This window comes from Anser cygnoides, chromosome 6, assembly GCF_040182565.1.
Source record: "Anser cygnoides isolate HZ-2024a breed goose chromosome 6, Taihu_goose_T2T_genome, whole genome shotgun sequence".
NCBI classification, from domain to species: Eukaryota; Metazoa; Chordata; class Aves; order Anseriformes; family Anatidae; genus Anser; species Anser cygnoides.
The window spans coordinates 88491-229208 of NC_089878.1; the positions used below are offsets into that span (position 1 = coordinate 88491).

The following is a 140718-nucleotide window of genomic DNA, read 5'->3' on the forward strand; positions in this document are numbered from 1 at the left end:
CTCTTCAGAAGTGCAACTGAGTGGTGAACTGGCAGCTACGTAGGGAACTAGTTGTACCAAAGGGTTTGTGTTGAAGGCACAGAAAAATATGCAGGTCCCAACAGTAAAGGATTGTCTGTAGGCATCACACTGAGTACAGATGTTGTCCGCGAGTTCGTGCCCAGTGCACCGCGCCAATAAGCACCCAGAGTCGGAATGCACACCAAGGTCTTTTAATTACATAATTAATTACAGAACTCTGCAGAGTCAGGTACTTGGCTATCTTTCGCAAAGCAAGCACACCTCTGACTCGAATCACCGTCATTCATACACAGGAAACTTGTGAAAACTCTCTCTTTGGCTCCTTTTGATTGGTTATTACAGCTCACCTAACTTTTCTCTACTGAGCTTGCGCATTACAGAGGAACACCGGGGGGGGGGGGGGGGGGGGGGGGGGGTGGTACAGGAGGAGGGGGACACACACCGAATCCCACATTAGCAAGGATTATCATTTTGACAGGTGTGATTTCTAATGTGTTAATGACCCTTAATGAGCAAAAGGTTACTACAGGCCAGTCTGGAGCTGGTTTTCTCCTTCTTGTTTTTTCCCTTTTATCCCTTCTCTTCCTTGCTTCTGCTAGCTCAAGGCTACCTGTCTCTCTCCTTCCTTATTTTCTCAGCTAAAAGACTACACAAGCTACAGGCCTCCCTATTTTCTTCAAGGTTTCCTTGCTTTTCTCCCAGCTTTGGGACTACACAGGTGTGCTTTGATATTTGCCAGTATAGCTAAAACTCATGCCAGTCTGCTCACGCACAATAAGCAGTAAGAGTTAAGGACTGGTTTCATCTGCTTTTTACATAGTAACATCCTCCTTATGTTTTAGATATGCTGTAGTTAAAGCTTAAAGTAGTTCAAGTAGTTAAGTTAAAGGAGTAAAGTTACTCCTTGTGGAGTAATTGCCTTAAGTGACTAGGCATTATAAGCACCCCTCCATCCCAAAAGCTACCTGCCTCCAAGGGGCAACCACCCCTCACTGAGCACATCCTCTGAATTTCTCGGAGCCTGTACCTTTAAACGCAAGCGAGGTAATTTCTACCAATCACAACCAAGATACGCATGACTGGAGTCACTCAAGCTCCACCTAAAAGATAGAAAATAATATAAATTGGCTTAAGAGAAAGGGAATGCTGGGGAAGATACTGTCACGAAGAATACCTTCTGACATCAGTCGACAGGCTGAGCCTCTCACCCCTCCCCCCCCCGCCCACTGGGATGCTGCGAGGTAAGATCTGAACGCTTGGTTATACCAGGCGTCTCCACGGAAACTTAGAAATCTCTAGCGTCTTTATGCTTTTTAACATCTTAATACCTAGGCCGTGTACCTGTGCATTTCATGCATGCTAGCTTGCTTTTGCAGACAGTGAATTTATCACTGGCAATCCAAAGGACCTGTGTATCTGTTGCCGTAATAAACTGCACTTAATTGCATTGTTCCTGGCCGTGACAGTTCTCCTTGAACGCGACTAGAGCGAGGGCGTGCTGCGTTGTTGGTGGATCCGTGGCCGTGATAGTTCAGTACCCTGAAGCCGACCGCACCCGTAACGGTCAATCGGCTACACCCCTTAATGCGACACTACTAAAGGAAGAAGATGACAGGGCTTGCATTAGGCACGAGTTGCATTAGGCTTTGCATGTGAAAACATCCCCAAATAATTTCACATGGATTTAACGTTTTTAAAGGGAAAAAAACAGGAAGGTGTAGTCTTTCTGTAAGCTACAGCCCTAGATAGTTAAGGCATCAGCATTCATTCCTTTGCTTGACAACAAACTATGAACATACAGAAGAGTTAAATATTTTCATTGCATTCTTAAAGGCGATTTTTCAGACTTGTGCTTCAGTTGTTGGAGTTGAAGAAATCGGTAGACGCCCTTACTTTTACGTTAAGACCAAAATCTTTATCTAAGATTGTGTTATCTAACACAACTAAACTCCCACCCCCACATGTCTTTTTGGAACTTCTGAAAGATCTTTCTGCAGTCCCACTCTGATGGTCTTTCAGTTGTTGAACCTGAGCTGTGCCTACCGCACCAACGAATGCTTTCATGACACAGTATTTTGTCAAAGCAGTTTTGCTTCTTGGAGCTACAGAAGCAGCTCTGGCTACATGATAGGGAACTGTGCTGCACTGGCAAAAACAGACTTACTTACAGACTTAACACCACTTGCTAACTTGATCTATTTCAAATCTCATTTTAACTTTAAAGAGCAATCAGTTTTGCGGTTCCTGTCTTACTAAGTTGCCTTGTTTTGCATGGAAGGTCAGCCTGTGAATGTTTTGCTTTATTGCATGCTTCAAAAAAAGGCTGAGAGGAAGAGACTGGAGGAACCTTTTCTATTCTATAGACTTTCCCCCACGAATGTGGAATTGCAGGCTACTTGGATGAATGTTCGAATGTAAGGGAGCAAGCCTCAGCCAAAGGAGGTAGAATCCTTGCTTAAGAGGAAGTAGCAGTGTGGGGACATCTTTGCTTAATGGGAGCCGTTTAAACTCTTCATAGAAACTCAATAAGCTCTACATCTTATGTTTGGAAAGCAGTATGGTTACGCAGCTGCTAACCTAATGACTTGAGTCTTCTGCTCTGCAACCACGTTTTGTTTTCAAGCAGTGCATACATCAGTTTAGGCTTTGGACAAGGAGATTTGTAATGCAAATAGTGATAAACCAGAATCAGTGCTACTGACGAGTGTAATGGTGAAATGCAGCAAATCAAGTGTTCCTGGAGAACTGTGAGATTACAAAACCAATAAGCCATGAAGCACTTTTTTTTTTTTTTTTTTAATCAATTCTTATATGCTGAAATAACACCTTCAAGAAAATCTGTTTATCCAGCCAGGCGACGGTGTCTACCTGTAAGCACAAAGGAAACGCCTTGAGAGTTCGTTTGCTGTATTTGAAGTTCTTATACCCTGCAGAAATAATTATTTAGAGTAACATGTAACTGAGGAGATCGTAGCAGGAAGTATATTATTTCTAGCATTAAATTGCTGCCCCGTTGCCAGTGCAATCTAGGGAGAGAACTGTATATAATAGTTAAACTCCCCTGGACTGACTTAAATTTTAAAATATTCTGACAAAGTAAGCTCTAAATCACTTGACATTTTGAACAGTTTTAAACGGGTACAAAACCGAAGCTTTATAAACCAAGCAGCATTTATAATGCTTCATATATAAAAACAATGCCTACTTTTAAGATTTGTTACATATCTATGTAGATACGCTTGCTGGAAAAGCCAGGTCTGTTGTAGACCAAATGCTGCAGATTAAGACTTGTGGCTTACCAGTTTCATTTCTGTATTTTCTTGGAAAATGTTTCGAGTTAGAGTTTAAATATAAAATGTAAATACTGTACAGATATATATTGAAATAAGTATTCCTTGGTGTACACAGGTGATTTGCATGACAAATACTCTGTATCGATCATTGTTAAAAACGTAATGTTCTGTGTAAATCCACTGCGTATTAATCTTTTCATTTATCATCAAGAGCTGTTACTTAAGCCTGGACATTCTCAAAAACAAAGTGTGAAACTATATACCATTGTGTAGCTCCTCCTTTATCAAGAGTACATGCAAGATAATTGCTCCTTTTTTTTTCTTTCTAGAGGATGATCATAGAATCATAGAATCATAGAATATCCTGAGTTGGAAGGGACCCTTAAGGATCATCAAGTCCAACTCTTGATACCGCACAGGTCTACCCAAAAGTTCAGACCATGTGACTAAGTGCACAGTCCAATCTCTTCTTAAATTCAGACAGGCTCGGTGCAGTGACCACTTCCCTGGGGAGCCTGTTCCAGTGTGCAACCACCCTCTCTGTGAAGAACCCCCTCCTGATGTCGAGCCTAAATTTCCCCTGCCTCAGCTTAACCCCGTTCCCGCGGGTCCTGTCACTGGTGTTAATGGAGAAAAGGTCTCCTGCCTCTCGACACCCCCTTACGAGGAAGTTGTAGACTGTGATGAGGTCTCCCCTCAGCCTCCTCTTCTCCAGGCTGAACAGGCCCAGTGACCTCAGCCGTTCCTCGTACGTCTTCCCCTCCAGGCCTTTCACCATCTTCGTAGCCCTCCTCTGTACACTCTCCAACAAGTTTCATGTCCTTTTTATACTGTGGTGCCCAGAACTGCACACAGTACTCGAGGTGAGGCCGCACCAGCGCAGAGTAGAGCGGGACAATCACCTCCCTTGACCTACTAGCGATGCCGTGCCTGATGCACCCCAGGACACGGTTGGCCCTCCTGGCCGCCAGGGCACACTGCTGGCTCATATTCAACTTGCTGTCTACCACGACCCCCAGATCCCTCTCTTCTAGGCTGCTCCCCAGCGTCTCATCGCCCAGTCTGTACGTGCAGCCAGGATTTCCCCGTCCCAGGTGCAGGACCCGGCACCTGCTCTTATTGAACTTCATGCGGTTGGTGATCGCCCAGCTTCGATTTTATTTTGATTCGATTTTATTATTATTATATTTATTATTTTATTATTATTATTATTATTATTATTATTATTATTATTATTATTATTATTATTATTATTATTATTTTATTATATTTTTGATTGATTTTATTATGATTCGATTTTATAGCATGGATTATAACCGCTCTTGCAAGTGACCTTCTTTTAAGCACAACAGTTTAAATGATCAGGTTACAGAGAAAACCCTTTCACTGCAAAATAGATTCAATAAAGACTTGTGGCTTACCAGTTTCATTTCAAAACCCAAGGTGTTGGGTTTGATGGAAAAATGGTTGGTTTGGATGGTAAAAAGGTCGTCTGTTTTGATGGTAGGTTTAGTCTGAGTATTGAAGGCTTCCATCAGTAAGCTCTGCATCTGAAAGACAAAGGGAAGAAATGTCATTCCCTGTTGTGATACTCAACATGGAACTGTCTGGCTCAGTGGTTTTCTTTCTAAAGAGAGAAGTCACAACCCTGCACACGGCTTGATCTGCTCTCTAACTACAGGGCTGAACGGACTGTTGAAGGCAGCTTCCAAAGCCCTCCCATTAAACTGACTGCATTTCAGTTCCGTGCTAAAATTGGTCAACTGTACAGAATATTAGGACAAAGCTACCTGCTTTGATAGCAAACGGTAGATCTTAGGTAAGTTACATTCATTTGAAGGTTTGACTGGACGGCATCCTTGTTTTACTAGTGATCTTGTGGTCAAGCTGACCAAATCCTAGCCACAGAACAGAAGCGTTCAGAAACTGGCTAGAGAGAGCACTTATTAGAGAGAGCAGGAATTTAACTGCTTTAACGCTGCTCTTTCTCTCACGTATCTGGAATTTCCTTAAATCACAAATTATCACTAGCTATCCTTGTTAATTTATTCAAAGTAACATGAGTCCAGGTGAAAAGGCACACTCTAACAAGTCCTCAGTTGTTCCTAGTCTGCTCCTAGCTTACTTGAGAGGTTCAATACAGTAAGAAATAAATAAATAAATAAATAACCTGCTGAAGTGGCCTTTTTTCAGATTAGATTCCACCATTCAGAAAATCCTGCTTAAGAGATGTTTTTTCTTTTCTTTGAAAGACTGACCTTCCCCCACATGAAACTAATTAGTATCTTTAGGCTTGATGAAATACATGAATTCCTCAATTTACCAAAATTGCTTTGCACAGCCCTCCCATCCTGCTTATGTTGCAAGCAGCGTATCTAAGTGGGGTACTGTTGGGGTACATCTCTTTCACTCATGTAGCCCAGTGATCCCAATGCCCTGGACTTGTGTAATGTGTGCAAGACATTTACTTTCTCCCTATACTTTTGACTGGTTTAGAATAAGCGAGTTCGCCATCTGCTGGCCAGAGAATTCACCGAAGCCCAAAGAGCATTAGAGCAGACGCATTTTCTTCTGTGCTATTCCTGATTTATCAGCTAGAAGAGACACAGTTTAGTACAATCAGGATTCTTTTGACATTAGTAGCATAAAAAGTCTATTTTTGCAACACTGGTATTTGAAAGACCTCCGTTCAGTCCCTAATTTTGTTCTTGATAATGGGACAGATTGTATTAATGTTTGCAAGAATGTGTGAACAACCAGCCTCCCCTCCATGTCGTATTTTAAGATTAAAACTTGTGGTCGTCCCTGTCTCAAAACACAGTCATGCTTTGCAACAATCGCACTCCCTCTTTAGCTTGAAGGAACTTGTCAGTGCCAGAATCTACTGACTATGGCAATTTACTTCATCATCCAAACCGGGGCAGAATTTTTGAAAACCTCTAGCAAGATTTCACTTCTCCAAACATTATGTAGAAGACATTCAGCTGTAAAGCAAGAAGATGAAGTCCTTTGTTTCCTATGCCAGAATGACATTTTCAACACTGAACAGGATTGTCACCGACCGTTAACTGGTTGTTAAGTTGTGGCTAGGTATAAAATGTAGAAAATGTTTAAAAATAAAACTTGCCTTTGGATAGTGAACTGTCTTCTTCGGGGATTACTTCAGTTACCTGTAAGAGGAAAACAGATGATTTGGGGGGGTTGTTTGTTTTTAAGAACGGGTGCAGTCTTGCCAGTAATTTAGCTGGTATTTTTCAAAGTGACCTCTTAGAAACTTTACAGCACTGTTGAATCAACATGTCTCTAACCCTACAATTAAATAATGCTAAAAGATGCAGCAATTTATCTTCCTGCAAGTGCTTATTAAGATATCTGAGTAACTGCGACCGTGGCTTCATCACAGATATATATATATATATATTTAATACTACACACTTCTGCTCAGAAAGAAAATCACGGAAAATGTAAAATTTCATTTGAGATGCTGAATTTGTTGCAGTGTGAGATCTTCTTCATCACATGATTCTATTCGTAATTAAACCATATTATCTACTGAGAGACCAAGATTACGACAAGAACAGCACAGAGTTCAGCATGAAGCCGATCAGGAGCTCAAGTTTGTACTTATTTTTTTGTAAGGAGATGTACCAAGCTGGCTTTTTTATTGTTTCATCAGCACATTTCTAAGCCTATACGAGCAGGGGAAAAAAAAAAAAAAACAAAAAAAACCCAAGTAGAACAATTGCAGGGCTCCTCAGTTTACAGCATGAGGTCGCTTTTTCCAGGTGAAAAGCGGAGCCATAAGTGGCAGTACACTAAAGCCCTGGCACGTGGAGATCCGAGAGGAGAGCTGTTTGGCCCTCCTTTTCACTCCTGGGAACCACATACCTCAAAACCCACAGACTATGGGATATATCTCAGAGAAATCTTGGGAAAGGAGAGCATGAAGAGCATGTTTGTAAATTTATTTCTCCCTGGGCTTCTTCTGCTTCTCCAAGAAATACTTGTTTGAATATAACTTTGGCAGCAGTACTTATGCTGTTTTGCACCTACCACATTTAAAACTCCTACAAAAAACTGAAAAGTTAGACTGAAAAGCATCTCTTTCCGTTCTACTTTGTAAAGCTGCATGTTTTCCTCATGCAAAACAACAGGGGAATGGAAGCTAGAAAAGGAAATGCTGAATGTAAAACAAAACAAAACAAACCTCAGCCCTCCAGGACAAAAGCCGATAACTAAGTGCTTTCTAACATGCTGATTAGGTTTCAAGAGGATACCGCTTTAAATAAGTGTAATTGTCTGTCCATAGGCAGAAGCTGAATAATGGCAGGATGAATATCTATACTTAATTTTTTGTTACTGTCTTCCTGTAGCACACAGGGACTTGTTACGTTTAGGGAAAATGCTAACCTAATGGAGGGTTTAAACCATAAGCTAGTTTGTTATACCAAAATGACTGAGAGAACAAAGCATAAAGTGTTTTCAGATTTCTAGTACACCTTGATTGCTATCCATTAAACTTAAGACAGGTTAAACAAAGCACAGGAAATAAGAGAACTCCTAGTCCCACAACTGGCAAATTGTGCGCACACTTTCCATTCCTGAGAAAATAATACACAAACCTGAAAAATGCATTTAACTGAGAAACGAAGACATCCTTGTCCTATTGGAAGACTAAGGTGACAGCTCTTGGGCTCAGTGATTTTCAGATAAGCTCCAGTCTTCAACTTGCAGACACCAGTGACAGCTCCTTTTTTTGCATTGAAAGGGAAAATGTTTCAACAATACATTGAAAACATACTTAAGGGACAAGAAACAAAATCAAGACTGCAGTGAGAAGGAAAACAGAAAAACAATACTGGGGAAAAAAAAAAAAAGAGAAAAGAGAAAAGACCTTGGTCTTTGTATCGACCAACGAGATAAGCCTTACACATTTTTAAGTTTATTTTTGACGATTGATTGATGCGTTACCAGATATTAAGTACTAATCAAGAGCAAATATTAACACTAGTAAGAATAAATCCGATCCACCAGCCCTTATTCAAAATACATCAATTTCTAATTTGGAGACAACGTCTCTCTGACAAGGAAGTAGAAAAGCTGTAAATACCGATATAGTTTCCTCTCCCGATGTTCCATATACATACCGACGCTGTTCCTACACCTACACTCTGAGCATAAATTTATGTTGACATGAGTATCGGGTGTTATTTCTCTCTCTGTTTGCCTTGAGAGACTCTCTTCCTGTCCACTGAAAAGTAAACTCAAGATTCCAGATCAGTTAAGACAGTTGCTAGCCCCCCATTCAGAGTTCTGCAGCAGCACTGTTCAGATTTTTCAGCAGTCTCTTTACAAAATGACCACTTATAAGTGTACAAAAACACTTATCACCTAGCTTCTCAGTAGGTACACGTTTGGCCTCTCTTAAGCAGAGAGTCAATCACAGCTTAAGATTTTATACAAGATCCCATTTTCAAGTTTGGGGTTATTTCAGAAAATCTTTTTGCCTAGAAACAGTACTACTAGTAACACTTGAACTGGTTTGCCAGCACAACCTTTTACCCTGTTAGAAATGATGTTGACTTCTACCTTCATGTAGCATACATAGTGTCCTGTGCGACAGCTGATTCCATGATGCACCAGCACCGCATATAAGGCGTAGAGGAGTGGTTCTCCACTTGACTGAGACATGTAGGCTCGGAGGTCCAAATACTCAGGATATTTTACCTCCTAAAGAGAGACCAAGAAGATAGAAAAATTATATCAGAGTACTTCGCGGACTAGCCAGAGAAAAACACTTCCAAAAAACAGAGACTGGAATTATATGAATATATTTCTTGATTCACTAAAAATAAGTCTTCCCATAAGCAATGTTTAATACTAGAAGTTGCAGACAACTGTTTCCTGATGAATTAGCCTTCTCAGAGGAAAGTATATGCTTCTTGTCAAGCAGGAACTTTACTGATATTAAGAGAAAAATGAAAAAAAGAGAAAATGAAAATAAAAGCAGACCATTTCTCTATATTCTTAAGGTATATTCTTAATATACCTTGTTGATCTTTCCACCTGTGAAATCTGCAAATCTTTTCAGTGATATTGTGAGAACGTTGGAAGAACGGTGTATGGTAAATCTCTTGGATGCAGGAACCATCTTTTTACACCTTAAAAACAAGCAGAGACAAGTGTTTGAAAGCATCTTCTTTTTCGCCCCCAAAACAAACTCCTTTTAATGTCTCACGCATGCTTATGCTATTTGAATGATATTTACTTGCATCATGTGTTTGGTTTTTTCTTTTCATAAACCCATGCACTGCATGTCACGTTTGTTAATACAGAGAAGAAGGTAAGTTTTACCAACAACTCAGAGCACAGCGGGAACAGGAATCTCTCACGAAAGCATATTACCAGGGAGTTATAAAATATAAACAAAAAATAGTAAAAATGAGTTATATATAAGACTAATAACAGTTATCAGCAATGGAAAAAGTACCGTACATGTGCAAGGCCTTTCCTTTTAAGCTCACAAAAAGACAGAAAATTCTGGCTTTAAGTGTGACTGAACCGATCACACCTCAAAGAGCACGTTAAGGAAGGACCATGCAATTCAGATGTGAGGTGCTATTACAGTTCTTTCTCTTCCTCAGACATCACTTATGAGAATCCTGAATACGCTGCATGTTGCTTTCTAGGATCCGCAGGCCAAGACGAACCTGGGATTAAATTGCTTTAATAACCTATTGGACGCTCTTGATTCGACACCCTAATTTCCTTAGTATCCAACAACAAGAAGTGGATACTGCATTTTTCATTTAGAGGGGTCAGGCATGAATCCTACAGAACTGAGCCGGGCACTCTGTGCTTTTCTGAGGGGATGTTTGACTAACAACTTGTTTTGCCAAACCATCTTATGCAAATGTTCAATTGTTTCTCACATACGTAGAAACATCTTACATATTGATCAGCACAGAGAGCGCCTGAACTCAACAGGCTTTCCCTGTGCACGGGTTAGGCTTAAGGGAGCTCATTTCGGACATTAGTCCACATCGACAGGTTTCACAGTTCAAGAGCTGTGCAAGACGCTGTTTAGTGAGCCAGCACAGGCTGCTAACATTCATTACCACAGAGCCAGCTCACATTCCCTGACACTCAATCTAACTTTGTTTCACAGTGAACGCTAGGACCTGCAGCAACCTGCTGCTGCCTTCCACTCCAAATCATTCTCCACAGCTCCTTGCTTCAGCTCACCACTACTTACTGGGCATGTCTTTTCACTTCTGCCAATATGAATATTTCAGCATGCAGCTACACGCCTAGGAAGCTTGACAAGCCATGGTGCAGACAATGCTACGAGAAAAGTCCAATATCAGCTAATAGCCACTCTTCTTAGATTTCCAAAACAGATGTAACGTTTTCAAGTTTGGGATTATTTCCGTGCACCAGTTGTTTAAACAAAATGAAGCAACAACAACAACAACGAAGCTGCGTCTCCTTATTTCTAAATGAAGTTAAAAGATAACTTATGCTCTAAGTCATGCAATACATAAAACTAATATCTAGCATTAAGGCATAATTAGTTAATAATCTCACTCGCTACATTTGTAGCAATTCTCTCCATCCAGCTCTTCAGGTTTCACAAATAGTTCTAGAGCTCTGGTAACAGATGAAACCGCCTAGAGGAGCGAGAGAGAAGAGCGTAAAGTCACTGTAAATTCAAAATTCCAGAGACGCACTAGGAGTTTATAAGAGAACCTGACTAATACATACTTAAGCGATCTACTATGAGCACTGTCAAGAAGGAGGCAGAAAGAGCATGCTCAGCGTTTACCTCACCTGGAAGTCATTTTACTTTGAAACAAATCATTTTCCAGTAACGCAGACAGCATCTATAGTGTGCTTTGTCATCAATACTGGCAACAAATCCAGCAGTCTAACAATTAGATGTATATTGAGGTAGAACAACAAAGAAGTTTTGACAGTATCATAATTTGTGCAGACATAAAATTCTTTCCGCTTAAACCCAATGCAAATTTGGAGACTCTTTACATGGCTTCCATCAGCGCATTCCTCTATATTCTTAAACCTATAATAGCAGGGAAAAAAAGAAAAAGACAAAAAAAAAAACAAAAAGGAGAAAAAAAGCAGGATTTTTACATAGTACATATTTTTACATATTACATAGTTTACATATCCCTCCACATGCTGTTCTGAATAATAGCCAAAATATTCATAGCCACTGTATTTGTTCTCCCCACACAGCTGAAAAAACAACATTTGAAACATATTTTTCAAAACATATTTTAATATCCAGCAGACTGTTCAGTCATCAAGCATTTAAAGACTGTTTTAGATAATCTCTAGATTAATCTAAAAGGAATCCCATAAACATGCTGCAGCCGCTTACCTTTAATATACTCGCTGGATGCGATGTTTCTTCCTTTCACCTGCACTGGAAGGCTTCCCTTCCTTGTGAGGTTGTTTACTGCCCTCACTTCTGCATTGCTCTCATAAAGAGCCATCTGGAGGATGGGATTCTTCCTTCTTCTCCCGGGTTTTCTTCTGGAAACGAGGATCTAAGTGTTCCAAGAAGCCTTTCACTTTCCTGATGTTTCTCCTTTTTCTTCTTTTTGTTACGCTTGCGATTGGCATTGTCAAAGTGGAGCGCAGAGAAATACAAATCATAAAGTCTGAAAGAAACATGCAAGTTAAAAAGAGAAAAAAAGATGTGGCACTTGTTGCATACAGGAAACTTTATTTATTTTACCACAGGCGATGATTTGCCGCATGTCAGCTATTTTGTGGTACTTTGTGCACATGTAACTTCCTTTAGATGCAGCAAACTTAAGCCCTCAGATTGAAGGACCATAGGTCCTGGTTGGTACACAGATCATTAACAATGGTTAGCTCTGGAATATGTGCAAGTAAAAAAAAAAAAAAATTTTAACCTAATCCAGAATGGTGTGCAGATGTGATTCGAACTACGTGGTCCAAAGCTAGTGCTCTGACACAATTCAGCAATACCTTTCCTGTCTTCACTGATCAACCTAATGATCCCCAGTCATGATCCCCAGCCAGATTATGCTATCTAAATAACTCAGAAACTATGAAAAAAAAAACAAAACATGAGAAGCACCCAGAAAAGAATTAGGAAAAAAAATGCTGATTAGGCTGGAATCCCTGCTTACTTGGAATCCTTCTCTCCCTGTTTATCTTCAGACTTCTTTTTCTTCTAGAACTTCTTATATTTTTTCATGTTTTCACCACCTAAAACCTCCTTTTCTACCTTTCTGCGTTGCCTTTCTATTTCACTTTCACTACCTTCTGCACGAGTATATTGTCTTTTTCTGTTTCCTTCTTTTGCCTTTTTCTGGCGACAGTTCTCCAAATGAGCTGACACAGGTGGAAGTGCATGTCTCTCACGCGAATGTTTTCCAGAATGTTGCTGAGCTACTGAGCAACGATGTGAGTCTGCTCTGGGTGTGCTAAAGTGATGTACATCTTCCTCTCTCAAGAGGGAACCGTGAGGCCATCTGCTTTTGTAATGATAACGCTTATGTGACCTGCTGGAGTAAGTCTGAGTCAATTTGTCAAAGTCTTTATCACCGTGAGAGAACTTTCTCTCTCTACTGTCTCCTGCTGCATGAGGTGAATAGTAATCCTTGTAATAGCTACATTTTTCCCATTTCCGTGGTTCATCTTGATAGTATCTTTCTCTGCTCCAACTTCTTTCCCCTTTGGAATGGTAATATCTAGCGCTATCTTGTTCTGATCTTCCTCTGCTTCGAGATCTGTACTTTGAATATTTTACTGGTCTTCTGCCATTATCAGGGCTGTTCCTTTCACTATGGGAAGATCTGTACCTGCTTCCCTCCCAATACTCCTGCTTGTGACGCTTTTGCTTAACAACTTCCACACTCCGAGAGCACCTTCTCTTGATGGAATGACCATCTTTTTGACTCTCCTTCTCTTCAGTAGGAGAATGTTCCCTCTTTCTCTGGTAACGCTCTTTGTCAGATTTTTTAGTCTCGTCCTTTGTATCTTGGCATCTATCTGTAACAGCTAAGGAGGAAAGGTTTTTAGAACTACATTCACTGTCAGACTTTAGAGGGGAAGTTTGCCGCAATTTCTCACCAGTCTCAGAAGACTCTTTGATGTAGAAAACATTTTCTTCTGAAATCAGTTCATGTTCTTTTGATCTTCTTGGTTTCTCCTTGTCTCCACGGTCATCACATTGGTACTGTTCAAGGTATTCATCATTCTCAGTAGATTTCGGAGGTCCCGGGACACTGCACAAAATAAAAACACGTTTCCGTCTCCCTCCACCTGCTGCTCTGAGAAAAAAGGGGTGGGGGCGACGGGGGAACAGCCAATGTTTCTCCAGATAATGGAGAAAAACGGAAAAACATTCTATGAAGAAACACAAGTTCTCCGCGAGGCACCAGCCTGCATCAGAGTGCTATGCACAGTGTCGATCATTAGTTCTGTTCGCAACACTGGCCATACAGTACGGAATTCTACTGATTTAAATCCTTCCATTAAATAGTATTAGTAGACAGATAAAACCGCAATGAACTTCCATAAAATCTTGTCTTAATCAGACTGTGCTCATTTTACCTTATTTCCTCTGACAAGCTGTTCAGCTGGCTGGCCGTGAGGGATTCCATGATGACTTCTCGAGGGACTGGAGGCATAGCTCCAGGCATCTGCAACTAAAACGCACAAGTCAGCAGACAGAAAAAATACCATTTGTGCTGAGGACTAGTCTTCTCAGAATTTCTACATTAAATGCTAAGCAAGATCGCTTTGTGTTGTATGCATTATCTACACTTCAAAGATAACGCCAACTCACCTCCCAAAATCTACTTTATGAAACTTAAGAATTTTTATCTCAGCTCAGCTTAAGCTGACAAGTTCTAATGTCAGCTCAGCTCTGCAAATTCTAATGGCATAGTATCACAAAGGGTTACGATCAAATTTGTGCTGTGTTTTCTCAGCATTTCGCCTGAATTAGGAACATGATAAACACTCCCGAATACATCGTGGGTGAGAAATTCTCGATGGAGCAAACTACTATGTTTCAAGCAATCCGTTTGTTTTAGAAAAGAACATCTCACAAGGTTTAACAGGTTCAACTTGGCAAGTGGAATCATCAAGTTTCAGTCCGTTTTCTTTAGATTCATGAACTAAACTAATAGCACCATTCAGTGAATCAGTGTTTGGCAGCTCATGCTGGGATCTTCCTTCATCAGCATTCTGACAGGAAGAATGGGAATTCTGCAATGTACGGACTACCTTTCCAACCAAAATTCCACATTGCATTGCAATTCCTTTTAAATAAGCCCTTTGACTCCTCCTCAGATTTTCCTGAAGATTCTGCACCGTAAGGGACTGTGTTATCAGAGCTGAGTTTAGGATTTCCATTCACCTTTGGCTCCACAAAAATTTCAGCAGAAACTTTTTTTTTTTTTTTTGTATTTGTATTTGCTTCATTTGCTTTACCGAATTTGTGATTGTGGATGAAGGAACAGCCTTGTAGAGATCTTCATCCTCCACAGCACTGCTAAGACAGTCAGGCTGTGACACAGTCTGACGAGCAGGCAATTTATTGTGAATACTGATGGTGATCTTCTGGTTTTTTGACGTATCAGTAATTGAAGGCCTGGTAATCGCCTGTTCTTGAACACAGGCCATTGGTGGTGCTGAAGATGGCCTTTTTAGGGTGACACCAGTGGTATTTGCATCCTCTTTTATGGATCCATTTCCATTTAAACGACTTGAATTCTGTATTTAAAAAGAAGAAATTGCAAGACGGGTTAATGGAAACACTCCATTTAACATTTTTAAACATGTCATTCTCCTACTAAGTATTTCTACAAATGGTCTTAACACCTAAAAAGCAAAAAACACTGCCCTTAAAAGATAAATGCAAGTCCCATAAGTGTATTTAATTCCTGCTTTTGGTTTACTGCATATTGATATCAAATTAACATCATTTTTGAAAACCATCCAAACAACTTAACATTGCCTAAAGCTATTCCCAAATATATTTAGTTTCCCCTTTAAACATACCCCAAAAAGCCTGGAATAATTGTTCTGGTGCTCAGGAATAAGACAATTTGGTTTCCCTGTCTTAGCTAAAGTGACGTCGATAGGAAAAACAAGTCCTCTTTTAAATGATTCGAGGATTAGTACACTCTACTTAAATTGTCAAAGAGCGTAGCTCTCTGTGCTTTACAAAGCTGTCTAGGAGGTATAAACAATGGAGTCGCATGGCTGCGCAATTCAGCAGTAACCACTGTTTGAATGACTCTGGCTGTAGCATGAGGGCTGTGAAGACAGCTGCAGCGTGGGAAGGAAAACAAAACAAAGATGCCAAAAACCAAACAAAAAACCCCACACCAAACCCCAAACCCACTGTCCGTTTGGTGCCATTATCTGCCCTCCCGCTTCCCTAAATTACCTTAATCATATGAGGAGGAAGTCGTGGTCCCAGAAATCCAGCCTGCTTACTGTTAGCCCCCCGCTGACCAGGGGGGAATGAACAGGGATAAGACGGTGCTGCTAAGTAAAAAGCACGTTCTCCGAGCGTCAAATCATAGCGCCTTCAGAAAAGAGCAGTGATCTCAGTTTAGTTTTTCTTTCGGCCTACTCTTGGATTAAATCCCATCCTATAATTTTATAGGAACAGTTCATACGATATGGAAGCCTTCTCTACAGAAGACTTAGCCAAGACTACAAACTGAAAAGTAGGTAACAGTCTTCCTACTATGACTATCACTTTCAGAGCAATAATTCATTCTTACACCACAGATGGCCTTCATTTCTCTCCTTCTCTAAATTAGCCAGCTACAGATAACACATATACAGCAATTTACACAAGTGCTGCAGTTTAAGGCCAAGCAACAAAAGATAATAAATGACAGAGAATTTCAGGTTAGACAGAACTGAATTAGAGAAATAATCATCTTTTCCTGGGAGAGAAAGAAAAACACTTGCAAAAAGAAAAGTATCAATAACAGGAGAGTAAATCTCTTCTGAACACATTTGAATACTTGTTATTACCTGATATAAAAAAGTAAGTAAGCTTGCTGACCAAGAACTCTTTTAATGTCAGTACGGACTACTTTTGCATCATTCATCTGATACCAAAGTCCATTACCAGCCTGCAAATAAAGACAACGATATCTTTAGATGAATTGCATGTTTTCCAAATGAAATCACAGATAGCAATAAAATACACACGTGTCAAATAAACATATAATGAAATCTTTTTCCCTAGAAACAGTACTACTAGTAACACTTGAACTGGTTTGCCAGCACAACCTTTACCCTGTTAGAAATGATGTTGACTTCTACCTTTATGTAGCATACATAGTGTCCTGAGCGACAGTTGATACCATGATGCACCAGCACCGCATATAAGGCATAGAGGAGTGGTTCTCCACTTGATTGAGACATGTAGGCTCGGAGGTCCAAATACTCAGGATATTTTACTTCCTAAAGAGAGACCAAGAAGATAGAAAAATTATATCAGAGTACTTCGCGGACTAGCCAGAGAAAAACACTTCCAAAAAACAGAGACTGGAATTATATGAATATATCTCTTGATTCACTAAAAATAAGTCTTCCCATAAGCAACGTTTAATACTAGAAGTTGCAGACAACTGTTTTCTGATGAATTAGCCTTCTCAGAGGAAAGTATATGCTTCTTGTCAAGCAGGAACTTTACTGATATTAAGAGAAAGAATAAGCCATAGTCGTTAGTCTACAATTATTGTCTGAAAATATTAACAACTTTCAGCTTTGGGGGATGTCCCATTACATGATGACAAAGTTGCATTACAGCGGGAAATATACCTTGTTGATCTTTCCACCTGTGAAATCTGCAAATCTTTTCAGTGATATTGTGAGAACGTTGGAAGAACGGTGTATGGTAAATCTCTTGGATGCAGGAACCATCTTTTTACACCTTAAAAACAAGCAGAGACAAGTGTTTGAAAGCATCATCTTTTTTGCCCCCAAAACAAACTCGTTTTAATGTCTCATGCATGCTTATGCTATTTGAATGATATTTACTTGCATCATATGTTTGGTTTTTTCTTTTCATAAACCCATGCACTGCATGTCACGTTTGTTAATACAGAGAAGAAGGTAAGTTTTACCAACAACTCAGAGCATAGCGGGAACAGGAATCTCTCACGAAAGCGTATTACCAGGGAGTTATAAAATATAAACAAAAAATAGTAAAAATGAGTTATATGTAAGACTAATAACAGTTATCAGCAATGGAAAAAGTACTGTACATGTGCAAGGCCTTTCCTTTTAAACTCACAAAAAGACGGAAAATTCTGGCTTTAAGTGTGACTGAACCGATCACACCTCAAAGAGCACATTAAGGAAGGACCATGCAATTCAGATGTGAGGTGCTATTACAGTTCTTTCTCTTCCTCAGACATCACTTATGAGAATCCTGAATACGCTGCATGTTGCTTTCTAGGATCCGCAGGCCAAGACGAACCTGGGATTAAATTGCTTTAATAACCTATTGGACGCTCTTGATTCGACACCCTAATTTCCTTAGTATCCAACAACAAGAAGTGGATACTGCATTTTTCATTTAGAGGGGTCAGGCATGAATTCTACAGAACTGAGCCGGGCACTCTGTGCTTTTCTGAGGGGATGTTTGACTAACAGCTTGTTTTGCCAAACCATCTTATGCAAATGTTCAATTGTTTCTCACATACGTAGAAACATCTTACATATTGATCAGCACAGAGAGCGCCTGAACTCAACAGGCTTTCCCTGTGCACGGGTTAGGCTTAAGGGAGCTCATTTCGGACATTAGTCCACATCGACAGGTTTCACAGTTCAAGAGCTGTGCAAGACGCTGTTTAGTGAGCCAGCACAGGCTGCTAACATTCATTACCACAGAGCCAGCTCACATTCCCTGACACTCAATCTAACTTTGTTTCACAGTGAACGCTAGGACCTGTAGGAACCTGCTGCTGCCTTCCACTCCAAATCATTCTCCATAGCTCCTTGCTTCAGCTCACCACTACTAGAAAATGAAGCAACAACAACAACAACAATGCTGCGTCTCCTTATTTCTAAATGAAGTTAAAGGATAACTTACGCTCTAAGTCATGTAATATATAAAACTAATATCTAGTATTAAGACATAATTAGTAATAATCTTACTCGCTACATTTATAGCAATTCTCTCCATCCAGCTCTTCAGGTTTCACAAATAGTTCTAGAGCTCTGGTAACAGATGAAACCGCCTAGAGGAGCGAGAGAGAAGAGCGTAAAGTCACTGTAAATTCAAAATTCCAGAGACGCACTAGGAGTTTATAAGAGAACCTGACTAACACATACTTAAGCGATCTACTATGAGCACTGTCAAGAAGGAGGCAGAAAGAGCATGCTCAGCGTTTACCTCACCTGGAAGTCATTCTACTTTGAAACAAATCATTTTCCAGTAACGCAGACAGCATCTATAGTGTGCTTTGTCATCAATACTGGCAACAAATCCAACAGTCTAACAATTAGACGTATATTGAGGTAGAACAACAAAGAAGTGTGACAGTATTATACTTTGCGCAGCAATAAAATTCTTTCCCCTTAAACCCAATGCAGACGTGGAGACTATTTACAGGGGTTCCACAGAAGGACAAAGTCCAATCCACTTTCTAACCACCACCAAGCTCTTATATTTTAACATTGTACGTGGTTTGGTTTTTTAAGTTAAACAAGTTTAATTTAGAAAGTTATACATGTACTTAAACATCATGAATTATATTTACAAAACCTCCTACCTTTACATCCAAAGTGATATCAAGAAATGCCTCATACGTATCCGAAACTGCTTTGCAATTCAAGCACTTCACTGGAAGCAAAATATAAATGCTTAACAACACGTGAAGGAGACTAACTGTCCACATTCAAGTTGTCGATAGATACTACTTCAGACAAACTACAGACTGCTTTACTACCGACAAAAGACACAGATCAGTTCTAAGGACAGGAATATTTTTAAAAGTACCTCTTGATCTTAGAAATCCTCCAAATATTTGATGAATGATGGTGGTAGCTTGAGAAGATCTGTCCAATCTGGAAATAAATTATAATCAGACCTCAGAAGATTTAAGGCACACAGTTAACTCTTCAAAGAGTTTTATGAAAACCAAGGATGACCTAGACTTTCAGTTTTGATAGTAAATAAAGGCCTAAAAGGTGCTAGAGAATGTATAAAAGTGAATTTGTTTATGCTTACTTGGTGCTTCCATTCAAGCACGCTTCCTGCATAGCATCAACAGTATAGCGCAAGAACTCGTGTGCGTCTTCTTGACTGCCAAAACGGAAATGTTGTCCTATTCCTAAATAAGAAGATGATAGTATTCACCTCATTTAAAAATGAAGTAATTCTCCTGTTTCTAAAATCTCTCTTCTTTACAGTGTTAAAACCATTTATACACATCAAATAATTATTTGAAGATTACAAGATGCTGAAAAAGAAACACATCTGAAGCCACTTACGACTGAGATTATTGATAACACGCGTAGGCTCGATGGCATCAACAGTGCAACGCAGGGCCTGGTTAATGTGAGTCTCCATCGTGCACATCATGCAAAAATCTTGTTCACGACCTGAAGAGTGAAAGAAGAAAGCATCCCAGTCTAGCGAAACAGACATAACTACAAACAAACATATAAGTAACATTTAAACTATAGATACAATATCCACTCTCCTTGTCCCAACAGTCTCCTAACATTTCATTTCACACAACTTTATAGAATAAAAATATCCATTAAGCCTGTATTCAAGTGCATTTTGTGATGAGAAATCTAAAAGACTACTGCAAAGTCACGTTTGTAAAGGCTGACAGGAATGTGAACTCCACAGGTTGCAAAATGTATGAGGAAAGAATATTTGACCTTGATGATACAGCATTAAGAGAACGTGGGTTATTTTCAGCACAGTGCTGTCAGGTGAGCTTCATGATACAGAGCTACGAGTCCTTTGGGAGAAAGGAAAAATTACAGTAATGTATGTAATAGTACTTCTGCCCTCCTTTTTTCAACAGGATTCTTAACTGAAACGATTTCTATATACAGGAAGAAAACAGTTAAATTTCTAGGTATCGATACAAAGATACCAGCCTAAAAAGCATACAGGTTTAGTACAACATTTACTTTATAGTACAACATTTTATTTAGGACAAAATCAGTCTAGATTTTAATACAGTCCCACAAAAAAATCTAGTCGTGTTCATAACAGCTCATATTGCTTTCTAGGTTTTTTTTGGTTTTTTTTTTTTTTAATTGGTTCAACAACGAACAGACCATTTATTGTAGTGCATTATGGAACCTCGGCTGTGCAGACTAAAGACCTATGATGCCAACATCCTAAATTTTATTGCCTTTCTAGCAGCAGGAAGCCCAAATAGCCCAAATGCCAAATGTTCATTAAATGCATTACTGTCCAATGCACTTCATTATTCCCATGAAGCAAGAAAAGATCCTTTTAAAAAAACAAACAAACAAACAAACAAAAAAAACACATGGTGCATTAAACGCACTCCATATGCTATTCCGAGCCCACTGCTAATACAATGCTCAAAGCCAGCGTCTACAGGTAAAATCAGACAAGTAAGTTTGTCTCACAGAATCACTGCTGTTCTTTCACCTTCACAGCTATCCAACAGATTTAAAATACTGTTAGAAAGTACTCACATGACTGGCTGTGCTCAAGAGAAAGCATGTAATTGGCAAGTGGGGGGGTGTAGGTCAAACACTGTAGAGTAGCATTAAGAAAACACGTGTTGCCAAGATTGTACAGGCCAACTCCAACACTTTGTGTTTCTTGCCAATCCATACGTATCTTCTCAGGTGGAAAAAGAATCCTTTGTGGCGGAGCAATTCCATCATTAACAACTGCAAGAAAGTTATATTTAAAAAGAAATTTTGTTTGTTTGTTTCTAAGAAAGGTATTAAGTATATATAGGTATAGTGAATATATAAAGTATATATAGGCATAGTAAAAATACTATTCTGCGGGAGCACCTAGAGGAACTAGCTACAATCCAAAACAGAAAAACTTATTGCAGACACCTTTAATACCGCCATCTTCAAATTGGCTGGTCAACACAATGTTTTGGGAAAAAAAAGTTTAGTCAACCATTTTAATTTCTTCCTTATTATATGCTTTTTTCCTTATTATAACTTCAACCACAAACTTAGACTTGAAATTATATGGTAATAAATGCAAGGACAATGTAAAAACAAATAACTAGGAATGACGGTACCCCTACAAATATCAGATCTTTTCCTGAGCAATCTTAACATTCAAAAACCTGTGAATAATGGAACCTGTGAATAGCAACAATCAAACACTTTTCTTTGCAAAACAGAAAAGATATGGATGAATCAGTGCATTACAAAATGCTCCCCACATTTCTCTGTCGACTGTAAATATATCAAAATTAATTTCTGTAACGTCAGTCACTTCAGTTGCCTTAGGAGAATCGCTTTGGAAGTCTTTATTCACAGTAGTCCCGTTCTCTATCAGTGCAACAAGCAAGAACTACCACTTTCTACTTTTGTTTTGAAGAAAACGGAGGCAGGATAAAGCGCACACTTACTTAGATCTCTTTGGGCAAAAGGCTTAGATTTTTCAGAGGATCTACAATAAATAGCACCTCCACATCCTTGGGCCACAGAAACTTGGCTTGAATCTTCTGCAGGTGGTATCCGGCCCCAGTTTGCGGTGCGTGACATCAGTTTTTTAGTACTCGGTTTCTTGGATTTGCCAGACCGCCTTGAAGATGGCTTTTTAGACTTTGAAGATTTGGGCTTGTTAACTATGGTCATTGTTCTCATCTGCGACAGAGACAAATGTTCTGGCTGACGTAAGAATACCAAGAAGCATTCCAAGAAGAAAAGAGTAGTAGAAGTCCTGTCACTTAATCTCAAAGAAACGGCCTTGAAGAACTAACTTGCTGGTATGAATGATTTAAAAGGAATCCCCAAACTAAACACACAAAGGAAAAATTTCCATCAAAACTCTATCAGTATTACTTTTAGCTTCTGCAGAACTAGTGGCTGATGCCATTTCTTTCACTTTCGTAGGATTTTAATCCATTACAACTCTGGAGTCTTTTTAATATAAAAATGCAAATGACATTCTCTGAGGGGAATCAGTTATTTATTGCATTTTTGGAGCTTTGCAATTATCTATTAATTATTACCTATTATCTAATAGATAATGGTTGCGATTTATATATAATTGTTGCTCACGCTAGTAATGGAGCACTATTACTTTACTGCCTGCGCTTTTCTGCTTCGTGTGCACAAAGGTACCTGCATTTCGCTGCTACTTTACTTCTGTCTTTCCAGGGCTCACCCTCTACCTCACTGTCTACTGCACCAGTCATGATGGCTTGGTTGTGATTCTATAATGAGCCTAGCTTTTGAATACACTTTTTCTGGGCGTCACTTTGTGATAGCAAGTTAATTTGTGAGGGCTTATCACCTATGACCTGCTTCTCAGTAGGTACACGTTTGGCCTCTGTTAAGCAGAGAGTCAATCACAGCTTAAGATTTTGTCCAAGATGCCATTCACGAAACTGAGTTTAACCTTGACAGAACTGAGTTTAACCTTTAAACCTGAAGCTCCGTTAAAGAATAAAGCAGCACCCAAGCCAGGAAATAGAAGTTAATCGTCACTTTACCCTGAAACGCACGTAAAGCCGGTGAGCTATTCTGTGCTGGCAGGATTGCTGCCGGGATGGCCGACGAGGCGGCGGGCACAGGGGGCCACAGGACCTGCTCCCCGGGGCCACAGGTCCTGTCACAGGGGGCTGCCGGGGGTCTCCAGGCGCCGGGAACAGCGGCAACAGCGGGGACAGAGGGGACAGCAGCGACAGCAGCCGCCACCTCAGCCGAGGCCGTCTCCACAACTGCCACAACGGCCTCGGAACGCCGCCCAACTCGGAGCTCCAGCGTGACGCCTTTTCAACCTGGCCGCGGTGCTCACGGCTAAAAGCAGAGCGTTTCCTCCGGCGTGTCTTTACTGTCGGTGCCGGACCGGCCCTCACCCCGAGCTCTCCCTGCCGGGAGGGCTTTGCGGTTGGGGTTTCCCTCCCGCCGCCGCCGCGGGCAGGCCCCGCGCGCAAGCTGTCCGCGCTGGGGAGCGGCATGTCGCCCGCGGCGAGAGCCCGAGGGCGCGACACGAAAAAGCCCCGACACGAAAAAGCCCCGACGTGCGGGCGAGGCGGCGGGGAGACGGCTCTGAGGGAGCGGCCGCTTCGCCCCGCCGTCCTCCTCCCCTCCCGGGCCGCCCCGCCGAGCCCCGTGCGCCTCAGGTGCTGCCCTGAGAGGGCGCTCGGGCACTGGGACAGCTGCCCAGGGCAGTGGTCGTGGCACCGAGCCTGACGGGGGTCCAGAAGTGTTTGAACAATGCTCTCAGACATAGGCTCTGCTTTTGGGGTGGTCCTGTGTGGAGCCAGGAGTTGGACTCGCTCATTATTGTGAGCCCTTTCCACCTTGGGATGTTCTCTGATTCTAGGTCAGCAATCCATTATCTGATGAGAGGTGTGGAGTCATTCGAAGGGAAGAGAGACCAAAACACTTCTGGTTTCCAGAAGCGGGTATTTGGTAACCAAACCGATGATTCCTTTTCTTCTAGAGCGAGTAGCAGCAGGGATCCGCTTTACAATATGCTGGCAACAAGGAAACGAAGAATTGCAAACAAGACGTAGGACTTGAGCAGCAGCTTGTATACATGCATCAGCTTATAAATGAGCACACAGCTGAGCGATAATGCAAAAATTGGACAAACTAAGAGAAGACGTTAACTGTAAATTTTATAGGTATACACTTTACTATGACGTAAGAACTGGGCAAGACCTTTCAGGGAAAAGAGCTGTTGGCATGTAATTTGAAGTAAGCTTCAAATCCCAGAGGATGATTTTGTTGGAACTTTATTCAGCTGAAAACGTGGAAGCCTTGTTTCTGCTTGTGTTAGTTACAGCTCCAGTTTACTTTGGTTGGGAGGGAAGGCATTCCAGGCTAATGTGCTGTACCTGTTCCTTCAGCTCGTTGTCCATAAACGGAGGAGCAAATGAAATTCTTTGAATCTCCATTAAATGCAGCACTACAAAGCGGAGTAGAGGGCGATTTGGCACTTAATTTTTCTGTAAGCAGAAAACCCAACAGAATCTCCACAACAGTTTTCAAATCTTGTCCTGCAGTAAATGACCAGCTGAGTGAAGCTTGCATTTAGAGTATGTGCTCCTACGTTAGAGGGAAATAGCTTTTCCTCTTCAGAAGTGCAACAGAGTGGTGAACTGGCAGCTACGTAGGGAACTAGTTGTACCAAAGGGTTTGTGTTGAAGGCACAGAAAAATATGCAGGTCCCAACAGTAAAGGATTGTCTGTAGGCATCACACTGAGTACAGATGTTGTCCGCGAGTTCGTGCCCAGTGCACCGCGCCAATAAGCACCCAGAGTCGGAATGCACACCAAGGTCTTTTAATTACATAATTAATTACAGAACTCTGCAGAGTCAGGTACTTGGCTATCTTTCGCAAAGCAAGCACACCTCTGACTCGAATCACCGTCATTCATACACAGGAAACTTGTGAAAACTCTCTCTTTGGCTCCTTTTGATTGGTTATTACAGCTCACCTAACTTTTCTCTACTGAGCTTGCGCATTACAGAGGAACACCGGGGGGGGGGGGGGGGGGGGGGGGGGGGGGTACAGGAGGAGGGGGACACACACCGAATCCCACATTAGCAAGGATTATCATTTTGACAGGTGTGATTTCTAATGTGTTAATGACCCTTAATGAGCAAAAGGTTACTACAGGCCAGTCTGGAGCTGGTTTTCTCCTTCTTGTTTTTTCCCTTTTATCCCTTCTCTTCCTTGCTTCTGCTAGCTCAAGGCTACCTGTCTCTCTCCTTCCTTATTTTCTCAGCTAAAAGACTACACAAGCTACAGGCCTCCCTATTTTCTTCAAGGTTTCCTTGCTTTTCTCCCAGCTTTGGGACTACACAGGTGTGCTTTGATATTTGCCAGTATAGCTAAAACTCATGCCAGTCTGCTCACGCACAATAAGCAGTAAGAGTTAAGGACTGGTTTCATCTGCTTTTTACATAGTAACATCCTCCTTATGTTTTAGATATGCTGTAGTTAAAGCTTAAAGTAGTTCAAGTAGTTAAGTTAAAGGAGTAAAGTTACTCCTTGTGGAGTAATTGCCTTAAGTGACTAGGCATTATAAGCACCCCTCCATCCCAAAAGCTACCCGCCTCCAAGGGGCAACCACCCCTCACTGAGCACATCCTCTGAATTTCTCGGAGCCTGTACCTTTAAACGCAAGCGAGGTAATTTCTACCAATCACAACCAAGATACGCATGACTGGAGTCACTCAAGCTCCACCTAAAAGATAGAAAATAATATAAATTGGCTTAAGAGAAAGGGAATGTTGGGGAAGATACTGTCACGAAGGATACCTTCTGACATCAGTCGACAGGCTGAGCCTCTCACCCCTCCCCCCCCCCGCCCACTGGGATGCTGCGAGGTAAGATCTGAACGCTTGGTTATACCAGGCGTCTCCACGGAAACTTAGAAATCTCTAGCGTCTTTATGCTTTTTAACATCTTAATACCTAGGCCGTGTACCTGTGCATTTCATGCATGCTAGCTTGCTTTTGCAGACAGTGAATTTATCACTGGCAATCCAAAGGACCTGTGTATCTGTTGCCGTAATAAACTGCACTTAATTGCATTGTTCCTGGCCGTGACAGTTCTCCTTGAACGCGACTAGAGCGAGGGCGTGCTGCGTTGGTGGTGGATCCGTGGCCGTGATAGTTCAGTACCCTGAAGCCGACCGCACCCGTAACGGTCAATCGGCTACACCCCTTAATGCGACACTACTAAAGGAAGAAGATGACAGGGCTTGCATTAGGCACGAGTTGCATTAGGCTTTGCATGTGAAAACATCCCCAAATAATTTCACATGGATTTAACGTTTTTAAAGGGAAAAAAACAGGAAGGTGTAGTCTTTCTGTAAGCTACAGCCCTAGATAGTTAAGGCATCAGCATTCATTCCTTTGCTTGACAACAAACTATGAACATACAGAAGAGTTAAATATTTTCATTGCATTCTTAAAGGCGATTTTTCAGACTTGTGCTTCAGTTGTTGGAGTTGAAGAAATCGGTAGACGCCCTTACTTTTACGTTAAGACCAAAATCTTTATCTAAGATTGTGTTATCTAACACAACTAAACTCCCACCCCCACATGTCTTTTTGGAACTTCTGAAAGATCTTTCTGCAGTCCCACTCTGATGGTCTTTCAGTTGTTGAACCTGAGCTGTGCCTACCGCACCAACGAATGCTTTCATGACACAGTATTTTGTCAAAGCAGTTTTGCTTCTTGGAGCTACAGAAGCAGCTCTGGCTACATGATAGGGAACTGTGCTGCACTGGCAAAAACAGACTTACTTACAGACTTAACACCACTTGCTAACTTGATCTATTTCAAATCTCATTTTAACTTTAAAGAGCAATCAGTTTTGCGGTTCCTGTCTTACTAAGTTGCCTTGTTTTGCATGGAAGGTCAGCCTGTGAATGTTTTGCTTTATTGCATGCTTCAAAAAAAGGCTGAGAGGAAGAGACTGGAGGAACCTTTTCTATTCTATAGACTTTCCCCCACGAATGTGGAATTGCAGGCTACTTGGATGAATGTTCGAATGTAAGGGAGCAAGCCTCAGCCAAAGGAGGTAGAATCCTTGCTTAAGAGGAAGTAGCAGTGTGGGGACATCTTTGCTTAATGGGAGCCGTTTAAACTCTTCATAGAAACTCAATAAGCTCTACATCTTATGTTTGGAAAGCAGTATGGTTACGCAGCTGCTAACCTAATGACTTGAGTCTTCTGCTCTGCAACCACGTTTTGTTTTCAAGCAGTGCATACATCAGTTTAGGCTTTGGACAAGGAGATTTGTAATGCAAATAGTGATAAACCAGAATCAGTGCTACTGACGAGTGTAATGGTGAAATGCAGCAAATCAAGTGTTCCTGGAGAACTGTGAGATTACAAAACCAATAAGCCATGAAGCACTTTTTTTTTTTTTTTTTTTAATCAATTCTTATATGCTGAAATAACACCTTCAAGAAAATCTGTTTATCCAGCCAGGCGACGGTGTCTACCTGTAAGCACAAAGGAAACGCCTTGAGAGTTCGTTTGCTGTATTTGAAGTTCTTATACCCTGCAGAAATAATTATTTAGAGTAACATGTAACTGAGGAGATCGTAGCAGGAAGTATATTATTTCTAGCATTAAATTGCTGCCCCGTTGCCAGTGCAATCTAGGGAGAGAACTGTATATAATAGTTAAACTCCCCTGGACTGACTTAAATTTTAAAATATTCTGACAAAGTAAGCTCTAAATCACTTGACATTTTGAACAGTTTTAAACGGGTACAAAACCGAAGCTTTATAAACCAAGCAGCATTTATAATGCTTCATATATAAAAACAATGCCTATTTTTAAGATTTGTTACATATCTATGTAGATACGCTTGCTGGAAAAGCCAGGTCTGTTGTAGACCAAATGCTGCAGATTAAGACTTGTGGCTTACCAGTTCCATTTCTGTATTTTCTTGGAAAATGTTTCGAGTTAGAGTTTAAATATAAAATGTAAATACTGTACAGATATATATTGAAATAAGTATTTCTTGGTGTACACAGGTGATTTGCATGACAAATACTCTGTATCGATCATTGTTAAAAACGCAATGTTCTGTGTAAATCCACTGCGTATTAATCTTTTCATTTATCATCAAGAGCTGTTACTTAAGCCTGGACATTCTCAAAAATAAAGTGTGAAACTATATACCATTGTGTAGCTCCTCCTTTATCAAGAGTACATGCAAGATAATTGCTCCTTTTTTTTTTCTTTCTAGAGGATGATTCAATTTTATAGCATGGATTATAACCGCTCTTGCAAGTGACCTTCTTTTAAGCACAACAGTTTAAATGATCAGGTTACAGAGAAAACCCTTTCACTGCAAAATAGATTCAATAAAGACTTGTGGCTTACCAGTTTCATTTCAAAACCCAAGGTGTTGGGTTTGATGGAAAAATGGTTGGTTTGGATGGTAAAAAGGTCGTCCGTTTTGATGGTAGGTTTAGTCTGAGTATTGAAGGCTTCCATCAGTAAGCTCTGCATCTGAAAGACAAAGGGAAGAAATGTCATTCCCTGTTGTGATACTCAACATGGAACTGTCTGGCTCAGTGGTTTTCTTTCTAAAGAGAGAAGTCACAAGCCTGCACACAGCTTGATCTGCTCTCTGACTACAGGGCTGAACTGACTGGAGAAGGCAGCTTCCAAAGCCCTCCCATTAAACTGACTGCATTTCAGTTCCATGCTAAAATTGGTCAACTGTACAGAATATTAGGACAAAGCTACCTGTTTTGATAGCAAACGGTAGACCTTAGGTAAGTTGCATTCATTTGAAGGTTTGACTGGACGGCATCCTTGTTTTACTAGTGATCTTGTGGTCAAGCTGACCAAATCCTAGCCACAGAACAGAAGCGTTCAGAAACTGGCTAGAGAGAGCACTTATTAGAGAGAGCAGGAATTTAACTGCTTTAACGCTGCTCTTTCTCTCACGTATCTGGAATTTCCTTAAATCACAAATTATCACTAGCTATCCTTGTTAATTTATTCAAAGTAACATGAGTCCAGGTGAAAAGGCACACTCTAACAAGTCCTCAGTTGTTCCTAGTCTGCTCCTAGCTTACTTGAGAGGTTCAATACAGTAAGAAATAAATAAATAAATAAATAACCTGCTGAAGTGGCCTTTTTTCAGATTAGATTCCACCATTCAGAAAATCCTGCTTAAGAGATGTTTTTTCTTTTCTTTGAAAGACTGACCTTCCCCCACATGAAACTAATTAGTATCTTTAGGCTTGATGAAATACATGAATTCCTCAATTTACCAAAATTGCTTTGCACAGCCCTCCCATCCTGCTTATGTTGCAAGCAGCGTATCTAAGTGGGGTACTGTTGGGGTACATCTCTTTCACTCATATGTAGCCCAGTGATCCCAATGCCCTGGACTTGTGTAATGTGTGCAAGACATTTACTTTCTCCCTATACTTTTGACTGGTTTAGAATAAGCGAGTTCGCCATCTGCTGGCCAGAGAATTCACCGAAGCCCAAAGAGCATTAGAGCAGACGCATTTTCTTCTGTGCTATTCCTGATTTATCAGCTAGAAGAGACACAGTTTAGTACAATCAGGATTCTTTTGACATTAGTAGCATAAAAAGTCTATTTTTGCAACACTGGTATTTGAAAGACCTCCGTTCAGTCCCTAATTTTGTTCTTGATAATGGGACAGATTGTATTAATGTTTGCAAGAATGTGTGAACAACCAGCCTCCCCTCCATGTCGTATTTTAAGATTAAAACTTGTGGTCGTCCCTGTCTCAAAACACAGTCATGCTTTGCAACAATCGCACTCCCTCTTTAGCTTGAAGGAACTTGTCAGTGCCAGAATCTACTGACTATGGCAATTTACTTCATCATCCAAACCGGGGCAGAATTTTTGAAAACCTCTTGCAAGATTTCACTTCTCCAAACATTATGTAGAAGACATTCAGCTGTAAAGCAAGAAGATGAAGTCCTTTGTTTCCTATGCCAGAATGACATTTTCAACACTGAACAGGATTGTCACCGACCGTTAACTGGTTGTTAAGTTGTGGCTAGGTATAAAATGTAGAAAATGTTTAAAAATAAAACTTGCCTTTGGATAGTGAACTGTCTTCTTCGGGGATTACTTCAGTTACCTGTAAGAGGAAAACAGATGATTTGGGGGGGTTGTTTGTTTTTAAGAACGGGTGCAGTCTTGCCAGTAATTTAGCTGGTATTTTTCAAAGTGACCTCTTAGAAACTTTACAGCACTGTTGAATCAACATGTCTCTAACCCTACAATTAAATAATGCTAAAAGATGCAGCAATTTATCTTCCTGCAAGTGCTTATTAAGATATCTGAGTAACTGCGACCGTGGCTTCATCACAGATATATATATATATATATATTTAATACTACACACTTCTGCTCAGAAAGAAAATCACGGAAAATGTAAAATTTCATTTGAGATGCTGAATTTGTTGCAGTGTGAGATCTTCTTCATCACATGATTCTATTCGTAATTAAACCATATTATCTACTGAGAGACCAAGATTACGACAAGAACAGCACAGAGTTCAGCATGAAGCCGATCAGGAGCTCAAGTTTGTACTTATTTTTTTGTAAGGAGATGTACCAAGCTGGCTTTTTTATTGTTTCATCAGCACATTTCTAAGCCTATACGAGCAGGGGGAAAAAAAAAAAAAACAAAAAAAACCCAAGTAGAACAATTGCAGGGCTCCTCAGTTTACAGCATGAGGTCGCTTTTTCCAGGTGAAAAGCGGAGCCATAAGTGGCAGTACACTAAAGCCCTGGCACGTGGAGATCCGAGAGGAGAGCTGTTTGGCCCTCCTTTTCACTCCTGGGAACCACATACCTCAAAACCCACAGACTATGGGATATATCTCAGAGAAATCTTGGGAAAGGAGAGCATGAAGAGCATGTTTGTAAATTTATTTCTCCCTGGGCTTCTTCTGCTTCTCCAAGAAATACTTGTTTGAATATAACTTTGGCAGCAGTACTTATGCTGTTTTGCACCTACCACATTTAAAACTCCTACAAAAAACTGAAAAGTTAGACTGAAAAGCATCTCTTTCCGTTCTACTTTGTAAAGCTGCATGTTTTCCTCATGCAAAACAACAGGGGAATGGAAGCTAGAAAAGGAAATGCTGAATGTAAAACAAAACAAAACAAACCTCAGCCCTCCAGGACAAAAGCCGATAACTAAGTGCTTTCTAACATGCTGATTAGGTTTCAAGAGGATACCGCTTTAAATAAGTGTAATTGTCTGTCCATAGGCAGAAGCTGAATAATGGCAGGATGAATATCTATACTTAATTTTTTGTTACTGTCTTCCTGTAGCACACAGGGACTTGTTACGTTTAGGGAAAATGCTAACCTAATGGAGGGTTTAAACCATAAGCTAGTTTGTTATACCAAAATGACTGAGAGAACAAAGCATAAAGTGTTTTCAGATTTCTAGTACACCTTGATTGCTATCCATTAAACTTAAGACAGGTTAAACAAAGCACAGGAAATAAGAGAACTCCTAGTCCCACAACTGGCAAATTGTGCGCACACTTTCCATTCCTGAGAAAATAATACACAAACCTGAAAAATGCATTTAACTGAGAAAACGAAGACATCCTTGTCCTATTGGAAGACTAAGGTGACAGCTCTTGGGCTCAGTGATTTTCAGATAAGCTCCAGTCTTCAACTTGCAGACACCAGTGACAGCTCCTTTTTTTGCATTGAAAGGGAAAATGTTTCAACAACACATTGAAAACATACTTAAGGGACAAGAAACAAAATCAAGACTGCAGTGAGAAGGAAAACAGAAAAACAATACTGGGAAAAAAAAAAAAAGAGAAAAGAGAAAAGACCTTGGTCTTTGTATCGACCAACGAGATAAGCCTTACACATTTTTAAGTTTATTTTTGACGATTGATTGATGCGTTACCAGATATTAAGTACTAATCAAGAGCAAATATTAACACTAGTAAGAATAAATCCGATCCACCAGCCCTTATTCAAAATACATCAATTTCTAATTTGGAGACAACGTCTCTCTGACAAGGAAGTAGAAAAGCTGTAAATACCGATATAGTTTCCTCTCCCGATGTTCCATATACATACCGACGCTGTTCCTACACCTACACTCTGAGCATAAATTTATGTTGACATGAGTATCGGGTGTTATTTCTCTCTCTGTTTGCCTTGAGAGACTCTCCTCCTGTCCACTGAAAAGTAAACTCAAGATTCCAGATCAGTTAAGACAGTTGCTAGCCCCCCATTCAGAGTTCTGCAGCAGCACTGTTCAGATTTTTCAGCAGTCTCTTTACAAAATGACCACTTATAAGTGTACAAAAACACTTATCACCTAGCTTCTCAGTAGGTACACGTTTGGCCTCTCTTAAGCAGAGAGTCAATCACAGCTTAAGATTTTATACAAGATCCCATTTTCAAGTTTGGGGTTATTTCAGAAAATCTTTTTGCCTAGAAACAGTACTACTAGTAACACTTGAACTGGTTTGCCAGCACAACCTTTTACCCTGTTAGAAATGATGTTGACTTCTACCTTCATGTAGCATACATAGTGTCCTGTGCGACAGTTGATTCCATGATGCACCAGCACCGCATATAAGGCGTAGAGGAGTGGTTCTCCACTTGACTGAGACATGTAGGCTCAGAGGTCCAAATACTCAGGATATTTTACCTCCTAAAGAGAGACCAAGAAGATAGAAAAATTATATCAGAGTACTTCGCGGACTAGCCAGAGAAAAACACTTCCAAAAAACAGAGACTGGAATTATATGAATATATTTCTTGATTCACTAAAAATAAGTCTTCCCATAAGCAATGTTTAATACTAGAAGTTGCAGACAACTGTTTCCTGATGAATTAGCCTTCTCAGAGGAAAGTATATGCTTCTTGTCAAGCAGGAACTTTACTGATATTAAGAGAAAAATGAAAAAAAGAGAAAATGAAAATAAAAGCAGACCATTTCTCTATATTCTTAAGGTATATTCTTAATATACCTTGTTGATCTTTCCACCTGTGAAATCTGCAAATCTTTTCAGTGATATTGTGAGAACGTTGGAAGAACGGTGTATGGTAAATCTCTTGGATGCAGGAACCATCTTTTTACACCTTAAAAACAAGCAGAGACAAGTGTTTGAAAGCATCTTCTTTTTCGCCCCCAAAACAAACTCCTTTTAATGTCTCACGCATGCTTATGCTATTTGAATGATATTTACTTGCATCATGTGTTTGGTTTTTTCTTTCCATAAACCCATGCACTGCATGTCACGTTTGTTAATACAGAGAAGAAGGTAAGTTTTACCAACAACTCAGAGCACAGCGGGAACAGGAATCTCTCACGAAAGCATATTACCAGGGAGTTATAAAATATAAACAAAAAATAGTAAAAATGAGTTATATATAAGACTAATAACAGTTATCAGCAATGGAAAAAGTACCGTACATGTGCAAGGCCTTTCCTTTTAAGCTCACAAAAAGACAGAAAATTCTGGCTTTAAGTGTGACTGAACCGATCACACCTCAAAGAGCACGTTAAGGAAGGACCATGCAATTCAGATGTGAGGTGCTATTACAGTTCTTTCTCTTCCTCAGACATCACTTATGAGAATCCTGAATACGCTGCATGTTGCTTTCTAGGATCCGCAGGCTAAGACGAACCTGGGATTAAATTGCTTTAATAACCTATTGGACGCTCTTGATTCGACACCTTAATTTCCTTAGTATCCAACAACAAGAAGTGGATACTGCATTTTTCATTTAGAGGGGTCAGGCATGAATCCTACAGAACTGAGCCGGGCACTCTGTGCTTTTCTGAGGGGATGTTTGACTAACAGCTTGTTTTGCCAAACCATCTTATGCAAATGTTCAATTGTTTCTCACATACGTAGAAACATCTTACATATTGATCAGCACAGAGAGCGCCTGAACTCAACAGGCTTTCCCTGTGCACGGGTTAGGCTTAAGGGAGCTCATTTCGGACATTAGTCCACATCGACAGGTTTCACAGTTCAAGAGCTGTGCAAGACGCTGTTTAGTGAGCCAGCACAGGCTGCTAACATTCATTACCACAGAGCCAGCTCACATTCCCTGACACTCAATCTAACTTTGTTTCACAGTGAACGCTAGGACCTGCAGCAACCTGCTGCTGCCTTCCACTCCAAATCATTCTCCACAGCTCCTTGCTTCAGCTCACCTCTACTTACTGGGCATGTCTTTTCACTTCTGCCAATATGAATATTTCAGCATGCAGCTACACGCCTAGGAAGCTTGACAAGCCATGGTGCAGACAATGCTACGAGAAAAGTCCAATATCAGCTAATAGCCACTCTTCTTAGATTTCCAAAACAGATGTAACGTTTTCAAGTTTGGGATTATTTCCGTGCACCAGTTGTTTAAACAAAATGAAGCAACAACAACAACAACGAAGCTGCGTCTCCTTATTTCTAAATGAAGTTAAAAGATAACTTATGCTCTAAGTCATGCAATACATAAAACTAATATCTAGCATTAAGACATAATTAGTTAATAATCTCACTCGCTACATTTGTAGCAATTCTCTCCATCCAGCTCTTCAGGTTTCACAAATAGTTCTAGAGCTCTGGTAACAGATGAAACCGCCTAGAGGAGCGAGAGAGAAGAGCGTAAAGTCACTGTAAATTCAAAATTCCAGAGACGCACTAGGAGTTTATAAGAGAACCTGACTAATACATACTTAAGCGATCTACTATGAGCACTGTCAAGAAGGAGGCAGAAAGAGCATGCTCAGCGTTTACCTCACCTGGAAGTCATTTTACTTTGAAACAAATCATTTTCCAGTAACGCAGACAGCATCTATAGTGTGCTTTGTCATCAATACTGGCAACAAATCCAGCAGTCTAACAATTAGATGTATATTGAGGTAGAACAACAAAGAAGTTTTGACAGTATCATAATTTGTGCAGACATAAAATTCTTTCCGCTTAAACCCAATGCAAATTTGGAGACTCTTTACATGGCTTCCATCAGCGCATTCCTCTATATTCTTAAACCTATAATAGCAGGGAAAAAAAGAAAAAGACAAAAAAAAAAACAAAAAGGAGAAAAAAAGCAGGATTTTTACATAGTACATATTTTTACATATTACATAGTTTACATATCCCTCCACATGCTGTTCTGAATAATAGCCAAAATATTCATAGCCACTGTATTTGTTCTCCCCACACAGCTGAAAAAACAACATTTGAAACATATTTTTCAAAACATATTTTAATATCCAGCAGACTGTTCAGTCATCAAGCATTTAAAGACTGTTTTAGATAATCTCTAGATTAATCTAAAAGGAATCCCATAAACATGCTGCAGCCGCTTACCTTTAATATACTCGCTGGATGCGATGTTTCTTCCTTTCACCTGCACTGGAAGGCTTCCCTTCCTTGTGAGGTTGTTTACTGCCCTCACTTCTGCATTGCTCTCATAAAGAGCCATCTGGAGGATGGGATTCTTCCTTCTTCTCCCGGGTTTTCTTCTGGAAACGAGGATCTAAGTGTTCCAAGAAGCCTTTCACTTTCCTGATGTTTCTCCTTTTTCTTCTTTTTGTTACGCTTGCGATTGGCATTGTCAAAGTGGAGCGCAGAGAAATACAAATCATAAAGTCTGAAAGAAACATGCAAGTTAAAAAGAGAAAAAAAGATGTGGCACTTGTTGCATACAGGAAACTTTATTTATTTTACCACAGGCGATGATTTGCCGCATGTCAGCTATTTTGTGGTACTTTGTGCACATGTAACTTCCTTTAGATGCAGCAAACTTAAGCCCTCAGATTGAAGGACCATAGGTCCTGGTTGGTACACAGATCATTAACAATGGTTAGCTCTGGAATATGTGCAAGTAAAAAAAAAAAAATATTTTAACCTAATCCAGAATGGTGTGCAGATGTGATTCGAACTACGTGGTCCAAAGCTAGTGCTCTGACACAATTCAGCAATACCTTTCCTGTCTTCACTGATCAACCTAATGATCCCCAGTCATGATCCCCAGCCAGATTATGCTATCTAAATAACTCAGAAACTATGAAAAAAAAAACAAAACATGAGAAGCACCCAGAAAAGAATTAGGAAAAAAAATGCTGATTAGGCTGGAATCCCTGCTTACTTGGAATCCTTCTCTCCCTGTTTATCTTCAGACTTCTTTTTCTTCTAGAACTTCTTATATTTTTTCATGTTTTCACCACCTAAAAGCTCCTTTTCTACCTTTCTGCGTTGCCTTTCTATTTCACTTTCACTACCTTCTGCACGAGTATATTGTCTTTTTCTGTTTCCTTCTTTTGCCTTTTTCTGGCGACAGTTCTCCAAATGAGCTGACACAGGTGGAAGTGCATGTCTCTCACGCGAATGTTTTCCAGAATGTTGCTGAGCTACTGAGCAACGATGTGAGTCTGCTCTGGGTGTGCTAAAGTGATGTACATCTTCCTCTCTCAAGAGGGAACCGTGAGGCCATCTGCTTTTGTAATGATAACGCTTATGTGACCTGCTGGAGTAAGTCTGAGTCAATTTGTCAAAGTCTTTATCACCGTGAGAGAACTTTCTCTCTCTACTGTCTCCTGCTGCATGAGGTGAATAGTAATCCTTGTAATAGCTACATTTTTCCCATTTCCGTGGTTCATCTTGATAGTATCTTTCTCTGCTCCAACTTCTTTCCCCTTTGGAATGGTAATATCTAGCGCTATCTTGTTCTGATCTTCCTCTGCTTCGAGATCTGTACTTTGAATATTTTACTGGTCTTCTGCCATTATCAGGGCTGTTCCTTTCACTATGGGAAGATCTGTACCTGCTTCCCTCCCAATACTCCTGCTTGTGACACTTTTGCTTAACAACTTCCACACTCCGAGAGCACCTTCTCTTGATGGAATGACCATCTTTTTGACTCTCCTTCTCTTCAGTAGGAGAATGTTCCCTCTTTCTCTGGTAACGCTCTTTGTCAGATTTTTTAGTCTCGTCCTTTGTATCTTGGCATCTATCTGTAACAGCTAAGGAGGAAAGGTTTTTAGAACTACATTCACTGTCAGACTTTAGAGGGGAAGTTTGCCGCAATTTCTCACCAGTCTCAGAAGACTCTTTGATGTAGAAAACATTTTCTTCTGAAATCAGTTCATGTTCTTTTGATCTTCTTGGTTTCTCCTTGTCTCCACGGTCATCACATTGGTACTGTTCAAGGTATTCATCATTCTCAGTAGATTTCGGAGGTCCCGGGACACTGCACAAAATAAAAACACGTTTCCGTCTCCCTCCACCTGCTGCTCTGAGAAAAAAGGGGTGGGGGCGACGGGGGAACAGCCAATGTTTCTCCAGATAATGGAGAAAAACGGAAAAACATTCTATGAAGAAACACAAGTTCTCCGCGAGGCACCAGCCTGCATCAGAGTGCTATGCACAGTGTCGATCATTAGTTCTGTTCGCAACACTGGCCATACAGTACGGAATTCTACTGATTTAAATCCTTCCATTAAATAGTATTAGTAGACAGATAAAACCGCAATGAACTTCCATAAAATCTTGTCTTAATCAGACTGTGCTCATTTTACCTTATTTCCTCTGACAAGCTGTTCAGCTGGCTGGCCGTGAGGGATTCCATGATGACTTCTCGAGGGACTGGAGGCATAGCTCCAGGCATCTGCAACTAAAACGCACAAGTCAGCAGACAGAAAAAATACCATTTGTGCTGAGGACTAGTCTTCTCAGAATTTCTACATTAAATGCTAAGCAAGATCGCTTTGTGTTGTATGCATTATCTACACTTCAAAGATAACGCCAACTCACCTCCCAAAATCTACTTTATGAAACTTAAGAATTTTTATCTCAGCTCAGCTTAAGCTGACAAGTTCTAATGTCAGCTCAGCTCTGCAAATTCTAATGGCATAGTATCACAAAGGGTTACGATCAAATTTGTGCTGTGTTTTCTCAGCATTTCGCCTGAATTAGGAACATGATAAACACTCCCGAATACATCGTGGGTGAGAAATTCTCGATGGAGCAAACTACTATGTTTCAAGCAATCCGTTTGTTTTAGAAAAGAACATCTCACAAGGTTTAACAGGTTCAACTTGGCAAGTGGAATCATCAAGTTTCAGTCCGTTTTCTTTAGATTCATGAACTAAACTAATAGCACCATTCAGTGAATCAGTGTTTGGCAGCTCATGCTGGGATCTTCCTTCATCAGCATTCTGACAGGAAGAATGGGAATTCTGCAATGTACGGACTACCTTTCCAACCAAAATTCCACATTGCATTGCAATTCCTTTTAAATAAGCCCTTTGACTCCTCCTCAGATTTTCCTGAAGATTCTGCACCGTAAGGGACTGTGTTATCAGAGCTGAGTTTAGGATTTCCATTCACCTTTGGCTCCACAAAAATTTCAGCAGAAACTCTTTTTTTTTTTTTTTTTGTATTTGTATTTGCTTCATTTGCTTTACCGAATTTGTGATTGTGGATGAAGGAACAGCCTTGTAGAGATCTTCATCCTCCACAGCACTGCTAAGACAGTCAGGCTGTGACACAGTCTGACGAGCAGGCAATTTATTGTGAATACTGATGGTGATCTTCTGGTTTTTTGACGTATCAGTAATTGAAGGCCTGGTAATCGGCTGTTCTTGAACACAGGCCATTGGTGGTGCTGAAGATGGCCTTTTTAGGGTGACACCAGTGGTATTTGCATCCTCTTTTATGGATCCATTTCCATTTAAACGACTTGAATTCTGTATTTAAAAAGAAGAAATTGCAAGACGGGTTAATGGAAACACTCCATTTAACATTTTTAAACATGTCATTCTCCTACTAAGTATTTCTACAAATGGTCTTAACACCTAAAAAGCAAAAAACACTGCCCTTAAAAGATAAATGCAAGTCCCATAAGTGTATTTAATTCCTGCTTTTGGTTTACTGCATATTGATATCAAATTAACATCATTTTTGAAAACCATCCAAACAACTTAACATTGCCTAAAGCTATTCCCAAATATATTTAGTTTCCCCTTTAAACATACCCCAAAAAGCCTGGAATAATTGTTCTGGTGCTCAGGAATAAGACAATTTGGTTTCCCTGTCTTAGCTAAAGTGACGTCGATAGGAAAAACAAGTCCTCTTTTAAATGATTCGAGGATTAGTACACTCTACTTAAATTGTCAAAGAGCGTAGCTCTCTGTGCTTTACAAAGCTGTCTAGGAGGTATAAACAATGGAGTCGCATGGCTGCGCAATTCAGCAGTAACCACTGTTTGAATGACTCTGGCTGTAGCATGAGGGCTGTGAAGACAGCTGCAGCGTGGGAAGGAAAACAAAACAAAGATGCCAAAAACCAAACAAAAAACCCCACACCAAACCCCAAACCCACTGTCCGTTTGGTGCCATTATCTGCCCTCCCGCTTCCCTAAATTACCTTAATCATATGAGGAGGAAGTCGTGGTCCCAGAAATCCAGCCTGCTTACTGTTAGCCCCCCGCTGACCAGGGGGGAATGAACAGGGATAAGACGGTGCTGCTAAGTAAAAAGCACGTTCTCCGAGCGTCAAATCATAGCGCCTTCAGAAAAGAGCAGTGATCTCAGTTTAGTTTTTCTTTCGGCCTACTCTTGGATTAAATCCCATCCTATAATTTTATAGGAACAGTTCATATGATATGGAAGCCTTCTCTACAGAAGACTTAGCCAAGACTACAAACTGAAAAGTAGGTAACAGTCTTCCTACTATGACTATCACTTTCAGAGCAATAATTCATTCTTACACCACAGATGGCCTTCATTTCTCTCCTTCTCTAAATTAGCCAGCTACAGATAACACATATACAGCAATTTACACAAGTGCTGCAGTTTAAGGCCAAGCAACAAAAGATAATAAATGACAGAGAATTTCAGGTTAGACAGAACTGAATTAGAGAAATAATCATCTTTTCCTGGGAGAGAAAGAAAAACACTTGCAAAAAGAAAAGTATCAATAACAGGAGAGTAAATCTCTTCTGAACACATTTGAATACTTGTTATTACCTGATATAAAAAAGTAAGTAAGCTTGCTGACCAAGAACTCTTTTAATGTCAGTACGGACTACTTTTGCATCATTCATCTGATACCAAAGTCCATTACCAGCCTGCAAATAAAGACAACGATATCTTCAGATGAATTGCATGTTTTCCAAATGAAATCACAGATAGCAATAAAATACACACGTGTCAAATAAACATATAATGAAATCTTTTTCCCTAGAAACAGTACTACTAGTAACACTTGAACTGGTTTGCCAGCACAACCTTTACCCTGTTAGAAATGATGTTGACTTCTACCTTTATGTAGCATACATAGTGTCCTGAGCGACAGTTGATACCATGATGCACCAGCACCGCATATAAGGCATAGATGAGTGGTTCTCCACTTGATTGAGACATGTAGGCTCGGAGGTCCAAATACTCAGGATATTTTACTTCCTAAAGAGAGACCAAGAAGATAGAAAAATTATATCAGAGTACTTCGCGGACTAGCCAGAGAAAAACACTTCCAAAAAACAGAGACTGGAATTATATGAATATATCTCTTGATTCACTAAAAATAAGTCTTCCCATAAGCAACGTTTAATACTAGAAGTTGCAGACAACTGTTTTCTGATGAATTAGCCTTCTCAGAGGAAAGTATATGCTTCTTGTCAAGCAGGAACTTTACTGATATTAAGAGAAAGAATAAGCCGTAGTCGTTAGTCTACAATTATTGTCTGAAAATATTAACAACTTTCAGCTTTGGGGGATGTCCCATTACATGATGACAAAGTTGCATTACAGCGGGAAATATACCTTGTTGATCTTTCCACCTGTGAAATCTGCAAATCTTTTCAGTGATATTGTGAGAACGTTGGAAGAACGGTGTATGGTAAATCTCTTGGATGCAGGAACCATCTTTTTACACCTTAAAAACAAGCAGAGACAAGTGTTTGAAAGCATCTTCTTTTTCGCCCCCAAAACAAACTCCTTTTAATGTCTCACGCATGCTTATGCTATTTGAATGATATTTACTTGCATCATGTGTTTGGTTTTTTCTTTTCATAAACCCATGCACTGCATGTCACGTTTGTTAATACAGAGAAGAAGGTAAGTTTTACCAACAACTCAGAGCATAGCGGGAACAGGAATCTCTCACGAAAGCGTATTACCAGGGAGTTATAAAATATAAACAAAAAATAGTAAAAATGAGTTATATATAAGACTAATAACAGTTATCAGCAATGGAAAAAGTACTGTACATGTGCAAGGCCTTTCCTTTTAAGCTCACAAAAAGACGGAAAATTCTGGCTTTAAGTGTGACTGAACCGATCACACCTCAAAGAGCACATTAAGGAAGGACCATGCAATTCAGATGTGAGGTGCTATTACAGTTCTTTCTCTTCCTCAGACATCACTTATGAGAATCCTGAATACGCTGCATGTTGCTTTCTAGGATCCGCAGGCCAAGACGAACCTGGGATTAAATTGCTTTAATAACCTATTGGACGCTCTTGATTCGACACCCTAATTTCCTTAGTATCCAACAACAAGAAGTGGATACTGCATTTTTCATTTAGAGGGGTCAGGCATGAATTCTACAGAACTGAGCCGGGCACTCTGTGCTTTTCTGAGGGGATGTTTGACTAACAACTTGTTTTGCCAAACCATCTTATGCAAATGTTCAATTGTTTCTCACATACGTAGAAACATCTTACATATTGATCAGCACAGAGAGCGCCTGAACTCAACAGGCTTTCCCTGTGCACGGGTTAGGCTTAAGGGAGCTCATTTCGGACATTAGTCCACATCGACAGGTTTCACAGTTCAAGAGCTGTGCAAGACGCTGTTTAGTGAGCCAGCACAGGCTGCTAACATTCATTACCACAGAGCCAGCTCACATTCCCTGACACTCAATCTAACTTTGTTTCACAGTGAACGCTAGGACCTGTAGGAACCTGCTGCTGCCTTCCACTCCAAATCATTCTCCATAGCTCCTTGCTTCAGCTCACCACTACTAGAAAATGAAGCAACAACAACAACAACAATGCTGCGTCTCCTTATTTCTAAATGAAGTTAAAGGATAACTTACGCTCTAAGTCATGTAATATATAAAACTAATATCTAGTATTAAGACATAATTAGTAATAATCTTACTCGCTACATTTATAGCAATTCTCTCCATCCAGCTCTTCAGGTTTCACAAATAGTTCTAGAGCTCTGGTAACAGATGAAACCGCCTAGAGGAGCGAGAGAGAAGAGCGTAAAGTCACTGTAAATTCAAAATTCCAGAGACGCACTAGGAGTTTATAAGAGAACCTGACTAACACATACTTAAGCGATCTACTATGAGCACTGTCAAGAAGGAGGCAGAAAGAGCATGCTCAGCGTTTACCTCACCTGGAAGTCATTCTACTTTGAAACAAATCATTTTCCAGTAACGCAGACAGCATCTATAGTGTGCTTTGTCATCAATACTGGCAACAAATCCAACAGTCTAACAATTAGACGTATATTGAGGTAGAACAACAAAGAAGTGTGACAGTATTATACTTTGCGCAGCAATAAAATTCTTTCCCCTTAAACCCAATGCAGACGTGGAGACTATTTACAGGGGTTCCACAGAAGGACAAAGTCCAATCCACTTTCTAACCACCACCAAGCTCTTATATTTTAACATTGTACGTGGTTTGGTTTTTTAAGTTAAACAAGTTTAATTTAGAAAGTTATACATGTACTTAAACATCATGAATTATATTTACAAAACCTCCTACCTTTACATCCAAAGTGATATCAAGAAATGCCTCATACGTATCCGAAACTGCTTTGCAATTCAAGCACTTCACTGGAAGCAAAATATAAATGCTTAACAACACGTGAAGGAGACTAACTGTCCACATTCAAGTTGTCGATAGATACTACTTCAGACAAACTACAGACTGCTTTACTACCGACAAAAGACACAGATCAGTTCTAAGGACAGGAATATTTTTAAAAGTACCTCTTGATCTTAGAAATCCTCCAAATATTTGATGAATGATGGTGGTAGCTTGAGAAGATCTGTCCAATCTGGAAATAAATTATAATCAGACCTCAGAAGATTTAAGGCACACAGTTAACTCTTCAAAGAGTTTTATGAAAACCAAGGATGACCTAGACTTTCAGTTTTGATAGTAAATAAAGGCCTAAAAGGTGCTAGAGAACGTATAAAAGTGAATTTGTTTATGCTTACTTGGTGCTTCCATTCAAGCACGCTTCCTGCATAGCATCAACAGTATAGCGCAAGAACTCGTGTGCGTCTTCTTGACTGCCAAAACGGAAATGTTGTCCTATTCCTAAATAAGAAGATGATAGTATTCACCTCATTTAAAAATGAAGTAATTCTCCTGTTTCTAAAATCTCTCTTCTTTACAGTGTTAAAACCATTTATACACATCAAATAATTATTTGAAGATTACAAGATGCTGAAAAAGAAACACATCTGAAGCCACTTACGACTGAGATTATTGATAACACGCGTAGGCTCGATGGCATCAACAGTGCAAAGCAGGGCCTGGTTAATGTGAGTCTCCATCGTGCACATCATGCAAAAATCTTGTTCACGACCTGAAGAGTGAAAGAAGAAAGCATCCCAGTCTAGCGAAACAGACATAACTACAAACAAACATATAAGTAACATTTAAACTATAGATACAATATCCACTCTCCTTGTCCCAACAGTCTCCTAACATTTCATTTCACACAACTTTATAGAATAAAAATATCCATTAAGCCTGTATTCAAGTGCATTTTGTGATGAGAAATCTAAAAGACTACTGCAAAGTCACGTTTGTAAAGGCTGACAGGAATGTGAACTCCACAGGTTGCAAAATGTATGAGGAAAGAATATTTGACCTTGATGATACAGCATTAAGAGAACGTGGGTTATTTTCAGCACAGTGCTGTCAGGTGAGCTTCATGATACAGAGCTACGAGTCCTTTGGGAAAAAGGAAAAATTACAGTAATGTATGTAATAGTACTTCTGCCCTCCTTTTTTCAACAGGATTCTTAACTGAAACGATTTCTATATACAGGAAGAAAACAGTTAAATTTCTAGGTATCGATACAAAGATACCAGCCTAAAAAGCATACAGGTTTAGTACAACATTTACTTTATAGTACAACATTTTATTTAGGACAAAATCAGTCTAGATTTTAATACAGTCCCACAAAAAAATCTAGTCGTGTTCATAACAGCTCATATTGCTTTCTAGGTTTTTTTGTTTTTTTTTTTTTTTAATTGGTTCAACAACGAACAGACCATTTATTGTAGTGCATTATGGAACCTCGGCTGTGCAGACTAAAGACCTATGATGCCAACATCCTAAATTTTATTGCCTTTCTAGCAGCAGGAAGCCCAAATAGCCCAAATGCCAAATGTTCATTAAATGCATTACTGTCCAATGCACTTCATTATTCCCATGAAGCAAGAAAAGATCCTTTTAAAAAAACAAACAAACAAACAAACAAAAAAAACACATGGTGCATTAAACGCACTCCATATGCTATTCCGAGCCCACTGCTAATACAATGCTCAAAGCCAGCGTCTACAGGTAAAATCAGGCAAGTAAGTTTGTCTCACAGAATCACTGCTGTTCTTTCACCTTCACAGCTATCCAACAGATTTAAAATACTGTTAGAAAGTACTCACATGACTGGCTGTGCTCAAGAGAAAGCATGTAATTGGCAAGTGGGGGGGTGTAGGTCAAACACTGTAGAGTAGCATTAAGAAAACACGTGTTGCCAAGATTGTACAGGCCAACTCCAACACTTTGTGTTTCTTGCCAATCCATACGTATCTTCTCAGGTGGAAAAAGAATCCTTTGTGGCGGAGCAATTCCATCATTAACAACTGCAAGAAAGTTATATTTAAAAAGAGATTTTGTTTGTTTGTTTCTAAGAAAGGTATTAAGTATATATAGGTATAGTGAATATATAAAGTATATATAGGCATAGTAAAAATACTATTCTGCGGGAGCACCTAGAGGAACTAGCTACAATCCAAAACAGAAAAACTTATTGCAGACACCTTTAATACCGCCATCTTCAAATTGGCTGGTCAACACAATGTTTTGGGAAAAAAAAGTTTAGTCAACCATTTTAATTTCTTCCTTATTATATGCTTTTTTCCTTATTATAACTTCAACCACAAACTTAGACTTGAAATTATATGGTAATAAATGCAAGGACAATGTAAAAACAAATAACTAGGAATGACGGTACCCCTACAAATATCAGATCTTTTCCTGAGCAATCTTAACATTCAAAAACCTGTGAATAATGGAACCTGTGAATAGCAACAATCAAACACTTTTCTTTGCAAAACAGAAAAGATATGGATGAATCAGTGCATTACAAAATGCTCCCCACATTTCTCTGTCGACTGTAAATATATCAAAATTAATTTCTGTAACGTCAGTCACTTCAGTTGCCTTAGGAGAATCGCTTTGGAAGTCTTTATTCACAGTAGTCCTGTTCTCTATCAGTGCAACAAGCAAGAACTACCACTTTCTACTTTTGTTTTGAAGAAAACGGAGGCAGGATAAAGCGCACACTTACTTAGATCTCTTTGGGCAAAAGGCTTAGATTTTTCAGAGGATCTACAATAAATAGCACCTCCACATCCTTGGGCCACAGAGACTTGGCTTGAATCTTCTGCAGGTGGTATCCGGCCCCAGTTTGCGGTGCGTGACATCAGTTTTTTAGTACTCGGTTTCTTGGATTTGCCAGACCGCCTTGAAGATGGCTTTTTAGACTTTGAAGATTTGGGCTTGTTAACTATGGTCATTGTTCTCATCTGCGACAGAGACAAATGTTCTGGCTGACGTAAGAATACCAAGAAGCATTCCAAGAAGAAAAGAGTAGTAGAAGTCCTGTCACTTAATCTCAAAGAAACGGCCTTGAAGAACTAACTTGCTGGTATGAATGATTTAAAAGGAATCCCCAAACTAAACACACAAAGGAAAAATTTCCATCAAAACTCTATCAGTATTACTTTTAGCTTCTGCAGAACTAGTGGCTGATGCCATTTCTTTCACTTTCGTAGGATTTTAATCCATTACAACTCTGGAGTCTTTTTAATATAAAAATGCAAATGACATTCTCTGAGGGGAATCAGTTATTTATTGCATTTTTGGAGCTTTGCAATTATCTATTAATTATTACCTATTATCTAATAGATAATGGTTGCGATTTATATATAATTGTTGCTCACGCTAGTAATGGAGCACTATTACTTTACTGCCTGCGCTTTTCTGCTTCGTGTGCACAAAGGTACCTGCATTTCGCTGCTACTTTACTTCTGTCTTTCCAGGGCTCACCCCCTACCTCACTGTCTACTGCACCAGTCATGATGGCTTGGTTGTGATTCTATAATGAGCCTAGCTTTTGAATACACTTTTTCTGGGCGTCACTTTGTGATAGCAAGTTAATTTGTGAGGGCTTATCACCTATGACCTGCTTCTCAGTAGGTACACGTTTGGCCTCTGTTAAGCAGAGAGTCAATCACAGCTTAAGATTTTGTCCAAGATGCCATTCACGAAACTGAGTTTAACCTTGACAGAACTGAGTTTAACCTTTAAACCTGAAGCTCCGTTAAAGAATAAAGCAGCACCCAAGCCAGGAAATAGAAGTTAATCGTCACTTTACCCTGAAACGCACGTAAAGCCGGTGAGCTATTCTGTGCTGGCAGGATTGCTGCCGGGATGGCCGACGAGGCGGCGGGCACAGGGGGCCACAGGACCTGCTCCCCGGGGCCACAGGTCCTGTCACAGGGGGCTGCCGGGGGTCTCCAGGCGCCGGGAACAGCGGCAACAGCGGGGACAGAGGGGACAGCAGCGACAGCAGCCGCCACCTCAGCCGAGGCCGTCTCCACAACTGCCACAACGGCCTCGGAACGCCGCCCAACTCGGAGCTCCAGCGTGACGCCTTTTCAACCTGGCCGCGGTGCTCACGGCTAAAAGCAGAGCGTTTCCTCCGGCGTGTCTTTACTGTCGGTGCCGGACCGGCCCGCACCCCGAGCTCTCCCTGCCGGGACGGCTTTGCGGTTGGGGTTTCCCTCCCGCCGCCGCCGCGGGCAGGCCCCGCGCGCAAGCTGTCCGCGCTGGGGAGCGGCATGTCGCCCGCGGCGAGAGCCCGAGGGCGCGACACGAAAAAGCCCCGACACGAAAAAGCCCCGACGTGCGGGCGAGGCGGCGGGGAGACGGCTCTGAGGGAGCGGCCGCTTCGCCCCGCCGTCCTCCTCCCCTCCCGGGCCGCCCCGCCGAGCCCCGTGCGCCTCAGGTGCTGCCCTGAGAGGGCGCTCGGGCACTGGGACAGCTGCCCAGGGCAGTGGTCGTGGCACCGAGCCTGACGGGGGTCCAGAAGTGTTTGAACAATGCTCTCAGACATAGGCTCTGCTTTTGGGGTGGTCCTGTGTGGAGCCAGGAGTTGGACTCGCTCATTATTGTGAGCCCTTTCCACCTTGGGATGTTCTCTGATTCTAGGTCAGCAATCCATTATCTGATGAGAGGTGTGGAGTCATTCGAAGGGAAGAGAGACCAAAACACTTCTGGTTTCCAGAAGCGGGTATTTGGTAACCAAACCGATGATTCCTTTTCTTCTAGAGCGAGTAGCAGCAGGGATCCGCTTTACAATATGCTGGCAACAAGGAAACGAAGAATTGCAAACAAGACGTAGGACTTGAGCAGCAGCTTGTATACATGCATCAGCTTATAAATGAGCACACAGCTGAGCGATAATGCAAAAATTGGACAAACTAAGAGAAGACGTTAACTGTAAATTTTATAGGTATACACTTTACTATGACGTAAGAACTGGGCAAGACCTTTCAGGGAAAAGAGCTGTTGGCATGTAATTTGAAGTAAGCTTCAAATCCCAGAGGATGATTTTGTTGGAACTTTATTCAGCTGAAAACGTGGAAGCCTTGTTTCTGCTTGTGTTAGTTACAGCTCCAGTTTACTTTGGTTGGGAGGGAAGGCATTCCAGGCTAATGTGCTGTACCTGTTCCTTCAGCTCGTTGTCCATAAACGGAGGAGCAAATGAAATTCTTTGAATCTCCATTAAATGCAGCACTACAAAGCGGAGTAGAGGGCGATTTGGCACTTAATTTTTCTGTAAGCAGAAAACCCAACAGAATCTCCACAACAGTTTTCAAATCTTGTCCTGCAGTAAATGACCAGCTGAGTGAAGCTTGCATTTAGAGTATGTGCTCCTACGTTAGAGGGAAATAGCTTTTCCTCTTCAGAAGTGCAACTGAGTGGTGAACTGGCAGCTACGTAGGGAACTAGTTGTACCAAAGGGTTTGTGTTGAAGGCACAGAAAAATATGCAGGTCCCAACAGTAAAGGATTGTCTGTAGGCATCACACTGAGTACAGATGTTGTCCGCGAGTTCGTGCCCAGTGCACCGCGCCAATAAGCACCCAGAGTCGGAATGCACACCAAGGTCTTTTAATTACATAATTAATTACAGAACTCTGCAGAGTCAGGTACTTGGCTATCTTTCGCAAAGCAAGCACACCTCTGACTCGAATCACCGTCATTCATACACAGGAAACTTGTGAAAACTCTCTCTTTGGCTCCTTTTGATTGGTTATTACAGCTCACCTAACTTTTCTCTACTGAGCTTGCGCATTACAGAGGAACACCGGGGGGGGGGGGGGGGGGGGGGGGGGGGTGGTACAGGAGGAGGGGGACACACACCGAATCCCACATTAGCAAGGATTATCATTTTGACAGGTGTGATTTCTAATGTGTTAATGACCCTTAATGAGCAAAAGGTTACTACAGGCCAGTCTGGAGCTGGTTTTCTCCTTCTTGTTTTTTCCCTTTTATCCCTTCTCTTCCTTGCTTCTGCTAGCTCAAGGCTACCTGTCTCTCTCCTTCCTTATTTTCTCAGCTAAAAGACTACACAAGCTACAGGCCTCCCTATTTTCTTCAAGGTTTCCTTGCTTTTCTCCCAGCTTTGGGACTACACAGGTGTGCTTTGATATTTGCCAGTATAGCTAAAACTCATGCCAGTCTGCTCACGCACAATAAGCAGTAAGAGTTAAGGACTGGTTTCATCTGCTTTTTACATAGTAACATCCTCCTTATGTTTTAGATATGCTGTAGTTAAAGCTTAAAGTAGTTCAAGTAGTTAAGTTAAAGGAGTAAAGTTACTCCTTGTGGAGTAATTGCCTTAAGTGACTAGGCATTATAAGCACCCCTCCATCCCAAAAGCTACCCGCCTCCAAGGGGCAACCACCCCTCACTGAGCACATCCTCTGAATTTCTCGGAGCCTGTACCTTTAAACGCAAGCGAGGTAATTTCTACCAATCACAACCAAGATACGCATGACTGGAGTCACTCAAGCTCCACCTAAAAGATAGAAAATAATATAAATTGGCTTAAGAGAAAGGGAATGTTGGGGAAGATACTGTCACGAAGGATACCTTCTGACATCAGTCGACAGGCTGAGCCTCTCACCCCTCCCCCCCCCCGCCCACTGGGATGCTGCGAGGTAAGATCTGAACGCTTGGTTATACCAGGCGTCTCCACGGAAACTTAGAAATCTCTAGCGTCTTTATGCTTTTTAACATCTTAATACCTAGGCCGTGTACCTGTGCATTTCATGCATGCTAGCTTGCTTTTGCAGACAGTGAATTTATCACTGGCAATCCAAAGGACCTGTGTATCTGTTGCCGTAATAAACTGCACTTAATTGCATTGTTCCTGGCCGTGACAGTTCTCCTTGAACGCGACTAGAGCGAGGGCGTGCTGCGTTGTTGGTGGATCCGTGGCCGTGATAGTTCAGTACCCTGAAGCCGACCGCACCCGTAACGGTCAATCGGCTACACCCCTTAATGCGACACTACTAAAGGAAGAAGATGACAGGGCTTGCATTAGGCACGAGTTGCATTAGGCTTTGCATGTGAAAACATCCCCAAATAATTTCACATGGATTTAACGTTTTTAAAGGGAAAAAAACAGGAAGGTGTAGTCTTTCTGTAAGCTACAGCCCTAGATAGTTAAGGCATCAGCATTCATTCCTTTGCTTGACAACAAACTATGAACATACAGAAGAGTTAAATATTTTCATTGCATTCTTAAAGGCGATTTTTCAGACTTGTGCTTCAGTTGTTGGAGTTGAAGAAATCGGTAGACGCCCTTACTTTTACGTTAAGACCAAAATCTTTATCTAAGATTGTGTTATCTAACACAACTAAACTCCCACCCCCACATGTCTTTTTGGAACTTCTGAAAGATCTTTCTGCAGTCCCACTCTGATGGTCTTTCAGTTGTTGAACCTGAGCTGTGCCTACCGCACCAACGAATGCTTTCATGACACAGTATTTTGTCAAAGCAGTTTTGCTTCTTGGAGCTACAGAAGCAGCTCTGGCTACATGATAGGGAACTGTGCTGCACTGGCAAAAACAGACTTACTTACAGACTTAACACCACTTGCTAACTTGATCTATTTCAAATCTCATTTTAACTTTAAAGAGCAATCAGTTTTGCGGTTCCTGTCTTACTAAGTTGCCTTGTTTTGCATGGAAGGTCAGCCTGTGAATGTTTTGCTTTATTGCATGCTTCAAAAAAAGGCTGAGAGGAAGAGACTGGAGGAACCTTTTCTATTCTATAGACTTTCCCCCACGAATGTGGAATTGCAGGCTACTTGGATGAATGTTCGAATGTAAGGGAGCAAGCCTCAGCCAAAGGAGGTAGAATCCTTGCTTAAGAGGAAGTAGCAGTGTGGGGACATCTTTGCTTAATGGGAGCCGTTTAAACTCTTCATAGAAACTCAATAAGCTCTACATCTTATGTTTGGAAAGCAGTATGGTTACGCAGCTGCTAACCTAATGACTTGAGTCTTCTGCTCTGCAACCACGTTTTGTTTTCAAGCAGTGCATACATCAGTTTAGGCTTTGGACAAGGAGATTTGTAATGCAAATAGTGATAAACCAGAATCAGTGCTACTGACGAGTGTAATGGTGAAATGCAGCAAATCAAGTGTTCCTGGAGAACTGTGAGATTACAAAACCAATAAGCCATGAAGCACTTTTTTTTTTTTTTTTTTTAATCAATTCTTATATGCTGAAATAACACCTTCAAGAAAATCTGTTTATCCAGCCAGGCGACGGTGTCTACCTGTAAGCACAAAGGAAACGCCTTGAGAGTTCGTTTGCTGTATTTGAAGTTCTTATACCCTGCAGAAATAATTATTTAGAGTAACATGTAACTGAGGAGATCGTAGCAGGAAGTATATTATTTCTAGCATTAAATTGCTGCCCCGTTGCCAGTGCAATCTAGGGAGAGAACTGTATATAATAGTTAAACTCCCCTGGACTGACTTAAATTTTAAAATATTCTGACAAAGTAAGCTCTAAATCACTTGACATTTTGAACAGTTTTAAACGGGTACAAAACCGAAGCTTTATAAACCAAGCAGCATTTATAATGCTTCATATATAAAAACAATGCCTATTTTTAAGATTTGTTACATATCTATGTAGATACGCTTGCTGGAAAAGCCAGGTCTGTTGTAGACCAAATGCTGCAGATTAAGACTTGTGGCTTACCAGTTCCATTTCTGTATTTTCTTGGAAAATGTTTCGAGTTAGAGTTTAAATATAAAATGTAAATACTGTACAGATATATATTGAAATAAGTATTTCTTGGTGTACACAGGTGATTTGCATGACAAATACTCTGTATCGATCATTGTTAAAAACGCAATGTTCTGTGTAAATCCACTGCGTATTAATCTTTTCATTTATCATCAAGAGCTGTTACTTAAGCCTGGACATTCTCAAAAATAAAGTGTGAAACTATATACCATTGTGTAGCTCCTCCTTTATCAAGAGTACATGCAAGATAATTGCTCCTTTTTTTTTTCTTTCTAGAGGATGATTCAATTTTATAGCATGGATTATAACCGCTCTTGCAAGTGACCTTCTTTTAAGCACAACAGTTTAAATGATCAGGTTACAGAGAAAACCCTTTCACTGCAAAATAGATTCAATAAAGACTTGTGGCTTACCAGTTTCATTTCAAAACCCAAGGTGTTGGGTTTGATGGAAAAATGGTTGGTTTGGATGGTAAAAAGGTCGTCCGTTTTGATGGTAGGTTTAGTCTGAGTATTGAAGGCTTCCATCAGTAAGCTCTGCATCTGAAAGACAAAGGGAAGAAATGTCATTCCCTGTTGTGATACTCAACATGGAACTGTCTGGCTCAGTGGTTTTCTTTCTAAAGAGAGAAGTCACAAGCCTGCACACAGCTTGATCTGCTCTCTGACTACAGGGCTGAACTGACTGGAGAAGGCAGCTTCCAAAGCCCTCCCATTAAACTGACTGCATTTCAGTTCCATGCTAAAATTGGTCAACTGTACAGAATATTAGGACAAAGCTACCTGTTTTGATAGCAAACGGTAGACCTTAGGTAAGTTGCATTCATTTGAAGGTTTGACTGGACGGCATCCTTGTTTTACTAGTGATCTTGTGGTCAAGCTGACCAAATCCTAGCCACAGAACAGAAGCGTTCAGAAACTGGCTAGAGAGAGCACTTATTAGAGAGAGCAGGAATTTAACTGCTTTAACGCTGCTCTTTCTCTCACGTATCTGGAATTTCCTTAAATCACAAATTATCACTAGCTATCCTTGTTAATTTATTCAAAGTAACATGAGTCCAGGTGAAAAGGCACACTCTAACAAGTCCTCAGTTGTTCCTAGTCTGCTCCTAGCTTACTTGAGAGGTTCAATACAGTAAGAAATAAATAAATAAATAAATAACCTGCTGAAGTGGCCTTTTTTCAGATTAGATTCCACCATTCAGAAAATCCTGCTTAAGAGATGTTTTTTCTTTTCTTTGAAAGACTGACCTTCCCCCACATGAAACTAATTAGTATCTTTAGGCTTGATGAAATACATGAATTCCTCAATTTACCAAAATTGCTTTGCACAGCCCTCCCATCCTGCTTATGTTGCAAGCAGCGTATCTAAGTGGGGTACTGTTGGGGTACATCTCTTTCACTCATATGTAGCCCAGTGATCCCAATGCCCTGGACTTGTGTAATGTGTGCAAGACATTTACTTTCTCCCTATACTTTTGACTGGTTTAGAATAAGCGAGTTCGCCATCTGCTGGCCAGAGAATTCACCGAAGCCCAAAGAGCATTAGAGCAGACGCATTTTCTTCTGTGCTATTCCTGATTTATCAGCTAGAAGAGACACAGTTTAGTACAATCAGGATTCTTTTGACATTAGTAGCATAAAAAGTCTATTTTTGCAACACTGGTATTTGAAAGACCTCCGTTCAGTCCCTAATTTTGTTCTTGATAATGGGACAGATTGTATTAATGTTTGCAAGAATGTGTGAACAACCAGCCTCCCCTCCATGTCGTATTTTAAGATTAAAACTTGTGGTCGTCCCTGTCTCAAAACACAGTCATGCTTTGCAACAATCGCACTCCCTCTTTAGCTTGAAGGAACTTGTCAGTGCCAGAATCTACTGACTATGGCAATTTACTTCATCATCCAAACCGGGGCAGAATTTTTGAAAACCTCTTGCAAGATTTCACTTCTCCAAACATTATGTAGAAGACATTCAGCTGTAAAGCAAGAAGATGAAGTCCTTTGTTTCCTATGCCAGAATGACATTTTCAACACTGAACAGGATTGTCACCGACCGTTAACTGGTTGTTAAGTTGTGGCTAGGTATAAAATGTAGAAAATGTTTAAAAATAAAACTTGCCTTTGGATAGTGAACTGTCTTCTTCGGGGATTACTTCAGTTACCTGTAAGAGGAAAACAGATGATTTGGGGGGGTTGTTTGTTTTTAAGAACGGGTGCAGTCTTGCCAGTAATTTAGCTGGTATTTTTCAAAGTGACCTCTTAGAAACTTTACAGCACTGTTGAATCAACATGTCTCTAACCCTACAATTAAATAATGCTAAAAGATGCAGCAATTTATCTTCCTGCAAGTGCTTATTAAGATATCTGAGTAACTGCGACCGTGGCTTCATCACAGATATATATATATATATATATTTAATACTACACACTTCTGCTCAGAAAGAAAATCACGGAAAATGTAAAATTTCATTTGAGATGCTGAATTTGTTGCAGTGTGAGATCTTCTTCATCACATGATTCTATTCGTAATTAAACCATATTATCTACTGAGAGACCAAGATTACGACAAGAACAGCACAGAGTTCAGCATGAAGCCGATCAGGAGCTCAAGTTTGTACTTATTTTTTTGTAAGGAGATGTACCAAGCTGGCTTTTTTATTGTTTCATCAGCACATTTCTAAGCCTATACGAGCAGGGGGAAAAAAAAAAAAACAAAAAAAACCCAAGTAGAACAATTGCAGGGCTCCTCAGTTTACAGCATGAGGTCGCTTTTTCCAGGTGAAAAGCGGAGCCATAAGTGGCAGTACACTAAAGCCCTGGCACGTGGAGATCCGAGAGGAGAGCTGTTTGGCCCTCCTTTTCACTCCTGGGAACCACATACCTCAAAACCCACAGACTATGGGATATATCTCAGAGAAATCTTGGGAAAGGAGAGCATGAAGAGCATGTTTGTAAATTTATTTCTCCCTGGGCTTCTTCTGCTTCTCCAAGAAATACTTGTTTGAATATAACTTTGGCAGCAGTACTTATGCTGTTTTGCACCTACCACATTTAAAACTCCTACAAAAAACTGAAAAGTTAGACTGAAAAGCATCTCTTTCCGTTCTACTTTGTAAAGCTGCATGTTTTCCTCATGCAAAACAACAGGGGAATGGAAGCTAGAAAAGGAAATGCTGAATGTAAAACAAAACAAAACAAACCTCAGCCCTCCAGGACAAAAGCCGATAACTAAGTGCTTTCTAACATGCTGATTAGGTTTCAAGAGGATACCGCTTTAAATAAGTGTAATTGTCTGTCCATAGGCAGAAGCTGAATAATGGCAGGATGAATATCTATACTTAATTTTTTGTTACTGTCTTCCTGTAGCACACAGGGACTTGTTACGTTTAGGGAAAATGCTAACCTAATGGAGGGTTTAAACCATAAGCTAGTTTGTTATACCAAAATGACTGAGAGAACAAAGCATAAAGTGTTTTCAGATTTCTAGTACACCTTGATTGCTATCCATTAAACTTAAGACAGGTTAAACAAAGCACAGGAAATAAGAGAACTCCTAGTCCCACAACTGGCAAATTGTGCGCACACTTTCCATTCCTGAGAAAATAATACACAAACCTGAAAAATGCATTTAACTGAGAAAACGAAGACATCCTTGTCCTATTGGAAGACTAAGGTGACAGCTCTTGGGCTCAGTGATTTTCAGATAAGCTCCAGTCTTCAACTTGCAGACACCAGTGACAGCTCCTTTTTTTGCATTGAAAGGGAAAATGTTTCAACAACACATTGAAAACATACTTAAGGGACAAGAAACAAAATCAAGACTGCAGTGAGAAGGAAAACAGAAAAACAATACTGGGAAAAAAAAAAAAAGAGAAAAGAGAAAAGACCTTGGTCTTTGTATCGACCAACGAGATAAGCCTTACACATTTTTAAGTTTATTTTTGACGATTGATTGATGCGTTACCAGATATTAAGTACTAATCAAGAGCAAATATTAACACTAGTAAGAATAAATCCGATCCACCAGCCCTTATTCAAAATACATCAATTTCTAATTTGGAGACAACGTCTCTCTGACAAGGAAGTAGAAAAGCTGTAAATACCGATATAGTTTCCTCTCCCGATGTTCCATATACATACCGACGCTGTTCCTACACCTACACTCTGAGCATAAATTTATGTTGACATGAGTATCGGGTGTTATTTCTCTCTCTGTTTGCCTTGAGAGACTCTCCTCCTGTCCACTGAAAAGTAAACTCAAGATTCCAGATCAGTTAAGACAGTTGCTAGCCCCCCATTCAGAGTTCTGCAGCAGCACTGTTCAGATTTTTCAGCAGTCTCTTTACAAAATGACCACTTATAAGTGTACAAAAACACTTATCACCTAGCTTCTCAGTAGGTACACGTTTGGCCTCTCTTAAGCAGAGAGTCAATCACAGCTTAAGATTTTATACAAGATCCCATTTTCAAGTTTGGGGTTATTTCAGAAAATCTTTTTGCCTAGAAACAGTACTACTAGTAACACTTGAACTGGTTTGCCAGCACAACCTTTTACCCTGTTAGAAATGATGTTGACTTCTACCTTCATGTAGCATACATAGTGTCCTGTGCGACAGTTGATTCCATGATGCACCAGCACCGCATATAAGGCGTAGAGGAGTGGTTCTCCACTTGACTGAGACATGTAGGCTCAGAGGTCCAAATACTCAGGATATTTTACCTCCTAAAGAGAGACCAAGAAGATAGAAAAATTATATCAGAGTACTTCGCGGACTAGCCAGAGAAAAACACTTCCAAAAAACAGAGACTGGAATTATATGAATATATTTCTTGATTCACTAAAAATAAGTCTTCCCATAAGCAATGTTTAATACTAGAAGTTGCAGACAACTGTTTCCTGATGAATTAGCCTTCTCAGAGGAAAGTATATGCTTCTTGTCAAGCAGGAACTTTACTGATATTAAGAGAAAAATGAAAAAAAGAGAAAATGAAAATAAAAGCAGACCATTTCTCTATATTCTTAAGGTATATTCTTAATATACCTTGTTGATCTTTCCACCTGTGAAATCTGCAAATCTTTTCAGTGATATTGTGAGAACGTTGGAAGAACGGTGTATGGTAAATCTCTTGGATGCAGGAACCATCTTTTTACACCTTAAAAACAAGCAGAGACAAGTGTTTGAAAGCATCTTCTTTTTCGCCCCCAAAACAAACTCCTTTTAATGTCTCACGCATGCTTATGCTATTTGAATGATATTTACTTGCATCATGTGTTTGGTTTTTTCTTTCCATAAACCCATGCACTGCATGTCACGTTTGTTAATACAGAGAAGAAGGTAAGTTTTACCAACAACTCAGAGCACAGCGGGAACAGGAATCTCTCACGAAAGCATATTACCAGGGAGTTATAAAATATAAACAAAAAATAGTAAAAATGAGTTATATATAAGACTAATAACAGTTATCAGCAATGGAAAAAGTACCGTACATGTGCAAGGCCTTTCCTTTTAAGCTCACAAAAAGACAGAAAATTCTGGCTTTAAGTGTGACTGAACCGATCACACCTCAAAGAGCACGTTAAGGAAGGACCATGCAATTCAGATGTGAGGTGCTATTACAGTTCTTTCTCTTCCTCAGACATCACTTATGAGAATCCTGAATACGCTGCATGTTGCTTTCTAGGATCCGCAGGCTAAGACGAACCTGGGATTAAATTGCTTTAATAACCTATTGGACGCTCTTGATTCGACACCTTAATTTCCTTAGTATCCAACAACAAGAAGTGGATACTGCATTTTTCATTTAGAGGGGTCAGGCATGAATCCTACAGAACTGAGCCGGGCACTCTGTGCTTTTCTGAGGGGATGTTTGACTAACAGCTTGTTTTGCCAAACCATCTTATGCAAATGTTCAATTGTTTCTCACATACGTAGAAACATCTTACATATTGATCAGCACAGAGAGCGCCTGAACTCAACAGGCTTTCCCTGTGCACGGGTTAGGCTTAAGGGAGCTCATTTCGGACATTAGTCCACATCGACAGGTTTCACAGTTCAAGAGCTGTGCAAGACGCTGTTTAGTGAGCCAGCACAGGCTGCTAACATTCATTACCACAGAGCCAGCTCACATTCCCTGACACTCAATCTAACTTTGTTTCACAGTGAACGCTAGGACCTGCAGCAACCTGCTGCTGCCTTCCACTCCAAATCATTCTCCACAGCTCCTTGCTTCAGCTCACCTCTACTTACTGGGCATGTCTTTTCACTTCTGCCAATATGAATATTTCAGCATGCAGCTACACGCCTAGGAAGCTTGACAAGCCATGGTGCAGACAATGCTACGAGAAAAGTCCAATATCAGCTAATAGCCACTCTTCTTAGATTTCCAAAACAGATGTAACGTTTTCAAGTTTGGGATTATTTCCGTGCACCAGTTGTTTAAACAAAATGAAGCAACAACAACAACAACGAAGCTGCGTCTCCTTATTTCTAAATGAAGTTAAAAGATAACTTATGCTCTAAGTCATGCAATACATAAAACTAATATCTAGCATTAAGACATAATTAGTTAATAATCTCACTCGCTACATTTGTAGCAATTCTCTCCATCCAGCTCTTCAGGTTTCACAAATAGTTCTAGAGCTCTGGTAACAGATGAAACCGCCTAGAGGAGCGAGAGAGAAGAGCGTAAAGTCACTGTAAATTCAAAATTCCAGAGACGCACTAGGAGTTTATAAGAGAACCTGACTAATACATACTTAAGCGATCTACTATGAGCACTGTCAAGAAGGAGGCAGAAAGAGCATGCTCAGCGTTTACCTCACCTGGAAGTCATTTTACTTTGAAACAAATCATTTTCCAGTAACGCAGACAGCATCTATAGTGTGCTTTGTCATCAATACTGGCAACAAATCCAGCAGTCTAACAATTAGATGTATATTGAGGTAGAACAACAAAGAAGTTTTGACAGTATCATAATTTGTGCAGACATAAAATTCTTTCCGCTTAAACCCAATGCAAATTTGGAGACTCTTTACATGGCTTCCATCAGCGCATTCCTCTATATTCTTAAACCTATAATAGCAGGGAAAAAAAGAAAAAGACAAAAAAAAAAACAAAAAGGAGAAAAAAAGCAGGATTTTTACATAGTACATATTTTTACATATTACATAGTTTACATATCCCTCCACATGCTGTTCTGAATAATAGCCAAAATATTCATAGCCACTGTATTTGTTCTCCCCACACAGCTGAAAAAACAACATTTGAAACATATTTTTCAAAACATATTTTAATATCCAGCAGACTGTTCAGTCATCAAGCATTTAAAGACTGTTTTAGATAATCTCTAGATTAATCTAAAAGGAATCCCATAAACATGCTGCAGCCGCTTACCTTTAATATACTCGCTGGATGCGATGTTTCTTCCTTTCACCTGCACTGGAAGGCTTCCCTTCCTTGTGAGGTTGTTTACTGCCCTCACTTCTGCATTGCTCTCATAAAGAGCCATCTGGAGGATGGGATTCTTCCTTCTTCTCCCGGGTTTTCTTCTGGAAACGAGGATCTAAGTGTTCCAAGAAGCCTTTCACTTTCCTGATGTTTCTCCTTTTTCTTCTTTTTGTTACGCTTGCGATTGGCATTGTCAAAGTGGAGCGCAGAGAAATACAAATCATAAAGTCTGAAAGAAACATGCAAGTTAAAAAGAGAAAAAAAGATGTGGCACTTGTTGCATACAGGAAACTTTATTTATTTTACCACAGGCGATGATTTGCCGCATGTCAGCTATTTTGTGGTACTTTGTGCACATGTAACTTCCTTTAGATGCAGCAAACTTAAGCCCTCAGATTGAAGGACCATAGGTCCTGGTTGGTACACAGATCATTAACAATGGTTAGCTCTGGAATATGTGCAAGTAAAAAAAAAAAAATATTTTAACCTAATCCAGAATGGTGTGCAGATGTGATTCGAACTACGTGGTCCAAAGCTAGTGCTCTGACACAATTCAGCAATACCTTTCCTGTCTTCACTGATCAACCTAATGATCCCCAGTCATGATCCCCAGCCAGATTATGCTATCTAAATAACTCAGAAACTATGAAAAAAAAAACAAAACATGAGAAGCACCCAGAAAAGAATTAGGAAAAAAAATGCTGATTAGGCTGGAATCCCTGCTTACTTGGAATCCTTCTCTCCCTGTTTATCTTCAGACTTCTTTTTCTTCTAGAACTTCTTATATTTTTTCATGTTTTCACCACCTAAAAGCTCCTTTTCTACCTTTCTGCGTTGCCTTTCTATTTCACTTTCACTACCTTCTGCACGAGTATATTGTCTTTTTCTGTTTCCTTCTTTTGCCTTTTTCTGGCGACAGTTCTCCAAATGAGCTGACACAGGTGGAAGTGCATGTCTCTCACGCGAATGTTTTCCAGAATGTTGCTGAGCTACTGAGCAACGATGTGAGTCTGCTCTGGGTGTGCTAAAGTGATGTACATCTTCCTCTCTCAAGAGGGAACCGTGAGGCCATCTGCTTTTGTAATGATAACGCTTATGTGACCTGCTGGAGTAAGTCTGAGTCAATTTGTCAAAGTCTTTATCACCGTGAGAGAACTTTCTCTCTCTACTGTCTCCTGCTGCATGAGGTGAATAGTAATCCTTGTAATAGCTACATTTTTCCCATTTCCGTGGTTCATCTTGATAGTATCTTTCTCTGCTCCAACTTCTTTCCCCTTTGGAATGGTAATATCTAGCGCTATCTTGTTCTGATCTTCCTCTGCTTCGAGATCTGTACTTTGAATATTTTACTGGTCTTCTGCCATTATCAGGGCTGTTCCTTTCACTATGGGAAGATCTGTACCTGCTTCCCTCCCAATACTCCTGCTTGTGACACTTTTGCTTAACAACTTCCACACTCCGAGAGCACCTTCTCTTGATGGAATGACCATCTTTTTGACTCTCCTTCTCTTCAGTAGGAGAATGTTCCCTCTTTCTCTGGTAACGCTCTTTGTCAGATTTTTTAGTCTCGTCCTTTGTATCTTGGCATCTATCTGTAACAGCTAAGGAGGAAAGGTTTTTAGAACTACATTCACTGTCAGACTTTAGAGGGGAAGTTTGCCGCAATTTCTCACCAGTCTCAGAAGACTCTTTGATGTAGAAAACATTTTCTTCTGAAATCAGTTCATGTTCTTTTGATCTTCTTGGTTTCTCCTTGTCTCCACGGTCATCACATTGGTACTGTTCAAGGTATTCATCATTCTCAGTAGATTTCGGAGGTCCCGGGACACTGCACAAAATAAAAACACGTTTCCGTCTCCCTCCACCTGCTGCTCTGAGAAAAAAGGGGTGGGGGCGACGGGGGAACAGCCAATGTTTCTCCAGATAATGGAGAAAAACGGAAAAACATTCTATGAAGAAACACAAGTTCTCCGCGAGGCACCAGCCTGCATCAGAGTGCTATGCACAGTGTCGATCATTAGTTCTGTTCGCAACACTGGCCATACAGTACGGAATTCTACTGATTTAAATCCTTCCATTAAATAGTATTAGTAGACAGATAAAACCGCAATGAACTTCCATAAAATCTTGTCTTAATCAGACTGTGCTCATTTTACCTTATTTCCTCTGACAAGCTGTTCAGCTGGCTGGCCGTGAGGGATTCCATGATGACTTCTCGAGGGACTGGAGGCATAGCTCCAGGCATCTGCAACTAAAACGCACAAGTCAGCAGACAGAAAAAATACCATTTGTGCTGAGGACTAGTCTTCTCAGAATTTCTACATTAAATGCTAAGCAAGATCGCTTTGTGTTGTATGCATTATCTACACTTCAAAGATAACGCCAACTCACCTCCCAAAATCTACTTTATGAAACTTAAGAATTTTTATCTCAGCTCAGCTTAAGCTGACAAGTTCTAATGTCAGCTCAGCTCTGCAAATTCTAATGGCATAGTATCACAAAGGGTTACGATCAAATTTGTGCTGTGTTTTCTCAGCATTTCGCCTGAATTAGGAACATGATAAACACTCCCGAATACATCGTGGGTGAGAAATTCTCGATGGAGCAAACTACTATGTTTCAAGCAATCCGTTTGTTTTAGAAAAGAACATCTCACAAGGTTTAACAGGTTCAACTTGGCAAGTGGAATCATCAAGTTTCAGTCCGTTTTCTTTAGATTCATGAACTAAACTAATAGCACCATTCAGTGAATCAGTGTTTGGCAGCTCATGCTGGGATCTTCCTTCATCAGCATTCTGACAGGAAGAATGGGAATTCTGCAATGTACGGACTACCTTTCCAACCAAAATTCCACATTGCATTGCAATTCCTTTTAAATAAGCCCTTTGACTCCTCCTCAGATTTTCCTGAAGATTCTGCACCGTAAGGGACTGTGTTATCAGAGCTGAGTTTAGGATTTCCATTCACCTTTGGCTCCACAAAAATTTCAGCAGAAACTCTTTTTTTTTTTTTTTTTGTATTTGTATTTGCTTCATTTGCTTTACCGAATTTGTGATTGTGGATGAAGGAACAGCCTTGTAGAGATCTTCATCCTCCACAGCACTGCTAAGACAGTCAGGCTGTGACACAGTCTGACGAGCAGGCAATTTATTGTGAATACTGATGGTGATCTTCTGGTTTTTTGACGTATCAGTAATTGAAGGCCTGGTAATCGGCTGTTCTTGAACACAGGCCATTGGTGGTGCTGAAGATGGCCTTTTTAGGGTGACACCAGTGGTATTTGCATCCTCTTTTATGGATCCATTTCCATTTAAACGACTTGAATTCTGTATTTAAAAAGAAGAAATTGCAAGACGGGTTAATGGAAACACTCCATTTAACATTTTTAAACATGTCATTCTCCTACTAAGTATTTCTACAAATGGTCTTAACACCTAAAAAGCAAAAAACACTGCCCTTAAAAGATAAATGCAAGTCCCATAAGTGTATTTAATTCCTGCTTTTGGTTTACTGCATATTGATATCAAATTAACATCATTTTTGAAAACCATCCAAACAACTTAACATTGCCTAAAGCTATTCCCAAATATATTTAGTTTCCCCTTTAAACATACCCCAAAAAGCCTGGAATAATTGTTCTGGTGCTCAGGAATAAGACAATTTGGTTTCCCTGTCTTAGCTAAAGTGACGTCGATAGGAAAAACAAGTCCTCTTTTAAATGATTCGAGGATTAGTACACTCTACTTAAATTGTCAAAGAGCGTAGCTCTCTGTGCTTTACAAAGCTGTCTAGGAGGTATAAACAATGGAGTCGCATGGCTGCGCAATTCAGCAGTAACCACTGTTTGAATGACTCTGGCTGTAGCATGAGGGCTGTGAAGACAGCTGCAGCGTGGGAAGGAAAACAAAACAAAGATGCCAAAAACCAAACAAAAAACCCCACACCAAACCCCAAACCCACTGTCCGTTTGGTGCCATTATCTGCCCTCCCGCTTCCCTAAATTACCTTAATCATATGAGGAGGAAGTCGTGGTCCCAGAAATCCAGCCTGCTTACTGTTAGCCCCCCGCTGACCAGGGGGGAATGAACAGGGATAAGACGGTGCTGCTAAGTAAAAAGCACGTTCTCCGAGCGTCAAATCATAGCGCCTTCAGAAAAGAGCAGTGATCTCAGTTTAGTTTTTCTTTCGGCCTACTCTTGGATTAAATCCCATCCTATAATTTTATAGGAACAGTTCATATGATATGGAAGCCTTCTCTACAGAAGACTTAGCCAAGACTACAAACTGAAAAGTAGGTAACAGTCTTCCTACTATGACTATCACTTTCAGAGCAATAATTCATTCTTACACCACAGATGGCCTTCATTTCTCTCCTTCTCTAAATTAGCCAGCTACAGATAACACATATACAGCAATTTACACAAGTGCTGCAGTTTAAGGCCAAGCAACAAAAGATAATAAATGACAGAGAATTTCAGGTTAGACAGAACTGAATTAGAGAAATAATCATCTTTTCCTGGGAGAGAAAGAAAAACACTTGCAAAAAGAAAAGTATCAATAACAGGAGAGTAAATCTCTTCTGAACACATTTGAATACTTGTTATTACCTGATATAAAAAAGTAAGTAAGCTTGCTGACCAAGAACTCTTTTAATGTCAGTACGGACTACTTTTGCATCATTCATCTGATACCAAAGTCCATTACCAGCCTGCAAATAAAGACAACGATATCTTCAGATGAATTGCATGTTTTCCAAATGAAATCACAGATAGCAATAAAATACACACGTGTCAAATAAACATATAATGAAATCTTTTTCCCTAGAAACAGTACTACTAGTAACACTTGAACTGGTTTGCCAGCACAACCTTTACCCTGTTAGAAATGATGTTGACTTCTACCTTTATGTAGCATACATAGTGTCCTGAGCGACAGTTGATACCATGATGCACCAGCACCGCATATAAGGCATAGATGAGTGGTTCTCCACTTGATTGAGACATGTAGGCTCGGAGGTCCAAATACTCAGGATATTTTACTTCCTAAAGAGAGACCAAGAAGATAGAAAAATTATATCAGAGTACTTCGCGGACTAGCCAGAGAAAAACACTTCCAAAAAACAGAGACTGGAATTATATGAATATATCTCTTGATTCACTAAAAATAAGTCTTCCCATAAGCAACGTTTAATACTAGAAGTTGCAGACAACTGTTTTCTGATGAATTAGCCTTCTCAGAGGAAAGTATATGCTTCTTGTCAAGCAGGAACTTTACTGATATTAAGAGAAAGAATAAGCCGTAGTCGTTAGTCTACAATTATTGTCTGAAAATATTAACAACTTTCAGCTTTGGGGGATGTCCCATTACATGATGACAAAGTTGCATTACAGCGGGAAATATACCTTGTTGATCTTTCCACCTGTGAAATCTGCAAATCTTTTCAGTGATATTGTGAGAACGTTGGAAGAACGGTGTATGGTAAATCTCTTGGATGCAGGAACCATCTTTTTACACCTTAAAAACAAGCAGAGACAAGTGTTTGAAAGCATCTTCTTTTTCGCCCCCAAAACAAACTCCTTTTAATGTCTCACGCATGCTTATGCTATTTGAATGATATTTACTTGCATCATGTGTTTGGTTTTTTCTTTTCATAAACCCATGCACTGCATGTCACGTTTGTTAATACAGAGAAGAAGGTAAGTTTTACCAACAACTCAGAGCATAGCGGGAACAGGAATCTCTCACGAAAGCGTATTACCAGGGAGTTATAAAATATAAACAAAAAATAGTAAAAATGAGTTATATATAAGACTAATAACAGTTATCAGCAATGGAAAAAGTACTGTACATGTGCAAGGCCTTTCCTTTTAAGCTCACAAAAAGACGGAAAATTCTGGCTTTAAGTGTGACTGAACCGATCACACCTCAAAGAGCACATTAAGGAAGGACCATGCAATTCAGATGTGAGGTGCTATTACAGTTCTTTCTCTTCCTCAGACATCACTTATGAGAATCCTGAATACGCTGCATGTTGCTTTCTAGGATCCGCAGGCCAAGACGAACCTGGGATTAAATTGCTTTAATAACCTATTGGACGCTCTTGATTCGACACCCTAATTTCCTTAGTATCCAACAACAAGAAGTGGATACTGCATTTTTCATTTAGAGGGGTCAGGCATGAATTCTACAGAACTGAGCCGGGCACTCTGTGCTTTTCTGAGGGGATGTTTGACTAACAACTTGTTTTGCCAAACCATCTTATGCAAATGTTCAATTGTTTCTCACATACGTAGAAACATCTTACATATTGATCAGCACAGAGAGCGCCTGAACTCAACAGGCTTTCCCTGTGCACGGGTTAGGCTTAAGGGAGCTCATTTCGGACATTAGTCCACATCGACAGGTTTCACAGTTCAAGAGCTGTGCAAGACGCTGTTTAGTGAGCCAGCACAGGCTGCTAACATTCATTACCACAGAGCCAGCTCACATTCCCTGACACTCAATCTAACTTTGTTTCACAGTGAACGCTAGGACCTGTAGGAACCTGCTGCTGCCTTCCACTCCAAATCATTCTCCATAGCTCCTTGCTTCAGCTCACCACTACTAGAAAATGAAGCAACAACAACAACAACAATGCTGCGTCTCCTTATTTCTAAATGAAGTTAAAGGATAACTTACGCTCTAAGTCATGTAATATATAAAACTAATATCTAGTATTAAGACATAATTAGTAATAATCTTACTCGCTACATTTATAGCAATTCTCTCCATCCAGCTCTTCAGGTTTCACAAATAGTTCTAGAGCTCTGGTAACAGATGAAACCGCCTAGAGGAGCGAGAGAGAAGAGCGTAAAGTCACTGTAAATTCAAAATTCCAGAGACGCACTAGGAGTTTATAAGAGAACCTGACTAACACATACTTAAGCGATCTACTATGAGCACTGTCAAGAAGGAGGCAGAAAGAGCATGCTCAGCGTTTACCTCACCTGGAAGTCATTCTACTTTGAAACAAATCATTTTCCAGTAACGCAGACAGCATCTATAGTGTGCTTTGTCATCAATACTGGCAACAAATCCAACAGTCTAACAATTAGACGTATATTGAGGTAGAACAACAAAGAAGTGTGACAGTATTATACTTTGCGCAGCAATAAAATTCTTTCCCCTTAAACCCAATGCAGACGTGGAGACTATTTACAGGGGTTCCACAGAAGGACAAAGTCCAATCCACTTTCTAACCACCACCAAGCTCTTATATTTTAACATTGTACGTGGTTTGGTTTTTTAAGTTAAACAAGTTTAATTTAGAAAGTTATACATGTACTTAAACATCATGAATTATATTTACAAAACCTCCTACCTTTACATCCAAAGTGATATCAAGAAATGCCTCATACGTATCCGAAACTGCTTTGCAATTCAAGCACTTCACTGGAAGCAAAATATAAATGCTTAACAACACGTGAAGGAGACTAACTGTCCACATTCAAGTTGTCGATAGATACTACTTCAGACAAACTACAGACTGCTTTACTACCGACAAAAGACACAGATCAGTTCTAAGGACAGGAATATTTTTAAAAGTACCTCTTGATCTTAGAAATCCTCCAAATATTTGATGAATGATGGTGGTAGCTTGAGAAGATCTGTCCAATCTGGAAATAAATTATAATCAGACCTCAGAAGATTTAAGGCACACAGTTAACTCTTCAAAGAGTTTTATGAAAACCAAGGATGACCTAGACTTTCAGTTTTGATAGTAAATAAAGGCCTAAAAGGTGCTAGAGAACGTATAAAAGTGAATTTGTTTATGCTTACTTGGTGCTTCCATTCAAGCACGCTTCCTGCATAGCATCAACAGTATAGCGCAAGAACTCGTGTGCGTCTTCTTGACTGCCAAAACGGAAATGTTGTCCTATTCCTAAATAAGAAGATGATAGTATTCACCTCATTTAAAAATGAAGTAATTCTCCTGTTTCTAAAATCTCTCTTCTTTACAGTGTTAAAACCATTTATACACATCAAATAATTATTTGAAGATTACAAGATGCTGAAAAAGAAACACATCTGAAGCCACTTACGACTGAGATTATTGATAACACGCGTAGGCTCGATGGCATCAACAGTGCAAAGCAGGGCCTGGTTAATGTGAGTCTCCATCGTGCACATCATGCAAAAATCTTGTTCACGACCTGAAGAGTGAAAGAAGAAAGCATCCCAGTCTAGCGAAACAGACATAACTACAAACAAACATATAAGTAACATTTAAACTATAGATACAATATCCACTCTCCTTGTCCCAACAGTCTCCTAACATTTCATTTCACACAACTTTATAGAATAAAAATATCCATTAAGCCTGTATTCAAGTGCATTTTGTGATGAGAAATCTAAAAGACTACTGCAAAGTCACGTTTGTAAAGGCTGACAGGAATGTGAACTCCACAGGTTGCAAAATGTATGAGGAAAGAATATTTGACCTTGATGATACAGCATTAAGAGAACGTGGGTTATTTTCAGCACAGTGCTGTCAGGTGAGCTTCATGATACAGAGCTACGAGTCCTTTGGGAAAAAGGAAAAATTACAGTAATGTATGTAATAGTACTTCTGCCCTCCTTTTTTCAACAGGATTCTTAACTGAAACGATTTCTATATACAGGAAGAAAACAGTTAAATTTCTAGGTATCGATACAAAGATACCAGCCTAAAAAGCATACAGGTTTAGTACAACATTTACTTTATAGTACAACATTTTATTTAGGACAAAATCAGTCTAGATTTTAATACAGTCCCACAAAAAAATCTAGTCGTGTTCATAACAGCTCATATTGCTTTCTAGGTTTTTTTGTTTTTTTTTTTTTTTAATTGGTTCAACAACGAACAGACCATTTATTGTAGTGCATTATGGAACCTCGGCTGTGCAGACTAAAGACCTATGATGCCAACATCCTAAATTTTATTGCCTTTCTAGCAGCAGGAAGCCCAAATAGCCCAAATGCCAAATGTTCATTAAATGCATTACTGTCCAATGCACTTCATTATTCCCATGAAGCAAGAAAAGATCCTTTTAAAAAAACAAACAAACAAACAAACAAAAAAAACACATGGTGCATTAAACGCACTCCATATGCTATTCCGAGCCCACTGCTAATACAATGCTCAAAGCCAGCGTCTACAGGTAAAATCAGGCAAGTAAGTTTGTCTCACAGAATCACTGCTGTTCTTTCACCTTCACAGCTATCCAACAGATTTAAAATACTGTTAGAAAGTACTCACATGACTGGCTGTGCTCAAGAGAAAGCATGTAATTGGCAAGTGGGGGGGTGTAGGTCAAACACTGTAGAGTAGCATTAAGAAAACACGTGTTGCCAAGATTGTACAGGCCAACTCCAACACTTTGTGTTTCTTGCCAATCCATACGTATCTTCTCAGGTGGAAAAAGAATCCTTTGTGGCGGAGCAATTCCATCATTAACAACTGCAAGAAAGTTATATTTAAAAAGAGATTTTGTTTGTTTGTTTCTAAGAAAGGTATTAAGTATATATAGGTATAGTGAATATATAAAGTATATATAGGCATAGTAAAAATACTATTCTGCGGGAGCACCTAGAGGAACTAGCTACAATCCAAAACAGAAAAACTTATTGCAGACACCTTTAATACCGCCATCTTCAAATTGGCTGGTCAACACAATGTTTTGGGAAAAAAAAGTTTAGTCAACCATTTTAATTTCTTCCTTATTATATGCTTTTTTCCTTATTATAACTTCAACCACAAACTTAGACTTGAAATTATATGGTAATAAATGCAAGGACAATGTAAAAACAAATAACTAGGAATGACGGTACCCCTACAAATATCAGATCTTTTCCTGAGCAATCTTAACATTCAAAAACCTGTGAATAATGGAACCTGTGAATAGCAACAATCAAACACTTTTCTTTGCAAAACAGAAAAGATATGGATGAATCAGTGCATTACAAAATGCTCCCCACATTTCTCTGTCGACTGTAAATATATCAAAATTAATTTCTGTAACGTCAGTCACTTCAGTTGCCTTAGGAGAATCGCTTTGGAAGTCTTTATTCACAGTAGTCCTGTTCTCTATCAGTGCAACAAGCAAGAACTACCACTTTCTACTTTTGTTTTGAAGAAAACGGAGGCAGGATAAAGCGCACACTTACTTAGATCTCTTTGGGCAAAAGGCTTAGATTTTTCAGAGGATCTACAATAAATAGCACCTCCACATCCTTGGGCCACAGAGACTTGGCTTGAATCTTCTGCAGGTGGTATCCGGCCCCAGTTTGCGGTGCGTGACATCAGTTTTTTAGTACTCGGTTTCTTGGATTTGCCAGACCGCCTTGAAGATGGCTTTTTAGACTTTGAAGATTTGGGCTTGTTAACTATGGTCATTGTTCTCATCTGCGACAGAGACAAATGTTCTGGCTGACGTAAGAATACCAAGAAGCATTCCAAGAAGAAAAGAGTAGTAGAAGTCCTGTCACTTAATCTCAAAGAAACGGCCTTGAAGAACTAACTTGCTGGTATGAATGATTTAAAAGGAATCCCCAAACTAAACACACAAAGGAAAAATTTCCATCAAAACTCTATCAGTATTACTTTTAGCTTCTGCAGAACTAGTGGCTGATGCCATTTCTTTCACTTTCGTAGGATTTTAATCCATTACAACTCTGGAGTCTTTTTAATATAAAAATGCAAATGACATTCTCTGAGGGGAATCAGTTATTTATTGCATTTTTGGAGCTTTGCAATTATCTATTAATTATTACCTATTATCTAATAGATAATGGTTGCGATTTATATATAATTGTTGCTCACGCTAGTAATGGAGCACTATTACTTTACTGCCTGCGCTTTTCTGCTTCGTGTGCACAAAGGTACCTGCATTTCGCTGCTACTTTACTTCTGTCTTTCCAGGGCTCACCCCCTACCTCACTGTCTACTGCACCAGTCATGATGGCTTGGTTGTGATTCTATAATGAGCCTAGCTTTTGAATACACTTTTTCTGGGCGTCACTTTGTGATAGCAAGTTAATTTGTGAGGGCTTATCACCTATGACCTGCTTCTCAGTAGGTACACGTTTGGCCTCTGTTAAGCAGAGAGTCAATCACAGCTTAAGATTTTGTCCAAGATGCCATTCACGAAACTGAGTTTAACCTTGACAGAACTGAGTTTAACCTTTAAACCTGAAGCTCCGTTAAAGAATAAAGCAGCACCCAAGCCAGGAAATAGAAGTTAATCGTCACTTTACCCTGAAACGCACGTAAAGCCGGTGAGCTATTCTGTGCTGGCAGGATTGCTGCCGGGATGGCCGACGAGGCGGCGGGCACAGGGGGCCACAGGACCTGCTCCCCGGGGCCACAGGTCCTGTCACAGGGGGCTGCCGGGGGTCTCCAGGCGCCGGGAACAGCGGCAACAGCGGGGACAGAGGGGACAGCAGCGACAGCAGCCGCCACCTCAGCCGAGGCCGTCTCCACAACTGCCACAACGGCCTCGGAACGCCGCCCAACTCGGAGCTCCAGCGTGACGCCTTTTCAACCTGGCCGCGGTGCTCACGGCTAAAAGCAGAGCGTTTCCTCCGGCGTGTCTTTACTGTCGGTGCCGGACCGGCCCGCACCCCGAGCTCTCCCTGCCGGGACGGCTTTGCGGTTGGGGTTTCCCTCCCGCCGCCGCCGCGGGCAGGCCCCGCGCGCAAGCTGTCCGCGCTGGGGAGCGGCATGTCGCCCGCGGCGAGAGCCCGAGGGCGCGACACGAAAAAGCCCCGACACGAAAAAGCCCCGACGTGCGGGCGAGGCGGCGGGGAGACGGCTCTGAGGGAGCGGCCGCTTCGCCCCGCCGTCCTCCTCCCCTCCCGGGCCGCCCCGCCGAGCCCCGTGCGCCTCAGGTGCTGCCCTGAGAGGGCGCTCGGGCACTGGGACAGCTGCCCAGGGCAGTGGTCGTGGCACCGAGCCTGACGGGGGTCCAGAAGTGTTTGAACAATGCTCTCAGACATAGGCTCTGCTTTTGGGGTGGTCCTGTGTGGAGCCAGGAGTTGGACTCGCTCATTATTGTGAGCCCTTTCCACCTTGGGATGTTCTCTGATTCTAGGTCAGCAATCCATTATCTGATGAGAGGTGTGGAGTCATTCGAAGGGAAGAGAGACCAAAACACTTCTGGTTTCCAGAAGCGGGTATTTGGTAACCAAACCGATGATTCCTTTTCTTCTAGAGCGAGTAGCAGCAGGGATCCGCTTTACAATATGCTGGCAACAAGGAAACGAAGAATTGCAAACAAGACGTAGGACTTGAGCAGCAGCTTGTATACATGCATCAGCTTATAAATGAGCACACAGCTGAGCGATAATGCAAAAATTGGACAAACTAAGAGAAGACGTTAACTGTAAATTTTATAGGTATACACTTTACTATGACGTAAGAACTGGGCAAGACCTTTCAGGGAAAAGAGCTGTTGGCATGTAATTTGAAGTAAGCTTCAAATCCCAGAGGATGATTTTGTTGGAACTTTATTCAGCTGAAAACGTGGAAGCCTTGTTTCTGCTTGTGTTAGTTACAGCTCCAGTTTACTTTGGTTGGGAGGGAAGGCATTCCAGGCTAATGTGCTGTACCTGTTCCTTCAGCTCGTTGTCCATAAACGGAGGAGCAAATGAAATTCTTTGAATCTCCATTAAATGCAGCACTACAAAGCGGAGTAGAGGGCGATTTGGCACTTAATTTTTCTGTAAGCAGAAAACCCAACAGAATCTCCACAACAGTTTTCAAATCTTGTCCTGCAGTAAATGACCAGCTGAGTGAAGCTTGCATTTAGAGTATGTGCTCCTACGTTAGAGGGAAATAGCTTTTCCTCTTCAGAAGTGCAACTGAGTGGTGAACTGGCAGCTACGTAGGGAACTAGTTGTACCAAAGGGTTTGTGTTGAAGGCACAGAAAAATATGCAGGTCCCAACAGTAAAGGATTGTCTGTAGGCATCACACTGAGTACAGATGTTGTCCGCGAGTTCGTGCCCAGTGCACCGCGCCAATAAGCACCCAGAGTCGGAATGCACACCAAGGTCTTTTAATTACATAATTAATTACAGAACTCTGCAGAGTCAGGTACTTGGCTATCTTTCGCAAAGCAAGCACACCTCTGACTCGAATCACCGTCATTCATACACAGGAAACTTGTGAAAACTCTCTCTTTGGCTCCTTTTGATTGGTTATTACAGCTCACCTAACTTTTCTCTACTGAGCTTGCGCATTACAGAGGAACACCGGGGGGGGGGGGGGGGGGGGGGGGGGGGGGGGTGGTACAGGAGGAGGGGGACACACACCGAATCCCACATTAGCAAGGATTATCATTTTGACAGGTGTGATTTCTAATGTGTTAATGACCCTTAATGAGCAAAAGGTTACTACAGGCCAGTCTGGAGCTGGTTTTCTCCTTCTTGTTTTTTCCCTTTTATCCCTTCTCTTCCTTGCTTCTGCTAGCTCAAGGCTACCTGTCTCTCTCCTTCCTTATTTTCTCAGCTAAAAGACTACACAAGCTACAGGCCTCCCTATTTTCTTCAAGGTTTCCTTGCTTTTCTCCCAGCTTTGGGACTACACAGGTGTGCTTTGATATTTGCCAGTATAGCTAAAACTCATGCCAGTCTGCTCACGCACAATAAGCAGTAAGAGTTAAGGACTGGTTTCATCTGCTTTTTACATAGTAACATCCTCCTTATGTTTTAGATATGCTGTAGTTAAAGCTTAAAGTAGTTCAAGTAGTTAAGTTAAAGGAGTAAAGTTACTCCTTGTGGAGTAATTGCCTTAAGTGACTAGGCATTATAAGCACCCCTCCATCCCAAAAGCTACCCGCCTCCAAGGGGCAACCACCCCTCACTGAGCACATCCTCTGAATTTCTCGGAGCCTGTACCTTTAAACGCAAGCGAGGTAATTTCTACCAATCACAACCAAGATACGCATGACTGGAGTCACTCAAGCTCCACCTAAAAGATAGAAAATAATATAAATTGGCTTAAGAGAAAGGGAATGTTGGGGAAGATACTGTCACGAAGGATACCTTCTGACATCAGTCGACAGGCTGAGCCTCTCACCCCTCCCCCCCCCCGCCCACTGGGATGCTGCGAGGTAAGATCTGAACGCTTGGTTATACCAGGCGTCTCCACGGAAACTTAGAAATCTCTAGCGTCTTTATGCTTTTTAACATCTTAATACCTAGGCCGTGTACCTGTGCATTTCATGCATGCTAGCTTGCTTTTGCAGACAGTGAATTTATCACTGGCAATCCAAAGGACCTGTGTATCTGTTGCCGTAATAAACTGCACTTAATTGCATTGTTCCTGGCCGTGACAGTTCTCCTTGAACGCGACTAGAGCGAGGGCGTGCTGCGTTGTTGGTGGATCCGTGGCCGTGATAGTTCAGTACCCTGAAGCCGACCGCACCCGTAACGGTCAATCGGCTACACCCCTTAATGCGACACTACTAAAGGAAGAAGATGACAGGGCTTGCATTAGGCACGAGTTGCATTAGGCTTTGCATGTGAAAACATCCCCAAATAATTTCACATGGATTTAACGTTTTTAAAGGGAAAAAAACAGGAAGGTGTAGTCTTTCTGTAAGCTACAGCCCTAGATAGTTAAGGCATCAGCATTCATTCCTTTGCTTGACAACAAACTATGAACATACAGAAGAGTTAAATATTTTCATTGCATTCTTAAAGGCGATTTTTCAGACTTGTGCTTCAGTTGTTGGAGTTGAAGAAATCGGTAGACGCCCTTACTTTTACGTTAAGACCAAAATCTTTATCTAAGATTGTGTTATCTAACACAACTAAACTCCCACCCCCACATGTCTTTTTGGAACTTCTGAAAGATCTTTCTGCAGTCCCACTCTGATGGTCTTTCAGTTGTTGAACCTGAGCTGTGCCTACCGCACCAACGAATGCTTTCATGACACAGTATTTTGTCAAAGCAGTTTTGCTTCTTGGAGCTACAGAAGCAGCTCTGGCTACATGATAGGGAACTGTGCTGCACTGGCAAAAACAGACTTACTTACAGACTTAACACCACTTGCTAACTTGATCTATTTCAAATCTCATTTTAACTTTAAAGAGCAATCAGTTTTGCGGTTCCTGTCTTACTAAGTTGCCTTGTTTTGCATGGAAGGTCAGCCTGTGAATGTTTTGCTTTATTGCATGCTTCAAAAAAAGGCTGAGAGGAAGAGACTGGAGGAACCTTTTCTATTCTATAGACTTTCCCCCACGAATGTGGAATTGCAGGCTACTTGGATGAATGTTCGAATGTAAGGGAGCAAGCCTCAGCCAAAGGAGGTAGAATCCTTGCTTAAGAGGAAGTAGCAGTGTGGGGACATCTTTGCTTAATGGGAGCCGTTTAAACTCTTCATAGAAACTCAATAAGCTCTACATCTTATGTTTGGAAAGCAGTATGGTTACGCAGCTGCTAACCTAATGACTTGAGTCTTCTGCTCTGCAACCACGTTTTGTTTTCAAGCAGTGCATACATCAGTTTAGGCTTTGGACAAGGAGATTTGTAATGCAAATAGTGATAAACCAGAATCAGTGCTACTGACGAGTGTAATGGTGAAATGCAGCAAATCAAGTGTTCCTGGAGAACTGTGAGATTACAAAACCAATAAGCCATGAAGCACTTTTTTTTTTTTTTTTTTTAATCAATTCTTATATGCTGAAATAACACCTTCAAGAAAATCTGTTTATCCAGCCAGGCGACGGTGTCTACCTGTAAGCACAAAGGAAACGCCTTGAGAGTTCGTTTGCTGTATTTGAAGTTCTTATACCCTGCAGAAATAATTATTTAGAGTAACATGTAACTGAGGAGATCGTAGCAGGAAGTATATTATTTCTAGCATTAAATTGCTGCCCCGTTGCCAGTGCAATCTAGGGAGAGAACTGTATATAATAGTTAAACTCCCCTGGACTGACTTAAATTTTAAAATATTCTGACAAAGTAAGCTCTAAATCACTTGACATTTTGAACAGTTTTAAACGGGTACAAAACCGAAGCTTTATAAACCAAGCAGCATTTATAATGCTTCATATATAAAAACAATGCCTATTTTTAAGATTTGTTACATATCTATGTAGATACGCTTGCTGGAAAAGCCAGGTCTGTTGTAGACCAAATGCTGCAGATTAAGACTTGTGGCTTACCAGTTCCATTTCTGTATTTTCTTGGAAAATGTTTCGAGTTAGAGTTTAAATATAAAATGTAAATACTGTACAGATATATATTGAAATAAGTATTTCTTGGTGTACACAGGTGATTTGCATGACAAATACTCTGTATCGATCATTGTTAAAAACGCAATGTTCTGTGTAAATCCACTGCGTATTAATCTTTTCATTTATCATCAAGAGCTGTTACTTAAGCCTGGACATTCTCAAAAATAAAGTGTGAAACTATATACCATTGTGTAGCTCCTCCTTTATCAAGAGTACATGCAAGATAATTGCTCCTTTTTTTTTTCTTTCTAGAGGATGATTCAATTTTATAGCATGGATTATAACCGCTCTTGCAAGTGACCTTCTTTTAAGCACAACAGTTTAAATGATCAGGTTACAGAGAAAACCCTTTCACTGCAAAATAGATTCAATAAAGACTTGTGGCTTACCAGTTTCATTTCAAAACCCAAGGTGTTGGGTTTGATGGAAAAATGGTTGGTTTGGATGGTAAAAAGGTCGTCCGTTTTGATGGTAGGTTTAGTCTGAGTATTGAAGGCTTCCATCAGTAAGCTCTGCATCTGAAAGACAAAGGGAAGAAATGTCATTCCCTGTTGTGATACTCAACATGGAACTGTCTGGCTCAGTGGTTTTCTTTCTAAAGAGAGAAGTCACAAGCCTGCACACAGCTTGATCTGCTCTCTGACTACAGGGCTGAACTGACTGGAGAAGGCAGCTTCCAAAGCCCTCCCATTAAACTGACTGCATTTCAGTTCCATGCTAAAATTGGTCAACTGTACAGAATATTAGGACAAAGCTACCTGTTTTGATAGCAAACGGTAGACCTTAGGTAAGTTGCATTCATTTGAAGGTTTGACTGGACGGCATCCTTGTTTTACTAGTGATCTTGTGGTCAAGCTGACCAAATCCTAGCCACAGAACAGAAGCGTTCAGAAACTGGCTAGAGAGAGCACTTATTAGAGAGAGCAGGAATTTAACTGCTTTAACGCTGCTCTTTCTCTCACGTATCTGGAATTTCCTTAAATCACAAATTATCACTAGCTATCCTTGTTAATTTATTCAAAGTAACATGAGTCCAGGTGAAAAGGCACACTCTAACAAGTCCTCAGTTGTTCCTAGTCTGCTCCTAGCTTACTTGAGAGGTTCAATACAGTAAGAAATAAATAAATAAATAAATAACCTGCTGAAGTGGCCTTTTTTCAGATTAGATTCCACCATTCAGAAAATCCTGCTTAAGAGATGTTTTTTCTTTTCTTTGAAAGACTGACCTTCCCCCACATGAAACTAATTAGTATCTTTAGGCTTGATGAAATACATGAATTCCTCAATTTACCAAAATTGCTTTGCACAGCCCTCCCATCCTGCTTATGTTGCAAGCAGCGTATCTAAGTGGGGTACTGTTGGGGTACATCTCTTTCACTCATATGTAGCCCAGTGATCCCAATGCCCTGGACTTGTGTAATGTGTGCAAGACATTTACTTTCTCCCTATACTTTTGACTGGTTTAGAATAAGCGAGTTCGCCATCTGCTGGCCAGAGAATTCACCGAAGCCCAAAGAGCATTAGAGCAGACGCATTTTCTTCTGTGCTATTCCTGATTTATCAGCTAGAAGAGACACAGTTTAGTACAATCAGGATTCTTTTGACATTAGTAGCATAAAAAGTCTATTTTTGCAACACTGGTATTTGAAAGACCTCCGTTCAGTCCCTAATTTTGTTCTTGATAATGGGACAGATTGTATTAATGTTTGCAAGAATGTGTGAACAACCAGCCTCCCCTCCATGTCGTATTTTAAGATTAAAACTTGTGGTCGTCCCTGTCTCAAAACACAGTCATGCTTTGCAACAATCGCACTCCCTCTTTAGCTTGAAGGAACTTGTCAGTGCCAGAATCTACTGACTATGGCAATTTACTTCATCATCCAAACCGGGGCAGAATTTTTGAAAACCTCTTGCAAGATTTCACTTCTCCAAACATTATGTAGAAGACATTCAGCTGTAAAGCAAGAAGATGAAGTCCTTTGTTTCCTATGCCAGAATGACATTTTCAACACTGAACAGGATTGTCACCGACCGTTAACTGGTTGTTAAGTTGTGGCTAGGTATAAAATGTAGAAAATGTTTAAAAATAAAACTTGCCTTTGGATAGTGAACTGTCTTCTTCGGGGATTACTTCAGTTACCTGTAAGAGGAAAACAGATGATTTGGGGGGGTTGTTTGTTTTTAAGAACGGGTGCAGTCTTGCCAGTAATTTAGCTGGTATTTTTCAAAGTGACCTCTTAGAAACTTTACAGCACTGTTGAATCAACATGTCTCTAACCCTACAATTAAATAATGCTAAAAGATGCAGCAATTTATCTTCCTGCAAGTGCTTATTAAGATATCTGAGTAACTGCGACCGTGGCTTCATCACAGATATATATATATATATATATTTAATACTACACACTTCTGCTCAGAAAGAAAATCACGGAAAATGTAAAATTTCATTTGAGATGCTGAATTTGTTGCAGTGTGAGATCTTCTTCATCACATGATTCTATTCGTAATTAAACCATATTATCTACTGAGAGACCAAGATTACGACAAGAACAGCACAGAGTTCAGCATGAAGCCGATCAGGAGCTCAAGTTTGTACTTATTTTTTTGTAAGGAGATGTACCAAGCTGGCTTTTTTATTGTTTCATCAGCACATTTCTAAGCCTATACGAGCAGGGGGAAAAAAAAAAAAACAAAAAAAACCCAAGTAGAACAATTGCAGGGCTCCTCAGTTTACAGCATGAGGTCGCTTTTTCCAGGTGAAAAGCGGAGCCATAAGTGGCAGTACACTAAAGCCCTGGCACGTGGAGATCCGAGAGGAGAGCTGTTTGGCCCTCCTTTTCACTCCTGGGAACCACATACCTCAAAACCCACAGACTATGGGATATATCTCAGAGAAATCTTGGGAAAGGAGAGCATGAAGAGCATGTTTGTAAATTTATTTCTCCCTGGGCTTCTTCTGCTTCTCCAAGAAATACTTGTTTGAATATAACTTTGGCAGCAGTACTTATGCTGTTTTGCACCTACCACATTTAAAACTCCTACAAAAAACTGAAAAGTTAGACTGAAAAGCATCTCTTTCCGTTCTACTTTGTAAAGCTGCATGTTTTCCTCATGCAAAACAACAGGGGAATGGAAGCTAGAAAAGGAAATGCTGAATGTAAAACAAAACAAAACAAACCTCAGCCCTCCAGGACAAAAGCCGATAACTAAGTGCTTTCTAACATGCTGATTAGGTTTCAAGAGGATACCGCTTTAAATAAGTGTAATTGTCTGTCCATAGGCAGAAGCTGAATAATGGCAGGATGAATATCTATACTTAATTTTTTGTTACTGTCTTCCTGTAGCACACAGGGACTTGTTACGTTTAGGGAAAATGCTAACCTAATGGAGGGTTTAAACCATAAGCTAGTTTGTTATACCAAAATGACTGAGAGAACAAAGCATAAAGTGTTTTCAGATTTCTAGTACACCTTGATTGCTATCCATTAAACTTAAGACAGGTTAAACAAAGCACAGGAAATAAGAGAACTCCTAGTCCCACAACTGGCAAATTGTGCGCACACTTTCCATTCCTGAGAAAATAATACACAAACCTGAAAAATGCATTTAACTGAGAAAACGAAGACATCCTTGTCCTATTGGAAGACTAAGGTGACAGCTCTTGGGCTCAGTGATTTTCAGATAAGCTCCAGTCTTCAACTTGCAGACACCAGTGACAGCTCCTTTTTTTGCATTGAAAGGGAAAATGTTTCAACAACACATTGAAAACATACTTAAGGGACAAGAAACAAAATCAAGACTGCAGTGAGAAGGAAAACAGAAAAACAATACTGGGAAAAAAAAAAAAGAGAAAAGAGAAAAGACCTTGGTCTTTGTATCGACCAACGAGATAAGCCTTACACATTTTTAAGTTTATTTTTGACGATTGATTGATGCGTTACCAGATATTAAGTACTAATCAAGAGCAAATATTAACACTAGTAAGAATAAATCCGATCCACCAGCCCTTATTCAAAATACATCAATTTCTAATTTGGAGACAACGTCTCTCTGACAAGGAAGTAGAAAAGCTGTAAATACCGATATAGTTTCCTCTCCCGATGTTCCATATACATACCGACGCTGTTCCTACACCTACACTCTGAGCATAAATTTATGTTGACATGAGTATCGGGTGTTATTTCTCTCTCTGTTTGCCTTGAGAGACTCTCCTCCTGTCCACTGAAAAGTAAACTCAAGATTCCAGATCAGTTAAGACAGTTGCTAGCCCCCCATTCAGAGTTCTGCAGCAGCACTGTTCAGATTTTTCAGCAGTCTCTTTACAAAATGACCACTTATAAGTGTACAAAAACACTTATCACCTAGCTTCTCAGTAGGTACACGTTTGGCCTCTCTTAAGCAGAGAGTCAATCACAGCTTAAGATTTTATACAAGATCCCATTTTCAAGTTTGGGGTTATTTCAGAAAATCTTTTTGCCTAGAAACAGTACTACTAGTAACACTTGAACTGGTTTGCCAGCACAACCTTTTACCCTGTTAGAAATGATGTTGACTTCTACCTTCATGTAGCATACATAGTGTCCTGTGCGACAGTTGATTCCATGATGCACCAGCACCGCATATAAGGCGTAGAGGAGTGGTTCTCCACTTGACTGAGACATGTAGGCTCAGAGGTCCAAATACTCAGGATATTTTACCTCCTAAAGAGAGACCAAGAAGATAGAAAAATTATATCAGAGTACTTCACGGACTAGCCAGAGAAAAACACTTCCAAAAAACAGAGACTGGAATTATATGAATATATCTCTTGATTCACTAAAAATAAGTCTTCCCATAAGCAATGTTTAATACTAGAAGTTGCAGACAACTGTTTCCTGATGAATTAGCCTTCTCAGAGGAAAGTATATGCTTCTTGTCAAGCAGGAACTTTACTGATATTAAGAGAAAAATGAAAAAAAGAGAAAATGAAAATAAAAGCAGACCATTTCTCTATATTCTTAAGGTATATTCTTAATATACCTTGTTGATCTTTCCACCTGTGAAATCTGCAAATCTTTTCAGTGATATTGTGAGAACGTTGGAAGAACGGTGTATGGTAAATCTCTTGGATGCAGGAACCATCTTTTTACACCTTAAAAACAAGCAGAGACAAGTGTTTGAAAGCATCTTCTTTTTCGCCCCCAAAACAAACTCCTTTTAATGTCTCACGCATGCTTATGCTATTTGAATGATATTTACTTGCATCATGTGTTTGGTTTTTTCTTTTCATAAACCCATGCACTGCATGTCACGTTTGTTAATACAGAGAAGAAGGTAAGTTTTACCAACAACTCAGAGCACAGCGGGAACAGGAATCTCTCACGAAAGCATATTACCAGGGAGTTATAAAATATAAACAAAAAATAGTAAAAATGAGTTATATATAAGACTAATAACAGTTATCAGCAATGGAAAAAGTACCGTACATGTGCAAGGCCTTTCCTTTTAAGCTCACAAAAAGACGGAAAATTCTGGCTTTAAGTGTGACTGAACCGATCACACCTCAAAGAGCACGTTAAGGAAGGACCATGCAATTCAGATGTGAGGTGCTATTACAGTTCTTTCTCTTCCTCAGACATCACTTATGAGAATCCTGAATACGCTGCATGTTGCTTTCTAGGATCCGCAGGCTAAGACGAACCTGGGATTAAATTGCTTTAATAACCTATTGGACGCTCTTGATTCGACACCTTAATTTCCTTAGTATCCAACAACAAGAAGTGGATACTGCATTTTTCATTTAGAGGGGTCAGGCATGAATCCTACAGAACTGAGCCGGGCACTCTGTGCTTTTCTGAGGGGATGTTTGACTAACAGCTTGTTTTGCCAAACCATCTTATGCAAATGTTCAATTGTTTCTCACATACGTAGAAACATCTTACATATTGATCAGCACAGAGAGCGCCTGAACTCAACAGGCTTTCCCTGTGCACGGGTTAGGCTTAAGGGAGCTCATTTCGGACATTAGTCCACATCGACAGGTTTCACAGTTCAAGAGCTGTGCAAGACGCTGTTTAGTGAGCCAGCACAGGCTGCTAACATTCATTACCACAGAGCCAGCTCACATTCCCTGACACTCAATCTAACTTTGTTTCACAGTGAACGCTAGGACCTGCAGCAACCTGCTGCTGCCTTCCACTCCAAATCATTCTCCACAGCTCCTTGCTTCAGCTCACCACTACTTACTGGGCATGTCTTTTCACTTCTGCCAATATGAATATTTCAGCATGCAGCTACACGCCTAGGAAGCTTGACAAGCCATGGTGCAGACAATGCTACGAGAAAAGTCCAGTATCAGCTAATAGCCACTCTTCTTAGATTTCCAAAACAGATGTAACGTTTTCAAGTTTGGGATTATTTCCGTGCACCAGTTGTTTAAACAAAATGAAGCAACAACAACAACAACGAAGCTGCGTCTCCTTATTTCTAAATGAAGTTAAAAGATAACTTATGCTCTAAGTCATGCAATACATAAAACTAATATCTAGCATTAAGACATAATTAGTTAATAATCTCACTCGCTACATTTGTAGCAATTCTCTCCATCCAGCTCTTCAGGTTTCACAAATAGTTCTAGAGCTCTGGTAACAGATGAAACCGCCTAGAGGAGCGAGAGAGAAGAGCGTAAAGTCACTGTAAATTCAAAATTCCAGAGACGCACTAGGAGTTTATAAGAGAACCTGACTAATACATACTTAAGCGATCTACTATGAGCACTGTCAAGAAGGAGGCAGAAAGAGCATGCTCAGCGTTTACCTCACCTGGAAGTCATTTTACTTTGAAACAAATCATTTTCCAGTAACGCAGACAGCATCTATAGTGTGCTTTGTCATCAATACTGGCAACAAATCCAGCAGTCTAACAATTAGATGTATATTGAGGTAGAACAACAAAGAAGTTTTGACAGTATCATAATTTGTGCAGACATAAAATTCTTTCCGCTTAAACCCAATGCAAATTTGGAGACTCTTTACATGGCTTCCATCAGCGCATTCCTCTATATTCTTAAACCTATAATAGCAGGGAAAAAAAGAAAAAGACAAAAAAAAAAAAACAAAAAGGAGAAAAAAAGCAGGATTTTTACATAGTACATATTTTTACATATTACATAGTTTACATATCCCTCCACATGCTGTTCTGAATAATAGCCAAAATATTCATAGCCACTGTATTTGTTCTCCCCACACAGCTGAAAAAACAACATTTGAAACATATTTTTCAAAACATATTTTAATATCCAGCAGACTGTTCAGTCATCAAGCATTTAAAGACTGTTTTAGATAATCTCTAGATTAATCTAAAAGGAATCCCATAAACATGCTGCAGCCGCTTACCTTTAATATACTCGCTGGATGCGATGTTTCTTCCTTTCACCTGCACTGGAAGGCTTCCCTTCCTTGTGAGGTTGTTTACTGCCCTCACTTCTGCATTGCTCTCATAAAGAGCCATCTGGAGGATGGGATTCTTCCTTCTTCTCCCGGGTTTTCTTCTGGAAACGAGGATCTAAGTGTTCCAAGAAGCCTTTCACTTTCCTGATGTTTCTCCTTTTTCTTCTTTTTGTTACGCTTGCGATTGGCATTGTCAAAGTGGAGCGCAGAGAAATACAAATCATAAAGTCTGAAAGAAACATGCAAGTTAAAAAGAGAAAAAAAGATGTGGCACTTGTTGCATACAGGAAACTTTATTTATTTTACCACAGGCGATGATTTGCCGCATGTCAGCTATTTTGTGGTACTTTGTGCACATGTAACTTCCTTTAGATGCAGCAAACTTAAGCCCTCAGATTGAAGGACCATAGGTCCTGGTTGGTACACAGATCATTAACAATGGTTAGCTCTGGAATATGTGCAAGTAAAAAAAAAAAAATATTTTAACCTAATCCAGAATGGTGTGCAGATGTGATTCGAACTACGTGGTCCAAAGCTAGTGCTCTGACACAATTCAGCAATACCTTTCCTGTCTTCACTGATCAACCTAATGATCCCCAGTCATGATCCCCAGCCAGATTATGCTATCTAAATAACTCAGAAACTATGAAAAAAAAAAACAAAACATGAGAAGCACCCAGAAAAGAATTAGGAAAAAAAATGCTGATTAGGCTGGAATCCCTGCTTACTTGGAATCCTTCTCTCCCTGTTTATCTTCAGACTTCTTTTTCTTCTAGAACTTCTTATATTTTTTCATGTTTTCACCACCTAAAACCTCCTTTTCTACCTTTCTGCGTTGCCTTTCTATTTCACTTTCACTACCTTCTGCACGAGTATATTGTCTTTTTCTGTTTCCTTCTTTTGCCTTTTTCTGGCGACAGTTCTCCAAATGAGCTGACACAGGTGGAAGTGCATGTCTCTCACGCGAATGTTTTCCAGAATGTTGCTGAGCTACTGAGCAACGATGTGAGTCTGCTCTGGGTGTGCTAAAGTGATGTACATCTTCCTCTCTCAAGAGGGAACCGTGAGGCCATCTGCTTTTGTAATGATAACGCTTATGTGACCTGCTGGAGTAAGTCTGAGTCAATTTGTCAAAGTCTTTATCACCGTGAGAGAACTTTCTCTCTCTACTGTCTCCTGCTGCATGAGGTGAATAGTAATCCTTGTAATAGCTACATTTTTCCCATTTCCGTGGTTCATCTTGATAGTATCTTTCTCTGCTCCAACTTCTTTCCCCTTTGGAATGGTAATATCTAGCGCTATCTTGTTCTGATCTTCCTCTGCTTCGAGATCTGTACTTTGAATATTTTACTGGTCTTCTGCCATTATCAGGGCTGTTCCTTTCACTATGGGAAGATCTGTACCTGCTTCCCTCCCAATACTCCTGCTTGTGACGCTTTTGCTTAACAACTTCCACACTCCGAGAGCACCTTCTCTTGATGGAATGACCATCTTTTTGACTCTCCTTCTCTTCAGTAGGAGAATGTTCCCTCTTTCTCTGGTAACGCTCTTTGTCAGATTTTTTAGTCTCGTCCTTTGTATCTTGGCATCTATCTGTAACAGCTAAGGAGGAAAGGTTTTTAGAACTACATTCACTGTCAGACTTTAGAGGGGAAGTTTGCCGCAATTTCTCACCAGTCTCAGAAGACTCTTTGATGTAGAAAACATTTTCTTCTGAAATCAGTTCATGTTCTTTTGATCTTCTTGGTTTCTCCTTGTCTCCACGGTCATCACATTGGTACTGTTCAAGGTATTCATCATTCTCAGTAGATTTCGGAGGTCCCGGGACACTGCACAAAATAAAAACACGTTTCCGTCTCCCTCCACCTGCTGCTCTGAGAAAAAAGGGGTGGGGGCGACGGGGGAACAGCCAATGTTTCTCCAGATAATGGAGAAAAACGGAAAAACATTCTATGAAGAAACACAAGTTCTCCGCGAGGCACCAGCCTGCATCAGAGTGCTATGCACAGTGTCGATCATTAGTTCTGTTCGCAACACTGGCCATACAGTACGGAATTCTACTGATTTAAATCCTTCCATTAAATAGTATTAGTAGACAGATAAAACCGCAATGAACTTCCATAAAATCTTGTCTTAATCAGACTGTGCTCATTTTACCTTATTTCCTCTGACAAGCTGTTCAGCTGGCTGGCCGTGAGGGATTCCATGATGACTTCTCGAGGGACTGGAGGCATAGCTCCAGGCATCTGCAACTAAAACGCACAAGTCAGCAGACAGAAAAAATACCATTTGTGCTGAGGACTAGTCTTCTCAGAATTTCTACATTAAATGCTAAGCAAGATCGCTTTGTGTTGTATGCATTATCTACACTTCAAAGATAACGCCAACTCACCTCCCAAAATCTACTTTATGAAACTTAAGAATTTTTATCTCAGCTCAGCTTAAGCTGACAAGTTCTAATGTCAGCTCAGCTCTGCAAATTCTAATGGCATAGTATCACAAAGGGTTACGATCAAATTTGTGCTGTGTTTTCTCAGCATTTCGCCTGAATTAGGAACATGATAAACACTCCCGAATACATCGTGGGTGAGAAATTCTCGATGGAGCAAACTACTATGTTTCAAGCAATCCGTTTGTTTTAGAAAAGAACATCTCACAAGGTTTAACAGGTTCAACTTGGCAAGTGGAATCATCAAGTTTCAGTCCGTTTTCTTTAGATTCATGAACTAAACTAATAGCACCATTCAGTGAATCAGTGTTTGGCAGCTCATGCTGGGATCTTCCTTCATCAGCATTCTGACAGGAAGAATGGGAATTCTGCAATGTACGGACTACCTTTCCAACCAAAATTCCACATTGCATTGCAATTCCTTTTAAATAAGCCCTTTGACTCCTCCTCAGATTTTCCTGAAGATTCTGCACCGTAAGGGACTGTGTTATCAGAGCTGAGTTTAGGATTTCCATTCACCTTTGGCTCCACAAAAATTTCAGCAGAAACTCTTTTTTTTTTTTTTTTGTATTTGTATTTGCTTCATTTGCTTTACCGAATTTGTGATTGTGGATGAAGGAACAGCCTTGTAGAGATCTTCATCCTCCACAGCACTGCTAAGACAGTCAGGCTGTGACACAGTCTGACGAGCAGGCAATTTACTGTGAATACTGATGGTGATCTTCTGGTTTTTTGACGTATCAGTAATTGAAGGCCTGGTAATCGCCTGTTCTTGAACACAGGCCATTGGTGGTGCTGAAGATGGCCTTTTTAGGGTGACACCAGTGGTATTTGCATCCTCTTTTATGGATCCATTTCCATTTAAACGACTTGAATTCTGTATTTAAAAAGAAGAAATTGCAAGACGGGTTAATGGAAACACTCCATTTAACATTTTTAAACATGTCATTCTCCTACTAAGTATTTCTACAAATGGTCTTAACACCTAAAAAGCAAAAAACACTGCCCTTAAAAGATAAATGCAAGTCCCATAAGTGTATTTAATTCCTGCTTTTGGTTTACTGCATATTGATATCAAATTAACATCATTTTTGAAAACCATCCAAACAACTTAACATTGCCTAAAGCTATTCCCAAATATATTTAGTTTCCCCTTTAAACATACCCCAAAAAGCCTGGAATAATTGTTCTGGTGCTCAGGAATAAGACAATTTGGTTTCCCTGTCTTAGCTAAAGTGACGTCGATAGGAAAAACAAGTCCTCTTTTAAATGATTCGAGGATTAGTACACTCTACTTAAATTGTCAAAGAGCGTAGCTCTCTGTGCTTTACAAAGCTGTCTAGGAGGTATAAACAATGGAGTCGCATGGCTGCGCAATTCAGCAGTAACCACTGTTTGAATGACTCTGGCTGTAGCATGAGGGCTGTGAAGACAGCTGCAGCGTGGGAAGGAAAACAAAACAAAGATGCCAAAAACCAAACAAAAAACCCCACACCAAACCCCAAACCCACTGTCCGTTTGGTGCCATTATCTGCCCTCCCGCTTCCCTAAATTACCTTAATCATATGAGGAGGAAGTCGTGGTCCCAGAAATCCAGCCTGCTTACTGTTAGCCCCCCGCTGACCAGGGGGGAATGAACAGGGATAAGACGGTGCTGCTAAGTAAAAAGCACGTTCTCCGAGCGTCAAATCATAGCGCCTTCAGAAAAGAGCAGTGATCTCAGTTTAGTTTTTCTTTCGGCCTACTCTTGGATTAAATCCCATCCTATAATTTTATAGGAACAGTTCATACGATATGGAAGCCTTCTCTACAGAAGACTTAGCCAAGACTACAAACTGAAAAGTAGGTAACAGTCTTCCTACTATGACTATCACTTTCAGAGCAATAATTCATTCTTACACCACAGATGGCCTTCATTTCTCTCCTTCTCTAAATTAGCCAGCTACAGATAACACATATACAGCAATTTACACAAGTGCTGCAGTTTAAGGCCAAGCAACAAAAGATAATAAATGACAGAGAATTTCAGGTTAGACAGAACTGAATTAGAGAAATAATCATCTTTTCCTGGGAGAGAAAGAAAAACACTTGCAAAAAGAAAAGTATCAATAACAGGAGAGTAAATCTCTTCTGAACACATTTGAATACTTGTTATTACCTGATATAAAAAAGTAAGTAAGCTTGCTGACCAAGAACTCTTTTAATGTCAGTACGGACTACTTTTGCATCATTCATCTGATACCAAAGTCCATTACCAGCCTGCAAATAAAGACAACGATATCTTCAGATGAATTGCATGTTTTCCAAATGAAATCACAGATAGCAATAAAATACACACGTGTCAAATAAACATATAATGAAATCTTTTTCCCTAGAAACAGTACTACTAGTAACACTTGAACTGGTTTGCCAGCACAACCTTTACCCTGTTAGAAATGATGTTGACTTCTACCTTTATGTAGCATACATAGTGTCCTGAGCGACAGTTGATACCATGATGCACCAGCACCGCATATAAGGCATAGATGAGTGGTTCTCCACTTGATTGAGACATGTAGGCTCGGAGGTCCAAATACTCAGGATATTTTACTTCCTAAAGAGAGACCAAGAAGATAGAAAAATTATATCAGAGTACTTCGCGGACTAGCCAGAGAAAAACACTTCCAAAAAACAGAGACTGGAATTATATGAATATATCTCTTGATTCACTAAAAATAAGTCTTCCCATAAGCAACGTTTAATACTAGAAGTTGCAGACAACTGTTTTCTGATGAATTAGCCTTCTCAGAGGAAAGTATATGCTTCTTGTCAAGCAGGAACTTTACTGATATTAAGAGAAAGAATAAGCCGTAGTCGTTAGTCTACAATTATTGTCTGAAAATATTAACAACTTTCAGCTTTGGGGGATGTCCCATTACATGATGACAAAGTTGCATTACAGCGGGAAATATACCTTGTTGATCTTTCCACCTGTGAAATCTGCAAATCTTTTCAGTGATATTGTGAGAACGTTGGAAGAACGGTGTATGGTAAATCTCTTGGATGCAGGAACCATCTTTTTACACCTTAAAAACAAGCAGAGACAAGTGTTTGAAAGCATCTTCTTTTTCGCCCCCAAAACAAACTCCTTTTAATGTCTCACGCATGCTTATGCTATTTGAATGATATTTACTTGCATCATGTGTTTGGTTTTTTCTTTTCATAAACCCATGCACTGCATGTCACGTTTGTTAATACAGAGAAGAAGGTAAGTTTTACCAACAACTCAGAGCATAGCGGGAACAGGAATCTCTCACGAAAGCGTATTACCAGGGAGTTATAAAATATAAACAAAAAATAGTAAAAATGAGTTATATATAAGACTAATAACAGTTATCAGCAATGGAAAAAGTACTGTACATGTGCAAGGCCTTTCCTTTTAAGCTCACAAAAAGACGGAAAATTCTGGCTTTAAGTGTGACTGAACCGATCACACCTCAAAGAGCACATTAAGGAAGGACCATGCAATTCAGATGTGAGGTGCTATTACAGTTCTTTCTCTTCCTCAGACATCACTTATGAGAATCCTGAATACGCTGCATGTTGCTTTCTAGGATCCGCAGGCCAAGACGAACCTGGGATTAAATTGCTTTAATAACCTATTGGACGCTCTTGATTCGACACCCTAATTTCCTTAGTATCCAACAACAAGAAGTGGATACTGCATTTTTCATTTAGAGGGGTCAGGCATGAATTCTACAGAACTGAGCCGGGCACTCTGTGCTTTTCTGAGGGGATGTTTGACTAACAGCTTGTTTTGCCAAACCATCTTATGCAAATGTTCAATTGTTTCTCACATACGTAGAAACATCTTACATATTGATCAGCACAGAGAGCGCCTGAACTCAACAGGCTTTCCCTGTGCACGGGTTAGGCTTAAGGGAGCTCATTTCGGACATTAGTCCACATCGACAGGTTTCACAGTTCAAGAGCTGTGCAAGACGCTGTTTAGTGAGCCAGCACAGGCTGCTAACATTCATTACCACAGAGCCAGCTCACATTCCCTGACACTCAATCTAACTTTGTTTCACAGTGAACGCTAGGACCTGCAGCAACCTGCTGCTGCCTTCCACTCCAAATCATTCTCCACAGCTCCTTGCTTCAGCTCACCACTACTTACTGGGCATGTCTTTTCACTTCTGCCAATATGAATATTTCAGCATGCAGCTACACGCCTAGGAAGCTTGACAAGCCATGGTGCAGACAATGCTACGAGAAAAGTCCAATATCAGCTAATAGCCACTCTTCTTAGATTTCCAAAACAGATGTAACGTTTTCAAGTTTGGGATTATTTCCGTGCACCAGTTGTTTAAACAAAATGAAGCAACAACAACAACAACGAAGCTGCGTCTCCTTATTTCTAAATGAAGTTAAAAGATAACTTATGCTCTAAGTCATGCAATACATAAAACTAATATCTAGCATTAAGACATAATTAGTTAATAATCTCACTCGCTACATTTGTAGCAATTCTCTCCATCCAGCTCTTCAGGTTTCACAAATAGTTCTAGAGCTCTGGTAACAGATGAAACCGCCTAGAGGAGCGAGAGAGAAGAGCGTAAAGTCACTGTAAATTCAAAATTCCAGAGACGCACTAGGAGTTTATAAGAGAACCTGACTAATACATACTTAAGCGATCTACTATGAGCACTGTCAAGAAGGAGGCAGAAAGAGCATGCTCAGCGTTTACCTCACCTGGAAGTCATTTTACTTTGAAACAAATCATTTTCCAGTAACGCAGACAGCATCTATAGTGTGCTTTGTCATCAATACTGGCAACAAATCCAGCAGTCTAACAATTAGATGTATATTGAGGTAGAACAACAAAGAAGTTTTGACAGTATCATAATTTGTGCAGACATAAAATTCTTTCCGCTTAAACCCAATGCAAATTTGGAGACTCTTTACATGGCTTCCATCAGCGCATTCCTCTATATTCTTAAACCTATAATAGCAGGGAAAAAAAGAAAAAGACAAAAAAAAAAAAACAAAAAGGAGAAAAAAAGCAGGATTTTTACATAGTACATATTTTTACATATTACATAGTTTACATATCCCTCCACATGCTGTTCTGAATAATAGCCAAAATATTCATAGCCACTGTATTTGTTCTCCCCACACAGCTGAAAAAACAACATTTGAAACATATTTTTCAAAACATATTTTAATATCCAGCAGACTGTTCAGTCATCAAGCATTTAAAGACTGTTTTAGATAATCTCTAGATTAATCTAAAAGGAATCCCATAAACATGCTGCAGCCGCTTACCTTTAATATACTCGCTGGATGCGATGTTTCTTCCTTTCACCTGCACTGGAAGGCTTCCCTTCCTTGTGAGGTTGTTTACTGCCCTCACTTCTGCATTGCTCTCATAAAGAGCCATCTGGAGGATGGGATTCTTCCTTCTTCTCCCGGGTTTTCTTCTGGAAACGAGGATCTAAGTGTTCCAAGAAGCCTTTCACTTTCCTGATGTTTCTCCTTTTTCTTCTTTTTGTTACGCTTGCGATTGGCATTGTCAAAGTGGAGCGCAGAGAAATACAAATCATAAAGTCTGAAAGAAACATGCAAGTTAAAAAGAGAAAAAAAGATGTGGCACTTGTTGCATACAGGAAACTTTATTTATTTTACCACAGGCGATGATTTGCCGCATGTCAGCTATTTTGTGGTACTTTGTGCACATGTAACTTCCTTTAGATGCAGCAAACTTAAGCCCTCAGATTGAAGGACCATAGGTCCTGGTTGGTACACAGATCATTAACAATGGTTAGCTCTGGAATATGTGCAAGTAAAAAAAAAAAAATATTTTAACCTAATCCAGAATGGTGTGCAGATGTGATTCGAACTACGTGGTCCAAAGCTAGTGCTCTGACACAATTCAGCAATACCTTTCCTGTCTTCACTGATCAACCTAATGATCCCCAGTCATGATCCCCAGCCAGATTATGCTATCTAAATAACTCAGAAACTATGAAAAAAAAAACAAAACATGAGAAGCACCCAGAAAAGAATTAGGAAAAAAAATGCTGATTAGGCTGGAATCCCTGCTTACTTGGAATCCTTCTCTCCCTGTTTATCTTCAGACTTCTTTTTCTTCTAGAACTTCTTATATTTTTTCATGTTTTCACCACCTAAAACCTCCTTTTCTACCTTTCTGCGTTGCCTTTCTATTTCACTTTCACTACCTTCTGCACGAGTATATTGTCTTTTTCTGTTTCCTTCTTTTGCCTTTTTCTGGCGACAGTTCTCCAAATGAGCTGACACAGGTGGAAGTGCATGTCTCTCACGCGAATGTTTTCCAGAATGTTGCTGAGCTACTGAGCAACGATGTGAGTCTGCTCTGGGTGTGCTAAAGTGATGTACATCTTCCTCTCTCAAGAGGGAACCGTGAGGCCATCTGCTTTTGTAATGATAACGCTTATGTGACCTGCTGGAGTAAGTCTGAGTCAATTTGTCAAAGTCTTTATCACCGTGAGAGAACTTTCTCTCTCTACTGTCTCCTGCTGCATGAGGTGAATAGTAATCCTTGTAATAGCTACATTTTTCCCATTTCCGTGGTTCATCTTGATAGTATCTTTCTCTGCTCCAACTTCTTTCCCCTTTGGAATGGTAATATCTAGCGCTATCTTGTTCTGATCTTCCTCTGCTTCGAGATCTGTACTTTGAATATTTTACTGGTCTTCTGCCATTATCAGGGCTGTTCCTTTCACTATGGGAAGATCTGTACCTGCTTCCCTCCCAATACTCCTGCTTGTGACGCTTTTGCTTAACAACTTCCACACTCCGAGAGCACCTTCTCTTGATGGAATGACCATCTTTTTGACTCTCCTTCTCTTCAGTAGGAGAATGTTCCCTCTTTCTCTGGTAACGCTCTTTGTCAGATTTTTTAGTCTCGTCCTTTGTATCTTGGCATCTATCTGTAACAGCTAAGGAGGAAAGGTTTTTAGAACTACATTCACTGTCAGACTTTAGAGGGGAAGTTTGCCGCAATTTCTCACCAGTCTCAGAAGACTCTTTGATGTAGAAAACATTTTCTTCTGAAATCAGTTCATGTTCTTTTGATCTTCTTGGTTTCTCCTTGTCTCCACGGTCATCACATTGGTACTGTTCAAGGTATTCATCATTCTCAGTAGATTTCGGAGGTCCCGGGACACTGCACAAAATAAAAACACGTTTCCGTCTCCCTCCACCTGCTGCTCTGAGAAAAAAGGGGTGGGGGCGACGGGGGAACAGCCAATGTTTCTCCAGATAATGGAGAAAAACGGAAAAACATTCTATGAAGAAACACAAGTTCTCCGCGAGGCACCAGCCTGCATCAGAGTGCTATGCACAGTGTCGATCATTAGTTCTGTTCGCAACACTGGCCATACAGTACGGAATTCTACTGATTTAAATCCTTCCATTAAATAGTATTAGTAGACAGATAAAACCGCAATGAACTTCCATAAAATCTTGTCTTAATCAGACTGTGCTCATTTTACCTTATTTCCTCTGACAAGCTGTTCAGCTGGCTGGCCGTGAGGGATTCCATGATGACTTCTCGAGGGACTGGAGGCATAGCTCCAGGCATCTGCAACTAAAACGCACAAGTCAGCAGACAGAAAAAATACCATTTGTGCTGAGGACTAGTCTTCTCAGAATTTCTACATTAAATGCTAAGCAAGATCGCTTTGTGTTGTATGCATTATCTACACTTCAAAGATAACGCCAACTCACCTCCCAAAATCTACTTTATGAAACTTAAGAATTTTTATCTCAGCTCAGCTTAAGCTGACAAGTTCTAATGTCAGCTCAGCTCTGCAAATTCTAATGGCATAGTATCACAAAGGGTTACGATCAAATTTGTGCTGTGTTTTCTCAGCATTTCGCCTGAATTAGGAACATGATAAACACTCCCGAATACATCGTGGGTGAGAAATTCTCGATGGAGCAAACTACTATGTTTCAAGCAATCCGTTTGTTTTAGAAAAGAACATCTCACAAGGTTTAACAGGTTCAACTTGGCAAGTGGAATCATCAAGTTTCAGTCCGTTTTCTTTAGATTCATGAACTAAACTAATAGCACCATTCAGTGAATCAGTGTTTGGCAGCTCATGCTGGGATCTTCCTTCATCAGCATTCTGACAGGAAGAATGGGAATTCTGCAATGTACGGACTACCTTTCCAACCAAAATTCCACATTGCATTGCAATTCCTTTTAAATAAGCCCTTTGACTCCTCCTCAGATTTTCCTGAAGATTCTGCACCGTAAGGGACTGTGTTATCAGAGCTGAGTTTAGGATTTCCATTCACCTTTGGCTCCACAAAAATTTCAGCAGAAACTTTTTTTTTTTTTTTTGTATTTGTATTTGCTTCATTTGCTTTACCGAATTTGTGATTGTGGATGAAGGAACAGCCTTGTAGAGATCTTCATCCTCCACAGCACTGCTAAGACAGTCAGGCTGTGACACAGTCTGACGAGCAGGCAATTTATTGTGAATACTGATGGTGATCTTCTGGTTTTTTGACGTATCAGTAATTGAAGGCCTGGTAATCGCCTGTTCTTGAACACAGGCCATTGGTGGTGCTGAAGATGGCCTTTTTAGGGTGACACCAGTGGTATTTGCATCCTCTTTTATGGATCCATTTCCATTTAAACGACTTGAATTCTGTATTTAAAAAGAAGAAATTGCAAGACGGGTTAATGGAAACACTCCATTTAACATTTTTAAACATGTCATTCTCCTACTAAGTATTTCTACAAATGGTCTTAACACCTAAAAAGCAAAAAACACTGCCCTTAAAAGATAAATGCAAGTCCCATAAGTGTATTTAATTCCTGCTTTTGGTTTACTGCATATTGATATCAAATTAACATCATTTTTGAAAACCATCCAAACAACTTAACATTGCCTAAAGCTATTCCCAAATATATTTAGTTTCCCCTTTAAACATACCCCAAAAAGCCTGGAATAATTGTTCTGGTGCTCAGGAATAAGACAATTTGGTTTCCCTGTCTTAGCTAAAGTGACGTCGATAGGAAAAACAAGTCCTCTTTTAAATGATTCGAGGATTAGTACACTCTACTTAAATTGTCAAAGAGCGTAGCTCTCTGTGCTTTACAAAGCTGTCTAGGAGGTATAAACAATGGAGTCGCATGGCTGCGCAATTCAGCAGTAACCACTGTTTGAATGACTCTGGCTGTAGCATGAGGGCTGTGAAGACAGCTGCAGCGTGGGAAGGAAAACAAAACAAAGATGCCAAAAACCAAACAAAAAACCCCACACCAAACCCCAAACCCACTGTCCGTTTGGTGCCATTATCTGCCCTCCCGCTTCCCTAAATTACCTTAATCATATGAGGAGGAAGTCGTGGTCCCAGAAATCCAGCCTGCTTACTGTTAGCCCCCCGCTGACCAGGGGGGAATGAACAGGGATAAGACGGTGCTGCTAAGTAAAAAGCACGTTCTCCGAGCGTCAAATCATAGCGCCTTCAGAAAAGAGCAGTGATCTCAGTTTAGTTTTTCTTTCGGCCTACTCTTGGATTAAATCCCATCCTATAATTTTATAGGAACAGTTCATATGATATGGAAGCCTTCTCTACAGAAGACTTAGCCAAGACTACAAACTGAAAAGTAGGTAACAGTCTTCCTACTATGACTATCACTTTCAGAGCAATAATTCATTCTTACACCACAGATGGCCTTCATTTCTCTCCTTCTCTAAATTAGCCAGCTACAGATAACACATATACAGCAATTTACACAAGTGCTGCAGTTTAAGGCCAAGCAACAAAAGATAATAAATGACAGAGAATTTCAGGTTAGACAGAACTGAATTAGAGAAATAATCATCTTTTCCTGGGAGAGAAAGAAAAACACTTGCAAAAAGAAAAGTATCAATAACAGGAGAGTAAATCTCTTCTGAACACATTTGAATACTTGTTATTACCTGATATAAAAAAGTAAGTAAGCTTGCTGACCAAGAACTCTTTTAATGTCAGTACGGACTACTTTTGCATCATTCATCTGATACCAAAGTCCATTACCAGCCTGCAAATAAAGACAACGATATCTTCAGATGAATTGCATGTTTTCCAAATGAAATCACAGATAGCAATAAAATACACACGTGTCAAATAAACATATAATGAAATCTTTTTCCCTAGAAACAGTACTACTAGTAACACTTGAACTGGTTTGCCAGCACAACCTTTACCCTGTTAGAAATGATGTTGACTTCTACCTTTATGTAGCATACATAGTGTCCTGAGCGACAGTTGATACCATGATGCACCAGCACCGCATATAAGGCATAGATGAGTGGTTCTCCACTTGATTGAGACATGTAGGCTCGGAGGTCCAAATACTCAGGATATTTTACTTCCTAAAGAGAGACCAAGAAGATAGAAAAATTATATCAGAGTACTTCGCGGACTAGCCAGAGAAAAACACTTCCAAAAAACAGAGACTGGAATTATATGAATATATCTCTTGATTCACTAAAAATAAGTCTTCCCATAAGCAACGTTTAATACTAGAAGTTGCAGACAACTGTTTTCTGATGAATTAGCCTTCTCAGAGGAAAGTATATGCTTCTTGTCAAGCAGGAACTTTACTGATATTAAGAGAAAGAATAAGTCGTAGTCGTTAGTCTACAATTATTGTCTGAAAATATTAACAACTTTCAGCTTTGGGGGATGTCCCATTACATGATGACAAAGTTGCATTACAGCGGGAAATATACCTTGTTGATCTTTCCACCTGTGAAATCTGCAAATCTTTTCAGTGATATTGTGAGAACGTTGGAAGAACGGTGTATGGTAAATCTCTTGGATGCAGGAACCATCTTTTTACACCTTAAAAACAAGCAGAGACAAGTGTTTGAAAGCATCTTCTTTTTCGCCCCCAAAACAAACTCCTTTTAATGTCTCACGCATGCTTATGCTATTTGAATGATATTTACTTGCATCATGTGTTTGGTTTTTTCTTTTCATAAACCCATGCACTGCATGTCACGTTTGTTAATACAGAGAAGAAGGTAAGTTTTACCAACAACTCAGAGCATAGCGGGAACAGGAATCTCTCACGAAAGCGTATTACCAGGGAGTTATAAAATATAAACAAAAAATAGTAAAAATGAGTTATATATAAGACTAATAACAGTTATCAGCAATGGAAAAAGTACTGTACATGTGCAAGGCCTTTCCTTTTAAGCTCACAAAAAGACGGAAAATTCTGGCTTTAAGTGTGACTGAACCGATCACACCTCAAAGAGCACATTAAGGAAGGACCATGCAATTCAGATGTGAGGTGCTATTACAGTTCTTTCTCTTCCTCAGACATCACTTATGAGAATCCTGAATACGCTGCATGTTGCTTTCTAGGATCCGCAGGCCAAGACGAACCTGGGATTAAATTGCTTTAATAACCTATTGGACGCTCTTGATTCGACACCCTAATTTCCTTAGTATCCAACAACAAGAAGTGGATACTGCATTTTTCATTTAGAGGGGTCAGGCATGAATTCTACAGAACTGAGCCGGGCACTCTGTGCTTTTCTGAGGGGATGTTTGACTAACAACTTGTTTTGCCAAACCATCTTATGCAAATGTTCAATTGTTTCTCACATACGTAGAAACATCTTACATATTGATCAGCACAGAGAGCGCCTGAACTCAACAGGCTTTCCCTGTGCACGGGTTAGGCTTAAGGGAGCTCATTTCGGACATTAGTCCACATCGACAGGTTTCACAGTTCAAGAGCTGTGCAAGACGCTGTTTAGTGAGCCAGCACAGGCTGCTAACATTCATTACCACAGAGCCAGCTCACATTCCCTGACACTCAATCTAACTTTGTTTCACAGTGAACGCTAGGACCTGTAGGAACCTGCTGCTGCCTTCCACTCCAAATCATTCTCCATAGCTCCTTGCTTCAGCTCACCACTACTAGAAAATGAAGCAACAACAACAACAACAAAGCTGCGTCTCCTTATTTCTAAATGAAGTTAAAGGATAACTTACGCTCTAAGTCATGTAATATATAAAACTAATATCTAGTATTAAGACATAATTAGTAATAATCTTACTCGCTACATTTATAGCAATTCTCTCCATCCAGCTCTTCAGGTTTCACAAATAGTTCTAGAGCTCTGGTAACAGATGAAACCGCCTAGAGGAGCGAGAGAGAAGAGCGTAAAGTCACTGTAAATTCAAAATTCCAGAGACGCACTAGGAGTTTATAAGAGAACCTGACTAACACATACTTAAGCGATCTACTATGAGCACTGTCAAGAAGGAGGCAGAAAGAGCATGCTCAGCGTTTACCTCACCTGGAAGTCATTTTACTTTGAAACAAATCATTTTCCAGTAACGCAGACAGCATCTATAGTGTGCTTTGTCATCAATACTGGCAACAAATCCAACAGTCTAACAATTAGACGTATATTGAGGTAGAACAACAAAGAAGTGTGACAGTATTATACTTTGCGCAGCAATAAAATTCTTTCCCCTTAAACCCAATGCAGACGTGGAGACTATTTACAGGGGTTCCACAGAAGGACAAAGTCCAATCCACTTTCTAACCACCACCAAGCTCTTATATTTTAACATTGTACGTGGTTTGGTTTTTTAAGTTAAACAAGTTTAATTTAGAAAGTTATACATGTACTTAAACATCATGAATTATATTTACAAAACCTCCTACCTTTACATCCAAAGTGATATCAAGAAATGCCTCATACGTATCCGAAACTGCTTTGCAATTCAAGCACTTCACTGGAAGCAAAATATAAATGCTTAACAACACGTGAAGGAGACTAACTGTCCACATTCAAGTTGTCGATAGATACTACTTCAGACAAACTACAGACTGCTTTACTACCGACAAAAGACACAGATCAGTTCTAAGGACAGGAATATTTTTAAAAGTACCTCTTGATCTTAGAAATCCTCCAAATATTTGATGAATGATGGTGGTAGCTTGAGAAGATCTGTCCAATCTGGAAATAAATTATAATCAGACCTCAGAAGATTTAAGGCACACAGTTAACTCTTCAAAGAGTTTTATGAAAACCAAGGATGACCTAGACTTTCAGTTTTGATAGTAAATAAAGGCCTAAAAGGTGCTAGAGAACGTATAAAAGTGAATTTGTTTATGCTTACTTGGTGCTTCCATTCAAGCACGCTTCCTGCATAGCATCAACAGTATAGCGCAAGAACTCGTGTGCGTCTTCTTGACTGCCAAAACGGAAATGTTGTCCTATTCCTAAATAAGAAGATGATAGTATTCACCTCATTTAAAAATGAAGTAATTCTCCTGTTTCTAAAATCTCTCTTCTTTACAGTGTTAAAACCATTTATACACATCAAATAATTATTTGAAGATTACAAGATGCTGAAAAAGAAACACATCTGAAGCCACTTACGACTGAGATTATTGATAACACGCGTAGGCTCGATGGCATCAACAGTGCAACGCAGGGCCTGGTTAATGTGAGTCTCCATCGTGCACATCATGCAAAAATCTTGTTCACGACCTGAAGAGTGAAAGAAGAAAGCATCCCAGTCTAGCGAAACAGACATAACTACAAACAAACATATAAGTAACATTTAAACTATAGATACAATATCCACTCTCCTTGTCCCAACAGTCTCCTAACATTTCATTTCACACAACTTTATAGAATAAAAATATCCATTAAGCCTGTATTCAAGTGCATTTTGTGATGAGAAATCTAAAAGACTACTGCAAAGTCACGTTTGTAAAGGCTGACAGGAATGTGAACTCCACAGGTTGCAAAATGTATGAGGAAAGAATATTTGACCTTGATGATACAGCATTAAGAGAACGTGGGTTATTTTCAGCACAGTGCTGTCAGGTGAGCTTCATGATACAGAGCTACGAGTCCTTTGGGAAAAAGGAAAAATTACAGTAATGTATGTAATAGTACTTCTGCCCTCCTTTTTTCAACAGGATTCTTAACTGAAACGATTTCTATATACAGGAAGAAAACAGTTAAATTTCTAGGTATCGATACAAAGATACCAGCCTAAAAAGCATACAGGTTTAGTACAACATTTACTTTATAGTACAACATTTTATTTAGGACAAAATCAGTCTAGATTTTAATACAGTCCCACAAAAAAATCTAGTCGTGTTCATAACAGCTCATATTGCTTTCTAGGTTTTTTTGTTTTTTTTTTTTTTAATTGGTTCAACAACGAACAGACCATTTATTGTAGTGCATTATGGAACCTCGGCTGTGCAGACTAAAGACCTATGATGCCAACATCCTAAATTTTATTGCCTTTCTAGCAGCAGGAAGCCCAAATAGCCCAAATGCCAAATGTTCATTAAATGCATTACTGTCCAATGCACTTCATTATTCCCATGAAGCAAGAAAAGATCCTTTTAAAAAAACAAACAAACAAACAAACAAAAAAAACACATGGTGCATTAAACGCACTCCATATGCTATTCCGAGCCCACTGCTAATACAATGCTCAAAGCCAGCGTCTACAGGTAAAATCAGGCAAGTAAGTTTGTCTCACAGAATCACTGCTGTTCTTTCACCTTCACAGCTATCCAACAGATTTAAAATACTGTTAGAAAGTACTCACATGACTGGCTGTGCTCAAGAGAAAGCATGTAATTGGCAAGTGGGGGGGTGTAGGTCAAACACTGTAGAGTAGCATTAAGAAAACACGTGTTGCCAAGATTGTACAGGCCAACTCCAACACTTTGTGTTTCTTGCCAATCCATACGTATCTTCTCAGGTGGAAAAAGAATCCTTTGTGGCGGAGCAATTCCATCATTAACAACTGCAAGAAAGTTATATTTAAAAAGAGATTTTGTTTGTTTGTTTCTAAGAAAGGTATTAAGTATATATAGGTATAGTGAATATATAAAGTATATATAGGCATAGTAAAAATACTATTCTGCGGGAGCACCTAGAGGAACTAGCTACAATCCAAAACAGAAAAACTTATTGCAGACACCTTTAATACCGCCATCTTCAAATTGGCTGGTCAACACAACGTTTTGGGAAAAAAAAGTTTAGTCGACCATTTTAATTTCTTCCTTATTATATGCTTTTTTCCTTATTATAACTTCAACCACAAACTTAGACTTGAAATTATATGGTAATAAATGCAAGGACAATGTAAAAACAAATAACTAGGAATGACGGTACCCCTACAAATATCAGATCTTTTCCTGAGCAATCTTAACATTCAAAAACCTGTGAATAATGGAACCTGTGAATAGCAACAATCAAACACTTTTCTTTGCAAAACAGAAAAGATATGGATGAATCAGTGCATTACAAAATGCTCCCCACATTTCTCTGTCGACTGTAAATATATCAAAATTAATTTCTGTAACGTCAGTCACTTCAGTTGCCTTAGGAGAATCGCTTTGGAAGTCTTTATTCACAGTAGTCCTGTTCTCTATCAGTGCAACAAGCAAGAACTACCACTTTCTACTTTTGTTTTGAAGAAAACGGAGGCAGGATAAAGCGCACACTTACTTAGATCTCTTTGGGCAAAAGGCTTAGATTTTTCAGAGGATCTACAATAAATAGCACCTCCACATCCTTGGGCCACAGAGACTTGGCTTGAATCTTCTGCAGGTGGTATCCGGCCCCAGTTTGCGGTGCGTGACATCAGTTTTTTAGTACTCGGTTTCTTGGATTTGCCAGACCGCCTTGAAGATGGCTTTTTAGACTTTGAAGATTTGGGCTTGTTAACTATGGTCATTGTTCTCATCTGCGACAGAGACAAATGTTCTGGCTGACGTAAGAATACCAAGAAGCATTCCAAGAAGAAAAGAGTAGTAGAAGTCCTGTCACTTAATCTCAAAGAAACGGCCTTGAAGAACTAACTTGCTGGTATGAATGATTTAAAAGGAATCCCCAAACTAAACACACAAAGGAAAAATTTCCATCAAAACTCTATCAGTATTACTTTTAGCTTCTGCAGAACTAGTGGCTGATGCCATTTCTTTCACTTTCGTAGGATTTTAATCCATTACAACTCTGGAGTCTTTTTAATATAAAAATGCAAATGACATTCTCTGAGGGGAATCAGTTATTTATTGCATTTTTGGAGCTTTGCAATTATCTATTAATTATTACCTATTATCTAATAGATAATGGTTGCGATTTATATATAATTGTTGCTCACGCTAGTAATGGAGCACTATTACTTTACTGCCTGCGCTTTTCTGCTTCGTGTGCACAAAGGTACCTGCATTTCGCTGCTACTTTACTTCTGTCTTTCCTGGGCTCACCCCCTACCTCACTGTCTACTGCACCAGTCATGATGGCTTGGTTGTGATTCTATAATGAGCCTAGCTTTTGAATACACTTTTTCTGGGCGTCACTTTGTGATAGCAAGTTAATTTGTGAGGGCTTATCACCTATGACCTGCTTCTCAGTAGGTACACGTTTGGCCTCTGTTAAGCAGAGAGTCAATCACAGCTTAAGATTTTGTCCAAGATGCCATTCACGAAACTGAGTTTAACCTTGACAGAACTGAGTTTAACCTTTAAACCTGAAGCTCCGTTAAAGAATAAAGCAGCACCCAAGCCAGGAAATAGAAGTTAATCGTCACTTTACCCTGAAACGCACGTAAAGCCGGTGAGCTATTCTGTGCTGGCAGGATTGCTGCCGGGATGGCCGACGAGGCGGCGGGCACAGGGGGCCACAGGACCTGCTCCCCGGGGCCACAGGTCCTGTCACAGGGGGCTGCCGGGGGTCTCCAGGCGCCGGGAACAGCGGCAACAGCGGGGACAGAGGGGACAGCAGCGACAGCAGCCGCCACCTCAGCCGAGGCCGTCTCCACAACTGCCACAACGGCCTCGGAACGCCGCCCAACTCGGAGCTCCAGCGTGACGCCTTTTCAACCTGGCCGCGGTGCTCACGGCTAAAAGCAGAGCGTTTCCTCCGGCGTGTCTTTACTGTCGGTGCCGGACCGGCCCGCACCCCGAGCTCTCCCTGCCGGGACGGCTTTGCGGTTGGGGTTTCCCTCCCGCCGCCGCCGCGGGCAGGCCCCGCGCGCAAGCTGTCCGCGCTGGGGAGCGGCATGTCGCCCGCGGCGAGAGCCCGAGGGCGCGACACGAAAAAGCCCCGACACGAAAAAGCCCCGACGTGCGGGCGAGGCGGCGGGGAGACGGCTCTGAGGGAGCGGCCGCTTCGCCCCGCCGTCCTCCTCCCCTCCCGGGCCGCCCCGCCGAGCCCCGTGCGCCTCAGGTGCTGCCCTGAGAGGGCGCTCGGGCACTGGGACAGCTGCCCAGGGCAGTGGTCGTGGCACCGAGCCTGACGGGGGTCCAGAAGTGTTTGAACAATGCTCTCAGACATAGGCTCTGCTTTTGGGGTGGTCCTGTGTGGAGCCAGGAGTTGGACTCGCTCATTATTGTGAGCCCTTTCCACCTTGGGATGTTCTCTGATTCTAGGTCAGCAATCCATTATCTGATGAGAGGTGTGGAGTCATTCGAAGGGAAGAGAGACCAAAACACTTCTGGTTTCCAGAAGCGGGTATTTGGTAACCAAACCGATGATTCCTTTTCTTCTAGAGCGAGTAGCAGCAGGGATCCGCTTTACAATATGCTGGCAACAAGGAAACGAAGAATTGCAAACAAGACGTAGGACTTGAGCAGCAGCTTGTATACATGCATCAGCTTATAAATGAGCACACAGCTGAGCGATAATGCAAAAATTGGACAAACTAAGAGAAGACGTTAACTGTAAATTTTATAGGTATACACTTTACTATGACGTAAGAACTGGGCAAGACCTTTCAGGGAAAAGAGCTGTTGGCATGTAATTTGAAGTAAGCTTCAAATCCCAGAGGATGATTTTGTTGGAACTTTATTCAGCTGAAAACGTGGAAGCCTTGTTTCTGCTTGTGTTAGTTACAGCTCCAGTTTACTTTGGTTGGGAGGGAAGGCATTCCAGGCTAATGTGCTGTACCTGTTCCTTCAGCTCGTTGTCCATAAACGGAGGAGCAAATGAAATTCTTTGAATCTCCATTAAATGCAGCACTACAAAGCGGAGTAGAGGGCGATTTGGCACTTAATTTTTCTGTAAGCAGAAAACCCAACAGAATCTCCACAACAGTTTTCAAATCTTGTCCTGCAGTAAATGACCAGCTGAGTGAAGCTTGCATTTAGAGTATGTGCTCCTACGTTAGAGGGAAATAGCTTTTCCTCTTCAGAAGTGCAACTGAGTGGTGAACTGGCAGCTACGTAGGGAACTAGTTGTACCAAAGGGTTTGTGTTGAAGGCACAGAAAAATATGCAGGTCCCAACAGTAAAGGATTGTCTGTAGGCATCACACTGAGTACAGATGTTGTCCGCGAGTTCGTGCCCAGTGCACCGCGCCAATAAGCACCCAGAGTCGGAATGCACACCAAGGTCTTTTAATTACATAATTAATTACAGAACTCTGCAGAGTCAGGTACTTGGCTATCTTTCGCAAAGCAAGCACACCTCTGACTCGAATCACCGTCATTCATACACAGGAAACTTGTGAAAACTCTCTCTTTGGCTCCTTTTGATTGGTTATTACAGCTCACCTAACTTTTCTCTACTGAGCTTGCGCATTACAGAGGAACACCGGGGGGGGGGGGGGGGGGGGGGGGTGGTGGTACAGGAGGAGGGGGACACACACCGAATCCCACATTAGCAAGGATTATCATTTTGACAGGTGTGATTTCTAATGTGTTAATGACCCTTAATGAGCAAAAGGTTACTACAGGCCAGTCTGGAGCTGGTTTTCTCCTTCTTGTTTTTTCCCTTTTATCCCTTCTCTTCCTTGCTTCTGCTAGCTCAAGGCTACCTGTCTCTCTCCTTCCTTATTTTCTCAGCTAAAAGACTACACAAGCTACAGGCCTCCCTATTTTCTTCAAGGTTTCCTTGCTTTTCTCCCAGCTTTGGGACTACACAGGTGTGCTTTGATATTTGCCAGTATAGCTAAAACTCATGCCAGTCTGCTCACGCACAATAAGCAGTAAGAGTTAAGGACTGGTTTCATCTGCTTTTTACATAGTAACATCCTCCTTATGTTTTAGATATGCTGTAGTTAAAGCTTAAAGTAGTTCAAGTAGTTAAGTTAAAGGAGTAAAGTTACTCCTTGTGGAGTAATTGCCTTAAGTGACTAGGCATTATAAGCACCCCTCCATCCCAAAAGCTACCCGCCTCCAAGGGGCAACCACCCCTCACTGAGCACATCCTCTGAATTTCTCGGAGCCTGTACCTTTAAACGCAAGCGAGGTAATTTCTACCAATCACAACCAAGATACGCATGACTGGAGTCACTCAAGCTCCACCTAAAAGATAGAAAATAATATAAATTGGCTTAAGAGAAAGGGAATGTTGGGGAAGATACTGTCACGAAGGATACCTTCTGACATCAGTCGACAGGCTGAGCCTCTCACCCCTCCCCCCCCCCGCCCACTGGGATGCTGCGAGGTAAGATCTGAACGCTTGGTTATACCAGGCGTCTCCACGGAAACTTAGAAATCTCTAGCGTCTTTATGCTTTTTAACATCTTAATACCTAGGCCGTGTACCTGTGCATTTCATGCATGCTAGCTTGCTTTTGCAGACAGTGAATTTATCACTGGCAATCCAAAGGACCTGTGTATCTGTTGCCGTAATAAACTGCACTTAATTGCATTGTTCCTGGCCGTGACAGTTCTCCTTGAACGCGACTAGAGCGAGGGCGTGCTGCGTTGTTGGTGGATCCGTGGCCGTGATAGTTCAGTACCCTGAAGCCGACCGGACCCGTAACGGTCAATCGGCTACACCCCTTAATGCGACACTACTAAAGGAAGAAGATGACAGGGCTTGCATTAGGCACGAGTTGCATTAGGCTTTGCATGTGAAAACATCCCCAAATAATTTCACATGGATTTAACGTTTTTAAAGGGAAAAAAACAGGAAGGTGTAGTCTTTCTGTAAGCTACAGCCCTAGATAGTTAAGGCATCAGCATTCATTCCTTTGCTTGACAACAAACTATGAACATACAGAAGAGTTAAATATTTTCATTGCATTCTTAAAGGCGATTTTTCAGACTTGTGCTTTAGTTGTTGGAGTTGAAGAAATCGGTAGACGCCCTTACTTTTACGTTAAGACCAAAATCTTTATCTAAGATTGTGTTATCTAACACAACTAAACTCCCACCCCCACGTCTTTTTGGAACTTCTGAAAGATCTTTCTGCAGTCCCACTCTGATGGTCTTTCAGTTGTTGAACCTGAGCTGTGCCTACCGCACCAACGAATGCTTTCATGACACAGTATTTTGTCAAAGCAGTTTTGCTTCTTGGAGCTACAGAAGCAGCTCTGGCTACATGATAGGGAACTGTGCTGCACTGGCAAAAACAGACTTACTTACAGACTTAACACCACTTGCTAACTTGATCTATTTCAAATCTCATTTTAAAGAGCAATCAGTTTTGCGGTTCCTGTCTTACTAAGTTGCCTTGTTTTGCATGGAAGGTCAGCCTGTGAATGTTTTGCTTTATTGCATGCTTCAAAAAAAGGCTGAGAGGAAGAGACTGGAGGAACCTTTTCTATTCTATAGACTTTCCCCCACGAATGTGGAATTGCAGGCTACTTGGATGAATGTTCGAATGTAAGGGAGCAAGCCTCAGCCAAAGGAGGTAGAATCCTTGCTTAAGAGGAAGTAGCAGTGTGGGGACATCTTTGCTTAATGGGAGCCGTTTAAACTCTTCATAGAAACTCAATAAGCTCTACATCTTATGTTTGGAAAGCAGTATGGTTACGCAGCTGCTAACCTAATGACTTGAGTCTTCTGCTCTGCAACCACGTTTTGTTTTCAAGCAGTGCATACATCAGTTTAGGCTTTGGACAAGGAGATTTGTAATGCAAATAGTGATAAACCAGAATCAGTGCTACTGACGAGTGTAATGGTGAAATGCAGCAAATCAAGTGTTCCTGGAGAACTGTGAGATTACAAAACCAATAAGCCATGAAGCACTTTTTTTTTTTTTTTAATCAATTCTTATATGCTGAAATAACACCTTCAAGAAAATCTGTTTATCCAGCCAGGCGACGGTGTCTACCTGTAAGCACAAAGGAAACGCCTTGAGAGTTCGTTTGCTGTATTTGAAGTTCTTATACCCTGCAGAAATAATTATTTAGAGTAACATGTAACTGAGGAGATCGTAGCAGGAAGTATATTATTTCTAGCATTAAATTGCTGCCCCGTTGCCAGTGCAATCTAGGGAGAGAACTGTATATAATAGTTAAACTCCCCTGGACTGACTTAAATTTTAAAATATTCTGACAAAGTAAGCTCTAAATCACTTGACATTTTGAACAGTTTTAAACGGGTACAAAACCGAAGCTTTATAAACCAAGCAGCATTTATAATGCTTCATATATAAAAACAATGCCTATTTTTAAGATTTGTTACATATCTATGTAGATACGCTTGCTGGAAAAGCCAGGTCTGTTGTAGACCAAATGCTGCAGATTAAGACTTGTGGCTTACCAGTTCCATTTCTGTATTTTCTTGGAAAATGTTTCGAGTTAGAGTTTAAATATAAAATGTAAATACTGTACAGATATATATTGAAATAAGTATTTCTTGGTGTACACAGGTGATTTGCATGACAAATACTCTGTATCGATCATTGTTAAAAACGCAATGTTCTGTGTAAATCCACTGCGTATTAATCTTTTCATTTATCATCAAGAGCTGTTACTTAAGCCTGGACATTCTCAAAAATAAAGTGTGAAACTATATACCATTGTGTAGCTCCTCCTTTATCAAGAGTACATGCAAGATAATTGCTCCTTTTTTTTTTCTTTCTAGAGGATGATTCAATTTTATAGCATGGATTATAACCGCTCTTGCAAGTGACCTTCTTTTAAGCACAACAGTTTAAATGATCAGGTTACAGAGAAAACCCTTTCACTGCAAAATAGATTCAATAAAGACTTGTGGCTTACCAGTTTCATTTCAAAACCCAAGGTGTTGGGTTTGATGGAAAAATGGTTGGTTTGGATGGTAAAAAGGTCGTCCGTTTTGATGGTAGGTTTAGTCTGAGTATTGAAGGCTTCCATCAGTAAGCTCTGCATCTGAAAGACAAAGGGAAGAAATGTCATTCCCTGTTGTGATACTCAACATGGAACTGTCTGGCTCAGTGGTTTTCTTTCTAAAGAGAGAAGTCACAAGCCTGCACACAGCTTGATCTGCTCTCTGACTACAGGGCTGAACTGACTGGAGAAGGCAGCTTCCAAAGCCCTCCCATTAAACTGACTGCATTTCAGTTCCATGCTAAAATTGGTCAACTGTACAGAATATTAGGACAAAGCTACCTGTTTTGATAGCAAACGGTAGACCTTAGGTAAGTTGCATTCATTTGAAGGTTTGACTGGACGGCATCCTTGTTTTACTAGTGATCTTGTGGTCAAGCTGACCAAATCCTAGCCACAGAACAGAAGCGTTCAGAAACTGGCTAGAGAGAGCACTTATTAGAGAGAGCAGGAATTTAACTGCTTTAACGCTGCTCTTTCTCTCACGTATCTGGAATTTCCTTAAATCACAAATTATCACTAGCTATCCTTGTTAATTTATTCAAAGTAACATGAGTCCAGGTGAAAAGGCACACTCTAACAAGTCCTCAGTTGTTCCTAGTCTGCTCCTAGCTTACTTGAGAGGTTCAATACAGTAAGAAATAAATAAATAAATAAATAACCTGCTGAAGTGGCCTTTTTTCAGATTAGATTCCACCATTCAGAAAATCCTGCTTAAGAGATGTTTTTTCTTTTCTTTGAAAGACTGACCTTCCCCCACATGAAACTAATTAGTATCTTTAGGCTTGATGAAATACATGAATTCCTCAATTTACCAAAATTGCTTTGCACAGCCCTCCCATCCTGCTTATGTTGCAAGCAGCGTATCTAAGTGGGGTACTGTTGGGGTACATCTCTTTCACTCATGTAGCCCAGTGATCCCAATGCCCTGGACTTGTGTAATGTGTGCAAGACATTTACTTTCTCCCTATACTTTTGACTGGTTTAGAATAAGCGAGTTCGCCATCTGCTGGCCAGAGAATTCACCGAAGCCCAAAGAGCATTAGAGCAGACGCATTTTCTTCTGTGCTATTCCTGATTTATCAGCTAGAAGAGACACAGTTTAGTACAATCAGGATTCTTTTGACATTAGTAGCATAAAAAGTCTATTTTTGCAACACTGGTATTTGAAAGACCTCCGTTCAGTCCCTAATTTTGTTCTTGATAATGGGACAGATTGTATTAATGTTTGCAAGAATGTGTGAACAACCAGCCTCCCCTCCATGTCGTATTTTAAGATTAAAACTTGTGGTCGTCCCTGTCTCAAAACACAGTCATGCTTTGCAACAATCGCACTCCCTCTTTAGCTTGAAGGAACTTGTCAGTGCCAGAATCTACTGACTATGGCAATTTACTTCATCATCCAAACCGGGGCAGAATTTTTGAAAACCTCTAGCAAGATTTCACTTCTCCAAACATTATGTAGAAGACATTCAGCTGTAAAGCAAGAAGATGAAGTCCTTTGTTTCCTATGCCAGAATGACATTTTCAACACTGAACAGGATTGTCACCGACCGTTAACTGGTTGTTAAGTTGTGGCTAGGTATAAAATGTAGAAAATGTTTAAAAATAAAACTTGCCTTTGGATAGTGAACTGTCTTCTTCGGGGATTACTTCAGTTACCTGTAAGAGGAAAACAGATGATTTGGGGGGGTTGTTTGTTTTTAAGAACGGGTGCAGTCTTGCCAGTAATTTAGCTGGTATTTTTCAAAGTGACCTCTTAGAAACTTTACAGCACTGTTGAATCAACATGTCTCTAACCCTACAATTAAATAATGCTAAGAGATGCAGCAATTTATCTTCCTGCAAGTGCTTATTAAGATATCTGAGTAACTGCGACCGTGGCTTCATCACAGATATATATATATATATATTTAATACTACACACTTCTGCTCAGAAAGAAAATCACGGAAAATGTAAAATTTCATTTGAGATGCTGAATTTGTTGCAGTGTGAGATCTTCTTCATCACATGATTCTATTCGTAATTAAACCATATTATCTACTGAGAGACCAAGATTACGACAAGAACAGCACAGAGTTCAGCATGAAGCCGATCAGGAGCTCAAGTTTGTACTTATTTTTTTGTAAGGAGATGTACCAAGCTGGCTTTTTTATTGTTTCATCAGCACATTTCTAAGCCTATACGAGCAGGGGAAAAAAAAAAAAAACCAAAAAAAACCCAAGTAGAACAATTGCAGGGCTCCTCAGTTTACAGCATGAGGTCGCTTTTTCCAGGTGAAAAGCGGAGCCGTAAGTGGCAGTACACTAAAGCCCTGGCACGTGGAGATCCGAGAGGAGAGCTGTTTGGCCCTCCTTTTCACTCCTGGGAACCACATACCTCAAAACCCACAGACTATGGGATATATCTCAGAGAAATCTTGGGAAAGGAGAGCATGAAGAGCATGTTTGTAAATTTATTTCTCCCTGGGCTTCTTCTGCTTCTCCAAGAAATACTTGTTTGAATATAACTTTGGCAGCAGTACTTATGCTGTTTTGCACCTACCACATTTAAAACTCCTACAAAAAACTGAAAAGTTAGACTGAAAAGCATCTCTTTCCGTTCTACTTTGTAAAGCTGCATGTTTTCCTCATGCAAAACAACAGGGGAATGGAAGCTAGAAAAGGAAATGCTGAATGTAAAACAAAACAAAACAAACCTCAGCCCTCCAGGACAAAAGCCGATAACTAAGTGCTTTCTAACATGCTGATTAGGTTTCAAGAGGATACCGCTTTAAATAAGTGTAATTGTCTGTCCATAGGCAGAAGCTGAATAATGGCAGGATGAATATCTATACTTAATTTTTTGTTACTGTCTTCCTGTAGCACACAGGGACTTGTTACGTTTAGGGAAAATGCTAACCTAATGGAGGGTTTAAACCATAAGCTAGTTTGTTATACCAAAATGACTGAGAGAACAAAGCATAAAGTGTTTTCAGATTTCTAGTACACCTTGATTGCTATCCATTAAACTTAAGACAGGTTAAACAAAGCACAGGAAATAAGAGAACTCCTAGTCCCACAACTGGCAAATTGTGCGCACACTTTCCATTCCTGAGAAAATAATACACAAACCTGAAAAATGCATTTAACTGAGAAAACGAAGACATCCTTGTCCTATTGGAAGACTAAGGTGACAGCTCTTGGGCTCAGTGATTTTCAGATAAGCTCCAGTCTTCAACTTGCAGACACCAGTGACAGCTCCTTTTTTTGCATTGAAAGGGAAAATGTTTCAACAACACATTGAAAACATACTTAAGGGACAAGAAACAAAATCAAGACTGCAGTGAGAAGGAAAACAGAAAAACAATACTGGGAAAAAAAAAAAAGAGAAAAGAGAAAAGACCTTGGTCTTTGTATCGACCAACGAGATAAGCCTTACACATTTTTAAGTTTATTTTTGACGATTGATTGATGCGTTACCAGATATTAAGTACTAATCAAGAGCAAATATTAACACTAGTAAGAATAAATCCGATCCACCAGCCCTTATTCAAAAATACATCAATTTCTAATTTGGAGACAACGTCTCTCTGACAAGGAAGTAGAAAAGCTGTAAATACCGATATAGTTTCCTCTCCCGATGTTCCATATACATACCGACGCTGTTCCTACACCTACACTCTGAGCATAAATTTATGTTGACATGAGTATCGGGTGTTATTTCTCTCTCTGTTTGCCTTGAGAGACTCTCCTCCTGTCCACTGAAAAGTAAACTCAAGATTCCAGATCAGTTAAGACAGTTGCTAGCCCCCCATTCAGAGTTCTGCAGCAGCACTGTTCAGATTTTTCAGCAGTCTCTTTACAAAATGACCACTTATAAGTGTACAAAAACACTTATCACCTAGCTTCTCAGTAGGTACACGTTTGGCCTCTCTTAAGCAGAGAGTCAATCACAGCTTAAGATTTTATACAAGATCCCATTTTCAAGTTTGGGGTTATTTCAGAAAATCTTTTTGCCTAGAAACAGTACTACTAGTAACACTTGAACTGGTTTGCCAGCACAACCTTTTACCCTGTTAGAAATGATGTTGACTTCTACCTTCATGTAGCATACATAGTGTCCTGTGCGACAGTTGATTCCATGATGCACCAGCACCGCATATAAGGCGTAGAGGAGTGGTTCTCCACTTGACTGAGACATGTAGGCTCAGAGGTCCAAATACTCAGGATATTTTACCTCCTAAAGAGAGACCAAGAAGATAGAAAAATTATATCAGAGTACTTCGCGGACTAGCCAGAGAAAAACACTTCCAAAAAACAGAGACTGGAATTATATGAATATATCTCTTGATTCACTAAAAATAAGTCTTCCCATAAGCAATGTTTAATACTAGAAGTTGCAGACAACTGTTTCCTGATGAATTAGCCTTCTCAGAGGAAAGTATATGCTTCTTGTCAAGCAGGAACTTTACTGATATTAAGAGAAAAATGAAAAAAAGAGAAAATGAAAATAAAAGCAGACCATTTCTCTATATTCTTAAGGTATATTCTTAATATACCTTGTTGATCTTTCCACCTGTGAAATCTGCAAATCTTTTCAGTGATATTGTGAGAACGTTGGAAGAACGGTGTATGGTAAATCTCTTGGATGCAGGAACCATCTTTTTACACCTTAAAAACAAGCAGAGACAAGTGTTTGAAAGCATCTTCTTTTTCGCCCCCAAAACAAACTCCTTTTAATGTCTCACGCATGCTTATGCTATTTGAATGATATTTACTTGCATCATGTGTTTGGTTTTTTCTTTTCATAAACCCATGCACTGCATGTCACGTTTGTTAATACAGAGAAGAAGGTAAGTTTTACCAACAACTCAGAGCACAGCGGGAACAGGAATCTCTCACGAAAGCATATTACCAGGGAGTTATAAAATATAAACAAAAAATAGTAAAAATGAGTTATATATAAGACTAATAACAGTTATCAGCAATGGAAAAAGTACCGTACATGTGCAAGGCCTTTCCTTTTAAGCTCACAAAAAGACGGAAAATTCTGGCTTTAAGTGTGACTGAACCGATCACACCTCAAAGAGCACGTTAAGGAAGGACCATGCAATTCAGATGTGAGGTGCTATTACAGTTCTTTCTCTTCCTCAGACATCACTTATGAGAATCCTGAATACGCTGCATGTTGCTTTCTAGGATCCGCAGGCTAAGACGAACCTGGGATTAAATTGCTTTAATAACCTATTGGACGCTCTTGATTCGACACCTTAATTTCCTTAGTATCCAACAACAAGAAGTGGATACTGCATTTTTCATTTAGAGGGGTCAGGCATGAATCCTACAGAACTGAGCCGGGCACTCTGTGCTTTTCTGAGGGGATGTTTGACTAACAGCTTGTTTTGCCAAACCATCTTATGCAAATGTTCAATTGTTTCTCACATACGTAGAAACATCTTACATATTGATCAGCACAGAGAGCGCCTGAACTCAACAGGCTTTCCCTGTGCACGGGTTAGGCTTAAGGGAGCTCATTTCGGACATTAGTCCACATCGACAGGTTTCACAGTTCAAGAGCTGTGCAAGACGCTGTTTAGTGAGCCAGCACAGGCTGCTAACATTCATTACCACAGAGCCAGCTCACATTCCCTGACACTCAATCTAACTTTGTTTCACAGTGAACGCTAGGACCTGCAGCAACCTGCTGCTGCCTTCCACTCCAAATCATTCTCCACAGCTCCTTGCTTCAGCTCACCACTACTTACTGGGCATGTCTTTTCACTTCTGCCAATATGAATATTTCAGCATGCAGCTACACGCCTAGGAAGCTTGACAAGCCATGGTGCAGACAATGCTACGAGAAAAGTCCAGTATCAGCTAATAGCCACTCTTCTTAGATTTCCAAAACAGATGTAACGTTTTCAAGTTTGGGATTATTTCCGTGCACCAGTTGTTTAAACAAAATGAAGCAACAACAACAACAACGAAGCTGCGTCTCCTTATTTCTAAATGAAGTTAAAAGATAACTTATGCTCTAAGTCATGCAATACATAAAACTAATATCTAGCATTAAGACATAATTAGTTAATAATCTCACTCGCTACATTTGTAGCAATTCTCTCCATCCAGCTCTTCAGGTTTCACAAATAGTTCTAGAGCTCTGGTAACAGATGAAACCGCCTAGAGGAGCGAGAGAGAAGAGCGTAAAGTCACTGTAAATTCAAAATTCCAGAGACGCACTAGGAGTTTATAAGAGAACCTGACTAATACATACTTAAGCGATCTACTATGAGCACTGTCAAGAAGGAGGCAGAAAGAGCATGCTCAGCGTTTACCTCACCTGGAAGTCATTTTACTTTGAAACAAATCATTTTCCAGTAACGCAGACAGCATCTATAGTGTGCTTTGTCATCAATACTGGCAACAAATCCAGCAGTCTAACAATTAGATGTATATTGAGGTAGAACAACAAAGAAGTTTTGACAGTATCATAATTTGTGCAGACATAAAATTCTTTCCGCTTAAACCCAATGCAAATTTGGAGACTCTTTACATGGCTTCCATCAGCGCATTCCTCTATATTCTTAAACCTATAATAGCAGGGAAAAAAAGAAAAAGACAAAAAAAAAAAAACAAAAAGGAGAAAAAAAGCAGGATTTTTACATAGTACATATTTTTACATATTACATAGTTTACATATCCCTCCACATGCTGTTCTGAATAATAGCCAAAATATTCATAGCCACTGTATTTGTTCTCCCCACACAGCTGAAAAAACAACATTTGAAACATATTTTTCAAAACATATTTTAATATCCAGCAGACTGTTCAGTCATCAAGCATTTAAAGACTGTTTTAGATAATCTCTAGATTAATCTAAAAGGAATCCCATAAACATGCTGCAGCCGCTTACCTTTAATATACTCGCTGGATGCGATGTTTCTTCCTTTCACCTGCACTGGAAGGCTTCCCTTCCTTGTGAGGTTGTTTACTGCCCTCACTTCTGCATTGCTCTCATAAAGAGCCATCTGGAGGATGGGATTCTTCCTTCTTCTCCCGGGTTTTCTTCTGGAAACGAGGATCTAAGTGTTCCAAGAAGCCTTTCACTTTCCTGATGTTTCTCCTTTTTCTTCTTTTTGTTACGCTTGCGATTGGCATTGTCAAAGTGGAGCGCAGAGAAATACAAATCATAAAGTCTGAAAGAAACATGCAAGTTAAAAAGAGAAAAAAAGATGTGGCACTTGTTGCATACAGGAAACTTTATTTATTTTACCACAGGCGATGATTTGCCGCATGTCAGCTATTTTGTGGTACTTTGTGCACATGTAACTTCCTTTAGATGCAGCAAACTTAAGCCCTCAGATTGAAGGACCATAGGTCCTGGTTGGTACACAGATCATTAACAATGGTTAGCTCTGGAATATGTGCAAGTAAAAAAAAAAAAATATTTTAACCTAATCCAGAATGGTGTGCAGATGTGATTCGAACTACGTGGTCCAAAGCTAGTGCTCTGACACAATTCAGCAATACCTTTCCTGTCTTCACTGATCAACCTAATGATCCCCAGTCATGATCCCCAGCCAGATTATGCTATCTAAATAACTCAGAAACTATGAAAAAAAAAAACAAAACATGAGAAGCACCCAGAAAAGAATTAGGAAAAAAAATGCTGATTAGGCTGGAATCCCTGCTTACTTGGAATCCTTCTCTCCCTGTTTATCTTCAGACTTCTTTTTCTTCTAGAACTTCTTATATTTTTTCATGTTTTCACCACCTAAAAGCTCCTTTTCTACCTTTCTGCGTTGCCTTTCTATTTCACTTTCACTACCTTCTGCACGAGTATATTGTCTTTTTCTGTTTCCTTCTTTTGCCTTTTTCTGGCGACAGTTCTCCAAATGAGCTGACACAGGTGGAAGTGCATGTCTCTCACGCGAATGTTTTCCAGAATGTTGCTGAGCTACTGAGCAACGATGTGAGTCTGCTCTGGGTGTGCTAAAGTGATGTACATCTTCCTCTCTCAAGAGGGAACCGTGAGGCCATCTGCTTTTGTAATGATAACGCTTATGTGACCTGCTGGAGTAAGTCTGAGTCAATTTGTCAAAGTCTTTATCACCGTGAGAGAACTTTCTCTCTCTACTGTCTCCTGCTGCATGAGGTGAATAGTAATCCTTGTAATAGCTACATTTTTCCCATTTCCGTGGTTCATCTTGATAGTATCTTTCTCTGCTCCAACTTCTTTCCCCTTTGGAATGGTAATATCTAGCGCTATCTTGTTCTGATCTTCCTCTGCTTCGAGATCTGTACTTTGAATATTTTACTGGTCTTCTGCCATTATCAGGGCTGTTCCTTTCACTATGGGAAGATCTGTACCTGCTTCCCTCCCAATACTCCTGCTTGTGACGCTTTTGCTTAACAACTTCCACACTCCGAGAGCACCTTCTCTTGCTGGAATGACCATCTTTTTGACTCTCCTTCTCTTCAGTAGGAGAATGTTCCCTCTTTCTCTGGTAACGCTCTTTGTCAGATTTTTTAGTCTCGTCCTTTGTATCTTGGCATCTATCTGTAACAGCTAAGGAGGAAAGGTTTTTAGAACTACATTCACTGTCAGACTTTAGAGGGGAAGTTTGCCGCAATTTCTCACCAGTCTCAGAAGACTCTTTGATGTAGAAAACATTTTCTTCTGAAATCAGTTCATGTTCTTTTGATCTTCTTGGTTTCTCCTTGTCTCCACGGTCATCACATTGGTACTGTTCAAGGTATTCATCATTCTCAGTAGATTTCGGAGGTCCCGGGACACTGCACAAAATAAAAACACGTTTCCGTCTCCCTCCACCTGCTGCTCTGAGAAAAAAGGGGTGGGGGCGACGGGGGAACAGCCAATGTTTCTCCAGATAATGGAGAAAAACGGAAAAACATTCTATGAAGAAACACAAGTTCTCCGCGAGGCACCAGCCTGCATCAGAGTGCTATGCACAGTGTCGATCATTAGTTCTGTTCGCAACACTGGCCATACAGTACGGAATTCTACTGATTTAAATCCTTCCATTAAATAGTATTAGTAGACAGATAAAACCGCAATGAACTTCCATAAAATCTTGTCTTAATCAGACTGTGCTCATTTTACCTTATTTCCTCTGACAAGCTGTTCAGCTGGCTGGCCGTGAGGGATTCCATGATGACTTCTCGAGGGACTGGAGGCATAGCTCCAGGCATCTGCAACTAAAACGCACAAGTCAGCAGACAGAAAAAATACCATTTGTGCTGAGGACTAGTCTTCTCAGAATTTCTACATTAAATGCTAAGCAAGATCGCTTTGTGTTGTATGCATTATCTACACTTCAAAGATAACGCCAACTCACCTCCCAAAATCTACTTTATGAAACTTAAGAATTTTTATCTCAGCTCAGCTTAAGCTGACAAGTTCTAATGTCAGCTCAGCTCTGCAAATTCTAATGGCATAGTATCACAAAGGGTTACGATCAAATTTGTGCTGTGTTTTCTCAGCATTTCGCCTGAATTAGGAACATGATAAACACTCCCGAATACATCGTGGGTGAGAAATTCTCGATGGAGCAAACTACTATGTTTCAAGCAATCCGTTTGTTTTAGAAAAGAACATCTCACAAGGTTTAACAGGTTCAACTTGGCAAGTGGAATCATCAAGTTTCAGTCCGTTTTCTTTAGATTCATGAACTAAACTAATAGCACCATTCAGTGAATCAGTGTTTGGCAGCTCATGCTGGGATCTTCCTTCATCAGCATTCTGACAGGAAGAATGGGAATTCTGCAATGTACGGACTACCTTTCCAACCAAAATTCCACATTGCATTGCAATTCCTTTTAAATAAGCCCTTTGACTCCTCCTCAGATTTTCCTGAAGATTCTGCACCGTAAGGGACTGTGTTATCAGAGCTGAGTTTAGGATTTCCATTCACCTTTGGCTCCACAAAAATTTCAGCAGAAACTCTTTTTTTTTTTTTTTTGTATTTGTATTTGCTTCATTTGCTTTACCGAATTTGTGATTGTGGATGAAGGAACAGCCTTGTAGAGATCTTCATCCTCCACAGCACTGCTAAGACAGTCAGGCTGTGACACAGTCTGACGAGCAGGCAATTTATTGTGAATACTGATGGTGATCTTCTGGTTTTTTGACGTATCAGTAATTGAAGGCCTGGTAATCGGCTGTTCTTGAACACAGGCCATTGGTGGTGCTGAAGATGGCCTTTTTAGGGTGACACCAGTGGTATTTGCATCCTCTTTTATGGATCCATTTCCATTTAAACGACTTGAATTCTGTATTTAAAAAGAAGAAATTGCAAGACGGGTTAATGGAAACACTCCATTTAACATTTTTAAACATGTCATTCTCCTACTAAGTATTTCTACAAATGGTCTTAACACCTAAAAAGCAAAAAACACTGCCCTTAAAAGATAAATGCAAGTCCCATAAGTGTATTTAATTCCTGCTTTTGGTTTACTGCATATTGATATCAAATTAACATCATTTTTGAAAACCATCCAAACAACTTAACATTGCCTAAAGCTATTCCCAAATATATTTAGTTTCCCCTTTAAACATACCCCAAAAAGCCTGGAATAATTGTTCTGGTGCTCAGGAATAAGACAATTTGGTTTCCCTGTCTTAGCTAAAGTGACGTCGATAGGAAAAACAAGTCCTCTTTTAAATGATTCGAGGATTAGTACACTCTACTTAAATTGTCAAAGAGCGTAGCTCTCTGTGCTTTACAAAGCTGTCTAGGAGGTATAAACAATGGAGTCGCATGGCTGCGCAATTCAGCAGTAACCACTGTTTGAATGACTCTGGCTGTAGCATGAGGGCTGTGAAGACAGCTGCAGCGTGGGAAGGAAAACAAAACAAAGATGCCAAAAACCAAACAAAAAACCCCACACCAAACCCCAAACCCACTGTCCGTTTGGTGCCATTATCTGCCCTCCCGCTTCCCTAAATTACCTTAATCATATGAGGAGGAAGTCGTGGTCCCAGAAATCCAGCCTGCTTACTGTTAGCCCCCCGCTGACCAGGGGGGAATGAACAGGGATAAGACGGTGCTGCTAAGTAAAAAGCACGTTCTCCGAGCGTCAAATCATAGCGCCTTCAGAAAAGAGCAGTGATCTCAGTTTAGTTTTTCTTTCGGCCTACTCTTGGATTAAATCCCATCCTATAATTTTATAGGAACAGTTCATACGATATGGAAGCCTTCTCTACAGAAGACTTAGCCAAGACTACAAACTGAAAAGTAGGTAACAGTCTTCCTACTATGACTATCACTTTCAGAGCAATAATTCATTCTTACACCACAGATGGCCTTCATTTCTCTCCTTCTCTAAATTAGCCAGCTACAGATAACACATATACAGCAATTTACACAAGTGCTGCAGTTTAAGGCCAAGCAACAAAAGATAATAAATGACAGAGAATTTCAGGTTAGACAGAACTGAATTAGAGAAATAATCATCTTTTCCTGGAAGAGAAAGAAAAACACTTGCAAAAAGAAAAGTATCAATAACAGGAGAGTAAATCTCTTCTGAACACATTTGAATACTTGTTATTACCTGATATAAAAAAGTAAGTAAGCTTGCTGACCAAGAACTCTTTTAATGTCAGTACGGACTACTTTTGCATCATTCATCTGATACCAAAGTCCATTACCAGCCTGCAAATAAAGACAACGATATCTTTAGATGAATTGCATGTTTTCCAAATGAAATCACAGATAGCAATAAAATACACACGTGTCAAATAAACATATAATGAAATCTTTTTCCCTAGAAACAGTACTACTAGTAACACTTGAACTGGTTTGCCAGCACAACCTTTACCCTGTTAGAAATGATGTTGACTTCTACCTTTATGTAGCATACATAGTGTCCTGAGCGACAGTTGATACCATGATGCACCAGCACCGCATATAAGGCATAGATGAGTGGTTCTCCACTTGATTGAGACATGTAGGCTCGGAGGTCCAAATACTCAGGATATTTTACTTCCTAAAGAGAGACCAAGAAGATAGAAAAATTATATCAGAGTACTTCGCGGACTAGCCAGAGAAAAACACTTCCAAAAAACAGAGACTGGAATTATATGAATATATCTCTTGATTCACTAAAAATAAGTCTTCCCATAAGCAACGTTTAATACTAGAAGTTGCAGACAACTGTTTTCTGATGAATTAGCCTTCTCAGAGGAAAGTATATGCTTCTTGTCAAGCAGGAACTTTACTGATATTAAGAGAAAGAATAAGCCGTAGTCGTTAGTCTACAATTATTGTCTGAAAATATTAACAACTTTCAGCTTTGGGGGATGTCCCATTACATGATGACAAAGTTGCATTACAGCGGGAAATATACCTTGTTGATCTTTCCACCTGTGAAATCTGCAAATCTTTTCAGTGATATTGTGAGAACGTTGGAAGAACGGTGTATGGTAAATCTCTTGGATGCAGGAACCATCTTTTTACACCTTAAAAACAAGCAGAGACAAGTGTTTGAAAGCATCATCTTTTTTGCCCCCAAAACAAACTCGTTTTAATGTCTCATGCATGCTTATGCTATTTGAATGATATTTACTTGCATCATATGTTTGGTTTTTTCTTTTCATAAACCCATGCACTGCATGTCACGTTTGTTAATACAGAGAAGAAGGTAAGTTTTACCAACAACTCAGAGCATAGCGGGAACAGGAATCTCTCACGAAAGCGTATTACCAGGGAGTTATAAAATATAAACAAAAAATAGTAAAAATGAGTTATATATAAGACTAATAACAGTTATCAGCAATGGAAAAAGTACTGTACATGTGCAAGGCCTTTCCTTTTAAACTCACAAAAAGACGGAAAATTCTGGCTTTAAGTGTGACTGAACCGATCACACCTCAAAGAGCACATTAAGGAAGGACCATGCAATTCAGATGTGAGGTGCTATTACAGTTCTTTCTCTTCCTCAGACATCACTTATGAGAATCCTGAATACGCTGCATGTTGCTTTCTAGGATCCGCAGGCCAAGACGAACCTGGGATTAAATTGCTTTAATAACCTATTGGACGCTCTTGATTCGACACCCTAATTTCCTTAGTATCCAACAACAAGAAGTGGATACTGCATTTTTCATTTAGAGGGGTCAGGCATGAATTCTACAGAACTGAGCCGGGCACTCTGTGCTTTTCTGAGGGGATGTTTGACTAACAGCTTGTTTTGCCAAACCATCTTATGCAAATATTCAATTGTCTCTCACATACGTAGAAACATCTTACATATTGATCAGCACAGAGAGCGCCTGAACTCAACAGGCTTTCCCTGTGCACGGGTTAGGCTTAAGGGAGCTCATTTCGGACATTAGTCCACATCGACAGGTTTCACAGTTCAAGAGCTGTGCAAGACGCTGTTTAGTGAGCCAGCACAGGCTGCTAACATTCATTACCACAGAGCCAGCTCACATTCCCTGACACTCAATCTAACTTTGTTTCACAGTGAACGCTAGGACCTGCAGGAACCTGCTGCTGCCTTCCACTCCAAATCATTCTCCATAGCTCCTTGCTTCAGCTCACCACTACTAGAAAATGAAGCAACAACAACAACAACAATGCTGCGTCTCCTTATTTCTAAATGAAGTTAAAGGATAACTTACGCTCTAAGTCATGTAATATATAAAACTAATATCTAGTATTAAGACATAATTAGTAATAATCTTACTCGCTACATTTATAGCAATTCTCTCCATCCAGCTCTTCAGGTTTCACAAATAGTTCTAGAGCTCTGGTAACAGATGAAACCGCCTAGAGGAGCGAGAGAGAAGAGCGTAAAGTCACTGTAAATTCAAAATTCCAGAGACGCACTAGGAGTTTATAAGAGAACCTGACTAACACATACTTAAGCGATCTACTATGAGCACTGTCAAGAAGGAGGCAGAAAGAGCATGCTCAGCGTTTACCTCACCTGGAAGTCATTCTACTTTGAAACAAATCATTTTCCAGTAACGCAGACAGCATCTATAGTGTGCTTTCTCATCAATACTGGCAACAAATCCAGCAGTCTAACAATTAGACGTATATTGAGGTAGAACAACAAAGAAGTGTGACAGTATTATACTTTGCGCAGCAATAAAATTCTTTCCCCTTAAACCCAATGCAGACGTGGAGACTATTTACAGGGGTTCCACAGAAGGACAAAGTCCAATCCACTTTCTAACCACCACCAAGCTCTTATATTTTAACATTGTACGTGGTTTGGTTTTTTAAGTTAAACAAGTTTAATTTAGAAAGTTATACATGTACTTAAACATCATGAATTATATTTACAAAACCTCCTACCTTTACATCCAAAGTGATATCAAGAAATGCCTCATACGTATCCGAAACTGCTTTGCAATTCAAGCACTTCACTGGAAGCAAAATATAAATGCTTAACAACACGTGAAGGAGACTAACTGTCCACATTCAAGTTGTCGATAGATACTACTTCAGACAAACTACAGACTGCTTTACTACCGACAAAAGACACAGATCAGTTCTAAGGACAGGAATATTTTTAAAAGTACCTCTTGATCTTAGAAATCCTCCAAATATTTGATGAATGATGGTGGTAGCTTGAGAAGATCTGTCCAATCTGGAAATAAATTATAATCAGACCTCAGAAGATTTAAGGCACACAGTTAACTCTTCAAAGAGTTTTATGAAAACCAAGGATGACCTAGACTTTCAGTTTTGATAGTAAATAAAGGCCTAAAAGGTGCTAGAGAACGTATAAAAGTGAATTTGTTTATGCTTACTTGGTGCTTCCATTCAAGCACGCTTCCTGCATAGCATCAACAGTATAGCGCAAGAACTCGTGTGCGTCTTCTTGACTGCCAAAACGGAAATGTTGTCCTATTCCTAAATAAGAAGATGATAGTATTCACCTCATTTAAAAATGAAGTAATTCTCCTGTTTCTAAAATCTCTCTTCTTTACAGTGTTAAAACCATTTATACACATCAAATAATTATTTGAAGATTACAAGATGCTGAAAAAGAAACACATCTGAAGCCACTTACGACTGAGATTATTGATAACACGCGTAGGCTCGATGGCATCAACAGTGCAACGCAGGGCCTGGTTAATGTGAGTCTCCATCGTGCACATCATGCAAAAATCTTGTTCACGACCTGAAGAGTGAAAGAAGAAAGCATCCCAGTCTAGCGAAACAGACATAACTACAAACAAACATATAAGTAACATTTAAACTATAGATACAATATCCACTCTCCTTGTCCCAACAGTCTCCTAACATTTCATTTCACACAACTTTATAGAATAAAAATATCCATTAAGCCTGTATTCAAGTGCATTTTGTGATGAGAAATCTAAAAGACTACTGCAAAGTCACGTTTGTAAAGGCTGACAGGAATGTGAACTCCACAGGTTGCAAAATGTATGAGGAAAGAATATTTGACCTTGATGATACAGCATTAAGAGAACGTGGGTTATTTTCAGCACAGTGCTGTCAGGTGAGCTTCATGATACAGAGCTACGAGTCCTTTGGGAAAAAGGAAAAATTACAGTAATGTATGTAATAGTACTTCTGCCCTCCTTTTTTCAACAGGATTCTTAACTGAAACGATTTCTATATACAGGAAGAAAACAGTTAAATTTCTAGGTATCGATACAAAGATACCAGCCTAAAAAGCATACAGGTTTAGTACAACATTTACTTTATAGTACAACATTTTATTTAGGACAAAATCAGTCTAGATTTTAATACAGTCCCACAAAAAAATCTAGTCGTGTTCATAACAGCTCATATTGCTTTCTAGGTTTTTTTTGGTTTTTTTTTTTTTTAATTGGTTCAACAACGAACAGACCATTTATTGTAGTGCATTATGGAACCTCGGCTGTGCAGACTAAAGACCTATGATGCCAACATCCTAAATTTTATTGCCTTTCTAGCAGCAGGAAGCCCAAATAGCCCAAATGCCAAATGTTCATTAAATGCATTACTGTCCAATGCACTTCATTATTCCCATGAAGCAAGAAAAGATCCTTTTAAAAAAACAAACAAACAAACAAACAAAAAAAACACATGGTGCATTAAACGCACTCCATATGCTATTCCGAGCCCACTGCTAATACAATGCTCAAAGCCAGCGTCTACAGGTAAAATCAGGCAAGTAAGTTTGTCTCACAGAATCACTGCTGTTCTTTCACCTTCACAGCTATCCAACAGATTTAAAATACTGTTAGAAAGTACTCACATGACTGGCTGTGCTCAAGAGAAAGCATGTAATTGGCAAGTGGGGGGGTGTAGGTCAAACACTGTAGAGTAGCATTAAGAAAACACGTGTTGCCAAGATTGTACAGGCCAACTCCAACACTTTGTGTTTCTTGCCAATCCATACGTATCTTCTCAGGTGGAAAAAGAATCCTTTGTGGCGGAGCAATTCCATCATTAACAACTGCAAGAAAGTTATATTTAAAAAGAGATTTTGTTTGTTTGTTTCTAAGAAAGGTATTAAGTATATATAGGTATAGTGAATATATAAAGTATATATAGGCATAGTAAAAATACTATTCTGCGGGAGCACCTAGAGGAACTAGCTACAATCCAAAACAGAAAAACTTATTGCAGACACCTTTAATACCGCCATCTTCAAATTGGCTGGTCAACACAACGTTTTGGGAAAAAAAAGTTTAGTCAACCATTTTAATTTCTTCCTTATTATATGCTTTTTTCCTTATTATAACTTCAACCACAAACTTAGACTTGAAATTATATGGTAATAAATGCAAGGACAATGTAAAAACAAATAACTAGGAATGACGGTACCCCTACAAATATCAGATCTTTTCCTGAGCAATCTTAACATTCAAAAACCTGTGAATAATGGAACCTGTGAATAGCAACAATCAAACACTTTTCTTTGCAAAACAGAAAAGATATGGATGAATCAGTGCATTACAAAATGCTCCCCACATTTCTCTGTCGACTGTAAATATATCAAAATTAATTTCTGTAACGTCAGTCACTTCAGTTGCCTTAGGAGAATCGCTTTGGAAGTCTTTATTCACAGTAGTCCTGTTCTCTATCAGTGCAACAAGCAAGAACTACCACTTTCTACTTTTGTTTTGAAGAAAACGGAGGCAGGATAAAGCGCACACTTACTTAGATCTCTTTGGGCAAAAGGCTTAGATTTTTCAGAGGATCTACAATAAATAGCACCTCCACATCCTTGGGCCACAGAGACTTGGCTTGAATCTTCTGCAGGCGGTATCCGGCCCCAGTTTGCGGTGCGTGACATCGGTTTTTTAGTACTCGGTTTCTTGGATTTGCCAGACCGCCTTGAAGATGGCTTTTTAGACTTTGAAGATTTGGGCTTGTTAACTATGGTCATTGTTCTCATCTGCGACAGAGACAAATGTTCTGGCTGACGTAAGAATACCAAGAAGCATTCCAAGAAGAAAAGAGTAGTAGAAGTCCTGTCACTTAATCTCAAAGAAACGGCCTTGAAGAACTAACTTGCTGGTATGAATGATTTAAAAGGAATCCCCAAACTAAACACACAAAGGAAAAATTTCCATCAAAACTCTATCAGTATTACTTTTAGCTTCTGCAGAACTAGTGGCTGATGCCATTTCTTTCACTTTCGTAGGATTTTAATCCATTACAACTCTGGAGTCTTTTTAATATAAAAATGCAAATGACATTCTCTGAGGGGAATCAGTTATTTATTGCATTTTTGGAGCTTTGCAATTATCTATTAATTATTACCTATTATCTAATAGATAATGGTTGCGATTTATATATAATTGTTGCTCACGCTAGTAATGGAGCACTATTACTTTACTGCCTGCGCTTTTCTGCTTCGTGTGCACAAAGGTACCTGCATTTCGCTGCTACTTTACTTCTGTCTTTCCAGGGCTCACCCCCTACCTCACTGTCTACTGCACCAGTCATGATGGCTTGGTTGTGATTCTATAATGAGCCTAGCTTTTGAATACACTTTTTCTGGGCATCACTTTGTGATAGCAAGTTAATTTGTGAGGGCTTATCACCTATGACCTGCTTCTCAGTAGGTACACGTTTGGCCTCTGTTAAGCAGAGAGTCAATCACAGCTTAAGATTTTGTCCAAGATGCCATTCACGAAACTGAGTTTAACCTTGACAGAACTGAGTTTAACCTTTAAACCTGAAGCTCCGTTAAAGAATAAAGCAGCACCCAAGCCAGGAAATAGAAGTTAATCGTCACTTTACCCTGAAACGCACGTAAAGCCGGTGAGCTATTCTGTGCTGGCAGGATTGCTGCCGGGATGGCCGACGAGGCGGCGGGCACAGGGGGCCACAGGACCTGCTCCCCGGGGCCACAGGTCCTGTCACAGGGGGCTGCCGGGGGTCTCCAGGCGCCGGGAACAGCGGCAACAGCGGGGACAGAGGGGACAGCAGCGACAGCAGCCGCCACCTCAGCCGAGGCCGTCTCCACAACTGCCACAACGGCCTCGGAACGCCGCCCAACTCGGAGCTCCAGCGTGACGCCTTTTCAACCTGGCCGCGGTGCTCACGGCTAAAAGCAGAGCGTTTCCTCCGGCGTGTCTTTACTGTCGGTGCCGGACCGGCCCTCACCCCGAGCTCTCCCTGCCGGGAGGGCTTTGCGGTTGGGGTTTCCCTCCCGCCGCCGCCGCGGGCAGGCCCCGCGCGCAAGCTGTCCGCGCTGGGGAGCGGCATGTCGCCCGCGGCGAGAGCCCGAGGGCGCGACACGAAAAAGCCCCGACACGAAAAAGCCCCGACGTGCGGGCGAGGCGGCGGGGAGACGGCTCTGAGGGAGCGGCCGCTTCGCCCCGCCGTCCTCCTCCCCTCCCGGGCCGCCCCGCCGAGCCCCGTGCGCCTCAGGTGCTGCCCTGAGAGGGCGCTCGGGCACTGGGACAGCTGCCCAGGGCAGTGGTCGTGGCACCGAGCCTGACGGGGGTCCAGAAGTGTTTGAACAATGCTCTCAGACATAGGCTCTGCTTTTGGGGTGGTCCTGTGTGGAGCCAGGAGTTGGACTCGCTCATTATTGTGAGCCCTTTCCACCTTGGGATGTTCTCTGATTCTAGGTCAGCAATCCATTATCTGATGAGAGGTGTGGAGTCATTCGAAGGGAAGAGAGACCAAAACACTTCTGGTTTCCAGAAGCGGGTATTTGGTAACCAAACCGATGATTCCTTTTCTTCTAGAGCGAGTAGCAGCAGGGATCCGCTTTACAATATGCTGGCAACAAGGAAACGAAGAATTGCAAACAAGACGTAGGACTTGAGCAGCAGCTTGTATACATGCATCAGCTTATAAATGAGCACACAGCTGAGCGATAATGCAAAAATTGGACAAACTAAGAGAAGACGTTAACTGTAAATTTTATAGGTATACACTTTACTATGACGTAAGAACTGGGCAAGACCTTTCAGGGAAAAGAGCTGTTGGCATGTAATTTGAAGTAAGCTTCAAATCCCAGAGGATGATTTTGTTGGAACTTTATTCAGCTGAAAACGTGGAAGCCTTGTTTCTGCTTGTGTTAGTTACAGCTCCAGTTTACTTTGGTTGGGAGGGAAGGCATTCCAGGCTAATGTGCTGTACCTGTTCCTTCAGCTCGTTGTCCATAAACGGAGGAGCAAATGAAATTCTTTGAATCTCCATTAAATGCAGCACTACAAAGCGGAGTAGAGGGCGATTTGGCACTTAATTTTTCTGTAAGCAGAAAACCCAACAGAATCTCCACAACAGTTTTCAAATCTTGTCCTGCAGTAAATGACCAGCTGAGTGAAGCTTGCATTTAGAGTATGTGCTCCTACGTTAGAGGGAAATAGCTTTTCCTCTTCAGAAGTGCAACTGAGTGGTGAACTGGCAGCTACGTAGGGAACTAGTTGTACCAAAGGGTTTGTGTTGAAGGCACAGAAAAATATGCAGGTCCCAACAGTAAAGGATTGTCTGTAGGCATCACACTGAGTACAGATGTTGTCCGCGAGTTCGTGCCCAGTGCACCGCGCCAATAAGCACCCAGAGTCGGAATGCACACCAAGGTCTTTTAATTACATAATTAATTACAGAACTCTGCAGAGTCAGGTACTTGGCTATCTTTCGCAAAGCAAGCACACCTCTGACTCGAATCACCGTCATTCATACACAGGAAACTTGTGAAAACTCTCTCTTTGGCTCCTTTTGATTGGTTATTACAGCTCACCTAACTTTTCTCTACTGAGCTTGCGCATTACAGAGGAACACCGGGGGGGGGGGGGGGGGGGGGGGGGGGGTGGTACAGGAGGAGGGGGACACACACCGAATCCCACATTAGCAAGGATTATCATTTTGACAGGTGTGATTTCTAATGTGTTAATGACCCTTAATGAGCAAAAGGTTACTACAGGCCAGTCTGGAGCTGGTTTTCTCCTTCTTGTTTTTTCCCTTTTATCCCTTCTCTTCCTTGCTTCTGCTAGCTCAAGGCTACCTGTCTCTCTCCTTCCTTATTTTCTCAGCTAAAAGACTACACAAGCTACAGGCCTCCCTATTTTCTTCAAGGTTTCCTTGCTTTTCTCCCAGCTTTGGGACTACACAGGTGTGCTTTGATATTTGCCAGTATAGCTAAAACTCATGCCAGTCTGCTCACGCACAATAAGCAGTAAGAGTTAAGGACTGGTTTCATCTGCTTTTTACATAGTAACATCCTCCTTATGTTTTAGATATGCTGTAGTTAAAGCTTAAAGTAGTTCAAGTAGTTAAGTTAAAGGAGTAAAGTTACTCCTTGTGGAGTAATTGCCTTAAGTGACTAGGCATTATAAGCACCCCTCCATCCCAAAAGCTACCTGCCTCCAAGGGGCAACCACCCCTCACTGAGCACATCCTCTGAATTTCTCGGAGCCTGTACCTTTAAACGCAAGCGAGGTAATTTCTACCAATCACAACCAAGATACGCATGACTGGAGTCACTCAAGCTCCACCTAAAAGATAGAAAATAATATAAATTGGCTTAAGAGAAAGGGAATGTTGGGGAAGATACTGTCACGAAGGATACCTTCTGACATCAGTCGACAGGCTGAGCCTCTCACCCCTCCCCCCCCCCGCCCACTGGGATGCTGCGAGGTAAGATCTGAACGCTTGGTTATACCAGGCGTCTCCACGGAAACTTAGAAATCTCTAGCGTCTTTATGCTTTTTAACATCTTAATACCTAGGCCGTGTACCTGTGCATTTCATGCATGCTAGCTTGCTTTTGCAGACAGTGAATTTATCACTGGCAATCCAAAGGACCTGTGTATCTGTTGCCGTAATAAACTGCACTTAATTGCATTGTTCCTGGCCGTGACAGTTCTCCTTGAACGCGACTAGAGCGAGGGCGTGCTGCGTTGTTGGTGGATCCGTGGCCGTGATAGTTCAGTACCCTGAAGCCGACCGGACCCGTAACGGTCAATCGGCTACACCCCTTAATGCGACACTACTAAAGGAAGAAGATGACAGGGCTTGCATTAGGCACGAGTTGCATTAGGCTTTGCATGTGAAAACATCCCCAAATAATTTCACATGGATTTAACGTTTTTAAAGGGAAAAAAACAGGAAGGTGTAGTCTTTCTGTAAGCTACAGCCCTAGATAGTTAAGGCATCAGCATTCATTCCTTTGCTTGACAACAAACTATGAACATACAGAAGAGTTAAATATTTTCATTGCATTCTTAAAGGCGATTTTTCAGACTTGTGCTTCAGTTGTTGGAGTTGAAGAAATTGGTAGACGCCCTTACTTTTACGTTAAGACCAAAATCTTTATCTAAGATTGTGTTATCTAACACAACTAAACTCCCACCCCCACACGTCTTTTTGGAACTTCTGAAAGATCTTTCTGCAGTCCCACTCTGATGGTCTTTCAGTTGTTGAACCTGAGCTGTGCCTACCGCACCAACGAATGCTTTCATGACACAGTATTTTGTCAAAGCAGTTTTGCTTCTTGGAGCTACAGAAGCAGCTCTGGCTACATGATAGGGAACTGTGCTGCACTGGCAAAAACAGACTTACTTACAGACTTAACACCACTTGCTAACTTGATCTATTTCAAATCTCATTTTAACTTTAAAGAGCAATCAGTTTTGCGGTTCCTGTCTTACTAAGTTGCCTTGTTTTGCATGGAAGGTCAGCCTGTGAATGTTTTGCTTTATTGCATGCTTCAAAAAAAGGCTGAGAGGAAGAGACTGGAGGAACCTTTTCTATTCTATAGACTTTCCCCCACGAATGTGGAATTGCAGGCTACTTGGATGAATGTTCGAATGTAAGGGAGCAAGCCTCAGCCAAAGGAGGTAGAATCCTTGCTTAAGAGGAAGTAGCAGTGTGGGGACATCTTTGCTTAATGGGAGCCGTTTAAACTCTTCATAGAAACTCAATAAGCTCTACATCTTATGTTTGGAAAGCAGTATGGTTACGCAGCTGCTAACCTAATGACTTGAGTCTTCTGCTCTGCAACCACGTTTTGTTTTCAAGCAGTGCATACATCAGTTTAGGCTTTGGACAAGGAGATTTGTAATGCAAATAGTGATAAACCAGAATCAGTGCTACTGACGAGTGTAATGGTGAAATGCAGCAAATCAAGTGTTCCTGGAGAACTGTGAGATTACAAAACCAATAAGCCATGAAGCACTTTTTTTTTTTTTTTTTTTAATCAATTCTTATATGCTGAAATAACACCTTCAAGAAAATCTGTTTATCCAGCCAGGCGACGGTGTCTACCTGTAAGCACAAAGGAAACGCCTTGAGAGTTCGTTTGCTGTATTTGAAGTTCTTATACCCTGCAGAAATAATTATTTAGAGTAACATGTAACTGAGGAGATCGTAGCAGGAAGTATATTATTTCTAGCATTAAATTGCTGCCCCGTTGCCAGTGCAATCTAGGGAGAGAACTGTATATAATAGTTAAACTCCCCTGGACTGACTTAAATTTTAAAATATTCTGACAAAGTAAGCTCTAAATCACTTGACATTTTGAACAGTTTTAAACGGGTACAAAACCGAAGCTTTATAAACCAAGCAGCATTTATAATGCTTCATATATAAAAACAATGCCTATTTTTAAGATTTGTTACATATCTATGTAGATACGCTTGCTGGAAAAGCCAGGTCTGTTGTAGACCAAATGCTGCAGATTAAGACTTGTGGCTTACCAGTTCCATTTCTGTATTTTCTTGGAAAATGTTTCGAGTTAGAGTTTAAATATAAAATGTAAATACTGTACAGATATATATTGAAATAAGTATTTCTTGGTGTACACAGGTGATTTGCATGACAAATACTCTGTATCGATCATTGTTAAAAACGCAATGTTCTGTGTAAATCCACTGCGTATTAATCTTTTCATTTATCATCAAGAGCTGTTACTTAAGCCTGGACATTCTCAAAAATAAAGTGTGAAACTATATACCATTGTGTAGCTCCTCCTTTATCAAGAGTACATGCAAGATAATTGCTCCTTTTTTTTTTCTTTCTAGAGGATGATTCAATTTTATAGCATGGATTATAACCGCTCTTGCAAGTGACCTTCTTTTAAGCACAACAGTTTAAATGATCAGGTTACAGAGAAAACCCTTTCACTGCAAAATAGATTCAATAAAGACTTGTGGCTTACCAGTTTCATTTCAAAACCCAAGGTGTTGGGTTTGATGGAAAAATGGTTGGTTTGGATGGTAAAAAGGTCGTCCGTTTTGATGGTAGGTTTAGTCTGAGTATTGAAGGCTTCCATCAGTAAGCTCTGCATCTGAAAGACAAAGGGAAGAAATGTCATTCCCTGTTGTGATACTCAACATGGAACTGTCTGGCTCAGTGGTTTTCTTTCTAAAGAGAGAAGTCACAAGCCTGCACACAGCTTGATCTGCTCTCTGACTACAGGGCTGAACTGACTGGAGAAGGCAGCTTCCAAAGCCCTCCCATTAAACTGACTGCATTTCAGTTCCATGCTAAAATTGGTCAACTGTACAGAATATTAGGACAAAGCTACCTGTTTTGATAGCAAACGGTAGACCTTAGGTAAGTTGCATTCATTTGAAGGTTTGACTGGACGGCATCCTTGTTTTACTAGTGATCTTGTGGTCAAGCTGACCAAATCCTAGCCACAGAACAGAAGCGTTCAGAAACTGGCTAGAGAGAGCACTTATTAGAGAGAGCAGGAATTTAACTGCTTTAACGCTGCTCTTTCTCTCACGTATCTGGAATTTCCTTAAATCACAAATTATCACTAGCTATCCTTGTTAATTTATTCAAAGTAACATGAGTCCAGGTGAAAAGGCACACTCTAACAAGTCCTCAGTTGTTCCTAGTCTGCTCCTAGCTTACTTGAGAGGTTCAATACAGTAAGAAATAAATAAATAAATAAATAACCTGCTGAAGTGGCCTTTTTTCAGATTAGATTCCACCATTCAGAAAATCCTGCTTAAGAGATGTTTTTTCTTTTCTTTGAAAGACTGACCTTCCCCCACATGAAACTAATTAGTATCTTTAGGCTTGATGAAATACATGAATTCCTCAATTTACCAAAATTGCTTTGCACAGCCCTCCCATCCTGCTTATGTTGCAAGCAGCGTATCTAAGTGGGGTACTGTTGGGGTACATCTCTTTCACTCATGTAGCCCAGTGATCCCAATGCCCTGGACTTGTGTAATGTGTGCAAGACATTTACTTTCTCCCTATACTTTTGACTGGTTTAGAATAAGCGAGTTCGCCATCTGCTGGCCAGAGAATTCACCGAAGCCCAAAGAGCATTAGAGCAGACGCATTTTCTTCTGTGCTATTCCTGATTTATCAGCTAGAAGAGACACAGTTTAGTACAATCAGGATTCTTTTGACATTAGTAGCATAAAAAGTCTATTTTTGCAACACTGGTATTTGAAAGACCTCCGTTCAGTCCCTAATTTTGTTCTTGATAATGGGACAGATTGTATTAATGTTTGCAAGAATGTGTGAACAACCAGCCTCCCCTCCATGTCGTATTTTAAGATTAAAACTTGTGGTCGTCCCTGTCTCAAAACACAGTCATGCTTTGCAACAATCGCACTCCCTCTTTAGCTTGAAGGAACTTGTCAGTGCCAGAATCTACTGACTATGGCAATTTACTTCATCATCCAAACCGGGGCAGAATTTTTGAAAACCTCTTGCAAGATTTCACTTCTCCAAACATTATGTAGAAGACATTCAGCTGTAAAGCAAGAAGATGAAGTCCTTTGTTTCCTATGCCAGAATGACATTTTCAACACTGAACAGGATTGTCACCGACCGTTAACTGGTTGTTAAGTTGTGGCTAGGTATAAAATGTAGAAAATGTTTAAAAATAAAACTTGCCTTTGGATAGTGAACTGTCTTCTTCGGGGATTACTTCAGTTACCTGTAAGAGGAAAACAGATGATTTGGGGGGGTTGTTTGTTTTTAAGAACGGGTGCAGTCTTGCCAGTAATTTAGCTGGTATTTTTCAAAGTGACCTCTTAGAAACTTTACAGCACTGTTGAATCAACATGTCTCTAACCCTACAATTAAATAATGCTAAAAGATGCAGCAATTTATCTTCCTGCAAGTGCTTATTAAGATATCTGAGTAACTGCGACCGTGGCTTCATCACAGATATATATATATATATATTTAATACTACACACTTCTGCTCAGAAAGAAAATCACGGAAAATGTAAAATTTCATTTGAGATGCTGAATTTGTTGCAGTGTGAGATCTTCTTCATCACATGATTCTATTCGTAATTAAACCATATTATCTACTGAGAGACCAAGATTACGACAAGAACAGCACAGAGTTCAGCATGAAGCCGATCAGGAGCTCAAGTTTGTACTTATTTTTTTGTAAGGAGATGTACCAAGCTGGCTTTTTTATTGTTTCATCAGCACATTTCTAAGCCTATACGAGCAGGGGAAAAAAAAAAAAAACAAAAAAAACCCAAGTAGAACAATTGCAGGGCTCCTCAGTTTACAGCATGAGGTCGCTTTTTCCAGGTGAAAAGCGGAGCCATAAGTGGCAGTACACTAAAGCCCTGGCACGTGGAGATCCGAGAGGAGAGCTGTTTGGCCCTCCTTTTCACTCCTGGGAACCACATACCTCAAAACCCACAGACTATGGGATATATCTCAGAGAAATCTTGGGAAAGGAGAGCATGAAGAGCATGTTTGTAAATTTATTTCTCCCTGGGCTTCTTCTGCTTCTCCAAGAAATACTTGTTTGAATATAACTTTGGCAGCAGTACTTATGCTGTTTTGCACCTACCACATTTAAAACTCCTACAAAAAACTGAAAAGTTAGACTGAAAAGCATCTCTTTCCGTTCTACTTTGTAAAGCTGCATGTTTTCCTCATGCAAAACAACAGGGGAATGGAAGCTAGAAAAGGAAATGCTGAATGTAAAACAAAACAAAACAAACCTCAGCCCTCCAGGACAAAAGCCGATAACTAAGTGCTTTCTAACATGCTGATTAGGTTTCAAGAGGATACCGCTTTAAATAAGTGTAATTGTCTGTCCATAGGCAGAAGCTGAATAATGGCAGGATGAATATCTATACTTAATTTTTTGTTACTGTCTTCCTGTAGCACACAGGGACTTGTTACGTTTAGGGAAAATGCTAACCTAATGGAGGGTTTAAACCATAAGCTAGTTTGTTATACCAAAATGACTGAGAGAACAAAGCATAAAGTGTTTTCAGATTTCTAGTACACCTTGATTGCTATCCATTAAACTTAAGACAGGTTAAACAAAGCACAGGAAATAAGAGAACTCCTAGTCCCACAACTGGCAAATTGTGCGCACACTTTCCATTCCTGAGAAAATAATACACAAACCTGAAAAATGCATTTAACTGAGAAACGAAGACATCCTTGTCCTATTGGAAGACTAAGGTGACAGCTCTTGGGCTCAGTGATTTTCAGATAAGCTCCAGTCTTCAACTTGCAGACACCAGTGACAGCTCCTTTTTTTGCATTGAAAGGGAAAATGTTTCAACAACACATTGAAAACATACTTAAGGGACAAGAAACAAAATCAAGACTGCAGTGAGAAGGAAAACAGAAAAACAATACTGGGAAAAAAAAAAAAAGAGAAAAGAGAAAAGACCTTGGTCTTTGTATCGACCAACGAGATAAGCCTTACACATTTTTAAGTTTATTTTTGACGATTGATTGATGCGTTACCAGATATTAAGTACTAATCAAGAGCAAATATTAACACTAGTAAGAATAAATCCGATCCACCAGCCCTTATTCAAAATACATCAATTTCTAATTTGGAGACAACGTCTCTCTGACAAGGAAGTAGAAAAGCTGTAAATACCGATATAGTTTCCTCTCCCGATGTTCCATATACATACCGACGCTGTTCCTACACCTACACTCTGAGCATAAATTTATGTTGACATGAGTATCGGGTGTTATTTCTCTCTCTGTTTGCCTTGAGAGACTCTCCTCCTGTCCACTGAAAAGTAAACTCAAGATTCCAGATCAGTTAAGACAGTTGCTAGCCCCCCATTCAGAGTTCTGCAGCAGCACTGTTCAGATTTTTCAGCAGTCTCTTTACAAAATGACCACTTATAAGTGTACAAAAACACTTATCACCTAGCTTCTCAGTAGGTACACGTTTGGCCTCTCTTAAGCAGAGAGTCAATCACAGCTTAAGATTTTATACAAGATCCCATTTTCAAGTTTGGGGTTATTTCAGAAAATCTTTTTGCCTAGAAACAGTACTACTAGTAACACTTGAACTGGTTTGCCAGCACAACCTTTTACCCTGTTAGAAATGATGTTGACTTCTACCTTCATGTAGCATACATAGTGTCCTGTGTGACAGTTGATTCCATGATGCACCAGCACCGCATATAAGGCGTAGAGGAGTGGTTCTCCACTTGACTGAGACATGTAGGCTCGGAGGTCCAAATACTCAGGATATTTTACCTCCTAAAGAGAGACCAAGAGGATAGAAAAATTATATCAGAGTACTTCGCGGACTAGCCAGAGAAAAACACTTCCAAAAAACAGAGACTGGAATTATATGAATATATTTCTTGATTCACTAAAAATAAGTCTTCCCATAAGCAATGTTTAAACTAGAAGTTGCAGACAACTGTTTCCTGATGAATTAGCCTTCTCAGAGGAAAGTATATGCTTCTTGTCAAGCAGGAACTTTACTGATATTAAGAGAAAAATGAAAAAAAGAGAAAATGAAAATAAAAGCAGACCATTTCTCTATATTCTTAAGGTATATTCTTAATATACCTTGTTGATCTTTCCACCTGTGAAATCTGCAAATCTTTTCAGTGATATTGTGAGAACGTTGGAAGAATGGTGTATGGTAAATCTCTTGGATGCAGGAACCATCTTTTTACACCTTAAAAACAAGCAGAGACAAGTGTTTGAAAGCATCTTCTTTTTCGCCCCCAAAACAAACTCCTTTTAATGTCTCACGCATGCTTATGCTATTTGAATGATATTTACTTGCATCATGTGTTTGGTTTTTTCTTTTCATAAACCCATGCACTGCATGTCACGTTTGTTAATACAGAGAAGAAGGTAAGTTTTACCAACAACTCAGAGCACAGCGGGAACAGGAATCTCTCACAAAAGCATATTACCAGGGAGTTATAAAATATAAACAAAAAATAGTAAAAATGAGTTATATATAAGACTAATAACCGGTAACAGCAATGGAAAAAGTACTGTACATGTGCAAGGCCTTTCCTTTTAAGCTCACAAAAAGACAGAAAATTCTGGCTTTAAGTGTGACTGAACCGATCACACCTCAAAGAGCACGTTAAGGAAGGACCATGCAATTCAGATGTGAGGTGCTATTACAGTTCTTTCTCTTCCTCAGACATCACTTATGAGAATCCTGAATACGCTGCATGTTGCTTTCTAGGATCCGCAGGCTAAGACGAACCTGGGATTAAATTGCTTTAATAACCTATTGGACGCTCTTGATTCGACACCCTAATTTCCTTAGTATCCAACAACAAGAAGTGGATACTGCATTTTTCATTTAGAGGGGTCAGGCATGAATTCTACAGAACTGAGCCGGGCACTCTGTGCTTTTCTGAGGGGATGTTTGACTAACAACTTGTTTTGCCAAACCATCTTATGCAAATGTTCAATTGTTTCTCACATACGTAGAAACATCTTACATATTGATCAGCACAGAGAGCGCCTGAACTCAACAGGCTTTCCCTGTGCACGGGTTAGGCTTAAGGGAGCTCATTTCAGACATTAGTCCACATCGACAGGTTTCACAGTTCAAGAGCTGTGCAAGACGCTGTTTAGTGAGCCAGCACAGGCTGCTAACATTCATTACCACAGAGCCAGCTCACATTCCCTGACACTCAATCTAACTTTGTTTCACAGTGAACGCTAGGACCTGCAGGAACCTGCTGCTGCCTTCCACTCCAAATCATTCTCCACAGCTCCTTGCTTCAGCTCACCACTACTTACTGGGCATGTCTTTTCACTTCTGCCAATATGAATATTTCAGCATGCAGCTACACGCCTAGGAAGCTTGACAAGCCATGGTGCAGACAATGCTACGAGAAAAGTCCAATATCAGCTAATAGCCACTCTTCTTAGATTTCCAAAACAGATGTAACGTTTTCAAGTTTGGGATTATTTCCGTGCACCAGTTGTTTAAACAAAATGAAGCAACAACAACAACAACGAAGCTGCGTCTCCTTATTTCTAAATGAAGTTAAAAGATAACTTATGCTCTAAGTCATGCAATACATAAAACTAATATCTAGCATTAAGACATAATTAGTTAATAATCTCACTCGCTACATTTGTAGCAATTCTCTCCATCCAGCTCTTCAGGTTTCACAAATAGTTCTAGAGCTCTGGTAACAGATGAAACCGCCTAGAGGAGCGAGAGAGAAGAGCGTAAAGTCACTGTAAATTCAAAATTCCAGAGACGCACTAGGAGTTTATAAGAGAACCTGACTAATACATACTTAAGCGATCTACTATGAGCACTGTCAAGAAGGAGGCAGAAAGAGCATGCTCAGCGTTTACCTCACCTGGAAGTCATTTTACTTTGAAACAAATCATTTTCCAGTAACGCAGACAGCATCTATAGTGTGCTTTGTCATCAATACTGGCAACAAATCCAGCAGTCTAACAATTAGATGTATATTGAGGTAGAACAACAAAGAAGTTTTGACAGTATCATAATTTGTGCAGACATAAAATTCTTTCCGCTTAAACCCAATGCAAATTTGGAGACTCTTTACATGGCTTCCATCAGCGCATTCCTCTATATTCTTAAACCTATAATAGCAGGGAAAAAAAGAAAAAGACAAAAAAAAAAAACAAAAAGGAGAAAAAAAGCAGGATTTTTACATAGTACATATTTTTACATATTACATAGTTTACATATCCCTCCACATGCTGTTCTGAATAATAGCCAAAATATTCATAGCCACTGTATTTGTTCTCCCCACACAGCTGAAAAAACAACATTTGAAACATATTTTTCAAAACATATTTTAATATCCAGCAGACTGTTCAGTCATCAAGCATTTAAAGACTGTTTTAGATAATCTCTAGATTAATCTAAAAGGAATCCCATAAACATGCTGCAGCCGCTTACCTTTAATATACTCGCTGGATGCGATGTTTCTTCCTTTCACCTGCACTGGAAGGCTTCCCTTCCTTGTGAGGTTGTTTACTGCCCTCACTTCTGCATTGCTCTCATAAAGAGCCATCTGGAGGATGGGATTCTTCCTTCTTCTCCCGGGTTTTCTTCTGGAAACGAGGATCTAAGTGTTCCAAGAAGCCTTTCACTTTCCTGATGTTTCTCCTTTTTCTTCTTTTTGTTACGCTTGCGATTGGCATTGTCAAAGTGGAGCGCAGAGAAATACAAATCATAAAGTCTGAAAGAAACATGCAAGTTAAAAAGAGAAAAAAAGATGTGGCACTTGTTGCATACAGGAAACTTTATTTATTTTACCACAGGCGATGATTTGCCGCATGTCAGCTATTTTGTGGTACTTTGTGCACATGTAACTTCCTTTAGATGCAGCAAACTTAAGCCCTCAGATTGAAGGACCATAGGTCCTGGTTGGTACACAGATCATTAACAATGGTTAGCTCTGGAATATGTGCAAGTAAAAAAAAAAAATATTTTAACCTAATCCAGAATGGTGTGCAGATGTGATTCGAACTACGTGGTCCAAAGCTAGTGCTCTGACACAATTCAGCAATACCTTTCCTGTCTTCACTGATCAACCTAATGATCCCCAGTCATGATCCCCAGCCAGATTATGCTATCTAAATAACTCAGAAACTATGAAAAAAAAAACAAAACATGAGAAGCACCCAGAAAAGAATTAGGAAAAAAAATGCTGATTAGGCTGGAATCCCTGCTTACTTGGAATCCTTCTCTCCCTGTTTATCTTCAGACTTCTTTTTCTTCTAGAACTTCTTATATTTTTTCATGTTTTCACCACCTAAAAGCTCCTTTTCTACCTTTCTGCGTTGCCTTTCTATTTCACTTTCACTACCTTCTGCACGAGTATATTGTCTTTTTCTGTTTCCTTCTTTTGCCTTTTTCTGGCGACAGTTCTCCAAATGAGCTGACACAGGTGGAAGTGCATGTCTCTCACGCGAATGTTTTCCAGAATGTTGCTGAGCTACTGAGCAACGATGTGAGTCTGCTCTGGGTGTGCTAAAGTGATGTACATCTTCCTCTCTCAAGAGGGAACCGTGAGGCCATCTGCTTTTGTAATGATAACGCTTATGTGACCTGCTGGAGTAAGTCTGAGTCAATTTGTCAAAGTCTTTATCACCGTGAGAGAACTTTCTCTCTCTACTGTCTCCTGCTGCATGAGGTGAATAGTAATCCTTGTAATAGCTACATTTTTCCCATTTCCGTGGTTCATCTTGATAGTATCTTTCTCTGCTCCAACTTCTTTCCCCTTTGGAATGGTAATATCTAGCGCTATCTTGTTCTGATCTTCCTCTGCTTCGAGATCTGTACTTTGAATATTTTACTGGTCTTCTGCCATTATCAGGGCTGTTCCTTTCACTATGGGAAGATCTGTACCTGCTTCCCTCCCAATACTCCTGCTTGTGACGCTTTTGCTTAACAACTTCCACACTCCGAGAGCACCTTCTCTTGCTGGAATGACCATCTTTTTGACTCTCCTTCTCTTCAGTAGGAGAATGTTCCCTCTTTCTCTGGTAACGCTCTTTGTCAGATTTTTTAGTCTCGTCCTTTGTATCTTGGCATCTATCTGTAATAGCTAAGGAGGAAAGGTTTTTAGAACTACATTCACTGTCAGACTTTAGAGGGGAAGTTTGCCGCAATTTCTCACCAGTCTCAGAAGACTCTTTGATGTAGAAAACATTTTCTTCTGAAATCAGTTCATGTTCTTTTGATCTTCTTGGTTTCTCCTTGTCTCCACGGTCATCACATTGGTACTGTTCAAGGTATTCATCATTCTCAGTAGATTTCGGAGGTCCCGGGACACTGCACAAAATAAAAACACGTTTCCGTCTCCCTCCACCTGCTGCTCTGAGAAAAAAGGGGTGGGGGCGACGGGGGAACAGCCAATGTTTCTCCAGATAATGGAGAAAAATGGAAAAACATTCTATGAAGAAACACAAGTTCTCCGCGAGGCACCAGCCTGCATCAGAGTGCTATGCACAGTGTCGATCATTAGTTCTGTTCGCAACACTGGCCATACAGTACGGAATTCTACTGATTTAAATCCTTCCATTAAATAGTATTAGTAGACAGATAAAACCGCAATGAACTTCCATAAAATCTTGTCTTAATCAGACTGTGCTCATTTTACCTTCTTTCCTCTGACAAGCTGTTCAGCTGGCTGGCCGTGAGGGATTCCATGATGACTTCTCGAGGGACTGGAGGCATAGCTCCAGGCATCTGCAACTAAAACGCACAAGTCAGCAGACAGAAAAAATACCATTTGTGCTGAGGACTAGTCTTCTCAGAATTTCTACATTAAATGCTAAGCAAGATCGCTTTGTGTTGTATGCATTATCTACACTTCAAAGATAACGCCAACTCACCTCCCAAAATCTACTTTATGAAACTTAAGAATTTTTATCTCAGCTCAGCTTAAGCTGACAAGTTCTAATGTCAGCTCAGCTCTGCAAATTCTAATGGCATAATATCACAAAGGGTTACGATCAAATTTGTGCTGTGTTTTCTCAGCATTTCGCCTGAATTAGGAACATGATAAACACTCCCGAATACATCGTGGGTGAGAAATTCTCGATGGAGCAAACTACTATGTTTCAAGCAATCCGTTTGTTTTAGAAAAGAACATCTCACAAGGTTTAACAGGTTCAACTTGGCAAGTGGAATCATCAAGTTTCAGTCCGTTTTCTTTAGATTCATGAACTAAACTAATAGCA

At 40.3% G+C, this 140718-nt stretch overlaps 6 protein-coding genes and 6 long non-coding RNA genes across 23 annotated transcripts in view; all 12 read right to left on the reverse strand.

Annotated features, from left to right (window-relative positions):
- Positions 1 to 1627: 1627 nt before the first annotated feature.
- Positions 1628 to 10892, reverse strand: LOC136791096 (uncharacterized). Its single transcript, XR_010832338.1, has 6 exons — positions 10570 to 10892; positions 9364 to 9475; positions 7937 to 9044; positions 6442 to 6484; positions 4736 to 4864; positions 1628 to 2889 (listed from the first exon to the last, which is right to left on the reverse strand). It is a non-coding gene; the product is annotated as an uncharacterized lncRNA (long non-coding RNA).
- A 9-nt stretch (positions 10893 to 10901) lies between these two features.
- Positions 10902 to 24001, reverse strand: LOC136791076 (ubiquitin carboxyl-terminal hydrolase 42-like). Of its 3 annotated transcripts, XR_010832320.1 has the most exons (18): positions 23042 to 24001; positions 21953 to 22214; positions 21045 to 21245; positions 19848 to 19958; positions 19585 to 19687; positions 19354 to 19421; positions 19127 to 19197; positions 18510 to 18592; positions 17169 to 17280; positions 16668 to 16808; positions 16374 to 16474; positions 15772 to 15913; positions 14811 to 15092; positions 13926 to 14020; positions 13443 to 13597; positions 11716 to 11998; positions 11145 to 11394; positions 10902 to 10984 (listed from the first exon to the last, which is right to left on the reverse strand). XR_010832320.1 is itself a non-coding variant. In XM_066999366.1 (17 exons), exons 1-16 carry the CDS (start codon positions 23780 to 23782, stop codon positions 12541 to 12543), a joined length of 3498 nt encoding a protein of 1165 aa, XP_066855467.1. In that variant the 5' UTR covers positions 23783 to 23990; the 3' UTR covers positions 11856 to 11998; positions 12497 to 12540. The 3 variants fall into 3 exon arrangements, 2 of the variants coding, with proteins under 2 accessions (XP_066855467.1, XP_066855466.1); XM_066999366.1 differs by lacking the exons at positions 10902 to 10984; positions 11145 to 11394 and adding an exon at positions 12497 to 13370 and having other exon boundaries at positions 11856 to 11998; positions 23042 to 23990; XM_066999365.1 differs by lacking the exons at positions 10902 to 10984; positions 11145 to 11394 and having other exon boundaries at positions 11856 to 11998; positions 12497 to 13597; positions 23042 to 23990.
- Positions 24002 to 25899: 1898 nt separating this feature from the next.
- LOC136791094 (uncharacterized) lies at positions 25900 to 32557 on the reverse strand. Its single transcript, XR_010832336.1, has 4 exons — positions 31619 to 32557; positions 30122 to 30164; positions 28414 to 28542; positions 25900 to 27521 (listed from the first exon to the last, which is right to left on the reverse strand). It is a non-coding gene; the product is annotated as an uncharacterized lncRNA (long non-coding RNA).
- Positions 32558 to 34583: 2026 nt separating this feature from the next.
- On the reverse strand, positions 34584 to 47686 carry LOC136791080 (ubiquitin carboxyl-terminal hydrolase 42-like). 3 transcript variants are annotated; one of them, XR_010832324.1, is made up of 18 exons: positions 46726 to 47686; positions 45637 to 45898; positions 44729 to 44929; positions 43533 to 43643; positions 43270 to 43372; positions 43039 to 43106; positions 42812 to 42882; positions 42195 to 42277; positions 40854 to 40965; positions 40353 to 40493; positions 40059 to 40159; positions 39457 to 39598; positions 38496 to 38777; positions 37608 to 37702; positions 37125 to 37279; positions 35398 to 35680; positions 34827 to 35076; positions 34584 to 34666 (listed from the first exon to the last, which is right to left on the reverse strand). XR_010832324.1 is itself a non-coding variant. In XM_066999375.1 (17 exons), the coding sequence occupies exons 1-16, from the start codon at positions 47464 to 47466 to the stop codon at positions 36223 to 36225; spliced, it is 3498 nt and encodes a 1165-aa protein (XP_066855476.1). In that variant the 5' UTR covers positions 47467 to 47678; the 3' UTR covers positions 35608 to 35680; positions 36179 to 36222. The 3 variants fall into 3 exon arrangements, 2 of the variants coding, with proteins under 2 accessions (XP_066855476.1, XP_066855475.1); XM_066999375.1 differs by lacking the exons at positions 34584 to 34666; positions 34827 to 35076 and adding an exon at positions 36179 to 37052 and having other exon boundaries at positions 35608 to 35680; positions 46726 to 47678; XM_066999374.1 differs by lacking the exons at positions 34584 to 34666; positions 34827 to 35076 and having other exon boundaries at positions 35608 to 35680; positions 36179 to 37279; positions 46726 to 47678.
- Positions 47687 to 49943: 2257 nt separating this feature from the next.
- LOC136791092 (uncharacterized) lies at positions 49944 to 56241 on the reverse strand. Its single transcript, XR_010832333.1, has 4 exons — positions 55303 to 56241; positions 53807 to 53849; positions 52099 to 52227; positions 49944 to 51206 (listed from the first exon to the last, which is right to left on the reverse strand). It is a non-coding gene; the product is annotated as an uncharacterized lncRNA (long non-coding RNA).
- Positions 56242 to 58267: 2026 nt separating this feature from the next.
- Positions 58268 to 71370, reverse strand: LOC136791079 (ubiquitin carboxyl-terminal hydrolase 42-like). Of its 3 annotated transcripts, XR_010832323.1 has the most exons (18): positions 70410 to 71370; positions 69321 to 69582; positions 68413 to 68613; positions 67217 to 67327; positions 66954 to 67056; positions 66723 to 66790; positions 66496 to 66566; positions 65879 to 65961; positions 64538 to 64649; positions 64037 to 64177; positions 63743 to 63843; positions 63141 to 63282; positions 62180 to 62461; positions 61292 to 61386; positions 60809 to 60963; positions 59082 to 59364; positions 58511 to 58760; positions 58268 to 58350 (listed from the first exon to the last, which is right to left on the reverse strand). XR_010832323.1 is itself a non-coding variant. In XM_066999373.1 (17 exons), exons 1-16 carry the CDS (start codon positions 71148 to 71150, stop codon positions 59907 to 59909), a joined length of 3498 nt encoding a protein of 1165 aa, XP_066855474.1. In that variant the 5' UTR covers positions 71151 to 71362; the 3' UTR covers positions 59292 to 59364; positions 59863 to 59906. The 3 variants fall into 3 exon arrangements, 2 of the variants coding, with proteins under 2 accessions (XP_066855474.1, XP_066855473.1); XM_066999373.1 differs by lacking the exons at positions 58268 to 58350; positions 58511 to 58760 and adding an exon at positions 59863 to 60736 and having other exon boundaries at positions 59292 to 59364; positions 70410 to 71362; XM_066999372.1 differs by lacking the exons at positions 58268 to 58350; positions 58511 to 58760 and having other exon boundaries at positions 59292 to 59364; positions 59863 to 60963; positions 70410 to 71362.
- A 2261-nt stretch (positions 71371 to 73631) lies between these two features.
- LOC136791093 (uncharacterized) lies at positions 73632 to 79928 on the reverse strand. Its single transcript, XR_010832335.1, has 4 exons — positions 78991 to 79928; positions 77495 to 77537; positions 75787 to 75915; positions 73632 to 74894 (listed from the first exon to the last, which is right to left on the reverse strand). It is a non-coding gene; the product is annotated as an uncharacterized lncRNA (long non-coding RNA).
- A 9135-nt stretch (positions 79929 to 89063) lies between these two features.
- LOC136791075 (ubiquitin carboxyl-terminal hydrolase 42-like) lies at positions 89064 to 102863 on the reverse strand. 3 transcript variants are annotated; one of them, XR_010832318.1, is made up of 18 exons: positions 101905 to 102863; positions 100816 to 101077; positions 99908 to 100108; positions 98713 to 98823; positions 98450 to 98552; positions 98219 to 98286; positions 97992 to 98062; positions 97375 to 97457; positions 96034 to 96145; positions 95533 to 95673; positions 95239 to 95339; positions 94637 to 94778; positions 93676 to 93957; positions 92791 to 92885; positions 92308 to 92462; positions 90581 to 90863; positions 90008 to 90257; positions 89064 to 89847 (listed from the first exon to the last, which is right to left on the reverse strand). XR_010832318.1 is itself a non-coding variant. In XM_066999361.1 (17 exons), the coding sequence occupies exons 1-16, from the start codon at positions 102643 to 102645 to the stop codon at positions 91406 to 91408; spliced, it is 3498 nt and encodes a 1165-aa protein (XP_066855462.1). In that variant the 5' UTR covers positions 102646 to 102852; the 3' UTR covers positions 90721 to 90863; positions 91362 to 91405. The 3 variants fall into 3 exon arrangements, 2 of the variants coding, with proteins under 2 accessions (XP_066855462.1, XP_066855461.1); XM_066999361.1 differs by lacking the exons at positions 89064 to 89847; positions 90008 to 90257 and adding an exon at positions 91362 to 92235 and having other exon boundaries at positions 90721 to 90863; positions 101905 to 102852; XM_066999360.1 differs by lacking the exons at positions 89064 to 89847; positions 90008 to 90257 and having other exon boundaries at positions 90721 to 90863; positions 91362 to 92462; positions 101905 to 102853.
- Positions 102864 to 105763: 2900 nt separating this feature from the next.
- On the reverse strand, positions 105764 to 111404 carry LOC136791095 (uncharacterized). Its single transcript, XR_010832337.1, has 4 exons — positions 110466 to 111404; positions 108971 to 109013; positions 107265 to 107393; positions 105764 to 106372 (listed from the first exon to the last, which is right to left on the reverse strand). It is a non-coding gene; the product is annotated as an uncharacterized lncRNA (long non-coding RNA).
- A 2026-nt stretch (positions 111405 to 113430) lies between these two features.
- On the reverse strand, positions 113431 to 126535 carry LOC136791078 (ubiquitin carboxyl-terminal hydrolase 42-like). 3 transcript variants are annotated; one of them, XR_010832322.1, is made up of 18 exons: positions 125576 to 126535; positions 124487 to 124748; positions 123579 to 123779; positions 122382 to 122492; positions 122119 to 122221; positions 121888 to 121955; positions 121661 to 121731; positions 121044 to 121126; positions 119703 to 119814; positions 119202 to 119342; positions 118908 to 119008; positions 118306 to 118447; positions 117345 to 117626; positions 116458 to 116552; positions 115975 to 116129; positions 114247 to 114529; positions 113674 to 113923; positions 113431 to 113513 (listed from the first exon to the last, which is right to left on the reverse strand). XR_010832322.1 is itself a non-coding variant. In XM_066999370.1 (17 exons), the coding sequence occupies exons 1-16, from the start codon at positions 126314 to 126316 to the stop codon at positions 115073 to 115075; spliced, it is 3498 nt and encodes a 1165-aa protein (XP_066855471.1). In that variant the 5' UTR covers positions 126317 to 126524; the 3' UTR covers positions 114457 to 114529; positions 115029 to 115072. The 3 variants fall into 3 exon arrangements, 2 of the variants coding, with proteins under 2 accessions (XP_066855471.1, XP_066855470.1); XM_066999370.1 differs by lacking the exons at positions 113431 to 113513; positions 113674 to 113923 and adding an exon at positions 115029 to 115902 and having other exon boundaries at positions 114457 to 114529; positions 125576 to 126524; XM_066999369.1 differs by lacking the exons at positions 113431 to 113513; positions 113674 to 113923 and having other exon boundaries at positions 114457 to 114529; positions 115029 to 116129; positions 125576 to 126524.
- A 2358-nt stretch (positions 126536 to 128893) lies between these two features.
- On the reverse strand, positions 128894 to 135159 carry LOC136791091 (uncharacterized). The gene is made up of 4 exons (XR_010832332.1): positions 134149 to 135159; positions 132655 to 132697; positions 130949 to 131077; positions 128894 to 130056 (listed from the first exon to the last, which is right to left on the reverse strand). It is a non-coding gene; the product is annotated as an uncharacterized lncRNA (long non-coding RNA).
- Positions 135160 to 137111: 1952 nt separating this feature from the next.
- LOC136791081 (ubiquitin carboxyl-terminal hydrolase 42-like) overlaps positions 137112 to 140718 on the reverse strand; it is a 13102-nt gene continuing 9495 nt past the window's right edge. Inside the window, exons 14-18 of one of the 2 annotated variants that reach the window (XR_010832325.1) lie at positions 140136 to 140230; positions 139653 to 139807; positions 137927 to 138209; positions 137355 to 137604; positions 137112 to 137194 (exon numbers count right to left, since the gene is read on the reverse strand). Coding sequence is in view for 1 of the 2 variants with exons in the window: in XM_066999376.1 (XP_066855477.1) it covers positions 138751 to 139580; positions 139653 to 139807; positions 140136 to 140230 (1080 nt within the window). In the remaining variant the exon portion in view is untranslated. Of the gene's footprint in view, positions 137195 to 137354; positions 137605 to 137926; positions 138210 to 138706; positions 139581 to 139652; positions 139808 to 140135; positions 140231 to 140718 lie in introns of those variants that run through there. The other variant, XM_066999376.1, reaches the window with a different exon arrangement.

Bases quoted from the DNA above. Each gene is read 5' to 3' on its own strand.
- LOC136791079 (XM_066999372.1), bottom strand. From the start codon at position 71,150: ATGTCTGAGAGCATTGTTCAAACACTTCTGGACCCCCGTCAGGCTCGG. The intron at 69,583-70,409 runs GTAAAGTGACGA...TTCTTACGTCAG, and splicing joins GGCTTTACGTGCGTTTCAGG to CCAGAACATTTGTCTCTGTC. The intron at 60,964-61,291 runs GTAAAATGAGCA...TATTTTGTGCAG, and splicing joins AGCTTGTCAGAGGAAATAAG to TGTCCCGGGACCTCCGAAAT.
- LOC136791078 (XM_066999369.1), bottom strand. From the start codon at position 126,316: ATGTCTGAGAGCATTGTTCAAACACTTCTGGACCCCCGTCAGGCTCGG. The intron at 123,780-124,486 runs GTAAGTGTGCGC...ACTTTCTTGCAG, and splicing joins TTTTGCCCAAAGAGATCTAA to TTGTTAATGATGGAATTGCT. The intron at 116,130-116,457 runs GTAAAATGAGCA...TATTTTGTGCAG, and splicing joins AGCTTGTCAGAGGAAATAAG to TGTCCCGGGACCTCCGAAAT.
- LOC136791075 (XM_066999360.1), bottom strand. From the start codon at position 102,645: ATGTCTGAGAGCATTGTTCAAACACTTCTGGACCCCCGTCAGGCTCGG. The intron at 101,078-101,904 runs GTAAAGTGACGA...TTCTTACGTCAG, and splicing joins GGCTTTACGTGCGTTTCAGG to CCAGAACATTTGTCTCTGTC. The intron at 96,146-97,374 runs GTAAGATTATTA...CTTGTTTTTAAG, and splicing joins AATTGCTATAAATGTAGCGA to GTGTAAAAAGATGGTTCCTG.
- LOC136791080 (XM_066999374.1), bottom strand. From the start codon at position 47,466: ATGTCTGAGAGCATTGTTCAAACACTTCTGGACCCCCGTCAGGCTCGG. The intron at 45,899-46,725 runs GTAAAGTGACGA...TTCTTACGTCAG, and splicing joins GGCTTTACGTGCGTTTCAGG to CCAGAACATTTGTCTCTGTC. The intron at 40,160-40,352 runs GTAGAAGTCAAC...CTTTATTTGCAG, and splicing joins ACTATGTATGCTACATAAAG to GCTGGTAATGGACTTTGGTA.
- LOC136791076 (XM_066999365.1), bottom strand. From the start codon at position 23,782: ATGTCTGAGAGCATTGTTCAAACACTTCTGGACCCCCGTCAGGCTCGG. The intron at 19,422-19,584 runs GTAAGCATAAAC...ATTTATTTCCAG, and splicing joins TGCTTGAATGGAAGCACCAA to ATTGGACAGATCTTCTCAAG. The intron at 15,914-16,373 runs GTAATAACAAGT...TCTTTTCTGAAG, and splicing joins TACTTACTTTTTTATATCAG to GCGCTATGATTTGACGCTCG.